Raw genomic sequence first — 144,179 nt, 5'->3', positions numbered from 1 at the left:
TACTGAAAAAGAATCTGAGAATATTCTTTGGTGACACATTGATGCGGTAATGGGAGGTATAAAGGTACCTAACAATTACCATGAACTTGATGAGTGGGAGTGTGGGGGTGCATGGTGGAACCTCCCAGTCCATGGACTAAGTAACCAATAGATGATTTAAAATATTCATGGGAAAAGTTACTTGAAAAGTGTGTTAGAATTTTAAATGGCAGATTTATAGGGATTCTATGGGATTTTTCACATGTTTAACTACAAATGGTCTTACACAGCCAAATGTGCCACAAATGATAATCATATGGTGCTCGATTCATATGATAATCATATGAAAATCATATGATATTTATCATGCGGCAGGCAGTCATATGATTCTCATATAATTCTCATATAGGCTAGAAACCACTAATTCCACTTCCCATAGGCTTCTATGCTAATTTCACAATATTCAATGGCTTCTCTGGACTTTACCTTAACTTAACCTGCAGAGGACTATATATCAGCATGATTCTACATATGTCAGCTCACAATCCTCAGAATGGCATGTGGGGTTAGCAGACTTGCAGTGCAGTACTGGTCACCGGAAGCGAAGTGTCTATAAATAGCATGGGAAATCCCACTGATTTCACAAGATAGGGGTATATTTAGAAATCATTATGGAGATTAGGCTTCACATCACAAGAAGCAAAATGCACCTATAAAATGTACAGAAATGTGTGTCCTTTCAGAAACTGTTTAAATTTTTTAAATGAGATGAGAACTTTTTTCACAGCACTATGAGGAACAGGGGTAATTTCTGCGTAGGACTATTTTTGCGTACGTTCCAAATGCATTCCATTGGTTGAATTGGTGGTCTGTAACCTATAATGATAATATGGGCTTGAAAACATATAATAATTATATGTTTGTACAAAAAAATGTGATTATCATATATTAACTGAAACATATGATAATCATATGATGCATGCAAACCATATGATTCTCATGTGTGGCACATGTGTAGTTGTGTTGATTAGGCTTCTGTATTTTGTTAACTAAGGTTTCAACTGTCTGTCTGATCATGCACCAATGAAAGTTATTATGAAATGTAATATCAAAAAGGGTAAAAACAACCATCTGCTTGTTCAGATCACAGGTCAAAGGAATTACCTGAATCTAATGTCAAAATTTTGAATGCCTTATCAAATGATATGATAAAAACAGAAATAATAGATTATGAAAGAAAGGTATTTTCTGAAGATCAAAAGTGAGTCGATGAAGTTACAGAAATTTTAAGTTGAACATTTTGTGTCACAGCAGATCAGTCAAAAACAGTAAAAAATAATAAATCAAACCCAAAACAGAAGTTAAGAAAAAACAAAAATGGTCTGATTGTTCTATATTTGAACGAAAGAAAAATTAAACTGGATATATAGCCAGATAAGGAATAGCCCTTTAAATAGCAGTGTTAGATAAAAATATTTCTTTCATCTAAAATTCTTTCGAAAAAATGTAAAATTAAACAAAAACCAAATGTATAAAACAAATTCTATTGAGAAAAACCCTGCAGAGTTCTGAAAAGTTTTAAGATCTACTGAAGACGAAGGGGAAGACCAACATGATGGTATGGAGGAGTTGCTTATTAATATAAATAATCTGACTAAACATATTCAGGATCAAGGGAAGTATTCACATGGAAATATAGAATTTGAAAATGAAATTAATGATAAATTAAAATTATGATTCAAAGTCTTGTTATAATGCAGATACTGATGGGCCAATTTCCATCAAAGAGATTAAACAAGTCTTGAATAAATTAAAAAAAAAGAAAAACGTGGGCCTGGTGGCATCATAAATGAAATAATTAAACATAGTTATAGTGTCACTTTGACTTCTATCGCAAAATTATTTAATCTAATATTGAAAATTGGGATTTACCCACTAGATTAATTAATAAGTCTAGAAGTAAATAACTATAGAGGGATATCACTTATGAGTTGCATTTCAAAGATATTTAGTTCAATTCTCAATGAGAGACTCAAAATCCCGATGAAGGATAAATATTCTAAAACACTTTGGTTTCAGAGAAAATCATAGAACCTCTGACAGCCTATTCATTATAAAGTTATTTATAAATTAATGTATTCATAAAAATAAAAAAGAAGTTGTATGTCTGCTTTGTAAACTTGCAGAAAGCTTTTGATTCAGTGCGGAAGAATGACTTCTTATATAAACTGGCTAAATTAGGTATTGGATCTAAGTTATTCAAAGTTATTCAAAATCAATATACTAAAACAGAAACAGCATTGAAGCATGGTAACTGTTACTCTTCTTTACTTAAAACGTTTAGAGGAGTATACAAGGGGATTCAATAGCTCCTACTCTTTTTGATATTTTTATAAACGATTTAGAAATGGTGGCATCAGGCGATAGATCTGTACTACCCAAATTAGTGGACTCTAATGTCGGGTCCCTGTTATTTGCAGATGATCTTATAATATTATCAGAGCGCAAAGAATGTCTTCAACAAAGTATGAATAAACTTAGTCTTTTCTGTGATAACTGGAAACTCACACTTTTAACATAGAGAAAACAAAAAAGTATGGTCATGTCACCCAATATAATAGCATAAAGAAATCTGAGTCCTTTATTATTTATAAAGGTATAAAGGCAAAACATTATAGACTGTAACTGGATATAAATTTCTCGGGTTCCTGTTAAAGAATGATGTGAATTTACTTCCCAGTGTAGAAGATCTAGCGAGAAAAGGTCTAGAAGATCTAGCGAGAAAAGGTCTAGAAGATCTAGCGAGAAAAGGTCCAGAAGATCGAGCGAGAAAAGGTCCAGAAGATCTAGCGAGAAAAGGTCTAGAAGATCTAGTGAGAAAAGGTCCAGAAGATCGAGCGAGAAAAGGAAGAAAAGTTTTATTCTCTATTAAAGCTAAAACTGCTAGTCTTCTCCCTATAGAAGTATAAAACTGCTAGTCTTCTCCCTATAGAAGTATCAAACTGCTAGTCTTCTCCCTATAGAAGTATAAAATAGCTAGTCTTCTCCCTATAGAAGTATAAAATAGCTAGTCTTCTTCCTATAGAAGTATAAAACTGCTAGTCTTCTCCCTATAGAAGTATAAAACTGCTAGTCTTCTCCATGTAGAAGTATCAAACTGCTAGTCTTCTCCCTATAGAAGTATAAAACTGCTAGTCTTCTCCCTGTAGAAGTATAAAACTGATAGTCTTCTCCCTATAGAAGTATAAAACTGATAGTCTTCTCCCTATAGAAGTATAAAACTGCTAGTCTTCTCCCTATAGAAGTATAAAACTGATAGTCTTCTCCCTATAGAAGTATAAAACAGCTAGTCTTCTCCCTATAGAAGTATAAAACTGCTAGACTTCTCCCTATAGAAGTATAAAACAGCTAGTCTTCTCCCTATAGAAGTATATAAAACTGCTAGACTTCTCCCTATAGAAGTATAAAACTGATAGTCTTCTCCCTGTAGAAGTATAAAACTGATAGTCTTCTCCATATAGAAGTATAAAACTGCTAGTCTTCTCCCTATAGAAGTATAAAACTGCTGGTCTTCTCCCTATAGAAGTATAAAACTGCTAGTCTTCTCCCTATAGAAGTATACAATAGCTAGTCTTCTCCCTATAGAAGTATCAAACTGCTAGTCTTCTAACTATAGAAGTATAAAACAGCTAGTCTTCTCCCTGTAGAAGTATAAAACTGCTAGTCTTCTCCCTGTAGAAGTATAAAACAGCTAGTCTTCTCCCTGTAGAAGTATAACTAGTCTTCTCCCTGTAGAAGTATAAAACTGCTAGTCTTCTCCCTGTAGAAGTATCAAACTGCTAGTCTTCTCCCTATAGAAGTATAAAACTACTAGTCTTCTCCCTGTAGAAATATAAAAAATTAGTTGATAAATTTGTACGCCTTGTCCTAACTTACAATTCAGAAGTTTCATTTATGGATGGGTACTTATCCCTACATTGGGCAATCAATATAGGAAAAAAATGGAAATCCTTATTTTCATTTATTGATAAAACCTCATTTAAAAAAGTTCATTTAAATGTTTGTAACTTTATATTAGGCATAAAAAAAATTTGCATCAAATATTTTGGCAAGAGCCGAACTAGGTTGTCTACCAATTAAACATTTTATTCTGTCTCAGTCTCTTGTATATTTAGCAAGACTCCGCCCTGAAAACATTAATCTTCTTCTGAAAGAAGCCTTTCTATTGACAAAAATACCTAGACAGTTCGGGAACTTATTCCTGGTATACATATATTAAAAACATATTTAAAGAAGATAATATCTTGTAAGAAATTGAAAACTGCAAAAACCTTCAAGACTTCAATTTTGTAAAGATCCAAATAAAAATAACTGTAGAAGAGAAATATAGATTATTTATGGAAAATAAATTAGAAAGCTATGATGAAAATAGCGAATTTTCAATATATAAAAATATAAAATTAAGCCTTGATAAAGAATTTCATTTAAACTTTCATGACTTCTACATAAGAAGTTTGTTTGTTGGGGTTTAATGTCCGAGCAGCAATATTTCAGCTATATTTGTTTGTTTGTTGTTTGTTGAGGTTTAACGTCCGAGCAGCAATATTTCAGCTATATTCAGGCGATGAACATGAAGTGGATGATAACATGAACATGAAATGATGATGAGATGAAAGAAAGGGGATGGGACACAAGGATAATGGAGTCGACAAATTTTGATTGCCACAGGAAATAGGGAGAGGTGGGTAGGGTCGGGCAATTTAACCTCCTGTGGCGGAGCCACATGGTTCCTACTCCGGGAGAATACCACTGTAGGGTTTTTTAACGTGGCATCTTTCCAAACACGGTGCACCAATATGGTTTGCGGTCATGTTTTCCATATTATAGCCTGACAACCCCAGCATGTAACATACCAGGGGTACCCCATTCCACCACCTGGGGCACACAACCCCAGTTGCTCTGTGGGTAGAGCGCCCTAGCCCCCGGCTAAGGTACTGAACACTATTTAGTCGCCTTTTACGACAAGCTTAGCGCTGCTGCACGCCTATTCTTTTGACACCCGGACCTGTACGGGGCAAAAAATGATTTACAAAATTACGGTTAAGCGACCACAATCTTGAAATTGAGAAGTGGAGATATTTTTAAATTCCTAGGGAAAACCTAATATGTAAGCATTACAATGTTATTGAAACTGAAGAACACCTCCTTATACACTGTAATTTATATGAAAACTTATATAAGACATATACTTCTGAAAGATTTTAATTGGAAATTTGAAGACATGAATGTATCTAAACTACTTAAACCCTCCTCTAAGGGACATGTAAAATTTATCGGCTCCTTTTTGAAACAGTCATTAGAATTGAGGGTAGAATAAGTATAAATAATACTTTTTCATGTTCTACTTTAGTCTCATATGTGCATTTGTCATTATTGTATGATTTGTGATTAATGTAGTTGTTGGGTTTTGTTTGTCACAAACATTATTTTTATTTTTAAACGACAATAAAATATTTGAAATATTATTTTCGTGGCTAATCTGACAATAAATTTCTTTTTCCAACAAAATTTGGGACAAATATATTAATACAAATTATCTTGTCAAATTTTAACAAATTTGGTGGCGATTGACAGGTCGGGCGAAAGTATTTTCCAAGTTCAGTTGAAAGATGTCAAGAAATGATCACGTGATTCACCAGGGAAAATCCCAATAAATAGAAAATAGAAAAAATGCGTTTATCAAACAAACTCATAGAAAATGTATAATAGCTATATTTTAGTCATTTCAAAACAGTTTTGTTGTAGAGTGCACCTTAAAAGATTTTTTTTTAAATTTCACTTAAAACGGTCTTAATCGTCCTGCGTTGCTCGAAACGTCTGCGAGACCCGCGGTTACTATGTCCAATGAGAAACCTTCTTACAAAATCGTGATGAGAGAATTCATATGCATATCCAAAGGATTCTGTAAACTAACTTGCATACAAAATTTACTATTGTGACAAATTCAATTTTATCCAACAAAATTGACTTTAAAATTACTATACAATTGACTTTTGTGACACAAAATAGACTTTGTCTCACGAAATTGATTTTTTGTGACATAGAATTGACTTTTGTGACACAAAATTGAAAATTTCTTGTTTATTTTTAATCTTTTTGTTGAACAATATAACTGTTGTCTGTACAAAATTGAATTTTAAGTACAAAATCACATGAGTCCCATTCGGCACCCCGTAGTACGACAGTCACAGCTTATACATGTATATAATCTTTAGTACGTTTTTTTGTCAATGATAAAATTGTAATAATAATACATTCATTTTTTCCCGAGCAAACCTGTCTAGATAAAAAGATAAAATGTATGAACGTGTTTTTAAAATACTATGGCCTTATCTTCATTTGATATAGGCGGATCTGGAGATTTTTGGAAAGGGGTATCCAGGTTATTTTTTGCTAATATTTGCCAAAATTTTGCACGAAATTTTAATAAAATGAGAATTTCAACAACCGGGTCCTCAACTACCTGCATCTAGCACTGCCACTATAGATCTGTACAATCTGCCCTGAACTTACACGAGTGAGTACTGATGCCCTCATTTGTCATCAAGTTATGTAGCAAATATAAAATTCGATAAAGTTCAAGGCTTACAAGCATGTAATACATTATATAGGTCAGTGATAACTGTTATACAAAAGCATGCTATCTTACACAAATAGTGATACATGTAACACAGTCTCTCAGTTCAAACATACCGTGGCGTTGAAACTGTGTTTCGGTTTGTTGATACATGCACGTAAGCTAAGTATATTGTAACTTTAGATGTGAAGAGGACATTCTGTAATGGACAACTGCCTCCCAAATGTTGAAACACTTTTGAAAAAAATTGTATAATTTTGCCACTTATACATTGTAGCACTTTCTGGACTAGGTTTTTACGAGTTTGATATTTCATAAATTGCAGAAGGGATCCATGGGATTGCAAAAACGCATCCCGTTCCTACGCCATGGGTGAATATTTTTAAAAATTGTCCAATAAAAGAGTCCATCACAAATAACTAGTTAACCTACTTCATGTACCTATACAAAGGCTCGTATGGGCAGATACAGAAATTAATGAAAGAAAGCCTGTCGAGTAAAAATCCGATCGAATCAGAATATGTAACGAAAGTACATTAATGACATCCGTCACTTTGTTCAACTTCCGGAGCTTTTAAGTTCACGTCTAATTGACATAATTGATATCGAGAAAAAAGATACTCGCTGACTGGCCTAACGGAAGGGGCGCCGCTGCCATCTGTCTCTCGCTGACTGGCCCAACAGAAGGGGCGCCGCTGCCATCTGTCTCTCGCTGACTGGCCCAACGGAAGGGGCGCCGCTGCCATCTGTCTCTCGCTGACTGGCCCAACGGAAGGGGCGCCGCTGCCATCTGTCTCTCGCTGACTGGCCCAACGGAAGGGGCGCCGCTGCCATCTGTCTCTCGCTGACTGGCCGAACGGAAGGGGCGCCGCTGCCATCTGTCTCTCGCTGACTGGCCTAACGGAAGGGGCGCCGCTGCCATCTGTCTCTCGCTGACTGGCCTAACGTCAGGGGCGTCGCTGCCATCTGTCTTTTATATACCAAACTTTTTCAAAAACCTCTCCTTCCTCCCAAATCAATACGTGCGCACGAAAGGACTGAAGGTGAAGAAAGGTATGTTGTAAGAATTGTGATAATGAGGGCGAGTTAACTTCAAATTATCTAGGTTTGTCTAATAGCTTTGCTGTGGTATATTTTTCTATAGGAGCCTGATCGACCAACGCCTATTGAGGCCGCTGAAAGGGCTCAACAATTATAGTCGTTTTGCCGTTAAAAATACTGATTGTCAGCAAAAGTGTCCAAGAAAAGGGGGTCAAACCAAAGAAACTCTACTTTTCTTATGCTCTAATGTGACATGAACAACAGACAACCACAATATGTTTGTATTTTATAGAGCTACAGACAGACGTTGATCTAACTGTAGTTTTGGAGGGGACAACGTTGAAGGCCGTGTAATGGCTATTTTTGTGTCTAAGTGAGATATTATTTGTTGTATCTATACGGTAGGAGTTGATCGTTAAACATACAAAATTCATGTAAACAACTGATAAGATATGTCAGTATGATCAGTATGATATCAAGGTTATATTTGCATGTCTTGGTCACGAACCCATTAAGAACACTTTGATATAAATATATCGAGAGTTTGTCATATATCAAGACTTCAACACAATAGGGGACTTACACTTACAACATGAACTGTTTGGGGCTGGAATATCGGGCTTTCAAGACTGACGACCATGCGAGAAGCTCACACTAGCAAAACGGTTGTAAATCTCGCCGTCGGTTTGCAGGGCTTTTATGAAATAATTAATATTTTAATTTGAAAACTTGTATTTCCGAAGCTACGCGTCAAAGGGCATTACTTGATCATATTTTAGTGTCCAATGAGTGTATTTTGTTCTGAAGTAATCGCAGTGCATAGAACTGTAAGCAATCATGATGCCACTACAGCATCAATGACAATTACCTTTAACTTCAAAACATCATATCAAAGAGATGTATGGATTTATATTGACGGTAATTTTCATGGATTTAACGACAACATTGACAATACTAATTGGGATGATTTTTTATGGTATCCCAAGATGTTGATGATGGTTGTACACAATTTAACGAGTGCAACATGAGGCGGCAAGAATTGTCTCTGGTCTTCCAAAATATGCAAATATAGACTCCTTATATTTTGAATCTGGTTGGGAAACCCTTCAATCTAGAAGGAAAAGAAGGAAACTTAGTTTGTTTTATAAAATTCACCATCCAGATTGCCCATCCCATCTTAAGAACTGTTTATCACCGTATCATCGACATAGGTATAATGCCCTTAATGTAGATCTATCCGGTGTTAATTTTGTAAATGATCCGGGTTGTGTCTGGGTGCGGCTGGGTGGTTGAAATTGTCATACATTACCTTTTGGAATGCCCATTATATTTAGAGACACGAGATAAGTTGAAGAATAATACTGCATTTTTACCAGAACCAACAATCGAAACTTTGCTTTTTAGAAATGACAACTTATCTGGTGGTTTAAACAAAGATATATTTAAATCAGTTCGATTATTCACCAAACAACCAAAGCGTTTTGACATAGGATGATTACAGCAAGCAATTTTAACTTCATCCTGTTAATATTTCCCATATTTGCCCTCTTTTATACTCTGTTTTTTTTTCAGTTCAGATAACTGTTGCCACATATATTGAAATGACAAAAGTTCATCACATATGATAACATATATACTGTCCTTGATTCAGTTATGTCACAATTAGTTGTTTACATTGTATAATCATTGTGTTTTATTGCTGACGTATGTTCACGAAATATTTGTAATTAAATATGTGGAAAGGACCTTTGTAAGTTGGTATAACTTATGTTCAATCCAATTGCCTGTAAATTTTAGCAATAAAATATGTTTAAACTAAAAAAGAGCTTTTTTAAATGTTGATTTGTACTGCACATATGTGCATTTACCGGAAATTAAAATCTGCATTAAAGACTTGACGGGGATTTCGTGGCTGGACTTCCTCTTTTGTAGGAAAAAAAATTAATATTCTGTAACACTAGCACAAAAAGCAAAGTATGGCATGGACCCCTTTTTTATTTTCGACATGGACTCCTCCCGTTTCTTTATTTTTTCTATAGCTTTTTTATTCTTAAAATACAAAATGTACGTAACTAGCAAACAGTGAATCGAAAATATTAAGTTCCAGAGCAGGTTATAAACATTTTATTTTTTAAACTTTTTTTTAAACTATTATCATTTTTACAAATTCTTAATACATTTTGTTCTCTGATAAGTGCCTTGATTACACATTGCATTTATTAAATAAAGCCCCTGTTGAGCAGACGAATGGAAAGTTTTGAACCTTAAAACGTTCTTTTTTAGTTTAATTAATGAAAGCCTCTATACTCTCATCATAGTCTTTATACCAAGGTTTGTGTTTTGGTGCTGTTTTTCCAGAAAAATTGACGTAAATTGCTCGTCACGATATTTAACAATATCTGTTACTTTATCCTGTTCCTATTTATGGAAGAGTTTTCGGCCTTTAGCAATATCGCCGTTATATCCGGAGGCGCTGCAGAGATCAATTAAAAAGTCAGACTGGAAATCAATGTCGCCATGACAATCTTTAATGGCTTCTCGAAGTCTGACCCAGTTTAGTTCGTCGGCTTTCATTTCAGCTGTAGTTTTTGGTTCTCCATTTAATTTACCAGCTATGAACCTGTAAAAATACTTTTTTAATAAAAAAGAATTGCAATCAGAACTACTCAGACTTTCTCGTTACACAGGAGGAAAACGAGTGTAGCGGAAATTGCCGAGTAGTTCCGGTGGAAGCAATTTTGGAGTCATGAATAAAAAACAAAATAAATCCTATAATTTACTCAACTGCTGTAAAATTTATCCGATATGATGTATACACGAATACTAATCTAGATTTAGGCTGAATTTTCACCTTTGAGGACCGGTGCAAATTGTAATAGGACACTCCCTTACATCCTGAAAGTTTTTTCAACACTGGTGGGACAGCAAATAACAGACATTTTTTAATGAGAATATGAAATGCACCAGTCCAAACCCCACTTTTAAATAATGACTGGTCCAAATAAAACAGAGGGCAGCAGCCGAATCGAAGAAAATTCGAACTAGTTCCACTTTGTTGTTTGCAAAGAGCTTAAGGTAAATTAAAAACGTTTCACGACATTGTACTTATGTATTTAAATATACTTGTTATATGATGCTATACTTATAAAAATGTATTTCAACTTTCGTGCCTTATTTCCTTTCTTGCACTGTACACACTATCATTGTTTTCGACCAGTTATTTTAAGTGCACTTCAGTTGCATATTTATGTACATCTCTGTCTAAGAGTCTGGCAAAATGTGTATGAGGGGTGACACGTGAATAAAAAAAATGCAGAGATTTTATTGCTTTTCTGAGTATTTATATCTTATAACCTCCAGAAAAAAACATCTGTGTAAAATTTGCCTTTTTAAAATACTGATAGGTCAAATGGAGTTAAAATTATGGAATAATAGCAGGAAATTTTCCCGCATTTTTTTTCAATTCGAGCATTCAAAAATATCTACGTCACCGGTGCTTCAGAATGAATTAGAATAGCTTTTCGGTTGTTTCCTATATTTCTTAAATATTGGAACGAATTCGACCAAATTTTAAAAAAAAATATGTGCCACCCATTGCCTGATTCTTACCCAGAATGGTTTAAAATTTTAAAAAGCTTGTAAACTTAAGTTACAATTGCATTCGCAATTAATTGTAATTTGATTCACCAATTATTGCTAAACGAGAATCCCAATGTAAAACAAGCATGCGTCTTCAGTACCTGTCCATATAAAATTCAGACTATGCCTAAGAGAAGGTGATTCATAGTGCATAAAAAAGCCGGACACACGATGCATTTTAGTCAACTTACATATGTATAATATGTTAACGTTACGATGGTACTTACTATATTCAGATCTGTATTTTTGAGAAAACCATACATAATTCATCTCGGATCCCGCATAAACCAACTAAATCAAGAACGATAATTCTTGCAAAATGACAATTCATATCCCAAAAGATCAACAACCAAATGACCTCCTTTCTGTTTTTTGATGTTGTTGTTTTTCTTTTGTATAAAGATTCAGTTCTACTTGGAATTTTCTCTAGTTTCCACGGTTTTTGAGTTGCCTAAATTATTGACTGCTTACTTGCATATCCACAAAGCTTGAACGTCAAACATTGTAAATGTATAATATTGGTCTTGGATTCCCATGTAAAATAGCTTGTCGTTCCCGCCCTTTAGCCAGAGAGAGCCTTTGTAGACACCGGCGGGATATACGTTAAGGTTGGACTGTAAGCGTAACTGGTTCCCGAGATATGGGAAATGGTATATGTAACCAGTACAGAGAATGATAGCGTCAACTTCGGTGGAGCTTTCGTCTTTAAAGTTAATTGTGTTTTTGTCAATTGTAGTTATAAGTGGGCGTTCCTCAACTCCTATCGAAATTTAAAGTTCATTGGTTTGCTTCTGTATGACGTCACGATGCTCTTTGCACCGAACTTCATGCATTGCAATGAAATATCTTCTGCTGAGTAACTTGAACCGATTACAAGAAGACGTTGACCTTTGAACTCACGTGCATCTCGGAAATCATGAGGATGTATGATACGCCCTGGAAAAGTTTCCATTCCAGCAAAATCTGGTTTATTTGGAAAGTTGAAAATTTCTGTTGCGCAAATGACATGCGTGAACTTTTCATCGGAAACAACGCGGCTTTTAAGATCCTCTGCGGTAATGGTGAAGTTGTCAGAACTTTCGTTATATCTTACGCTTCTAACAACAGTATGAAACTGTATATTTTTCTTTAAATCTGTTTTTGGTTTTTTAGTGAATCGACCTGTAAAATAGTTAATAAGTCATAAAGGAAATATGCACGATCGATCAGTGAAAAGTTCACTAATCTTGTTACAATCAATAAATCCAATCTAGTTAATCTCACATTCCGTCATGCACGTTTATGGTGCTAAAATTTCTTAGAAAATTTAATCAAGATCCTTTATGTGGTTTTGGAGGACTTGTATTACGAGGTATCAACACGTATACACTTTAAGCTGGATTATCTCCATATAGAGTCCACTGACAGTATTTATATTTCGTCATGTATACAACATCTATCACACATAAGGTGTAAACTTAGTTCTATAAAGTTTCATCAAAATCCCTTCAGCAGTTTAGGAGAAGCTGCACTTACAAAAAATGAGGACCGACCGACAGACAGACAGACACTTAAATTTTTCACAGTTACATGTATTTCATTTCTATCCACAACTCACCTTCAATGTAATCTCGAAGAACAGGCCGAGGCGGGAATGAGGGTATAGGTTTTCCGAAGTGGTCTTCAAAAGTATAGTCTGGATATTCTAAACATTCTTTAGGACCGTTGGACCATAAATATCTGTATTGTCCACCGTTACATGGCTCTCCATAACCATCAGTTCCTAATAAATTATTAGATAATTTTTACAATGAAAAATGTGTTCTTTTCTTAACACGTCAGAAATATTGCTCTCTATTATAAAATTACATCAAGCACTATTATATATTAAAACAAGTTTAGTTAGTAACCGCCACCAGATATTGAACACTGTACAGAAATAGAGTTTTCAATAGTTAGAAATTTTCAATTCACATAAAGGTTAAAAAGAATACACAAGCAGTTCAAACCTGAAATCGACGAAACATATGTGCTTTTATCAGGAAAGGACGGAAATGTCATTTTGGAGATAGACTTCTAGCTCCGTAAGCCATGTAAGCTATCGTCATCACTTAATTGGCGCCCGTTGTCGTCGTCGTCGTCGTCAACATTTTTTTTTAAATCAATTCCTGTTGACCCATATTGGAGTTATTGCCCTTTACAGATTTTTATTTTTACTTACATTTTTCTTGCTACTATCGATGTTATTCCTGATTTTAAGTATGTTAAATTATGTAATATTTATTACAGTGGCCAGATTTTAAACGGGGTTGTTTTTACGCCAAAGTACTTTAACACCGCCGCATTTCTGCGCCTGTCCCAAGTCAGAAATTTCTGGCCGCTGTATGTCTTGTTTCGTTCTCAACTTTAGTTTATTTTTATGCTACTTGAATATATATGGGCAGCTCTTTCGCTATATCTGTATATAAGGATGTTTTTGGGGCCTGTTACAGCCTGTCCTTTGGTGAAAGGCTTTCCACGTTCTATGTTTTAAACAATTTTTATGTCATATTAACGAAGTTATTATTGTGTGTGATCAATAAGGGCTTAATGCTCATACACCAGGATTAAATGACTTTGACTGATCTCTAAACTGTTGCAAGACTAGTATGTGCTACTATTATGCAGATAAGAAAACTATGGGAACCGGGATTCGAACGGTAACCAAAAGAACATAATCCAAGAATAACAAATAGACAAGGAAAATAGACACACACAACAAAGAACTTGAAATAACCAAAATAGTGTGCACATAAGAACAAAAGTAACCGAGCAAACCGGTCTGAACGAAAAACTGGACATGGTGCATCGGTAGGATAACTTTCCTAATTGTACCTGTAAGCCAGATATAGTTCCAGAATCCAGCCCAGTTGTCTACCTTTTCGTAACAAACCATTTCCACAGATGGATCAACCAACTGATCGAATTGGTATAAGGCAGACATTCCGCACGGTCCAGCTCCTATAATGCATACATGTTTCTTGTCGCCCATTACTCTGCAGAGAAAAACAATGAATACGTTTTATTTTTACCATTCAAAAACGATCGATTTGATATTAGTATTTGTTAAAAAGACGTGTCAATGACAATTTTTTCCCAATCTACTATGGTTTCTTACGCTGTAATAAAAAAGCAATGGGATCACTTCTCCCGTATGAAATTATTGTCATAACGCCCATCAATAACATCTTTGTTTATCATACTATAGCTATAAATCCAAATCTGGGAAATTTTTTCAAAATTAACCTTTCAAGGACAAATAATTTTCAAGCATAGTCCGTCCATTATATAAAGAGTTACCGAACATCTTTATAGTTGTGGGCTTTCGAATAGATCTATGCAAAAAGAATTGTCAATCCTTAACATGTATATACATGTAGTAAAACTCGTTAAATTATCATTTATTCTTGATGAAATCAAGGATGTTTTAGTAGGACTTGAATGAATTGTAATAACAAATTTACCGAACTGGTGACATTTATGCAATAGTCAAAGTTAATAACCAACTACCCAAAATACGTTAAAATAAGTCAAACTGACCAATTGATATGAATTCAAACTGGGCATCTATACCAGGCCAATATGAAAAAAAGAGGGCCAATATGGATCAAACCAGGGCCAATACGGCATCATAACTTCCGGTCGTTTGACACCGCCATTTTGAGTTAGAATTGGATTTAATGAACTGTGATCACCAGGACTAAAAGCTGCAGAAACACAAAAAAATCTTCTATTTTATATAAAAAGGATATTTAAGACTGAATAATGCAAATAAACCTGCATGTTCTCGGTAAAACACGAAAACAACTGTTCTGCAAATAAATCATCTAGTTGAGTTGGTTAACAAAATTTTCAATAAATATGTGATTTCATATTGGCCCTGTTATAGGTTTCGGTCAATTATATTGGCTTCGACAGCCGTATTGGCCATCAGCGATGCCTCGAGACCAATACGACCGCCTCGATCAATATGACAGACATCAAACCTATAACTGGGCAAATATGAAATTACATATTTATTAACAGATAGGAATGTCCGTATAACAAAACGCAGTAACCGGTAAAAACCGGAATATTGTGCTGTTTTACACAGATTCTTGATGAGGCACAAATGTATATCAAAGAACTCATGTGCTGAATCAATTTTTATCGATTGTTTGAATTTTTTAGCCTCAAATAATAATCAAATTGCATTCTGATTACGAATGACATTACAAAGAGCACAAACCAATTTCAAAATGCATTGTAGCAGTGTGCCAGTTCGCGTAATATTCAAGATCGATGTCGGTTTACATGGTACACCTCGATGAATGAACACAAAACTCCAAGACATACTGCGTAATTGAACTACAAACTACTAGTTGGCCTTTCCAAATAATTTCAAGTCAAGTCGAATTTCAATTTATCGGCCCCCAGGTCGAAACTGTCTGTCAAATCATTCAAACTTAAGCCGCCACAATCATTGAAATAAATCAGGTCCTTAAATACATGTCCCTCTCAACTAGCTACATTCCTCAGCTGATAAGCTTTATAGCTCAAGTGCTACAAATTATCGCATAGACATCTATGTGTCATTTAAAATGTTTAGTTTCTTAGGCATCTAGTTTCAGACACACGTACATTTGCATAAACACCAAAATTTAACAATACAATTTCAACAGTTATGTATGATGCAGACAACTCTAGGCATGCACTTTGAAGGCCCTGGAGTACCTGGAGCACCTACAGCTCTATTATCTTTACTCATGACCAGAAAAGCCCATTAGAAGAATTATTAAAAGAAGCAATATCACCAGACCACAGACTGACACCATTCCCGATAAATGCATTATCGAAATTCCTATGCCATCGTCTAAGCAAAGTTTTATTTTTATTTGTCGTCTCCGGGCTTCCGAGGTCACAAGGGGGTAACCCTAATAAAAATACACGAGACATGGTGGTTGTGGGGATTGTGCTACTAATTTGTAAAATATTTGGCAAAACAAATGAGTGGAAATGATAGCATGGAACCCCTTTCTTTATATAAGTTCCTTGATCAGATCAACTGCCCCATTTTTTTAAATATATTTGGATCCCCAGTGTCTGCATGAAATATCAGAAGGCAGCTTCAGCATTCCGACTATTTATAGTTTCGCAGGGTGTTTATTTCTATCCATATTATGCGTCTCAAAATAAATAGACAAATTTAATTTATCGACAGTGAACGACTGATTGCATATGAATAAACAGATGCTGATTAGAGATTAGAGGTCAACTATTTTTAACTGGATCGTTGTTAATTCAGTCAAATGCGCAATCCTAATTAACCAGCATATTAAGTTCGCAGTAAAAGTTGTTTATTGAATCTGTTTATTGGCGTAAATAACATAGAATTAAATTTAATATGTTAGAAATACCTATAGAATGGACCTACCTATCTGCATTTGAACCTAAATGGAGTGACTGTCCTGTCATTTGACTTTTTTTTCCTGTTACTTTTTTTCCTACATTCAAGCCAATGGGACTATTTTACTGCGGTAGTAGAAGATAATTGCAGATGCTATCAGACTTTATAAATCTAAATGCTCTGGCGACTACCACTATATCAATTCTTATGTTCGATCTAAATTGATAATACAAAAAAAACAAAAAAAAAACTGTGTATGTACTTTATTAGTTTTAGAGAAAGTTGATGAAATAACTCTTTGAATCATGCATTCTGTATTGTTGTTATCAAGGGATCTATATAACGACGAACGATTGACACAGATCTTTAGTGAATGACATTCTTTATGACATTGACCCAGTGGATGACGACGCCGGTGTTTCTAAGTAGCAGGCGTAAATTCTTCCACTTCCGACTTTGATCTCGGAACAAAAATAACGCATCTTATTTTATTCCATGACAGTGTTAGTAATGCTTGGTGTATGAGTAGCTCCATTATTTCACATAAACCGTTAGTTATGATAGAGAGCAGGGCGGATCCAGGATTTTAGATTAGGGGGCGCACAGTTAAAACTTCGCGGAGCGAGGCGAAAATTTTTTGAGGTTAATTTTTTTTTAAATATTCTTCTAGAGTGAGTGTAATGTAGGTATCTTTTGTGGAAAAATTAGCAAAAAAATAAAGTTTCAACCTAAAACCGCCTAAATTTACACCTGACAACCCATGCTTTGCAAATTTTAGGGGGGGGGGCACATGCTCGCAACGCCCCGTCTGTATCCGCGCTGGAGAGAATGGGTAGTCGAGGGCGGAAATCAGCGAAATATATTCTAAGGATAAAGGCTAGACAGGGAAAACAGACATACACAACAACGAACATGAAATAACAAAAACGCGCACAAAGAAACAAAAGTAAATGAGCAACCCGAACTCCAAAAATTGAGAGCATGCCATTTTGGACCAGGCGCTCCTCTTTGTAACACCGTCCTCTGCTTTTCTAGAAATAAAGGCTGAGTTGCTCATAAAATATAACGTCCGGTGTAGACAAAAGAGGAAATGAAAACTATGACACGATGAACAAATCGATTCCCATTCTCTCACCTTTGAGTATCTGTGATAGTGTACTAATCTATTGTAAATGTATGAAAATGTATATTCCAAAATTTAAACCACTGATGTTTTGATGAAACTATATTTACTCCTATGTAATGCTTCTCGGTAACTGATAGGGCGAAGTGCAATACGAACATAGAAACGTAGACTTCAGATATCAGTCTAGCATGAAGTTAACCTTGATCTTAACTATAGATTCGTCTCTTTAATAAAAACAAACTGTATGATATCTATTTATAGCACACATTTTAAAATATTGTCAGTTGTGATGAAACTTGATCCTAGTGCATGTAAAACTGTAAAGAGGACATTGTTTTATTCAGACATTTTATGATATATATATATTTTCACTAAATCCTATTTGTATTCTGTATCGAGCTCATTTTTCTACCACTGCCTTAGATTTGGCGAGGGTTGAGCGCGCACAAACATGTTTAACCCCGCCACATACTTTATGTGCCGGAACCTGTAGTCCTGCATGTGGTTGCCGTTGTTTTTTTTTTATTTTCATGTTTATTCGTTTAACTTTTTTTTCTCTCTATAGATTAGGTTGATTTTCGTGTTTTATGAACAGTTTCACTTCGTTCATGCCTTTTATGCTTTATGGTTTAGGTTTTGCCCATCATTGAAGACCCTGTGGTGACCTGTAGAAGTTTAATTATTTTTTTTTCGCTGCTTGGCACACCACATCCCATATTTAAGCTCACCTAACGGAAGGCCATGTCAGCTATCGCCATCACTTGGCGTCCATCGCCGTCCGTCGTCGTTAACAATTTTTCAAACTCTTCTCCTCTGACTCTTCTTGACCAATTGGAACCAAACTTGGTGTGAATGTTTTTTTGGGATATCCTTCTTATAGCTGATATGGTGAATATTGATCCGTCAAATAACATGGCCGCCGTTACTAAAAATAGAACATAGGGGTCAGACAGTAGTTTTTTGCATATATCTATCCAAAACCGTTAGGTTTTGCCAAATTTTGACAAAATAGCAAGTGTTCAGCATGATGAGATATATCTGTGGTCCAATTTTCGTTTTATCCTGTTAAACCGTGTAGGAGTTATTGCCCTTTTACGAGTTCTTTTTTTATTTATTTTTTTTTTGGTTGCTATTTTTAATGTTATTTCTATCAAAAATCTTTTCCTATGCAACTATTTGACCAATTGGAACCAGGTATGGTATGAATGTTTCTTGGTCAGACAGTAATTTTAACATGGGTAATTTAAAGTGTTCAGCATAATATGATCTATCCACGTTAAAATACTCATTTTATTTTATGAAGGTCTGTTGGAGGTATTGCCCTTTTTCAATGTTTTTTTGCCATTTTTAATGTTTACTTATTTCTATTAAAAAAACTTCTCCTCTGGCACTACTTGACCAATTGGAATCAAACTTGGTATGAATGTTCTTTAGGTAATCCGTAAGATTTAGCCAAATTCTTTCAATTGCTAAAATGATCCTTATTTTAAGGCCCATAAAAGTCTTTTAAGGGATCTAACTTGTCTGACGACTCCATGTAAGAGTAGTTGTCCTTATAAGATGAAAAATAATGTTTTTCTTTTACAGTTTTCAGGCCATATCTTGAAAACTATGATAGATAGAATGAAACTTTCAGTGGCTGAATGATCTTTATGATAAGGCCTACACAATTATGGGGAATCAAAGTTTTCGGACAACTCCTTGTTAGAATTATTGCTCTTGAAAGGCAAACTTTAACAGGGTGAGCGATTCAGGCTCCTGGGAGCCTCTTGTGATGTGATTAAAAACATCAGGAACATAACTGTGTCATATGTCATCAACTCATTTGAACATCTAAAGATGTCAATTGACTAACACAGATTCCTAATCCTGTAAGGCAGCCTTATTGCAAGGATTCAGCTTTATATTTTTACATCAACTGATTGAATATATCTCATCCAACATTTAAACAGACAAAATTTAATGATTATGTTTAAAATTGAAACCGTAAATTGCGTGATTTTTCTGGCGGGATTGGCATTGCCCATCAATCACATGATTTTTGTTTAGCTGGATTGCCATTACCCACCGGTCTCCAAATTATCTCTCTGCACAAGAGTACAAAAAAGTCTACAGTCATTCATTTTACATAACGATTTCAGTTGTATGATATCCTGCTAATTCAACATTTTGTGTAAATCATAAACAAAAATCGGCCAGGCTGCCCAACAAAGCTAAATCTATGGATGTCAAGCATGTTTTGTGGTGGTCAATTGACCGATCACCAATCTACTTGTTCATTTATTCAAAAAGCATACTGTAAGCTAACAAAGTGAGCTAGGTATTAAGGAAGCATTAGGGGTATGATTTAAATTACCGGGTAGTTAGTATGTTTTGTTCAAGAGTAATCAAGAGAACCAAGGTTATAGAGGTAACGGAAAGAATGTAGTCCAGAGAATAAGACCAGACATATAAATATGTTGCATTTCTTTATCAAGAATATTTTTCTCCATTACTTTAATACGGATATGATCGTGTCATTAAATAACGACTCCAAGCACATAAAATGTGGCCTTGAATGTTTGAACTCTTCGTATCGTGGAACAAATACAAAAACCCGATCGAGAGTACATCTGTACTAACCTCGATCACCCGGACTCTATACACCTTTACAGTCTATGTTCATTTTGTCATGAAAGGACCAGTAGAACTGAACGTTTTGTTGCGGGAAATTCAAATTTTCACCACTATAATGTGAAATCTCGGTAGTAACAGCCATCGATGATAACACCAATTGTTGTCTTTAAAACAAGCAAACGTGAACTTAAATTTTGGCATGTAAGGTTATCAAGATGAGAAATCTGTATATATCCATCACATTTTTTGTAAAGCTCTTGGTTAACTAAATATTTGTTCCGCAAATTTGTTGTGTAGGATATTTTTTGTATTTTCATAGAATAATGATTGAATAGAGAGTTAGTATTGAGAAGCTGTTGTATTAAATGTTTAATCAGGTCTTAGTTTATATAGTTTTAAACTTTTAACTCCAAATATGTTTTAATGCATCTATTATTTCCATGAAATAATCCAAGTTTTGATGTCTTTCTATTATGAGAAATAGCACAGAACTGTCTAAATCAATACTAGACGTACTCCGAGTCGCTCAAAAGGGATACAATTTTGTTTGTTGTTAAAGAAATTGTCTTTAAACAGAATGCAAGTTTCTCACCAACAGAAATTTTACTATACCTCAATCCTACCATCTTTTCTAACACCACATGCTCAATATCAGAATATATAAATATATAACAAATTCACACGAATCCTTCGACTCGATGATTCTTTTTTATAATCCATGATTAGCCATAGTATTACCAATTTAGTCTAGTATCCTTTGTGTTTACCGACGGATCAACTTCCACGTGGCGTAGACTACATCTAACAGAATAACCTTGACATCAATATTTAGCAAAAATAAACTTTGCTTTTGTGTTACTGGTTTATTTTGTTTTGTATCAAAAAAGCAACTTTCTATTTTAGCTTATACACAGGGGCTTGCTCCCACTATCAAATATGAAGCCCCACTAGTATATACGTTATATACTAATGGGGCTGCATATTTGATAGTGGGGGCAAGCCCCTGCGGCTTTCCTGAATCTTTATTACTACGTGAACATAATTCTTTCTGTACAAGTTCGTCAAATATAAAAGAAGAAAGAATCGTCCTGAAATTCTCTAAAATTCAATACTGCTGTTCTTTGGTTTATTATAATGATTGTTCACCGTTCAGGAATGGTTTAAAAATAAGACACTCGGAACTACTTGGCCATTTCCGCTACACTAAAAAATAACCTCGGATGCAGAAAGGAGAAATTCTTCTTGAAAAAATTGCCGGAATTGTAGTCATACGCGACTCAAAGTAGTACTATCCACCAGGTGGCGCTAAAAATTTGGTTGGATATCACTGGAAATAAAGAACAATAATTCTATCCAGAATTTTAGGGAAGCGAGGAGCTAGGAAAAAAGTAAGGTAAAAATTTCAACCAGTAAAATTATAATTTTGGAATCGGATCGGTCAAATTCCAGACAGATTCTTCCGCCTAGAACCTCCGAGGTTTCCTTTTGTATAACTAGAAAGTCTGAGGAGTTCCGATTGCAAATAAGAATTAATACAACTTCGGATGCATATAGCAATGTAAAGAAATGGGACATCGAAAGGAAGAGTTACTTCACATTACCTTAATGTTGATTAAGCCATGTGGTTCTTATATATATGAATAATAATGGCGTATATTTTAACGTTTGTTCATTCCAGCACAAAACTCTTCAGATAAACAACCTAGGTCAAGGTCTTCATCAATCTACGTCATCATTTGGTTTTCAGTTTCTAACGCCAAGTGAATAATTTGTCAGAGAGTATAAAATGAATTCTTAAACTGTTATATATACGTAAGTGCAGAGATCTAGCGGCGGACTCAGAAGTTCCATACTTCCCCCTGGATTTCAACTTGAATTGCAAAGTTAGTTTTCCTTTCCTTTACCCTTGACTTTAATTTTTATGAGCAGCTCGATTGCTGTTTCTAGAAAAGACAGAGGACGCTTATCCTACCAGTACGCCTTTTCCATGATCCCAGTATTTAGTGCAGTCAGAGATGTTCATTTACTTTTGTTACTTTGTATGTATTATTTTGGTGATTAGGCTTTATGTTCTTTTTGCGTGTGTGGGGGTCTGTTTTCCCTGTCTAGTCTCTGTCCCTTGATTTTCGCTAGAATCTTGCAATTGGTTCCATTTCACGGGCGGATACAGTATCTAAGGTTATGGAAGAGCGTAAGTAAATTTCAGAAAATTGCGTGGGTAAAAGTTTAGAAAAATCAAGATTTTATGCAAATAAAATATTTTTTTTCAAATCTGGAGGAGGTAGCGTACGTCTGGCACGCCCATCCTTGGATCTGCGCCTCTTGGATCTTGATTACTCTTTCAGTTTAATATGATTTTAAGCTTCGCTTTTAATGGACGGAAGCTACAAGCCTAAAAATGTACTAAATAACATTTAACTTTGTATTATAGCTATTTTGTTGTATAGCCGATGTCTCGACCAATGGGAATATGCGAGACTTCCAATAACATAAAATCTGCATCTGCGTTAAAAGTTCAAACAATCACTGTGACCTCCATACTGCAGGTCAGATAGCATTAATTCCAGAATAAATACAACACTGCCATTCATCCATTACGATTTCCAGTGTGATAAACATGTTTTGATGAGAAATCTTTTATAGCTGATCTGATCCGAAAGAAATAAATTTTCAATAACGTTTGGCTTCATCTTTTAATCTCAGTTTTCGCCATATAGATGACGTATTATCTTTAAACAATCCTAATTTCGGGGATTTGATACATCACATCTACCCCGAAGAACTTGTGATGATGGCTACTACATACACTGTGAAGTCAGCATCATTCCTTGACCTACACTTAGAAATCGATAGTAAAGGAAAACTATTCACCAAACTGTACGACAAACGTGATGACTTTTCATTCAGAATTGTCAAATTTCCTTTCATATGTGGCAACATCCCTTCAGCACCTGCGTATGGAGTGTTCATATCACAATTCATATGTTATGCCAGAGCTTGTCGAAACTACGCAGACTTTTTGTATCGTGCTAGAACTCTAACAAATAGGGTTAATAGACAAACATGATATTCTGAGTTGACTGGCGGTATTGAACTTATTTTTTAGGACGCCATTTTCACCAGTTGATTAAATTCCAATGATTATTTTATTCTTTAGGAAATTAGATGTTTAAAGTTGACTTGTGATGATGAAAGATTGTTCTGGGCGGCCATTTCCCGCTATTTTTTATACTTTCATTGATTAGCTTGCCGAGACAACGCAGAGTCCGAGTTGCTCATTTGCCTTTGTTACTTTGTATGTATGATTTTAGTTACTTTATGTTCTTTGTCGTGGATGTCTGTTTTCCATGTCTGATCTTTGTCCCTGGATTACATTCTTTTGATTACCGCTATAACCTTGGTTCCCTTGATTACTCTTTCCTTTCCACGTTTGTCTACCTGGGCTTTTTTTAGCAACTCGGCGGGTGTTTCTAGAAAAGCAGAGGCCGCTTACCCTACTGGTGCACCTGGTCCATGCTCCCAGTTTTTAGCGAGTCCGAGATGCTCATTTGCTTTTCTTACTTTGTATGTATGATTTTAGTTACTTTATGTTCTTTGTTGTGTGTGTCTGTTTTCCATGTCTGGTTTTTGTCCCTGGATTATATTCTTTTGATCACCGCCATAACCTTAGTTCTCTTCAATATTCTTTGCACATCATGCTTTTAACAAGGATATCACCTTAAAACACAGCATAGTTACCAAAATTTCGATTTTGTTGTTGTTTCTTTGGTTGTGGTTTATCTTTGTTTGTTTTTTTTTGTTTGTTATGTTTTTTGTTTGTTTTTGTTTTGTTTTGTTTTGATATGTATTGTTTTGTTCTGTTTTTTTTTGGTTGTTTTTTTGTTGGTTTTTTTTTTTTGGGAAGGGGGTATTTTGACAAAGTAACTTTCACGGATTAGTAAGCAACGATGGCACTCATGGGTTTATGAGTGTATCCTTAGAGGAATCAGTCTTATTTCTTAGGTACAGTCAAGACCACTTGTATTTAGAATAAAAAAGTCTGTCTTAAGAGAATGATTAAAATATTCTTACATGCACGTAGTGAAGAACCTGTAGATAAAGACAACCTGTCTTATGCGGCCAGTATTTTGTTCACTTAGGTCCGTTTCGTAACGATGGCAACAAATAGCTTACATAATTATTCGCTTTTCTATTAATCTCATACTTTATTCTGATATATGACTTTTACAAAAGTATAATTTGTATCAATAGATAAATTAATATTTAATTAATATACGCCACCAAACTGTCATCAAAGTCTTCATACCAGGGTTTATGTTTAGGTGCTTTATTCCCGGTAAACAGAGAAACGTATTGTTGATCACGGTATGTCACGATATTGGCATTTTTGTCGTTCTCCCATTGATGGAAGAGTTCTCCCCCTTTAGCGACACGCGCGTCATATCCCGTAGCTGCGCATAGATCCGCGATAAAATCAGATTCCAAATCGATATCATCATGACAGTCTATCAAGCCCTCACGTCTTTTTACCCATTGCTGTTCATCTAATCTCATCTCTTCCGCCGTCTTCGGTTCCCCTGAAAGTTTCCCAGTGATGAATCTAAAGTAAAATTAGCAAATTTGATATGAAGCAGTCGATTGATTCATTGACTGTTATAAGCTAGATTACTCGACGTCAGTTCAAGCCCATTTTCGATTTAATCATTATTTTCGTCAGTTCTTTTATCAAGGCAGAATTGTTTTTCTTTTTATTTGTTATGCGTTTCTAGTTACTAAAAAAACAAACATCAGTACTTACGATTGTTTTGCACAATCAAAAAGAATTATAATTCTTTACGAGAAAATCCATTGCAATCGCAATTATGTTGTTAAGAGCCGAATGTTGACAAAATAATAATAATTGTATTATTTAAATACCGAATGTTGACAAAATACCGATAACTGTATCTTATGCAAATGTAATTTCCCACGACTTTGAAAATAAACAATTTCATTTGTATTTAGTAGGAACGATAACCCTAAAAAAATTGTTTGACACAAACTAAGGCGGTCAATCCTTATTCCGTCAAACTACTAACAACCGAAAATCGTCTTGGTAACAAAATCACGACCGATTTGACAATGTAAGCATTGTGATCTGGATTTAAAATGTCACTGGATTTGAAAAATGCGCATTTTACGGAGATACAGTTACACTCCTTGAAACGTTCATGTTTTCCATTTTAGCGTCCGTGTACGATAGTAGCGTTCCTTTAAACGCACGACAGGAGATTCCTTTAAACGCACAACAGAGTGTTCGTTTATTTTTGTACATTCATTATTTCTTGTATTCAATAGTTATTTTTATATTTTTGCCATCATTTTTTTTACATTTTCATAAATTCTATTTTCGACTTTACTTCATTAATATTTGTTTATATTATTAGTTTCCATCGTTCGTTTATCGTGCGTTTAAACGCACGCTAAGAGCGTTTGTTCAAGCGTGGTTTTAAACGCACGCTTGGAACGTTCGTTTATTGTGGTTTTAAACGCACGCTTGGAACGTTCGATTATTGTGGTTTTAAACGCACGATGGGAGTGTCCGTTTAATAGAAGAGTTCGTTTAGGTATCGTGCGCGGGAAACCTACACGTCTCAAGGAGTGTATGTGGTATAAAGTAACAAGTTATTTAACACATTTTAAATATCGGTAGGTGTCAATAAACCTATAGACCAATTTTTATTTAAAATTTGAACAATATATTATGTATGTGACGCCGAGTATAGTAGGTTTTTTCGATAAATGTGCACGTTCCTAAATTTATTGTAATCCTGGGTGCTAGTAGACTTGGGACGACGTCCATGGACAGAGTTACTTTAAGTTTTATTCGGAACAACTCGGGATCTTCGACATAACTTATTTTTTTTGCATTATGATACATTTTTACGAAAATTAATTTCGCGATCAGTTCTAGTTTTTTAAGTTGCTCATGCTTTGAAGTAAAATTTCTAATGCCAATACATTTCAAATCACCAGTTAAACGAAACAAATGATAACTATTTAGCAGTTTTTCTTACCTACAAATCCAAGCAGCCTGGGCATCAAACATGGAATAGGAAAAATACTGATCTTGAATTCCCATATAAAACAACTTGTTGTTTCCTCCCTTTAACCAGACGGAACCTTTATAACATCCGGCAGGATAGACACTTAAAGTCGCGTGCAAGCGGAGACTGTCTTCAAGGTACGGGAAGTGGTATAAGTAGCCAGTACAAAGAATGATAGCGTCAACTTCCACGGAACTTCCATCTTTGAATGTTATTTTGTTTTCTTCAATTTTTGTTACCAATGGTCTTTCTTCTATACCAGACGGAAACTTAAAGTTCATTGGTTTAGTTCTATATGACGTAACTACGCTTTGTGCACCGAACTTCATGCACTGCATTGAAATGTCTTCCGCTGAATACCTCGCTCCGACTATAAGTATACGCTGGCCTTTGTATTCACGAGCATCACGGAAATCGTGGGAATGTATGACACGACCTGGAAATGTCTCTATCCCGGGAAAAGTTGGCTTGTTGGGGAAATTGAAGATTCCCGTTGCACAAATTACATGTGTAAACTTCTGAATGGAAGCTTTACGGTTTTCTAGGTTTTCAGCAGTCACGGTAAAGTCATCGGACTCCTCATTGTAGATAACACTCCTTACAACCGTATGCCATTGTATCTTACTTTTTAGGTCTGTCTTGGTTTTTTTCGTGAAACGGCCTGTACAGTAACAAAAGACATTAAAAATATTAAACATGTTTCATTCCCTGAGCTGGATCCAGTGAGAGCAATTCAAATGATTGGAACACCCCTTTTGGGAATTTTGTGTTCATTTTATGAAAAGCTTGGCAATTATAAAACATTATAGTCTGTTTACCTCCCCCTTCACGAATCTCTGGACCCACCCCTGAACCCTTTGGTCGAGGAACTAACGTATTTGCCTGTAACAGGAATAAGTATGTATATTTGGGTTCAAAATATATTCTTATAAAGGGTAACCAAATAAATGGTTAGCAAGTCAACATGGTGAGAAAAATTACCCACAGGTTATCACGGCAACCAATAGTCAAACAGGTGAAACTCTGGTTCACTATTCATTCAATTTGACTGGTGGTAATAAACCAACCCTGCAACTTGGGAACTTGGTGGTTCTCATGTGTGTCCCACCATACAGAGAATTTATTGTTGGTCTTTAGCAGTGTGTTGTTTTCATGTGTGACCCACCATGTTATGTGGTTACAGAGAATTTATTGTTGGTCTTAAGCAGTGTGTTGTCCTCATGTGTGACCCACCATACAGAGAATCGATTGTTGGTCTTTAGTAGTGTGTTGTTTTAATGGTTTTTTGGCAACTCATATCAAGTTATATACACTGTGTATGTTACCTTCCAAATAATCTCGCAGTACTGGCCGAGGTGGAAACGAGGGAATTGGTTTTCCAAAGTGTTCCTCAAAGGTATAATCCGGGTACTCTAAGCATTCTTTTGGACCATTAGACCACAAAAATCTGTATTGACCTCCTAGACAAGGTTCTCCATATTCATCAGTGCCTGTAATAAAAGAACGCATTTACTCCAAATACATGTATGTGCAATCAATTAGTGAGTTATCTGCTATTTCTAGAAAAACCAGGTTGGTAACAGTTCCAAGAGCAAACCTAGAATTTGCTTTCTACTAACTTCATGACAATTTCCTTAGACAATCATATGTAATCTTGAACTCAGTTGTATTCCTGAGTATGAAATTTGGCAAAACAAGATGGAGGATTTTAATTGAATATCACCAAGGATGCTACGGAATAAAAATATCAATGTAACTAGAACCTTTAATATTAAATAAAATTACAAATGCTCCAAAACGTTCCAATGACTATGGCTGAGACGCGAAAAAGCTTTAGAAAATGAATGTATTTCTGCGCAGCCAGGAAGTATGAGTGATAAGAACGGATGTTGTGGATCAGGAACATGTTAGTTGGTTTGTGGTAGTGATTAATTCAAAATAATTGTACCAGTTAGCCAGGTATAATTCCACAAACCACCCCAAGTATTTGTCTTCTCGTAACAAATAATGTCGACATTGGGATCTGCTAACTGGTCGAATTGATACAGGGCGGCCATGCCACTTGGTCCGGCTCCAACAACACACACTCTTTTTCTACTCCCCATTTTCACGAATATCTATATGAAAAAATAAATAAATAAACGATTACATTTAAATACAATGTATAAGTGCAATTTTATGTTTTTATATTTTAGTTTTTAAGGAAGACATTCTTATGTTATAAGGCAAACCAATTTGATGTTCTGAAAGAAACATGCAGAGCGTTTGAATTATTGTTTATCTATTTCCCCATATAAAAGTAATACCACGTAATTAATTAACTACAGAATAGACCCAGAGCATTTCAAAGGTAATGTTGGTTTTAAAATCTCATAAGAACTTGTGTTATAATTTTTTTTTCATTCGTATCGTTGCATAATTATCTCTGAATGTAGAATTACAGCTGTTTTCATGGCTGAACCACTCAGTTGTATCAAAATATGCATACACACATATAGTGCACAGTCGTATCTGTTTATGGATGATAAAGTCTGATCTGAAATGTAGTTTATTTTATTCATTTGGATAGGATGATTTGTCATGAGTATCTAGATTTGCAATAACTTAAAGATATCGATTGAATATTTATTTTGATCGGATACAGTATGTATTTCACCGACAATTGTCTACATTTATATGTCACTGTAATGGTATAAATAAATTTTCAAAGCCGCACGTGGGTAACGCATGTTTTTAAATCGCTAATATTGTTAGCGACTTATTGCACTCGTAATTTCGGTACTTTATATTCGCATATGATTTATATAATTATATATTTATACTCCACGTCATGCTGCAGATCTGTGCCGTGTTTACCGCCATAGTCATAGTTCTAGCTTCATACGAGATAAGGGCCATTAGATTCGTAGGGGGTGGGGGGCCTGTCAAATTTTTTCAGTTCAGAAATATTATTTCCAGTCTGGTGAAAGTCAGATTATTTACTTTTATCATAACCTTGGCTACATTACTTATTTTCCATACTCATAAAAGAGTCTTAATTTTTTGGGATGAAAATTTAAATGTACATATCCGGGTTACCAAAATATGTGGTTTGGGTTCTATATCAAAGCATGTGTTACTTTTTATGTTTATTATTCAACACATTATTAAATGAAGTTCATTCTATATAACACAAGTCATAGTCTCTACTATATCCAACAGGTGACATTCCTGGACCGGAAGTATACCCCAGTATTTAACGGGAAATGTTGCAAGAGACTTTTTAGGGGACAGATTTGCATATCTATTTATATTAATGAAATCTACAATTGCAATATTCAACTATAGTATGTGGTCTGAGATAAACCAAAGAATCTAAGCTTTCTAATGAGCCAAGAAAATGCACAATTAAACATATTCCAGGCCATGAGTATGCAAAAGTCTGAAGTAGGGTACTTGAAAAATTGCCAATTACAGGTGAATTGGAAGAAAATATGAAATTCCAAAAATTCCGCTTTTAATGAAAAACTCATTATTGTCTTCAAAACTGAAAAATACGTGCCTGAAATGAGCATATAAGTTGAATATATCGCTAATTAAAACACTAGTATCCAACTTTTTTTTACATTGATAATATGCTAAAAATTAACATTTGGATTTATGCCGCGATACTTTATCAATGGGTTGGGTGGCAATTTTTCACCTAATTGGACTTGCAAAAGTTCAAATATTTATTATTTGGGCTCATTAGAAAGCTAAGACATTATATATTGAATTTGAATATATAAAAGCTATATTTGACAAAAAATGCCCATTACAGAAGAAATGGTAGGGAAAAAAGTTCCGAAAATTCCCCTTTTTATGAAAAACTCATTATTGCCACATTGAAACTGAAAAAAAAATACTCGCCTGAAATGAGATATGTTGCATACATCTATAATTAAAAGACAAGTACCTAACTTGTCTATTGTACATCATTATCTTAATTATGAATGCCTAAAATATGAGTTCCACAGTGTTATTATGCTGTGAATGAGAATTCTGTTTGATACTGAGACAAGTTTTCTAGTTTTAGGGTTAATATTTTTATCGCTCTTTGAAAATTCATTCTTGAAAATTAGTTTTTTGTGGTTTATTTATGTAGAAAATTAAATTATCTATAGAATGACACCAAATTTGAGACACTTTAGTTGAGCAATAGCTTGTAGAGTCGAACTTATTTGACTTTTTACGGAAAAATCGAAAATCCAATTTTTTGCATTTTTTAAAATAAATTCTGAATACAAAAATCGCCAAAATTCATCAAAAGAACCCCAGAAGTATTAATTGTGATAATACTAAACAGGAAATACCAAACTATTTTTTTTACTGAAGCATAAATACTCTAGGCGTTTTGACATTGAAAATATGTAAATTTGAGCGATTTTTCGGTGGGGTAGGGGTACATTTTTTTCCATTTTACCCCAAAACCCTAAGTGTTACCGCAAATTTCTTGGTACCATTGTAAAGTTGAGACATTGGGCTACATGATGATACCTATATTTGTTTAGTTTGTTCACATATTTTACAATTTGTTCACAAATTGATTCGGTAATGAGAGGTATAAAGGTACCTAAAAATCACCATGAAGTTGATGAGTGGGGTGCACGGTGGACCCTCCCAGCCCAATGACTACTACACATTACCCCAGTAAAGTGGTTTATGTACATGTATTTGATATTGTCACTGGAGACTATTAGGGTGTTGTATAAAACATATTTTAAAGGTTTTGCGGAGGTCAGAATATTTATTTTAAATTCACTAGTCCAAGGTCAGAATATTTATTTTCTATTTACTCGGCGTCACATAAATAACATACTGTTAAAATTTGAATAAAAATATTTTCTACGACTTTATTGACACCTATCGTCGGTTTAATTGTCTTAAATGACTTGCTCATTCGTTTAGCCAAACGGCTTCTTCCTAAACATTGAATCGTTAAATTCCGGTCAGATTTTAATTCTAGGTGCCAATATTTACATTGTAAAAAGTCGGCCATGTTTACAGTGATCGGGTTGCTAGGAGATGTTGTTTACGTTTAAATGGTTTGTCCAAAAACCGAAGAACCCAGAATGCACTTCGGCGTTATTTCGGATTTCTCGGATTTATTTTACGCGAACAACGTACAATACCGAGAAGTTGATCAAGCAGACGATTGTCACCGGAGTTCGACGGGAACTTACGAACTTCGTTTGTAAACAAATCGTCCCGTAAAAACCAACATGGCGGATATTAGTATGGGATTTTCCCGTAAGGATTTGTTACGCATGATTTAAGCTAATAAGCGACTTGTTTTTGAGAAGCTGTTTGGCTAAACGAATGAGCAAGTCATTTAAGACAATTTAAACGACGGTTGGTGTCAATAAAGTCGTAGAAAATATTTTTATTCAAATTTTAACAGTATGTTATTTATGTGACGCCAAGTATAGACAAGATCAGAATATCAATTTTCAATTCACTATAATTCTTGGTATGATTTCGTACTCTTTCGTAACCGTGATGACCCGAATGTTTTCCAATACCCGGAACCAGATTAAACAACTGGCAGTGGCTACATGTATATATAGATATCGGGTCCTGATAACATGTATGACCAATATATAGTCAATCGTAACGAACCCCTTTTTATTTCCCAGAAAACCAAGGCTTTAATCATTGCTAATTGCAACCTTATGGAAGACATTGATTTATTATTTCAAAATCAACCCATTGAATTCGTTCCGTCTTATAAACACTTACGTTTCATTCGAACGGGACGTTTTCAACCTATTTAGTCAATATTATGCAATCTGCAATCAAAATAAATATCCGTTCTTAGAAAACTAAAATATGTTCTATGTAGCTAAAATTGATCTAATTTTCATTCGTCCAGTCATGGAATACTCTTCATAAGTCTGGAACGGGTGTGGGCTTCATGTTAAAAATAGTTCCGAAAAACTTGAAGCTGGGCGTATTGTAACAGGATTACCTTTTTTGCAAGCAGGGAGTCGATTTACTATAAAACAGGTTGGGAGTTATTGGAAGATTGAAGACGATTCAAACGTCTTAACACGTTTTACTCTATTCATAGCCAACTGTGTCCACAATACTTAAGCACCCATATAATAACCAATTTTCGTCATATAATTTACGCAACAGTGCGAATTATACCCCACTTCAGATTAACTAATACCGAAAGGGCTTTTTTATTCAACAGTAAGATACTGGAAACAGCTAAATTTAGAGACAAGAAATGCAAGAAATATGAGCATTTTCAAAAGAATCATTAAAGGACAACGGAAAAAAAAACCCTGAGAACTTCAATTTCGGTGAAAGGAAAGTTAATGTTATACATACCAGGCTAAGAAACATGTGCAGTTCACTAAATGCTGATTTATTTCGTATAAATGTAGTGTCATGCCCTTCTTGTAGCTGTGGACGTCCTTTCGAAGATTGCATCCACTATTTTATGGAATGCAATTTGTTTAATGAACATAAAAATTCCCTGCTGGTACGGTTAGGCGGTTTTAACGTAACAATAGAATTTCTGTTGGCTGGTGACGAAAACCTCACATACGATGAAAACACAGATATATTTGCTTGTGTTTATCATTTTATCAAATGAACTATAAGGTTTAAATAATACTACACGCATATATGAAATGACTATCTCTCATGTTACTCCCACCCCCCTTTTATTCTATTTCCTTGTTTTAGTTTCATATCGTTCATGTTAATTTGCATTACCTTTTCCTATTTTCTGTTGTTGTTATTTTTTACCTACATTGCCGTCATCATGCATTCTTTGTAAACACTGTTTGTATGAGAGAGGATCTCCATAATGTTGTTACAACTTGAGTCCTATCCCCTTGCTTGCATTCATGAGCAAACAATATGTTTGACTAAACTAAACGCGGCCCTGTCTTTAAATTGGAAACTAAGTAATACTACATAAATTCAATGCTAACCGTTCATTTCTTTATAACTTCCCGTTCTCATACAAGCAAAAAAAAAAACACACACACACACACTGACATGTGTATGATATCTTTTAAAAGAGGTACGCTGTTGCGATCTTTGGGTCGCTTATGGTTTGATATCACCAGGGAACCAGATTAGGAACAAGATCAACCAACTTGCAATAAATATTCATAGATATCGGGGCCGTGCTAATGTATATGACCTTTATAGTATTGTTACGAAGCCCTGTGCCTGAATCGGAAACTGAGTAATGTTCAATGCTACCCGACCATTTCATGTAATCTTCCCGTTTTCATACAAGAAAGAAACATACGTAGAACACACGTGTATGATATTTAAGAGGTACATTTTTATCTCGCATAGGGCTAGACCTATGACGCTATGGCAGTAAGCACGGCACATATCTGCAGCATTACGTGCAGTATAAATATATAATTATGCAAATATAAAGTACTGAAATTACGATTGCAAAAAGTCTCTAACAATATTAGAGACTTAAAAATATCATACACATGTCTATGTGTGTTTACAATTCGTTACAATTTAGGACTGTATTTAGATCATATATATTATCCGAACCTTGATACCTATATACATACGTACATATATATATATGAAAATTCCCAACAATGTTAGAACTGTCAAATTTGCGAAGCAAATTTTTGTCGTTCCCTCCGCGGGACTCGAACTCGTACCGCTGTGACATCTATGGCAACACCGCCTGCACTAAGTCCAGCGCCCTAGACCACTCGGCCATAAAATATAGCTTTCGCTGGCCGGGTGATTCCTCCTCGTAGGATTAATCTAGGGCTGTAACTTAGTACACGATGTTGAAAGAAAGCCACACTCAGTGAACCAGTTAACCACTTTGAAGTCTTCAGTCATTGATTATATTTTATTTTGTTTACAAACAAACGCCATCGTATTTTAACGCGCTGTTGGCCTTGGTCTACATTACCTGGACAATTGTCGAAATGTGATTTAAAAGTTCGTTTCTGGAAGGGGAACAGTTTGCGGCCGGTTGTTTTTTTTCCGTTTTTTTCTTATGATAATTTTGCAGTATCGTTTACCCCCCCCTTCCCCGATAGATTAGGAAAAAATAATATTCCTTTGGGTGAAAAAAATATGAACTGCACTTATTGTTTTGTTTTTGTCTTTTCTCTTCATTTAGGGACGGACCCCAAGAAAGTGTGGTTACTCATCTTTTTCCACATACGTAGACTAGGTCAAGAGTAAAATTTGAGACTCCCAAAAATATCTTACAAACCCTTAAAAAATACCTAAAAATGCATATTACTCCCATAAAGTTACTTAATTTTTTTCGACTCCCCCACAAAGTAATGACAAAAATGTGGACCCCCAAAAATACCAAAATTAAAAATCCCAGCCTGTGCATGGCAAACATTACTGAGTTTACCCTTTTTAAAACAATAATTTGTTGAGGAAGGGTTGAAAAAAAAATTCATGTGAAACAGAAAATCTATGGAAATAGAGAAAAAATATTTCCTGCAGTGTGTGAACAATTAAAAAAAGGTAATCTAAACCAAAATTTATAAAAACCAATCCTCCGTGTCTGAAGTTAAATGGTCGATCTCGTAGAAGGGAAACCCAAGGCCGCTCTCTTTACTAGGCGTAGAAGATGGCCTGTTCTTACTGATTTCAACTTATCGTAGCCAAAATTAAAAGTTGAAGTTGCACGTTGAAAGAGACAGTCACATGCTTGCAATCTTGATTATATTTATGATAATGATTTTCATGATAATATTTTAAACGAATTATCCAAGGATATGAGTTTACCCATATCTTCGCTTGTATATGAACCGACTTTACTTTTGATTTTTGAACTTTAAACTTTGTTGTGTAACGCAACAGTTCGTCAATCGGCTAAGATTGGCAAACTTCAAACGAAGTTGCGATGTGCTCTATTTAAAATCGATTGACTTCGTAACCGTGATGACCCGAATATTTCTCTATCAAATCAACTCGGAGACTAGGCGTTTCTCATCGTTCATTGCTAATTGATCATTTCAACATTTCATGTAAACTTCCCACTCTCATACAAGTAAAGAAAAACACAAGTAGAACACATGTACTCGTATGGTATTTAATCTCGTATGATGCTAGAATCGACGATTCTATGGCTCCGATCTGCAGCATAAGGTGGTATAGTAATATATAATTATGCAAATATTATACGGAGTTAAAGTAGAGCATTGAAATCGTCTGGATACTGAAAGCAAACCAAAATAAATGGTATAGAACATTTGACGATTAGCGACTTTGAAGACTTCAGTCTTAATTATATTTTCCTTTCTTGGATTGATGACTTTCTTATAATCTATAGGGTTTTTCCCAATCGGAACTCCTCAGCCTTTCTATCTTCACAAAAGAAAAACCTCAGAGGCACTAGGCGAAAGAATCTGTCCGGAATTAGATTGTCCAATTCTAGAATTATAGTTTTACTGGTTGAAATTTTTATCATTACTTTTTCCTAGCTCCTTGCTTCGCGCCAAAATTCTTGACAGAGTTCTTGTTCTTTGTTTTTTTTTCAAGAAGAAATTATCGTTTCTGCATCCGAGGTTATTATACCGCACGCAACGAAGTTGCGAAGGGTATAATGTTTTTGACCCGTCCGTCAGCACGTCCGCCTGTCATCAGTTTTCCGGACTTTTTATCAAAATGCTTGCAGATATTCACATGATTTTTGGTATATAAGTTCACCATAATAAGTTACAGGTCAGGTTTAACTTTCGTTCCGCTCCGATGATTTTTACCGAAATTACGGGCCTTGTACATAGCAAAATTCACAAAAATAACAGTTTTCCGGACTTTTTTTCTAAACGCTTGCAGATATTGCCAAGATTTTTGGTGTAAAAGTTTACCATGATAAGTTACAGGTCAAGTGTACGTTTAGTTCCGATGATATTCACTTTGGATTAACTAAAATTCAAAGAAATCACAGTCTGAAGTTTGAAAATAACCTTCTGAGTAACAGAATTTAGTTAAAAGATAAAGGTCTAAAGACTAAAAAACACTCTTATTCCTTCTTTATCGGGGTCCTTCTACATGTATTTCTCTTACAAATTTACTTGAGTATCCACCATGGGGACGCGTGGGTATGTGAGCGCGCTCACTAAGGTTCTTTAATTTTTTAGTGTAGCGAAAATGGCCGAGTAATTCCGATTGGGGTTTTTCCTCCTTTGCTAGTAGCACGTTTGTAGACAAATTGAATATGGAAAGTTATCGACTGGTTTATTCGGGTAAATACATAGATCGAAATGGACAAGTAAGTTGATACTATAATTATAAGTTAATGATCAACTATTAGTTTGATCGTTGTTGATTCAAACCGAATTGATCAGCATATTATTTAGTTTATTTATTTTTTGTTGTTGTTTATTTGGGTAAATAATATGGAATTCATCTTAATATTTTACGAATTACTGTAAAACGGACCTTAGTACTTGCATTTGAACTTGGGATTTCTACCTTATCTTATGTCAATGGAACTAAATTTTCCTGCCACGCTGCAAGAGATAGTTGCAAATGCTAACAGGCTTTACAACTCAATAGACTCTGGTAACTGCTATATCAATTATGATCTTCGGTTTAAATTGATGAAAGGCCCTTAAAAAACTTCCGAAGCAGCAGCAACCTTTAAAATTATTTCAAGAAATAGAAGAAACTTTTTTGTTTGTTTTCAGAAAGGAGAACTGCGGGAAAATAGTACCCGTTTTTCCATATAAATGTGATTGGGAAAACAAGCCATCATCCCTTATTGTGCATAATATGCATATATTTTTCTTTTTTATTTCGTTTGATATTTTTGTTAGGTTTGTACATTGTAATGTCCAAGCCAGTCACCTAAACTAAATATTGTTTCACAAGTACTTTAATAAACATATATTTAAAAGAAACATAGTGATGTAGTGCCAACATGTTTTAAGTATGTAAATATCTTACGTAAGACAAAATAGATATCAAGACGTGATAATTAACTGTATAATTAAGGCTATACAAAATCTGGGATAAGATTATAGAACATCCGGATTAAAGACTGCGTCCTAGCACTTAACAAAGGTGCATTAGGTGACATGAAATGGCTTTTCGTAGAGGTTCAATAAGGGGTTGTAATATATTTGCCCTTTGTGTATACAGCTATTTTCCTTCAATGGGCCACACCTGGAGTGAAAACATAGCTTTATGTTTAGTAAATTCGGCCACTTGGACAACGGTCGCCATACAATAAACATCTATTTTAATAAAGTTATAATATTTTAACTTGGTTTTCATTCCAGGTAAGTAGTAAATTTTTATATTACAATTTGAATGTTAAATAGTTTAATATGAGAAATTTATATGTCTTTATAAATTACATTTTGATACTTATACTTAAGTGTTTTAACTTGCAGTTAATTAACGCAACTTATCTGAATAGAATATCTTTATTAGCACATGACTATTAGTTGTTATTTGTGTTTGTGTATGTGTGTGTATATTTTAACGTTTACTTATGCGTATTTAGTTCTATGATAATCTATTGAATCATTGTTTCAATTACTTACTTTGCAATACTTACTATGGTTCATGGTTAAGATATATTGTAGGAGTTATCTCCACCTGAAACTTTATTTTGTAAACAGCGGCATTTCATTTATTGCCATGAATTCAGCCGGAAATAGGCATTTAAAGGTAAAAATTAAGCAAATAACCTGTAATACTTTTTAGCAGTTAAATACCAGCATAGTTTATTAAGCATATCTTGAATTTCAATTATGCTGCACAGTTTGCATTTCATTTACTGACTTTTTCCTTAGATCACAGCGCGTTGTATACATGTTTTTGTAGTTATTATGTCATTTTAGTGACAGTTTAAAATTTAATCTTTATTTAGAAATGTCAATCATTATTGTTTACATTTTGGAATCTATGGCAACCATGTAGTTACATTTAGTAAAAGAAGCCCCAATGTTTTTATAATTCACAATATTTGTTTGGCGCTGTCTAATAACATTATATGAACTAAATTCCCCCACTTTATCAAAATATGAGTTAAATTCCCCATTGTTTAATTTATGCATAAATGTTAGCTATTAACCAATTATAAGGCATTATCATATTGTTTTGATTCACTTTATACCGGCCGCCATACAATAAATATCTATTTTAATAAAGTTATATTGTTTTAACTTGGTTTTCATTCCAGCCTATTATATCAAACCATAAAAACAGAGCATCACGTGATCTTACTACTAAACCCAAGATCACAAAAACACGATTATATGATTTTTTTTCGATCAAATCATATTTGTAAAATAAATTTGAATCAAATTTCGACCAAAAATGTAGGCAAGGTTCTTACCTGATGGCTAGTACAAACCAAATTCGATTTTTCTATCTGAAACCTTGTAATTAGTCTCTGCTTTAGACATGCGCACCAGTGGTGCGCAGTCGGCGAATGACACTACATAACGACATATGGAAACATTGAATCAATCTCCGTAACCGAAGGATGTGTACTCAGTGTATAGTACAAGTCTATGTAAAAATTCGGCAGGTGATGAATAGAAAATAATACACGGTAAACTCTGTATGCCGTAACGAGATACCAAATAAATATCAAGCCCGTGGACTGCAGTTCCGAGAGCTGATATTGGTGGAGGAGTAATATGGCATACGATACGGATACGCATTCTGAAAATTTAAAGCATAATGCTACATTCGTTGTAACGAGTAATTTATGTGGATGGCACTTAAAATTTCAGTTTCAGGACGTAAATTCTTAAATTTTTAACGCATATATGCAGATTTTTATTTGTTATTTTCGCAGACTACATTTTACAGCTGCGTTAGAATGATGCCAAGACCTTCTTTTCTAAGCATGTAATTATCAGTGCTAGTGCACATACATGTAACTAGAAACTTCAACAAATTGGGGCTATATTCCTTAAGCGTTTTATCAGAAATACCAATTTAAGAATCTACATGTATCAGTAGACATGGTCGCTTAGTTCGATAAAAATTTGAATCATGCTTAATTCCATGAAAAACACACACACACACACACAAAATTTGAATAAAAGGGGAGTTATCATTTCTGAATTGAGATTATATTATTATAATAATGTTGGGCCCAAACTAGGACTTGATCACGCGGAACATTTCATTCAATCCTCAATCGAGAAAAAAATAAAGTTATAAATAAATTAAATAAGAACATCTTTTGAAAGTCATAAACACGTGATGTTTTTCTTTCTTTTCTTTTTCCTATCAAATGATAATTCAAAGGGGATATTTAAAAACTTATTGCATAAACTAGAGTGTTTCTTCTGGGGTAAGGCTTTTTTTTCTTTGCAGTTCTTTGAATGCAATCAACGTTTAACCAGATTATATAGACTGCACATAACTTTGCCGCTCTCTATGCATTTCAATGTTATAGAGAACCACGTAACGCCAGACACAAATTCGCAAACTATAGCATTGGTCTCTTCCAAGGGACACGGAACTGAAACTGCTGCATTGGTTTGATATCATTCGTTTAGTTTGTAGCGGTGGCATATCCAGGGGAATTTCGTGGAGTCGAAACTCTTCTTTTATTGAAAAATTTTGTTCAAATTTTGGACAAAAATGAGAAAGTAATAGTGACATCGCCTGTAAAGATATTGCTAATAAATCTTAGCTGTACAGTTTTTTACGCCATCAAATTATGAATGTTAGAGTTTGTTTAGCAAGCTATCATGTACTTATAGAGTAATACATATTACTATTCTCGGCCATTTCCGCTACACTAAAAAGTAACCGGATGCAAAAGGAGAATTTCTTCTTGAAAATTTTTATTTTTTTATTTTTTTACCATTGCTGTTTTTTCCTAGCTCCTCGCTCCGCGCCAAAATTCTTGCGCGACTCAAAGTAGTTCTATCTACCAGGTGGGACTAAAAAATTTGGTTAGATATCAATTAGAAATAGGAGGAGATAGGAAAATAAGTAATGTTAAAAAAATCAAACCAGTAAAACTATAATTTTAGAATCAGATCGGTCAAATTCCGGACAGATTCGTTCGCCTAGTGCCTCGGATGTTTTTCTTTTGTGTTACTAGAAAGGCTGAGGAGTTCCGATTATATCATATGTTTACAAAAATGACTTAATCGATACCAGACAATTCTACCCAAAGCCATTTCGGACAATACATATATCAGACCATGACAATAGGAGAATGCAAAAGGACAATAAAAACTGTTGATCATGACACAATTGACTAATTTGGAAGTTAATAGTTACAGGGGCTTACAAAAATTACGTAATGCTACAATTCTATATCAACCCTCTCAGATTATAACCATTTCCTCTAAAAAGTTAACAAATACATATGTCACGCTGAAAACAGTTTTGATAATATAATTAACAGATTTAACAAGTCAACAAAAATATTTTTTTTATTATTATTTTCCGAAGTATACTCTTTTACTTAAAAAAACAGAATAATGCATACATATTCTGCAATGCCCAATATTAAAGAATGTATCCGTTTCCGTGTTTGTGTAGTATTTATGCGTTTTTTGATTTAATACTGGTTTCTAAATACAGCAGATAACGAAATGAAGCAATATTTTTTTTTTAAGTCAGATCACTGGTTACGATAGCACAATTATGCCGCCTTGGTATTCAGTCAGATCTTTACCCCAATGACCAGGAGAAAACACAAAAACATTTACGATTGGTGGATAATAAAAATATTTTCATTAAAAAAATTACAACTAGTATATATTTTCAGGTCATCAAAAAGCCTTCAACAAGTGTAATTACACCTTTAAAATTCCACTGTAACAAAACGATGACAATTCGTCAATATTAAAGTAAACTATATCGAGCTTTATGTTCGATTTTATTGGCAGACCTCATAAAAATAACTTTGCCTTAATGGTTCAAGTCTGGTGGTCTTAAAAGATAGAAATAAGCCAGTCTCCAATTCAAAATATTTTCTTCGGAAGAGTGTCCTATATATATCAATCTAGTCCACACCGAAACTACAAACAGATCGTGTCCTTGTGCATACTTTTACATGAACCCGAATCTTTAAGTATGTCAATTTAACGCATGTTATCAATGAAGATATAAACAAATACTGCTCCACACAGGAATCGGGTGAAGATCTTTTTACAACTTTACGTGTTCATATGCATTTTAAATATTCGGTCCAGTTGCGGATCCGGGAGTTTGGAACACCTATAGGGTATGTAAGTCTTGTCATGTGACTCCGAATTGGTAATTTTTTTTTCATAATATCATTTCACCAGAAATGATCAAATAAATCTTGATAACTCATTTTTTCTGGACCACCATTTCCAAATTCTCTGGATCCTGCCATTTCCAAATTATCTGGACCACCATTTCCAAATTATCTGGATCCCGCCCTGCGGTCGATGTTTTTGTTTCGGCAATTTTGCAGTCGGGTTAACTTAAATTCCTTGGATTAAATGAGACTCAAATATAGAGGAAGCGTATGTTCCTACTTTTACGTGAACTCAAATCATTTTGCAGTCGGGTTAACTTAAATTCCTTGGATTAAATGAGACTCAAATATAGAGGAAGCGTATGTTCCTACTTTTACGTGAACTCAAATCTCCAAATGTATGTCAATTCAATACATATTTTAATCTATCTTTATTTATAGAGAGATATAATACTAGTATTGATATTTAAATTTTATAAAATACTGCTCTACATAAAAATCGGGATGACGGACTATTGACACTATTTCCCCATTATGTTGTGTACATTTGTAATACTGTCGATATTTTTATGCCCCACTCGTAAGATATATTGCAATCACCTTGCAGACCGTCAGTCCGTTTGTTTGTTACACTTTTCTGTTACAGAATTCTCAGCTTATATTAGGAGGAATTAACAGATATTAGATGTATTGCTCTTGCATGACAAGTATTGGAAGATGATTTGTACCTCTCAATATTCCAGGTCCCTCTTTCATGTACTTTCCTTTTACTGTGCGACTTAATTTTACAGAAATGGTCGAGTGTGGGTATACTTAATTGTCGTTTTTCATATTTACAGAATGCAAGCCATTTTAGGTTATAGGTTGACAATTCAACCAATGCACATTTGGAAGGTACAAAAAGTCGTACGTAGAAATTACCCCATGTGCAAGTCTGCTAACTCCATGTGCCATTCTGAGTATTGTGAGCTGACACATATAGAATCATGCTGATATATAGTCCTCTGCAGGTTAAGTTAAGGTAAAGTCCAGAGAAGCCTTTGAATGTTGTGAAATTAGCATTGAAGCTTATGGGAAGTGGAAGTAGTGGTTTCTAGTCTTTAGAAAGTTTTTCTAAGGGACGTAACCTACCAACACCCAAATAATCTCATTGGGGGAAAGAAGAATAGTAAACATTTTTCTTTGAAACTTAAACTACACTTCGATAAGTAGCTAAATGGTTTGAAATTAATTATTCCAAAGTAACCAAGTACATGTACTTTCAATAAGTCAAATAATAGAACTTGAAGTCTACTGCTGTCCATTCCTCCAATCGCACAGTCTGTTGGTTCGAAGGTTACTTCTTTTTGCTCAAAATGAATATAAAACGAAATCAAAGTCGGAAATATGTAAAAAGTCTATTTAATTTAGTGTGCAGCATGTGATCAATTAATCGGATGGTGTATAAAATTAATGTCTACCTCTTTACAGAACTGTCATTTGTATCTATGCAAATTATTTAAAACAAAAAACAGCAACTTTCAATGAAATATGTCTAAACCAAACCATTAAAAACCAGAAGTTCATCAATTTCAGTATCAATACATTTTGAATCTGTATTGGTAATGTAGGAGGTGAGGTAAGTAGGTGCAAGGAATTGTTATTCTGTAGTTGAAACACAATGGCGGGAAATAATTTTCTATATAAATCATCGAAACTTTTTTTTACTTATTTCATTACTAAGTAAAAAAAGTTTCGATGATTTCTATGAAACTTCGAGAACATTTAACTGGTATTTTTATCATACAATTCAAGACTGGTTATCCACCGTTGGCAAAAAACATCATATGAGACCCCTTTTATAGATGTTCAAATATTTGAACCAAAAAGGATCTATGGCGATTATGAAAAGTTGAAGGGTTATTCTTTTTCTCGCAATGAATTTCATTATCCAGTGGTAATAGAAGATGAAGACTTTTAAACTATAATAAACACGAATTTTTTGTCATTCGCGACGGCGTAGAAGAACATATTATAATTCACCCTATAATTGATTCTGCTTTCGTTTTACTACAAAACCCGGATGTAAAGTAATCATTTTTAGAAGTGCAAAGTTTGACAGCTGAAAAGGTTTTTACCTTTCTTTCTTAAAACAAATTATGGGATGGATAATTTATAGCCTATTTTACCGTAAGGTTGTCTTATAATAAGTTCTTTAAAATCAACTCCATAACGTAGCCTACGAGATTACATGAGAGGACCTATAACGGGTGAATCTTTTCACCTTTTTCGCGCGCGACAATCTCTACTCCACCCCCCCCCCCAAAAAAAAAAAAAAAAAAAAAAAAAAATTAAATAAAATAAAGGAATCTAAAAACACCTTCTTAAAGTTAGTATTTATTTAAAAATGATTACTAGTAACTCCGGGTCAGAAATATATCTCAGATAAGATACTTGATCCTCCAGACGCAGATAAGTCTGAGTAGTAATGGCAGTTTCTTGATTTCTGTCTGACAGGAAGTTACATTCAGTGGAATCTTCCTGGTTTTATGAATTTAGGGCAGGCAAAATGACCGAAAGATTCCGAATGAGAAAAATTGTTTAAAAATAATTCGGCCCACAGAGAAGTCGTGCAATGTCTACGAGAACTTGGGTCGTCATCGAAAGGCAACTTTAGCTGAAATCTTCGTCCTCTAAACAGGTTAAACCCGCCTCATATTACAGAATAATAAATAATTGTAAGGACAAAATCACAAATGCGAACTGCCCAATGGTAGTGATATGGGTCACCAAAACTGACAATTCCCTAGCCATGATCGCGCAATATCAGATTTCTGGTCCCACGGACAGTCTACATTTGACGATGTTGCCCGCAATATCATATGCTATCTGTTAAATGCATTGAAGAACTGTACACTCATATTTACTGCTTTTTTGCTTCAGAATTTGTTTAATATTGTTCTTATATTACCTGTTTAGTTGTCATATTTAAAGTATAGGACTGTATTATAAGTTGTTCTTTTTGTATTTTCGTGTGTGTGTGTGTGTGTGCGTGCGTGCGTTTATTCATCATTTTTCATGTATTTGTGGTTTTTTTTATGGTCAGGCATATTTAAGTCGTCTGCAAATGACAACGATGGTGCCATTTTTATAAGGGGAATAACTCATCATGACTTTGCTGAAAAATGTCTCTCCGAAAGTGACAAATATGTTGCAATTAGTAGCGGCCCGAATTTTGGATATTGACCGTCAATACCAGATAATCGGACCAGTTACTTTGGAATTCTACATATTAGCTGATCAACGTTAAACCATTAGAATGTAAGTATTTACTACTGATATTTACGGAATGACTGTTATATTGTTCTAGTGGAGTCCGAGTTGCTCATTTACTTTTGTTACTTTGTATGTATGATTTTAGTTACTTTATGTTCTTTGTTGTGTATGTCTGTTTTCCATGTCCGGTCTTTGTCCCTGGATTACATTCTTTTGATTCCCGCTATAACCTTGGTTCCCTTGATTACTCTTTCTGTGAAGCAATAATCTCAATCACTTGGAGCACACTAAATACGCAGGTTATTTTCAAGCGTGCACAACAGGCATTGAGGTAATTCAAAATTATAGACCGAAAAAATAGAACAGTCATTCCTTATTATTCAATTTTAGTATCAAACTTTACCGGTAGAGGGGGGACCGGAAGTGGACTTAGATGGGGAACCAATAAAGGTAAAATGGGGACCTTTTGATATAGGAAGGGGGTCTTAAAGGTTGGGAGGAGGAAACGACCTCCATAGGTATCCTCATTAAGTGTCCTAATTAGTGTCATTATATAGTATACTATAAACAGGTAAGTATAAAAAAGGGGGAGTGTATTATGACGAGTTATTTTTCTTTGTTTATATTGCTTTTTTTATTTTTTAATTTTTATTATCGTTAATTGTTTTTTTAAAATTATTTTTGTAAATTAATCGTAATTTCATTGTCTTTGTGTAATAATATCAAATTGAATGGGCACTTAGAATAGATTTTAATTTTCAATTTGAACGTTTTTGTGCAATGGATTGTGTAATTTGAATAGATGTCTCACGGATTAGACAGATGTTTGAAACTCCATTTTACTGGGGATTTCAATAGCCCATGTATTGATTTTTAACCGTTTTATTCAGTTTTATGAATACATTACACGTTGTACATTTGGAACGTTAATAGCTTTTGAATGGTGTATTGCCTTTCATTTTTATTATAATGAGATTTTTATAGTCGACTAATTCATCACCTATAACAGATGAATTCTACCTTTCCATTTTTATGGGGTTCTATCGGGTAAACCGATTTCTTTTTCATATTTTCAATGTTTACATGTCGCGTGTACTTGACCTGATGTTATGGGGGTCTATTGGGTAAACCATTGACGAATTTTAAATTTCTCTCCATATTTTCATTTGTCGTTTGCTTTCTACGCCTTTTTGTTAAAGTTTGAGACTTATATGATCGCTTAATGTTTGTCTTTTATTATTATAAGGATATTGAACTTTTTACTGCTATAGTGTTTTCGATATTTGCATGTCGCGTACACCCAAACTTGCTTTGAACGTGCTATGAGGATCTATCGGGTAAACCGGTTTCTATTTCATACTTTCAATGTTTACATGTTGCGTGTACTAGATTTGATCCGTTATGGGGTAAACCATTGAACTGTATACGGAAGTTTATTTTTCTCTCCATATTTTCACCGTGGTTTGTTTCCTTCACCCCCTTTTTTGTTTAAGTACTGTATGATGGGTTCTTTATAAGGAGAATGAACTTTTCCCTGCTATAGTATATTTTCGAATTACTTGCACCCAAACTTTGACCCGTGTTATGAGGCTCTGAGAGTATATATGTTTGTTATGCTGTCGCTAACGGTTTTTGTACTCCCCCACCCTCTTTTTGTAAGGAGGGAATCTCTTTTTCTTTTCTTTAGTGTAGTTGTACTATACAACTAGATACACCTATTTTTATCGATTTTATTTACGATTTCATCGTCCTACGTTCTTGATGTTATATCAAGACACATGTGGGTACCCATAATCGGAAGTTGCCACCGCACCTTTGGACTTTGACCATTTTGACCATTTAACCACTGATTTTTTTACCATTTCAATCCCTTGCTAAAGTGTATTAGTCCGACGCCGACGAGTTCAAAATGAGATCCGCATCCTCATTAGCGTCGTCCTATGGATTCAAATGATTTCAATTTCGACCAATGAAATTCAAACGTGTGAGACCCAATCGCGTGCGGTCGCGGGGAGGATAACCACTCTGGACATTTTCGAAGTCGTCATTCTCTTGCAGACCTCCAGAAGAGAAAAGGTATACATCGTTATGGTGTATCCATCTGCACCATGAAAACTGATTTATTCAACGGGTCATAGTTTTCCTTTCCTCGTTTGTCTACTCCAGACTTGACTTTTATGAGCAACTCGGCGGGTGTTTCTAGAAAAGCAGAGGACGCTTACCCTACCGGTGCACCTGGTCCATGCTCCCAGTTTTTAGTGGAGTCCGAGTTGCTCATTTACTTTTGTTACTTTGTATGTATGATTTTAGTTACTTTATGTTCTTTGTTATCTTTGTCTGTTTTCCATGTCTGGTCTTTGTTCCTGGATTACTTTCTTTTGATTGGTTCCCTTGATTACTCTTTCTTAACCTCGAAGTTAGCTTTTGGCACCTGGTTTCCTCCGGGGGTTGGTTTCATTGTAGTGTTTGTTTGTGTTGAACCGAAGCTTCGAAGTAAGCTTGCTTATTTGCAACCATGGGCCCTTTTAGGTAAAGTTCGATCAATTATGCCAATTATGCAACAATTGTTTCTGTTTTTGTTATTTCACAACGCCAAGTCATATTATATATTACACGATAAATCTGGAACACCGGAACTTCGGCAAACATCGGTCATTGACCTCGTAGACAGTGATTGATATAATCGTGTATGAAACAAAACATAGGATTTTTTTTTCATTTTGAATAATTAAATGAAATATAAAAGCATTTTTACGTTATAGCACAGATTTTGTTAATCTCTAATAATCTTTTTTTTTACCGTGCAGTGTTTCGGTTTAGTGTCCTTGTTAGACAAATAAGTAGTGTACACCCGATGCAATTCTATGAATATAAAAAAGTTTCATCATTTAGTAACTATGATTATCGAACTAAAACTTTTTTTGTGACGCTGGGTATACTTATACATGTGTTTGTAATAAAAAAGGGAGATCACCCTGCTTTTTTTCAGAAATATCATTCATATGTGAGGTGTGCGGAGAGACCTTTGAAAACAAACAGAATTTTATCCATCACCACAGAATTTTCCTCGACCTTCCATCGTATTCCTGTCGTATATGTGGAATAGGATTTACACGCAATTATAACAGAAAACGACATGAAGGCAAAATCCATGGCGAACGTTCAACAAGTACATGGTGTTCATGTGTGAATACGTCCAATATGACTCTAAACCACAGGTTTCCTTGTTCTCGCTGTTCTAAAATATTGAGTCGGAAAGACAGCTTAAAGAGGCACATCTGGTTGGTCCACGAGAACCTGAAGAATATTCATAAGAGCATCACCTTGCCATCCAGAACAATGCAAATAAACGTAAAATCAGTACACATAGATGTTATTATAGGGTCGATTACAAACCCTTCGTCCATATGTGAACCACAGAACACTATTACATTACAACCGTATTTGTATTCGGTCTCCAGTTGTTGTCATGGGTAAGGACCGTTTCAGGAATATTTTTTGTATACGTATATAACTCAACTACTTTGATCACCTATGAACATTTTAATATTTTTATCGTATTTGATAATTGATGGATTAATTGTTGTAGCTTGATATATTGGTGTTCTTTCTATGTATAAGTAAGGACAGTGCCCATTATGGAGTTCTGCGAATCAACCATACGTAACTTACATCTTGGCACCTCTATTGACATGTTCCTTCCGCCATCGGCTATAATCGTTAAATTCCACTCCATTTCTGTGGAAGTATTGTAGGATGGGAAAAGAATTGTATCATTTAAAGTTATGGCACATCAATGTATCTGCCTTTTCGATACAGCAACTTCATAAGTCTTCTGTTGTATCTTCTCCCTTAAAATTTACTTTAGTTTTTTTCACAGTTGTCACAGGGAATCTCAGGATTGCGGTCTTTCTCTTGGTATAGTGTGCTAACTATTTTGTACGACACACAAGTTTGATCAATGTTCGATAGCTCCAAACGTCTTCGTAAGACAGTTATAACTAGCTCCATGGGGTCGAGTCTTTTTGTATCTGTCTTCCTTTATCGGAGGAAATCCATGTTGATCAACCTTGGCTTTGGTCGTTATCAGGGAAATAAAGCTTCTCATACAAGAAAAAATAAGTGTTTCGAATTGAATTGAAAGTTTTACGATATCATCTTTTATAACTTTATTAGGGTATCTTGCACTTTATGTCCTTGTTTTTAGGTCAACCCCTATAATTTGTGTCCTAATTGTTTATTGAGGTCATCTTGTTACTGGAAAACCTCAATGAGCCTCGCGAATAACACAAACTAGCAGCTACAACAAAAAGCACCAGACTTTCGCCCATATTCGAGCAGAAGCGGATAGAATCAGCAGGAAAGATACCTCCAATATACAACCAGCAGCAGCAAAAATATCCCCGTATTCGAGAAACAGCTGCAGAAATACCTCCATATACAAGCAGCAGCAGGAAAGATGACCCCGAATACGAACAGAAGCAGCAGCAGAAATATCCCTTAACATTCAAGCACAGCTGCTTCAGCAGCCACTGGAAAGAGGTTTAACACTAGAAGGGCCTTGCTTTAACAATAACATTCATAACACAAAGGTCTAGCACAAAGCCTTAACCAATACAAAACATCCGATAATCGGAAGTAACTCGGCACATTACTGAAGATTCAACTCTAACTCTATCCTTAGCCATTTCCTTTCAACTAACTCTATTCGACCTCAAAGTACATCTCCTTCTAGAACAGTAACCTAATCGATAAACATTTTCTCACATTTAGAACAGATGTTGCTGTTTGTCTAGGGTTATGGTTAAGTCTAGAGTTAGGTATATACATATTAGGTCTTACACTTTATGAAAGTGAGACCTAGCGTTTGTTATGGTAATTAGGGTCAGGTCTCGTTACTTGTTTCGGTTCAGGGTTATGACTTGGATCAGTGTTAGGAAAACAGTTAGAAAGTTAGCGTACGGGTCAAAGAACTAGGATTAGGGTTAGAGTTTCAGATAAGGTCCAGTGTCAAGAAAGTTAAACGGTAGATCTAGGTTCGGGTTAGGGTTAGGATTAGGAGTATGATTAAGCAAAGGGTTAGGCTTATGTTTATTTTAAGGGTTGGGGGTCAAGCCATGGTATTTGCCTAGGGTTAGGGTTATGGCCAATAAATGTGACAAAATGTATATCGATTAGGTTACAGTTCTAGAAGATGCACTTTGAGTTCGAATAGAGTTAGTAGAAAGTTGCTGTATCGAAAAGGCAGATACATTGATGTGCCATAACTTTAAATGATACAATTCTTTTCCCATCCTACAATACTTCCACAGAAATGGAGTGGAATTTAACGATTATAGCCGATGGCGGAAGGAACATGTCAATAGAGGTGCCAAGATGTAAGTTACGTATGGTTGATTCGCAGAACTCCATAATGGGCACTGTCTTTACTTATTTATACATAGAAAGAACACCAATATATCAAGCTACAACAATTAATCCATCAATTATCAAATACGATAAAAATATTAAAATGTTCATTGGTGATCGAAGTAGTTGAGTTATATACGTATACAAAAAATATTCCTGAAACGGTCCTTACCCATGACAACAACTGGAGACCGAATACAAATACGGTTGTAATGTAATAGTGTTCTGTGGTTCACATATGGACGAAGGGTTTGTAATCGACCCTATAATAACATCTATGGGTACTGATTTTACGTTTATTTGCATTGTTCTGGATGGCAAGGTGATGCTCTTATGAATATTCTTCTGGATTTCGTGAATCAACCGGATGTGCCTCTTTAAACTGTCTTTCCGACTCAATATTTTAGTATGATTTTAGTTACTTTATGTTCTTTGTTGTGTATGTCTGTTTTCCATGTCTGGTCTTTGTCCACAGAATACATTCTTTTGATTACCGCTATAATCTTGGTTCCCTTGATTACTCTTAGAACAGCGAGAACAAGGAAACCTGTGGTTTAGAGTCATATTGGATGTATTCACACATGAACACCATTTACTAGTTGAACGTTCGCCATGGATTTTGCCTTCATGTCGTTTTCTGTTATAATTGCGTGTAAATTCCATTCCGCATATACGACAGGAATACGATGGAAGGTCGTGGAAAATTCTGTGGTGATGGATAAAATTCTGATTTTTTTCAAAGGTCTCTCCGCACACCTCACATATGAATGACATTTCTGAAAAAGAAAGCAGGGTGATCTCCCTTTTTTATTACAAACACAAGTATAAGTATACCAAACGTCACAAAAAAAGTTTTCGTTCGATAATCACTTATTAAATGATGAAACTTATTTATATTCATAGAATTGCATCGGGTACAATACTTATTTGTCTAAAAAGGACACTAAACCGAAACACTTAACTGGACGGTAAAAAAAAAGATTATTAGAGATTAAAAAGATCTGTGCTATAACGTGAAGATGCTTTTATATTTCATTTGATCATTCAAAATGAAAAAAAATCCTATGTTTTGTTTCATACACGATCATATCCATCACTATCTACGAGGTCAATGACCGATGTTTGCCGAAGCTGGTGTTCCAAAGATGGATTTATCGTGTAATATATGATATGACTTGGCATTGTGAAATAACAAAAAAGAAACAACAGTGGCATAATTGATCGAACTTTACCTAAAAGGGCCCCTCGTTGCAAGTAAGCAAGCTTACTTCGAGGCTTGGGTTCAACACAGACAAACACTACAATGAACCCAACCCCCGGAGGAAACCAGGTGCCAAAAGCTAACTTCAAGGTTAAGGTTCATACCTTTTCTCTTCTGGAGGTCTGCAAGGGAATGACGATTTCGCAAATGTGTTTATCCTCCCCGCGATTGGATCTCACACGTTTGAATTTCATCGATCGCAATTAAAATGATTTGAATCCATAGGACGACGCTAATGAGGATGCGTATCTCATCTTGAACTCGTCGGCGTCGGACTAATACACTTTAGCAAGGGATTGAAATGGTAAAAAAATCAGTGGTTAAATGGTCAAAATGGTCAAAGTCCAAAGGTTCGGTGGCCACTTCCGATTATGGGTACCCACATGTGTCTTGATATAACATCAAGAACGTAGGACGATGAAATCGTAAATAAAATCGATAAAAATAGGTGTATCTAGTTGTATAGTACAACTACACTAAAGAAAAGAAAAAGAGTCTCCCTCCTTACAAAAAGAGGGTGGGGGAGTACAAAAACCGTTAGCGACAGCATAACAAACATATTTACTATCAGAGCCTCATAACACGGGTCAAAGTTTGGGTGTAAGTATATTGAAAACATACTATAGCAGGGAAAAGTCCATTCTCCTTATAAAGAACCCATCATACAATACTTAAACAAAAAAAGGAGGCGAAGGAAACAAATCACGAATGAAAATATGGAGAGAAAAATAAAATTCCGTAGTTCAATGGTTGACCTCATAACGAGTCAAGTCTAGTGCACGCGACATGTAAACATTGAAAGTATGAAAAAGAAACCGGTTTACCCGATAGATCCTCATAGCACGTTCAAAACAAGTTTGGGTGTACGCGACATGCAAATATAGAAAACATTATGGCAGTAAAAAGTTCAATCTCCTTACAATAACAAAAGACAAACATTAAGCGATCATATAAGTCTCAAACTTTAACAAAAAAAGCGTAGAAAACAAACGACAAATGAAAATATGGAGAGAAATTTAAAATTCGTCAATGGATTACCCAATAGACCCCCATAACATCAAATCAAATATACGCGACATGTAAACATTGAAAGTATGAAAAAGAAATCGGTTTACCCGATAGAACCCCATAAAAATGAAAAGGTAGAATTCATCTGTTAAAGGTGACGAATAAGTCGAGTATAAAAATCTAATTATAATAAAAATGAAAAGCAATATACCGTTCAAAAGCTATTAACGTTCCAAATGAACAACGTGTAAACCTTACGATAGACAGTATAATATTTAGACGTTAGTCAAAATAGAAACATTAACTATTCAAACTGAATACAAAAATATTAAAACAAAAATAATTTAAACAATGACAAAAATGTATTTCTTAGTGGTAAGCATTGCACAACACGTCCTTACACTTGTAATGTATTCATAAAGCAGAATTAAAACGGTTAAAAATCAATACATGGGCTATTGAAATCTGTCTAATCCGTGAGACATCTATTCAAAATTACACAATCAATTGATAATTTTTTGTTCTAATATATATTCTGAGTTAAAAATAAGAAAAAGAGAAATCTCAACATCAATAGACAAAGGTGTTTGATTAACTTTTTTTTTGTGTGCTCTGTAGTGTTTTTTTTTAGTAAAGATCATTTCTATATTACACGTATCCCAGCATAAATAGTTAGTTACAGCAATCCATGACGATGACTGTAAAGGACACAAATAATAATGTTAATAATAAAAATAATAAAAAGAAGAAGAAGAAGATTTCAAGTAAAGCATGGTGACAATTGTAAATTGTGTTTTTTTAGTTTTGAAAATATCGGATAAATCCGTGTTTTTTACCAAAATATATAATTGCATTATTTACTTACTTTAGTCTGTATTAGCTTTATACTATGAAGACATATCGTAATCAAGATACACTCTCTAGTTTTGTTCAGCTAAAAAATTCGATACAAAGCATACATGTGGTTTCAAATATTTTGTATATTTTTCATGTAAGGAATACAATATGATTGGTTAATATTCAGCCTCTTTGTCAAAAAGAAATTACCAAAGTTATATGCTTGAATAATGTTACAACGTACTAAATCATTAAAACAATCCATTTACTATGTTACATTCCTTGAATAGGATAACTCCATATTATAAACTACCGTGGTGTATTTAAAGTGTTACATTATTTGTAGAGAGTAACCCCATAACTTGTGTTAACATGGTATACCATATAGTCTATTGAGAAACATAACCCCACTAACATAAGGTCCTATTTAATAGGATAACACAGGTTGCATCGGGTGCAATTGAACATCGCAAGGAGAAAATCAAATCAAAATTTAAAATCTATTCAAAGTGCCCGTTCAATTTGACATTATTACACAAAGACAATGAAATTACGATTAATTTACAAAAATATTTAAAAAAAACAATTAACGATAACGGAAATGTAAAAATAAAAAAAAAGCAATAAAAACAAAGAAAGATAACTCTTGTCATAATACACCCCCTTTTTTATACTTACCTGTTTATAGTATACTATATAATGACACTAATCAGGACACTTAATGAGGATACCAATGGAGATCGTTTCCCCCTCCCAACCTTTAAGGACCCCTTTCTACTTCAAAAGGTCCCCACGTTCCCTTTATAGGTCCCCCATTTAAGTCCACTTCCGGTCATACCCAAGGTCCACTTCCGGTCCCCTCCCTCTACCGGTCACTTCCGGTCCACGGTTTATACCCACATTGGTGCACTAAATGTTTTGGAAATCATGATCGTGACTACTGTTGTGTAAACTTTATTTTTATGTTTTAATCACACCTGCACTCTTTAGGCTTTTCCCCTGATAAAAAAGAATAAGAGCTCCACAAAGCGTAGCTTGTTGAACTCTATTCAGTGGGGATAAGTGTAGAAACAAATGAATATTAGTTTTTGGCACACTTAAGCATTGGGTATAACTATACGTCAAATTTGCCTAGCCCAATATGTAATTTAACCAGGCCAATATGACGTATTGGACAGGTAAATCTCGTATTAGCGCACTTTTGTATTTTGTATTGTATTAGCAGTCTTGATCATATTTAGGCTAATATTCAAACTTCTGTTAATAAAGTTCATTACAACAACTGGTTTAGACACAATATAGCACAAAATTTGAAATTCAATAAGAGGTAAATGTTATCAACACCCTTTAATTTCTGCTTTTTGGGTACTAATCAAATACATTTGCATTAGTGTAAATAAAAAGATATGAGCTGTTAATCAGATAGAAAAACGTAGGCAATAATTTTCACGAGAAATCCAATAAAAAAATCAAAATCGCACAAAAAATATAAACATTGATTTCTTTTTTTTTTGTTTTTTTATGTGGCCCATTTGACCCCATATAAAACCGTAGGAGATATCTAAAATCTGACTGAAGGTAAGAATCTTATAAATCCAATAAACAATAAAAAGAAGTCGATCTTTTAGTTTCTTACTCTTTGAACAGTTCTATATCTGATTCATCAAAATCGGATTAATAATAATCAACCTTTTCGTGTTTTGTTGTGTTGTTTGCACTTTCTTATAATAAGCCACAGGTCATATCGATTAAACACTAGTTTGTAAAGAGGAAAACGAAAATGCACTATTTGGATTCCCTCCATGTTCATAATAGGAATATTTAATGCAACCAAGCAGATCACTTCCTGTCAGTGGTTTAAAGGTTAAATTTGTTTAGATTACCTTTATGAAGAGAAAACACATGAAAACATATTACAAACATGTTTAGGATATGTAAACAGAAGTCAAATGGTAACCACATAAAAAGGTTTTTATATAATGTAGATTGATTGATTGTTGGGGTTTAACGTCCGAGCAGCAATATCTCAGCTATATTCAGACGATGAACATGAAATGGATGATAAAATGAACATGAAATGATGATGAAATGAAAAAAAGGATGGGACACAAGGATAGTAGGGTCGACGAATTTTGATTGCCACTAGAAAAAAAGGGGGAATGGGTACGGTAGGGCAATTTAGCCTGCTGTGGCGGAGCGCAAAGGTTCCCACTCCTATCGAATACGACAGCTAGGTTCTTTAACGTGCTATGAACGTGGCATCTTTCCCAACACGGTGCACCACTATGGTTTGCGGTCAGGTTTTCCGTATTATAGCCTGACAACCCCAGCATGTAACACGCAAGGGGTACCCCATTCCACCACCTGGGGCACACATCCTAGTTGCTCTGTGGGCAGAGCGCCTAGCCTGAGCACTATTTAGTCACCTTTTACGACAAGCTTAGCGCTGCTGCAGGCCTATTCTTTTGACACCCGGACCTGCACGGAGCATATAATGTAGAAAAAAAACTTTTGTTTCCATGTGATTTTAAGAAAAGGAAAAAAAACATATTTCCATATTGGTCCTAAACATATGATGTTCCAATATGTACTAAAATTTTAAAGGCGCAACTATTTCAAGTGCATATGATATTCAGAGTTTCCGTTTCATCCCTCCTATGACGACACTCATAAATTTCATTTTCGTCTGATATGACTTCAAACACTGATAAGACTTCACCTTATATCATTACAAACGTTTCAATGAAAAAAGTAAAAAAAAGGGTTTTTTTTTAAATTTTTATAATTCAAAACCTTATTTGTTTATTTTACAAACAATAAATGAGACACAGTAACTGTAGTGTATTCATGCTTCTAATGTTCAATATACTGGACATACAAGCTGTCTTAGAACATAGGCTCTATTTGTAATTTTCAGAAGATAGGACAAAGGATTGTTTTAGATGTCTAGAAATGTGCAATGTACCGGTTCCAGCCCGGGTACATATCGAACTTTCACTCGGTGAAAGCGTAATCAAGGGAACCAAGGTTATAGCGGTAATCAAAAGAATGTAATCCAGGGACAAAGACCAGACATGGAAAACAGACATACACAACAAAGAACATAAAGTAACTAAAATCATACATACAAAGTAACAAAAGCAAATGAGCAACTCGGACTCCACTAAAAACTGGGAGCATGAACCAGGTGCACCGGTAGGGTAAGCGTCCTCTGCTTTTCTCAAAAACACTCGCCGAGTTGCTCATAAAAAATCACGTAAAAATCATTAGAATTTCTGCGAAGTTATATTTCAATTATTTTTGTTACCGTGAACTTTGATGGACTTTGACAAACTTTGAATTAAACTCCATCACACTTTAACTGTTTAACAAACTAAGATCGTGTAAACAGGCCTTAAAGGTTTGGTACAGGTATAAACATGAAAACAATTAACCATCTTAAGTTTTGCACCCATCGTATAAATTTAATGTGGGATGTATATTGCTTACAAATTTTCAATCAATTAGGACAAAAGGAAAAAGATGTATGTTTACAGTTTCTTACCTTAAAAACAAGTGTTGGTAGGTATTTTTCACAATTCTTTTTCAGAGGCGGGTCCACTAGCAGTCATTTTAAAAAGGAGGGGTGCCAGCCGGGGTTCCTTAGAAAAAAATTGGTTGCTAGGGCATTATATACAGTTTTGTCAATTTTACACCTGAAAATGACAAATTTTCGAATACAAAGGAGGGGCGTCAACCCCCCCCCCCTTTGCACCCTCTTGATCCGACACTGTTTTTACCTTCAGTTGATGGGGAAATAATCTAAAGTTTAACGATGCTTCTGCCAAAATGTCAATACAAATGCTAGGGTAGGCAGCAAAATCTAAGGTACATGTAGGTATGGAAATTTTTTATTTGGCCTTTAGATATAATTCGCATCATCGGTTGTTATTCAGTGTCATTTTTATATGATATTTGATTGACTACCATGTTCTAGTTTGCTTGCGTTTTTTTTTTACCTTTAAATGTGATTTTTCTAAAGGTCGTCCAAAGGCTATCTGTCACGTAGACTGTAAACAGTTAACAGTTCTTATGTTTGAAAATTATTAGTTACAACTTTATGCAGCTGAGCCCATTTAAGCTTAGCATAAAGGGAGTTGCTTATCTCCGTGAAGCACAACTGTGGATAGACGTGTGTAAATCATAGGTAAGCATTTTACCCCCTGTTATCTTTACAAGTGTTTCATCTAGTATATTTGCACGAATGCTCTACTACCCACCTTTTATTTTACATCTAGTTATTTGTGTATACGGAAAAGCGTGCCCAAATTTATCTTTAGTACCTTTAGGTATTGAATTAAGACACCAAGTCTTTGTTCTTTGTTTGTTTTTGTTGTTGCAAAGCCAGATGTTTACAAGCATCGAATTCTTGTTTTTTTCCTACTGCAAAATCAGATATAACAATTTAGTTTCTTTCCAAAATCAGATATAAGTATTTACATCCCTCAGTCTTAGTTATGGTCCTACTTGAAAATCGGATTAGTTCATTGTGTTTACAGGTAAGAATAACGTACCTCACAACATGTTTCTATTGCAAAATCAGAGGTAAAAATTAGTAACTCGAACTATTTTCATCTCAATCTCAATCTCATAATTTGCTCTCTTGCATTATCAGAGGTTAAAACTGCGTACCTCATAATGTGTTACTATTGCTAAATCAGAGGTTAGAATTGCGTACATCGCAATGTGTTCCCATTGCATAATGAGAGGTTAGAATTGCGTACCTGGTTATAATTACGGCCCTCACAATGTGTTCCTATTACAAAATCAGAGGTTAGAATTACGTCCCTCGGTATATGGTCCTATTGCATATTCAGAGGTTAGAATTACGTACCTAATAATTTGTAACTGTTGCAAAATTTGAGATTAAAATTGCGTACCTCTTAATATGTTCCTATTGCAAAATCAGATTAGAATTGTGTACATCACAATGTGTTCCTATTGCAAAATTAGAGGGTAGAATTGCGTACCTGGTAGGAATTACGGCCCTCACAATTTTTTCCTATTGCAGAATCAGAGGTTAGAGTTACGCCCCTCAGTAATTTGATTCTTAGCTATAGCCATATGTAAGGATTGTGTACGTCAGTCAGAATAAGGTACCTCAGTCTACAATTCTATTAAAATAACAGACTCTCAGTCTATGTGTGCTGAATTTATTTTGTCTGATCTTCAGTTTTTATTGTATGTTACTCTGTTATTGTGTATGAGGATTTGTTTTCTGTTTTCATGTTATGGCCGACAATGATTTTCGATTCTTACACGATGTCTCTGGGCTGTCCTTTTGTTTCGATGCTTCCGTGTTTTCACTGATCATTTATCGTTACCCAACCTGTATGTATCTGCATGTATTAGGAAAACTAAGAAACCAGGATATAACACCCATGGCATTTGTAACAAACTTCCAAATTATTACCTCGTCTGTAAACTTTGCAGGTTCTTCAATACTAATACTGCAAAATGTGTATTACTATGTATTATTATTATTATTATTATTATTATTATTCTCTTTGTAGATTGAAACACATATTAAAAAATGACGAAAAGGGTTTGCATTATAGGAGCAGGTCCATGTGGAGTATCCGCGCTGTTCCATTTCGACAAGCTAGGAAGCGAAGCACCGGAAATCGTCTGCTACGAAAAGGGTAGCACGTGGCTCGGTCTATGGAATTACACATGGATGACAGGTATTGGCATAGCCCCGTGCAGGTTCGGGTGTCAAAAGAATAGGCCTGCAGCAGCGCTAAGCTTGTCGTAAAAGGCGACTAAATAGTGCTCAGAAACCTAGCCGGGGGCTAGGCGCTCTGCCCACAGAGTAACTGGGATGTGTGCCCCAGGTGGTGGAATGGGGTACCCCTTGCGTGTTACATGCTGGGGTTGTCAGGCTATGATACGGAAAACCTGACCGCAAACCATATTGGTGCACCGTGTTGGGAAAGATGCCACGTTCTTCGCACGTTAAAGAACCCTGCTGAGATATTCGATAGGAGTAGGAACCTTTGCGCTCCGCTACAGGAGACTGAATTGCCCGACCCTACCAATCCCTTCCTTTTTTCAATGGCAATCTAAATTTTATCGACCCTGTTGCCCTTGTGTCCCATCCCTTTTTCATTTCATCATCATCATCGTTTCATGTTCATTTTATCATCAATTTCATATTCATCGCCTGAATATAGCTGAAATATTGCTGCTCGGGCGTTAAACCCCAACAATCAATCAATCAATCACTTCTGGCCAAACTAGTTCTTATTTTGCCCCCTTTTTTGGAAAAGAAATATTGGCAATGTAATTCACATTCAATATAGTTTGGTTTGGTAACTTAGTTTAAACATATTTTATTCAGTAATAATACACAATAATTATTCCCTATTTGAGGAGCTCGGGATACAGCCATATTTTATTCTGTTTTTGCAGAGTTACCTCGCGTAAGAGCAGGTATAACTTCGAATACAATAACGGCACGCTCACAAGTTGTTTTTTGTTTTTTGGTTTTTGTTTTTGTTTTTGTATTTATTTTTGTTTTTGTTCTTTCAATTAAAGTTAATCACTTATTCACCCCACCCTTTTTGTAAAATTTGGAAAATTTGAGCACAAAAGGGTAATGAAAGACTGGAATCCTGGAGCTTTTTTTCTGGAAGCACCTTTGCTCTCAATCCGTGCCTGAATTCATCGGGTTTGAATTGGCATATATATATATATACATGTACTTATAAACGGAATCTGCGAAAATTAGACATTTTGGAAATTATATCTTTTGATAGTGAAAACCAGCCTGGTAAATATTAAATCGATCACTGTTTTTATATCGAAGGAACTGACGAATTTGGAGAGCCTTGTCATTACGGCATGTATAAGCATCTGTGGTCGAATGGACCGAAAGAGTGTCTGGAATATCCTGATTACACTTTTGATGAACACTATGGCAAAGCAATACCGTCATTTCCTCCACGCCTCGTTTTGAGAGAGTACATGGAAGGTTCGTATGCAGAAAACTTTTCTACAATCTCCCTCCATGATATAACGTGTTTCTGAATATACCGGGTTGGAGTACATATATAAGACACCGACCCTTTTTATCCTGAGGGTGTGGGGAGCTGATGTCGAATATATTTTTTGTATCGCGGAAGCGCAAATTTTTTGTTAAAATTTCAGAAGTAATCGAAATCAATATTTTATTTGAAAATCTGTCCCGCTGAACAATATGGTCACTATGGAAACATTTTTTTTCAATGTTTGAGTAAAAAAATTATATCGAAAATTGCATAATTTATTTTTTTTTCAAAAAGATTCTAGCCCCCCCCCCCCCGGAAATAAAAATACAGACTGGTATTGTAGATGTGGATATCCTTCTACAGGGACTTTACTGGTCCGTTCTTATAGACACGCGTGAACACACACACACACACACACACACACACACGCAGAGGCGGGGATCCAAGGACGGTTTTGCATGGAGCACGGACCCCGCCCCCTAAAACTGGGGGAGAAAATTGCATGAAATTTTGTTTTTTCACAAATCCTATCCCAAAGTTTTCTTCGTTTTGCATTTAATTCTATATGCGCCTATAATTTCGCCCTGCACACATACACAAACCGAATTTCTACCTGGTATATTACCAATTCTTGACAAGGTTAAATTACAATACTACCTATACACCTTGTAACACACTTTTAAACCAAAGAACTCATGTACTGTGTGAATTAAGATCGAATTGAAAAACTTATATACCTAACTCTAACAACATTCGAATAAACGGAAACGTGCAAATTGATAGTACGGTATCGAAGTGGAGGCTACTTGTTATAGTGTCTTCGATTGTCCCAAACTTTCATTCCTTTACATTCGAGTGATGGTGGAAATTTGCACTGCGATTTATAGATAAATTTATAAAAAAGTTTGTACTTTTTGGATGTAAGATCAAGAAAAACGAGACTCCAATTAGAGTAGAAACTAAAATAATAAGCAGATATATATATATATATTATGTACGTATTGGCAAGTCGCATTATCTAACACGAAATTTTATGTGTACCCAGTTTCCTTTCGCATTTAAAAATTAGACTTGAAATTTGATTAAAAATCTTTATTTATTGCGTGAACTTCAATACCTCAAACTTGTGAATGTTGATATAACTTTTCTCGTAGAGGGTGAGAAACAGGCTATTGCTTTGTCAATTCTGTCTTTCGATCTAAATTGACCAACAAACGAAACGAAAGACCCAAAATAAAACCAACTACAACTATACTACAAAAACAAAAACAAAAACAACCGAACATCCATTAATCTATGTATATCTGCAGCATGTAGCAAAATAAATTCTATCATCTTTCTAAATTAGGAAGATTTGTAAAGAAAAGCAAGACAGATCTCAAGCGATATATCAAGTGGAACACCGTTGTCAGGAACGTCAAATACCACAAAGAAACTGACGATTTCACCGTTACGGTGGAAGATCTAAAAACCCAAATCACATCAGATGCCAAGTTTTCCCACGTAATAGTATCTGTTGGCATTTTCAATGTTCCAAATAAGCCGACCTTTGTAGGAATGGAAACTTTTCCGGGAACCATCATCCATGCTCATGATTTCCGTGAAGCTCTCCAATATAAAAATCGTCGAGTGTTGGTGGTTGGGGCAAGCTATTCGGCAGAAGACATTGCCCTTCAGTGCATAAAATTTGGTGCAAAACGCGTGGTTACATCATATCGAACAAAGCCTATGGGTTTCAAATGGCCAAATGGAATTGAAGAACGTCCATTAATTAAAGAAGTATCAGGAAATACGATAAAATTTATCGACGGAAGTTCCGTCGACGTCGACGCCATTATTCTCTGTACTGGTTATCGATACCATTTCCCTTTCCTCGATGAAGATTTGCGCTTGCGCTCAGCGTTGTCAATGTACCCGAAAGGGCTTTACAGAGGGTCACTATGGCTGAACGGGGGCAACAACAAAGTATTCTACATGGGAGTTCAGGACCAGTACTTTACTTTCACGATGTTTGATGCACAAGGCCAATGGATCAGTCGGTATTGAATAGTTCTCTGATATGTTACGTGACTTGAAAGTAAAAAAATCTGTATATTGGGTTTTGAAATACATTTTTTATGTCTTCATATGTATAACCACGCGGTCCTATCAAACCTATTTTAGATATTTTATTCACAGCTATTTTTATCAGCTTGTCACGTTTCATAAATTTGTACTTTGTTTATTGTATTCAATGACTGATTATTGACGAGTATGAATATTTTATTAATTCACATGTCCTTGTTAATTTTTATTTCCTTACCAGTACTTCCTTGACAACAAAGTTGTGGTCGGTAAATTGGAACAGTATGTCTAACACTAGAATCTGCAAAGGAAAAAACTTAACATCTTGTTGATTTAAAGGACATAGAAAGTCATATCAAGTTTTACGTATCGAGGGATGCATAGATTTACTGTTTCATTTCAACTACTAAGTATTCTACCTATTGAGGCATTATCTGTTTAGATTCCAGGCAAACTTTCATGGGCAAATATTGCTATATGTGTTGATAGGGTTTGTAGGTCCTCGTCATGAAGCGGACCCAGAGATTTTGAATAAGATGATTACTTAAAATGGAGTTTCTAGGCCATTATTTTCTCGCTATTGCACAAATTTTCCACGAGATAAGCATTTTTTCTCCAAACATGGGGACCAAAAGCCGGACCTGCCACGCTAGGTATTATTTACTGTTGTTTTTTTTTTTATTCAGGTACATTATGGGAACAGCACCAAATGTACCCTTGAGCAATACAGAAATGAGAGCTGACGCAGATATTTGGTCACAAAGAGCCAAGGATCTCAAAAACTGTCACGACGATATTGATTTTCAAACCGACTTCCTGAAGAGTTTGATAACCGGAACTAAATATGACGTCAGGTCATTGAATGCTGGTCGTCTGTTTCATACTTGGGAGCACGCTAAGGTCGACAATATCGTTACCTATAGAGATTTGCCATTTAAATCAGTGTTTACAGGAACAGTAGCAGCAAGCCATAAACCATGGATTGAAGATTTTGATGACACTGTAAATTCATTTGTTAATTAGACAAATTGAAAGCTTAAGTTTTATTTGGCTTGTAGATAGTATAAACGTAGTCCAAATGAGTACGCCGTCTCGGGAGGCTGATTTCTATTTTGCTTGCCTGGTCACCTTCCTTCGTTAGTGAAGCATAAACGTCAATTTAAAAAATGCCTCATTGGATTTCTTAATTTTTCTTTATAAACGGATCCAAATTATCAACAGCGTTTGTAAATAAGACATGATATTAACATTAATATTAAAATATTAACATTAAAATTATATGATTTCATACCTTGCCCATGAGTGACAAAGCAATGCACTGCTATGTAATGCATTGTATATATCTGATGTCTCGACCAATGGGGATGTGCAATACGCCCTATAAAACTTTGTGGGTCTGCTTCAAAGTAGTTCATGCAATGACTTCCTAACTGCATACGTCATTTTCGAAAATCGTCACTTTTGAGTCGAGTTTCAGTGCATTTACAAATACTGAACTTGCTATCTATTGTCCTCATTTATGATATTTTATTGTGTTACGCTGCTATGGTTGTTAAAAAATCATATATGATAAAACTGGTCTTTACGCTTCATACGTTCTTAATCCGTGCGAGAACCCAAAGGGTAATCAAGGACGTTAAAAACTAACTTACTCACTCGTACGCTAAATGTATCATCATTAAAACCATAGACCTGTAATTAATTATGTCTCTGTTAAAACCCAAAACTTTTTGAATTCTTATATGTTCTTAAGAATAAAATATCACATTTTTCTGAATATATTTCAGGAACGAAACAATACTAATTTCTTCCCATTTAAAATAATCTACGATGAAAGTTCAGAACATATTGTTGAGAAAAAAGATCATCTACCAAGTTGTCGCACGTTTCATGTCATTTCAACCTGAGACCTCCAATGTGGGAGATTTCGCGAAGCATTGTATTTCAAGAAGAAAGTAAGCAAAATATCAATTTATTACATGAAATTTTAGTGGCGGATTCGGGGGATGCAGTGGTTGGGCACCCCTTCACTTTGTTGGAAATTTTGTCATTTTTAGCTCACCTGGCCAAAGGCGTCCTTTGTCGTTAACAATTCTTCAAAACTCTTCTCCTCTGACACTATTGGACCAATTGGAACCAAACTTGGTATGAATGTTTCTTTGGCTGTCCCGCATAGAACTCTTGTGGACATTCTTACATGTACAATTACTAGGTATGTGTCAAAGGTATACATTATTTATTCCTATATTTTGTATGTACACAGTTATTTAAAATTGTCAAAACTGGTGATGGGTATACTGTTTTTATTCCTAGTGTAGAACAGTGAAGTCATATTTCTTAGCAAAATTTGCAGTTAACATTTGTATGTCTGTCAACAAGAAATTTACACTGAAAACTACAAAAATACATGTACATGTACTCTAACTATGGTTACTGGCATATGCAGTACAGTATCAATTAAAGATTTCATACATGCAATTATGATTTTTGTAATATAGTAATGCATGTATCTAATTTGTTTTCTACTTTACAATGTGACATTAATTGCTCATCGATAAATCAACATTCAGGGATTGATCCAGAGATTTTGAAATGGGGGTTCATACATCATGCATAAATTAGCAGGTAGCTAAAGTCATACATGGAAGAAGCCCTAAAGCAATATCCTTAGCAAGCTTTCCATTTTCTGTATTTAGAAGGTTTTTGTCTCATAAATGAAATGACTTTTAAATTCGTCACTTCAAACCACTGTTCATGATATATCTGGTTATGAGGGGATGTTGTTTTAACAATGACAGGTGAAAAGTAACCTGTTCTACTCTTAGTTACATGTATGTTACCTGTTGTTAATAGTTATTGAAGCAAAGATGTGCTCATGAAATACACTGTACATTTTTGTAAAGTTTGTTATGTTATTTCAGATACATTTGAATTATTTTAGAGAAAGAAATGTTTATTTTTTTCTTAATTAATACAACTGATAGAGATATTAAAAGAATAAAACCTCAGAACACTGAAATATAGTAGATATATACTATATTAACATATATGTAGGGCAAAAACTATGAATAATGACAGAAATATTGTTTGCATATTTTCAAACGACCAGTTTTGATCACTGTGGGATTGTTGACCTGGTGGTTTAAAAACCAGTAAAAACCTCGTACTGTTATAACCACCCAACCTTTATTTTTGCCCGAATTTATGAATGATTTGCACGAAATTATATGTACATGTAACAATATTTCTCAACAAGAGGATGTTTCTCCATATTATATGGTTAAAATGCATATCTATTTGCATATATAAGACACTGTTATGATTTTTTCCTTGATTTCTTTTCACTGGTTATCACTAGATGAAATGAGAAGAAAGCAAAACAGACCATTTCTGTGCTGGGACACTATTTAAGCATGAAACAAAGTTCATGATTCTCAAGTGCTGGTACATGTATGTGTAGCATGAAGCAGCTGTAAATGTATATGTCAACATCTCTTAATAAAAAACTATATAAAAAAAACAAAAAAACTTGAAGACTGATTTCTGAGCACTTATATATTTGCAAAACATAAGAGTTACTTGAATTGTAATCTTATACATATTTGTGAAACAATCATGCAGAAAAAAAATTTAAAGAAATGCACATACATTATTGAAGGCAGACAAGAACAAAACACTCAGCAAATAGTGATTCATTATAAGAAAAAGTGGTACTCATGAGGTATGGGTTCACTAGTAACTTTTTTTGTTTTGGAGAGAAAAAATGATGGATTTATAGTCAAAGTGCATGTGTGATTAAGACATAATATTCCCTGTATTCCCTACATCACTTTATCATTGACTTTTCCACTTAATTGGAATCTTAAATTGCTCAAATCTATGAGCTACAAAGTTGTTTTTAGTTTAATGATCTTTACTGCATAGTAATTTTTACAAGAGTTTATATCCTTGTTTGAACTGAAAACTTCCTAGAGAAAGGTAATCATTTATTGTACAAACCAAAGCCTAATCTAGACAACAATGACATGGAAAAATTTTAGTTATAATTTATTACCCCCCAAAAAAATTCTACGTCAAAGTGAGCACAAGCAAGGAAAAGTTTTTTTGCTCGTTTCTCCCTTAAGATTGGGCCTTTGTTCAACTTCTTCCAGTCTGTAGAAATTCATTTCTATTTCGTGCATCTCCAAACCGAAATTTCAAGGTGTGGGTCCATTCTTACTTTGAAAATTCATCGAATATTGATAGTCAGTGATTATCAGTGGAATTCATATTTTGTAAGAAATGCTAATTTAAGTATTAGGATATTTTAGGACATCAACGTACGTGTACAACCAGGAATACCAAAAGCAATAATACAAAAGAAGATCCAAAAATACATATTGATAAACGGACTGTATAAATATAAAGTGCGTTAAAACAGATGGCGATTCTTTAAAAAGACTTTTTAGCTTACAATTTGGTTACATGAATATTTTGATTGCCATGAGGTCTTCCTTGACTCAGTGCCTCAGCACTCTGATTTTGTTTTTTTGTTTTTTTTTTTTGTTTTTTTTTTTGTTTTTTTTTTTTGCTACGCTTAATGTTACTAGATCTATAGGAGATCAATAGGATGCCTACGAAATCGCGGTCGATTGAGCAAAGTATGGTGATTGATCAAAACAAATTGAGTAATCGTTGTAAAGGACCTACGGTCATCTACCATACATCAATGGTATATAATTTTGTTCAAATTGCTTTAGTGGATTAAGAGGAGTTGACCATCAACCTTTCGGGGGGGGGGGGAGACTTTGTTTTCTTTTTGACTCAGGGTTTTTTGAGAGCATAATAAAAAAAACAATGTCAGCAGTTTTTTTTCTTAATTTAATCACAATTTAACCTTTTCTCCAAGGTCAGGATCGAAATATTTTAACAACCAAAGAAAAAACCAAGCCCGACACCGACAAACGCATTTAGTGAAAACTTTAAAGATTGATATGGCCCGTCGAGGAAAAAAAACAAACTCCATTAAATTACACTCGCAATAAACAATTTGACTGCTCCAGCCGCGCGTTGCTTCGATGACATATTTTTTGCAGCGATCGATTAATTCAAGATTAGCAGTCTCTACCTGTAACCCTGGTGCAATTAGCTGGTTATCCTGAGGCTTCACCCAAGTTTTCACTGCATGGCCAGTTGGCAGAAAGATACTCCTACAACGTAAGAGGTTGGAATTCCGTTCCTCCATACCCCAACCTCTTACTTCCGAGCGCCATATTGCATAACGTTCCACCGTTCCATGAAATCGACAGAATTATAGTCAACTATTTTCCATTTAAAGCGTTTTATAGTTTCTTTACCATTACACGGGAGACTAAACTGAAGAAAAACAATGACCTACCTAATGAGAAAATCCAGCAATCCTGGAAATCCTTTGTAAAAGCAGTTAAAATGAACTTCTTATTTGGTTTTTAGCTTTTTCAATGTGTAATTCCGGTTGATAAAATTACGGATTTTAAAATTTGCGAAACGAACATAATAAATTAACCAACGAACTGCCTTTACCAACTTTAAGTTCGTTTTGTCAAAAATATATTGTATTCCGTAACATTAGTGACCTAATTCAAAATTGCTGGTCATTTTGACAACTGTCTTCATTACAAATGTTTTCTGGTTATTTAACAAATATTTAGGATTTTTATCGTTCGATTTCCCGTAGGTTAAACTTCTTTTATGTAAATAAAAGACATAAAGTATTTTATAACACATGTTTAGCTAATTAACATTTGCGGTGGCTTTCAACATGTCAGATGCTAGATGTTAGGATGGCACCAAGTCAGAAAATAGCTTGCTGGAGTAGCAGCAAGAGAGTAATCTTGATTTTTATGTTATCAAGAATTCCGCTTATGTGCACTCTATAGGAGGCATTCTTGGTCTGGTTTGAGGCCTAGAAGAATATTTTGTTCATAATAGTGTAAATTGATTGCAGGATATTAATGATAAATGTAAAGATATATGCTTAGAACATGTACATAATGATATTCATATTATTTTATGCTGATGATACAGCAATTTTAGCTGGAACGCCAGATGACCTTCAGGATTGTATTAGAGCTTTTGAACATTATTGTAGTGAATGGCGTCTTGGTATTAATGTTCATAAAATTATCGCATATACAGATGAACCCACCGCATATAAAGATGAACCCATCGTATATAAAGATAAACCCATCGTATATAAAGATAAACCCACCGCATATAAAGGTCAATTCACTGCATATAAAGTTAAAGCCACCGCATATAAAGATAAAACCACTACATATAAAGATAATACAACCATATATAAATAAGAAAGTACCGAATACAAAGAAAACAGCACCACGTATAAATATAATTGACCAGATAAGACAGTTACGGCGTTCCATAATTATACCTTATATACATGTATTGCAGCCAGTACCTTGTATTGATTGTGTTAGAATGTTACTTGTATGTTACACTTCTGTCATGTTCACCCTTTAATTTTCTGAAAGTTCTGCTCCACCCAATAAAAAGGTGCATAATAAATTCTTAAATTACTTAAAACAATGGGTAGGGCGGTTACCAGTCATGCCAGTTTACAAATGAAAAGGGGGAGGGATCCGGACTTCGGGGCGCAGATGTTTATACATAGAAGGGGAAAGGTTTATTTCTACACATTCTACGCGTTTCCATGTCTGGACTGTTTTGCGCCCCAGAAAAATGGTGGATGTTGTTTAATTAAGTAAAATAATGAACTTACAATACTCGTGTAACACAAGTCTCTAGAGATCAAAGTTGTCAGACGACTCCTTGTAAGAGTTATTGCCCTTGAAAGGTGAAAAATGATTTTTTTTTTTTTTTTTTGGGGGGGGGTTTGTTTTCAGCCAATATCTTGAAAATTATGATAGATAGAGAGAAACTTTTAATTGCCGAAATGATCCTTATGATATGTACATTCTTCTGAGTCAAAATTGTTGGACAACTCCTTGCTAAATTTATTGCCCTTGAAAGGAAAAATTTAACCAGGTGAGTGATTCACGCTCCTTGGAGCCTTTTGTTTATATGCAAAACTGAAAAAAAAAATGCCGGGTAAATAATGTCCTAGCACCCATTTTTTCTGAAGATCCTCGGCTGGCACGCCTGCTTTTCAAAGTATCAAGATCCGCTCCTGTAAATTATCACATTTTTTCAATTTAATATTTAATATATGTAAGCACAGTTGTTAAACTATTTTTTTATGTATGATTCCAACCACCACCTTTACACTCTCCTTAAGCTTGTTCTTGTATTTAATTGGTACGTTTGGTAATTACTTTAGTAGTTTTTTTTTACAAATATTTTCATGATTTTCTCAAAACTATGTAGCAGTCCAATTTTCGTAACCTCAGCCTGAAATTAGGAAGATAGTACCATTTGATTACAAAACTATATAAGGTTGCTTTGAGCTTTTTCTTTCTTCGTTTTTAGCTCACCTGGCCGAAAGGCCATGTGTTTGTTTGTTTGTTTGTTTGTTTTTTGGGGGTTTAGAGCCCGAGCAGCAATATTTCAGCTATAGTCAGGCGATGAATATGAAGTGGATGATAAAATGAACATGAAATTATGATGAAATTAAAAATGGGATGGGACACAAGGATAATGGGATCGAGAAATTTTGATTGCCACTGGAAATAGGGAGAGGTGGGTAGGGTCGGGCAATTTAGCCTCCTGTGGTGGAGTGCTATGGTTGCTACTCCGGGAGAATACCACAGTAGGGTTTTTTAACGTGCCAGGAACGTGGCATCTTTCCCAACACGGTGCACCACTATGGTTTGCGGTCAGGCTTTCCGTATTATAGCCTGATAACCCCAGCATGTAACACGCCAGGGGTACTCCATTCCACCACCTATGGCACACAACCCAGTTGCTCTGTGGGCAGAGCGCTCTAACCCCCGGCTAGGGATCTGAGCACTATTTAGTCGCCTTTTTCAAGCTTAGCGCTGCTGCAGGCCTATTCTTTTGACACCTCGACCTGCACGGGTCGAAAGGCCATTTTAGCTATTGCCAACACTATGTATCCGTTGTCCGTCGTCGTCCGTTAACATCTCCTCTGAAACTACTCAGCAGATTGTAACCAAACTTTGCATGAAAGTTCGCTATGGTATTTTTAACAATCTGTGGGAATTTTTGATCAGGCAAAAAAAAAACGACCGGCTTTACTATAAATAGACTGCAGGGGTCAAATAGCAGAATTATGCAAATAACCCAAAGACAGTTAGGTTAGGTAGGTTAAGCTAAAATCTGGTAGGGGTAAAATTGTTCAACATGATGGGATAGACATATTACATCGAAATTTTCAGAAAGATCTGTTGCTCGTTATTGTCCTTGAAGAGAAAAAATGACAATTACAGATTTATTTTATGATATGAAAACCGGGTTGACAACTAAGATGTTCTGTACTGATTAAATGATTCTTGTGACAATAGTACGGTAAGGTCAAGAGTACAACTTCAGAAAGCTATAAATAACTATTTTTGACAAGGTGAACGATTCAGGCTCTCTATAGTCTCTAGTTATACATACATTCAGCATTAAGTCCGAATGTCAAAATTGGTTTTCAATGTCAATAAGTCTTTTTATCTAAAAAGCAGCACCCTATACTCATTCAAAAGAACAATAATTAACTCTAGGACATGAGTAGTACTCAGCTATAAGGGTTGTAAATAAAGTTTCTGCAACGTTCAAGTTCTGCTTTCGAAAGGAGATGGTCACACAATACTTGCTATAGGTCTTTTCGCTGCCCAAAGCACTGGGTTAAATCTAATCTTCTTGAAAGGAAATTCTATCTTTCTTGTGACTTTCAATGAACGCTTTTTTCTCTTTCGAGGCATTGTTGAAAATAAAATTGTCATTTCATGCAATTGTATAAAACTAATTGCGTTGTACAAAATGGCATCATTCAACGTGATTCTGGATATATTACAAGCTAACCGGAGAACAGGTCATGACAAGACCGGTCAAAACTGCTCCTGAATTCGGCATTGTGTTCTAAACCTTTAGAAAGTTCTGTTTTATAATTACGAGAAAGGCACTTAACACCAGCAAAAAATAAAACTATAAAACTCTTCTAAATAATTGGTTGTGCCAAGTTGACCTGTTTTTGGTCATGTGACCAACAATAATTTCTGCAATTTCCTTCGCACGTTAGGTATGCACAGGATTATTTCCCAGCAGCAACAGTCATACAGTACCTTATTTGACACCTCTACCATATTTTCCAGCTTCTATGACATTACTAAATTTGGGACCTGGCCTTTGTACAACCGTTCCTTGGTCATCATATTCCCACGGGAATTTTGAGGGAAATTTCTCAATACTTCTTCATAGTATAAATCTTCTAATTTGCATTTGTGTGTCATTATTGTATGATTTGTCATTAATTTTATTGTTGGCTTTTGTTTGTCACAAGCATCATTATGTTTACACGACAATAAAAATATTTGAATTTGAATTTGATAAAATATCGAGCTAAAAATACAGTTTAAGTCTGTTTTCACTGACACGTGAATTGTTTAAAACATAGTCTGGTAAAACTTCTGGAAGATTTCAAGTCAAAATGAATGTAATACTTGCCGTTTACTATTGCATGATTCTTAGGTGGAGCTTTACATTCAAGCTGGACTCACTGGCACATGAATTGTTGAAAACATAGTCTGGTAGGATTTCCAGTAAGAATGAATGTAAAAACTTTCGGTTTACCTCTGCATGGATCTTAGATTGGAGCTTTACATTCGTGTTTCTTATTGTTAATCTGAATACACTAGAACATACGCTTTTAAACAGTCAATTTTATGTTTGCATTGAGTACAACAGTTACAGTGCCTACATATTTTGAACTCGGGGGGGGGGGGGGGTGGGGGAGGTTGGGGTTGGGGATGAACTCCTTGAAAACATCAGTTTACCAGTTGTGGCCCTAGGAAAAAGGGTGTTGCAGGGTTTGAACCTCCCTTTTTGTTGGAAAATTTTGTAAATTTGGTATTTTAGGCAAAATGAGGTAGATAATGGCTGAAACCCCTACATATTTCTGGATCTACCTGTTTACTTCCTATAAAAGTGATACTGGCTAATGTAAATAAGAGAAATCGGCATGAGAATTCTTACAACTAGTCAGTAGTGAAACCAGAAATTCCGAAAAAAAAAGGGGCGTTCCGGTAATTTTAATTCGAGCATATGCCAACCCTAACCCCGTGGATCCACCCATACGCCTGTTATAATTTGTCCTTCGCTTCTATGGTTTAGTTCAATATACGAAAATGACACATGACAACTGTTTTTTTTTCAATTACAATGAGATGGTATGATAAACCGTGAATTATGATTTTAAAATAATATGTTCCAATAATTCACACAATATGACTTATCGAGCCGTTATTGTTAAATTCATACCTGACTTTGCACTCTTAACCTAAATTACATATATACATATACAACAATTTAAATGCAAATCGTCTGCAGTTTGGGACTACTTAATAGCAAGATTACTACTTGAATTATAATAATGTAATAACTACAGATACATATAAACCTGATAAACAATGAATGAGAAGGAGGTAGGCTATTGTTTTCTTTACAACTACTTTCATTTTAACAGAAATCGGGACGATTGTTTTGATTAGCACTCGTCTGGTGACTTTTCAAAAGATCATAAAGAGAAAATAGGGCATTAATAATGGTGAAAAAAGGGGGGTGACAAAGTGTTCGGAACTCGAAAACTAGATTTTTGATTTAGCTGAAAATTAATATAGACTTGTATTTGATGGGACTAATAATTGTGCAAAGTTTTGAAAAGTTTTCATAAGATCCGCTCTCAAGTTTTCATCTGGAAACTGGAGGGGACGGTCACCAGCGGCGGATCCAGACAATTTGAAGAGGAGGGGTGCCAGTAGGGGTTCCTCGGAAAAAGGGGGCGCTTGGACATTATTTGCCATTTTTTTTGTCAACCCCTGCACCTATCCTCTGGTTCCGCCACTGCACACAGGACTATTCAGAGGGTAATTTATAATACCACTCCACTTCGTGTGGAGGGGTATAAAATTCACTTAAATTTATCTCGACCTTTCGCTTACTTATTTTTCTTCAAAAATACTGTGTAATTTTATATCGTCAGTTTAACTTAACTGGCTCATAGGGACTTTACAAAGTCATAGAAACTTACACAGTATATTAAAAAACAGTTTTTCGGCATGACACAGGTTGTGTCCTTATTGTGTGACATGATATACCATGGTTCTCAACCCCACATGGAAAGAATTGGGATTGATATTACATACGATGAGGACATCTTTTTGTAGGTCTTAACTGGTCTGGAGCTGGTATATCAATTAACTGCTAGTAGCCCTGTCTTTGTTCATTTGTGTAACGTATAATCAGTTTCTTTATTTCTGTTTTAACAATGGACTCAATATTTTTTTCCACAGTGGCCAGATTTAAAAGTGGAAGGGTTGTGATCACGCCAAAGTACTTAAACCTCGCCGCATCTTTTGCGCCTGTCCCAAATCAAGAATTTCTTGCCTCTATATGCATTATTTCGTTTTCACTTTCATTTTACTTTTATGTTGCTGGAGTATATAGGGACAACTACTTCGCTGTGTATGATGTTGTGGCCAGCTTAATTCAGCCTGCCCCGTAGTGGGTCCCCTCGTCGTCACCATTTACATTCTCGTTATATTAAACATTGATTTGTCAAATTTTCTATTAAAAGAAAGAAGACATCTGTTTTCAATTTGTGTTGGTCCTTTGACATACCGTCTACTGTTTCGAAAAAAAAAAAAATAAGTGAATACAATCCAGTGATACGTAGTAATTGAGGAAGCGGTGGTATACCAATGCTTCGTGCTTTATTGATGACCGTATTAAGGCTCAAGTGTATTTGTGCGATGCAAATTTTTTGGGCGTTCCCTCAGCGTGACTCGAACTCGAACCGCTGTGACATCTATGGCAACACCGCCTGCACAAAATCCAGCGCCCTAGACCATTCGGCCAGCTAGGCTATATCAAAATATAGCTTCCGAATGTCACAACAAATCAGTATTATACATTCCCAGTATCAATTTGACAGTTCTAACATCGTTGGGAATTTTTCAGACCCTTCTATAAGTTTACGTTATCTTCCCTGTATCAATTTGATCCGATGGAGCAGTGTAGCGAATAGAGTCGTCACATTCTGAGACGTTGTATAATATTGATTTGTTGTGACATGCATCATTAATTTGATCCTCTATCCTACATATTAACACCTAGATGAACTGTCCCGTACTACCATACATCGTGTACTAAGTTACAGCCCTAGATTAATCCTAAGAGGAGGAATGACCCGGCCAGCGAAAGCTATATTTTTATATAGCCTAGCTGGCCGAGTGGTCGAGGGCGCTGGACTTAGTGCAGGCGGTGTTGCCATAGATGTCACAGCGGTACGAGTTCGAGTCCCGCGGAGGGAACGACCAAAAATTTGCTTCGCAAATTTGACATTTCTAACATCGTTGGAGATTTTTCAGACCCTTCTATAAGTTTACGTTATCTTCCCTGTATCAATTTGATCCGATGGAGCAGTGTAGCGAATAGAGTTGTCACATTCTGAGACGTTGTATATATATATATATATCATCATGTAGCCCAATGTCTCAGCTTAACAGCGGTATCAAGACAGTTGCGGTAACACTTACGATTTTGGAGTAAAATGAAAATAATGTACCCCTACCCCACTGAAAATCACTTAAATTGACATATTTTTTTTTCAATGTCAAAAACTCTAGAGTATTTATGCTTAAGTAAAAAATTGCTTATTTGGTATTTTCTGTTTAGTATTATCACAATAAATACTTTATGGGTTCTTTCAATGACTTGTACAGATTTTCGTATTCAGATGAACTTTCAAATGAACCCAAGTAACAAATATTTGAACCTTTTCAAGTCAAGTTAAGTAGGGGTACCATTCTTTCGCCAAAACGGCCGCGTATGCATTTAATTATACATTCCCTTGGCTCATTAGAAAGCTAAGAAGCTACACATAAATGTGTTTGAATATGCAAATTAAAGCTTGCTTGAAGTACGGTACTTGAACAAATTGCATTTTATCGATTATCGGTTAAATGGAAGAAATTATGAAGTTCAGAAAATTCTCATTATTGTCTCCTTGAAACTGAACAAAAATCGCAATTGAAATGAACGGATGTGTTGAATACATCGATAATTAAAACATGTCTTTTTTCACATCGATTATATATCAGTCGGCTTGCTTGACAAAACCCGGCTCACACATATTTCTTGTGGTTTAATTCTGTTCTGGAAAGAAAATTAATATTCCCTTGATCTTATAATCCAGGGACACTTGACCTATATTATACGTAGTAACTTAAAATGCAGCACAAGGTTTTCATTAAAGATTTGGAGAGGCATAGAAGTGACAAATATAATTCCACTTAATTAAACCTAATCTATATTCATTTAATTCTTCTCTTTATTTTATAGACTGAAGGTAAAACATAATCCCTCTTTTATTGCTAATCTGGAAAATCTTCACAACTTTTTGATTAGTTAATCCCAGAATCTGTGAAATATGTATAAACTTTAGTTGTGCTCCCATTTAAGTCTTTAATTCGTGTGATCTTGAGGTAAGTCGGTTATAATTGTGATATATAATGTTAAATTTGGCACTAGAATGTGAAAATTTAAAAATAATGTTTTCTTTTCTTTTCTTTTTTTTTGTTTTTTTAAAAACGTAGGGGCATTATTATGTATTAACTTTACTCATTTGGCGTATTCTACGCGGGTTGTTAATATAGTAAACATTTTAGGTAAAATTGATAAATAATAACCTCCCTCTTCTAAAAATCCCAGGATCCACCCCCTTCTGGTACAAATTTTATATTTTCTTACATTTCGCAACTTTAAGTTACGTATAAAAGGTGATAATACGATCTTTGCAGAAAATGTTCTGTATGTAATATGTCTTTTTTCTTTTAGTTGCCCTGTTTAAACTAACCCTAAAACAAGAGATTGTGTGGTGGTATTTTGACATTTAAAACGCTAATAATACGTATCAAGATGTTTGAACTTAAACTGTATTATATGGTACTAGACCATGTGTAAAGTTAGAAAAACCTTATTAATTCATTCTCAAGTTATTTATCTGGAAACCATCGGGTGACAGGCGTAGGACGGACACGCAGTTTTTAGGAGGGTAAAACATAATACTAAATACCTCGCCACTTCGTGTGGCAGGGTATAAAAACTGTAATATGCATTGAAAAATAAATGTGACCTTCTTCGTCTTGTCGATAAGCTCTTTAAAAACCATCATAAGTATCGAACTCTCTTCGGTTAAAAAAAAAACGTATGATGACTCTCTTTTCAGTTAAGTCCCTTGAAAAAGACTAAATTTGACGATTTATTCTGTTTTCGGCTTAAATCTGGAAATTCCTTTGGACAAGACGCAATTTGTAATTAAATGAAATGATTCTGATAAAAAAAACACAACGAAATTCTTATTTTGGTAAAAAAATAATGCAAGTTCTTCGAAGAGTTATTGCCCCTGGCTTGAAAGGGGATATATTTTTTTTCATGAAAAGATGAAGCTCAATTGATAGTTTAATTCATATTACAAGGTTATAATTGAACACGTGGTCAAATTGGTTGAGTGATAGAGTGGATTGCTCTTGAAAGATCAAATTAAAAAATTTATATATTTTTGTTTATGTTTTAATATCGCAACCGATATATAAGAAGAAATGATTTGAAGAGGGGAATAAAATAAAACAATTCAGGGACAACCACCAGACTCGGGAAATAAACTGACATGAAATAACAAAAATAACACACATATCGATACATAAGTAAATGGGCAACCATACTCAATTTAAACTAAGACCCGAGTCATCGGTCGGGTAAGCGTTTTCTGCTTTACTAGAAACACCCACAGTAAATATCACGTCCGGGGTAACGAGGTAGGAAAATTGTAACATGATGAACAAAATTATTCTCAACTATGCATGAATTCGATCATTTTCATTTCCATTGGTCAATATATAGCGTCTGTAGTATTCTTTATCTCAAATTCTTTCGGGCAGATGCAATGTATAGAATACCCGAATATATTGTTTAAAGACAAAACGTCACTTACATATGATCTGGCTAATATGTGAATAAAACAGTGGCGGCTCCAGTGGGATGGTGCACAGGGTTGCCACCCCCTTTTATTGGAAAATTTGTTATTTTTATGTGTAAAATCGACGACAGATGGCAAATATTGTCCTAGCACCCTCCCCTTGTTCTGAGGAAACTCGACTGGCACCCCTCCTTTTCAAGGTGATCCGCCCCTAGATAAGATCATCTAAAAGAATAAAGATATAGGTTAGTGAGTAGCAGAGATCATTTTGTTCCCATTGCAATGATGCCTTTTGTATGTGGGAACATGTGTCGACCTGTTGTCGATAAAAAAAATAAGCATTTTGATAACATCTTCTTTTGTATATTCAAAAGATGATTTGAATCGTTTTTACAAATTATGAAGAATGTCTGCCTAGTACTACATGAACGTATCTAGGAGTTTTTATCCTTAAGACAAATTCGAATTTAAATTGGTAAGAAACTGATCCGTTTGACGAGGGTCATCTATGATTCAGATGATATCTGGTGGTTGCTTGTAACTTTGATCATTTTCTCTTTTTAATTTCAGCTGAAGAAGGCCAGAATGAGTGTTTTGGATGACGAGACACGAGCGGGTAGGGAAATAGTTTGATTATATACATATATATATAGAAAGGTCTGAACAATTCCCAACGATGTTAGAACTGTCAAATTTGCGATGCAAATTTTTGGTCGTTCCCTCCGCGACTCGAACTCGTACCGCTATGGCAACACCGCCTGCACCAAGTCCAGCGCCCTAGACCACTCGGCCAGCTAGGCTATATAAAAATATAGCTTTCGCTGACCGGGTCATTCCTCCTCGTAGGATTAATCTAGGGCTGTTATTTGGTACACGATGTATGGTAGTACGGAACAGTTCATTTAGATGTTATTATGTAGGATAGAGGATCAAATTAATGATGCATGTCACAACAAATCAATTTTATACAAACGTCTCAGAATGTGATGACTCTATTCACTAGGTCCAGGGCGCTGGACTTGGTGCAGACGGTGTTGCCAGTAGTGAAGAAATGACAATTCTGCACCAAGACCATTTTCCATGCAGAAATCCTGCATAAGACCCCCAATTTTGGGGCCCGGGATGCAAATGGGTCTTGAGCGAGCCGGGAATGCTGAAAAGTGCTGGGAGGCAAGGTTTCTGGGGCGCGGAGGCTTTTCCGATGGGAGATACCTCATCGGAAAAAATTATTTTTTCTTGCGTAATTATTAGTGAATTATCTCCCCTGATCTTCGGAAAAAATTGGATTTTTTCAATTTATTCATGCTATATACTATGGAAAGGAAAAATAATCATTACTATTTCCTAAAATATGCTTTAGATGAGATCTCAATAATTTTCACCGGGGTCTGATGGTATGCGGGTAAAATTTTGCAAAAAATATTTATGCAATATGCAAATTTTCCATACCTTCCCTAACGTAATTGCAGGAATTGATGGGTATAAATAGCGATCGAAACTTTTAACTTGTAATGCTATGCACTATGCACAATCTTGGTGATCGAAAAATCACCATTCCAAATTTAAAAATTTGAATAGTATAAATAAAATCATGCCATCCAAGATTATCATGGATCGCTTCGAAGATTCCGTCTGCGAAGATAGCAGACCAACTTCATCTCCCGAAATGCAGAAATTCTGCAATACTCCACTGAAAAGGAAGAAGGGGCAAGGGCAAACCGGGGAAGGATGGACTTTGCTGGCGGCATACCTAGCGGCAAGACGACGCCGATCAGCCGATGGGAGGGAAATTTAGGGTGGCCGAGACCATGGGGGAACTGAGGAAAATCGCCAAAGAGGAAGGGGTGAAGGGATATAGCAGGAAGAATAAGCTCGATTTGGTGTGGCTCATCGAGTCGGAGACCGACCGAAAATTCAAACGTCGGGAAGTATTTACCAGGAAGCAGCTCAATGCGATCGCGAGGCGGAGGGGGGTCACCAATATCTCCCGGCTGAAGAAAGATCAGCTGGTCGAGAAGGTGAAGCAGAGCATTGAAGAAGCTGCAGACCATATCGAGGTTGCGGATAAGAGGGAGGCTGTGGGTGGGGTATTTCGCACGGTGATCATCAAGCCCAAGACGCAGCAGGACGTGGAGACTTTCATCAAGCTAAGCTGGGGGAAAATCCGAAGCGCGACCCGCGAAAATATCTACGCCAACCCAAAATTCCGGTCGGCCTTGATGGTAATCACCGAGTCGGCAGATTTGGACGAAGTGATAGCGCGGATGGAGGATAAGGTCATTGAGAGCCTGGCAGCTTTCCAGGCTGGGGGGGAGCGGATGGACCCTTGGGCGCATCAAGAAGCTGGAAATTCAGCTGAATGAGTACAAGCCCCTCAAGGGAAGCTCATATATCCCATTCCCAAGAAGCTCGCCGCCAAGAAGGCAATAGTGAACGTGCAAAAAAAGGATCAGCAGTGCTTCAAATGGGCGATCCTCTCGGCACTCCATCATGAGGAGGTGGATCTGATACATGCCAGCCGAGTCAAGCAGTATGAAAAGTGGGCGGACGAGCTCAGATTCGACGGCATCGACTTCCCGGTCTTACTCCGGGCAATCGATAGGTTCGAGAAGCTCAATGAGGGAATCAAGGTCAACGTATACGGATTCGATATGGGGAAGGAGGGAGGGACCTACCCGATGAGGATATCCGAAAAGGATGATGCCGGGGCAAAGCACGTGGATCTCATGCTAGTGGCTAACGATGAGAAGCGGCACTACTGCTGGGTGAAGAATCTCTCGCGGCTCTTGACTGCGCAGGTGAGCGATCACGATGGAGAAGCTTACTTCTGCCGCCGATGCCTAAACCACTTCACGCGGCAAGATCTCCTTGACCAGCACATGGAATATTGCGGTCAGAAGAAGGCGGTGAAAATCGAGATGCCTAGCGAAGGAAGTTACGTCAGCTTCCAAAACCACATCCGGTCAATGAAGGTACCATTTGTCGTCTACGCAGACTTCGAGTGCTTCACGACCAAGGTGGGGCCCGAACCGGCAAAGGCTGGCGTAGACGGAATCGTGCAGCTGCTGGAGCGCATGATGAAGACGATCATCCAGAAGGTGGAAGGGCGCGAGCCATCCAAACCCCATACCAAGATCCTCCAGAAGCACGTACCATCGGGATTCTGCTACCACATCAAGTGCTTTGATGAGACGGTATACGTCAAAGAGCCGATGATCTACACTATGCAGCGGGAAGGGGAGGACGTGGGTCAGATCTTCGTGGATCGGCTGACGAAAGACATCCGGGAGATCTATCAGCAGAACGATTTCAAGAAGCCCATGGTGATGACCGAGGAAGATAAGATCGCCTTCGCAGAAGCTACCAAGTGCTTCATCTGCGACCAGGAGCCTGGGGAGGATAGGTTGAGGGACCATTGCCACTTCACGGGCAGATTCAGGGGGGCCGCGCACAATGAGTGCAATCTGAACTATCAGGCGCCGAAATTCATCCCAGTCATCTTCCATAACCTGGCAGGCTACGATGCCCACCTCTTCATCAAGGCATATTGGGAGCTACTCAGGGCAAGATCGATTGCATCCCCAATACGGAGGAGCGCTACATATCATTCACCAAGAGCGTGGCGGTCGGCTCATACAAGGATAAGAAGGGGAAAGAGAAGACGCTCTATCAGCACCTGCGATTCATCGATAGCTTCAAGTTCATGGGGGCAAGCCTGCAGAAGCTGGTAGAATCCACGCCGGCCGATGCCTTCACCAATATGAGGCGGGAATTTGGGGCCAAGCCGATGGATCCGGAGCTCTTCAAGATTGGGCACTTTGAGTCGGAGAATGGGCGGAGCATCACTTTGCGCGAAGTGATCGACCGGGTAAAGCTGAAGCATATCGTGACGCATCCGGAAGACTACGAGCTGGGGAGTAGATACATCAAGGGGGAGAAGGTGGATAAGGATGCTCAGCTAACTCTCTTGAAAGATTACTTGGCCCGCACCAATGCCCTGGGAGAGTGCCCGATGAGGTATTACCAGCGCCATGGCTTTGGGAGGTATTGGACGGGCGAGAAGATCGGCCTCCAGAATATCAGCCGCCGCGTCCGGCATACCCTCTGCGCAGATCATATGATCGATATTGATATGAAGAATGCACATCCGACTCTGCTCTCCTGGTATTGCCATGAAAATGGCATCGCGTGCACGGGGCTCGACGCATATATCGCCGACCGGGAGAAGCTAATCGCGGACCTGATGGCCTACGAGGGAATGAGCCGGGACGATGCCAAAATCTACCTGCTCGCCATCATCAATGGGAAGATCATCAGACTCAAGCATGACGCACCCACCTGGCTCCGGGACTACTATGGGGGGATGAGGCAAATCATGGAGAAAGTGATCAAGCTGAATCCCGACCTGCATAAGCTCGCCTGCGAATCCAAGGAGAAGAGGGGGACGGATTACAATATCGAGGGCACGACCGTGAATTACATCATGTGCTCCCTGGAAAATAAGGCTCTGATGGCAGCCTTCGACTACCTGACCGATCAGGAGATCGAGGTGGGGGTGCTCGTATTCGATGGGCTGATGATCCATAAGAAGGGGGTTCCGCGCGCCAGGCTACCCGAAATTCTCCAAGGATGCTCCCAGAGGGTGAAGGAAGTCGTCGGGGCGGATATCACCTTCACGGTCAAGGAGATGGATGAAGGTTACGATATCACCTCCGCGGCGACCGGGCAGAGGGGGGACCATTTAGACCTGCTGCTCCGCAAAGGCGTCTACCCCTACGACTATATGGATAGATTCGAAAGGCTCCAGGAGACCCAGCTCCCACCAAGGGAGGCCTTCCGCAGCAAGCTCACCGGTGAGCATATCATTGAGGAATACTACGCACACGCTCAGAGGGTCTGGGGGTCTTCGGATGCAAGACCATGCGCGACTATCACGACCTCTATCTCGAGACCGACGTGATCTTACTTGCCGACGTCTTCGAGATTTTCCGCGAAATCTGCATGAAGCACTATGGCCTCGATCCGGCGCACTACGGGCGAATAATCCCTACGTGCAAGACTTCGACCCTAGCAAGCCGACCAACTATCTGATGTATCTGGACGCTAATAATCTCTACGGCTGGGCGATGAGTCGGCCCCTACCGACCGGAGGATTCGAGTGGATCGATCCCTCGGAAGTCCCAGACCTTAGCACGCTCGGCGAAGAGGATGAGCAAGGATATATCTTGGAAGTGGATCTCGAATATCCCAGGGATATCCACGATCGCCACAACGATTATCCCCTCGCGCCGGAATCCATGGTGATCAACGGAGTCAGGAAGCTGGTAGCCAACCTCCACGACAAGGAGAAATACGTGGTCCACTACGTAAATCTGAAGAAATACCTTGCCCAGGGTCTAAAGCTGAAGAAGATCCATAACGCCATCCGATTCAACCAGAGCCCATGGTTGAGAGGATACGTAGAGAAGAATACGGCTTGCAGGGCGGCGGCATCCACCACCTTCGAGAAGGACTTCTTCAAGCTCATGGTCAACTCGGTATTTGGGAAGACCATGGAGAATATCCGCAATAGGGTGGACGTGCGACTGGTGAATAGCGAGACGGTCGCCCGGAAGCTAGTGGCCAAGCCCAACTTCAAGCGTCGGACGGTCTTCAGCGAAGATCTGGCTGCCGTTCATCTGCATCGCACCAAGCTGGTCTTCGATAAGCCCATCTACCTAGGATTCTCCATCCTTGATCTATCAAAGACCCTGATGGCCGACTTCGTCTACGATTATCTGAAGCCTCGGTATGGCGACCGACTCAGCATCTGCTACACGGATACGGATAGCTTGATCTGCGATATCCAGACGGCGGACGTATATAAGGATATGGCGGAGAGTGTGCAGCAGTGCTTCGATACGTCTAACTATGCCCCAGACCATGCCTCCGGGATTCAGGTCCGCGTGAATAAGAAGGTGATAGGCAAATTCAAGGATGAGTGCGCTGGCCAGCCAATGACTGAGTACGTGGGACTCCGACCGAAAGCATACGCATTCAAGGTGGATGGCGAAGAGTGCAAGAGGGCTAAGGGCGTGAAGAAGAGCGTGGTCGAGACCAATCTGACCTTCGCCGACTATAAGGAGTGCCTGGATACGGGCAAGGAGAAATATCGATCAATGAATATCATCCGCAGCCGGCTCCATCAGGTCCTGACTATCGAGACGTGCAAGAAATCCCTCTCCGCCAATGATGATAAGCGTCACATTCTCCCCGACGGCATCAGCACCCTTGTCCACGAACACTATCGAATCTCCCGTGACTGAGATGGACCCCCTCCCCTCGCCGCACTTAGCCTATACCTAGATGAATGAGCAGCATTCGCGTGCACGGCATCCTCCTCCCCCACAAGCCCCTCTCCAACGTAGAGCTCGAGGAAGCCGCCACGACCCTAGGCATCCCTCGATTCAGAGGAGTATTTATGCGCGACGCCCTACCTCCCAACCCCCTTCCCACCGAGTGCAGCATCCTGAATCACGATGATAGCGATGGTCTCGGCACGCACTGGACGTGCTGGCATAAGCACGGAGGACTGAAAGTCTACTTCGACCCCTATGGCCGACGAGATGGTCAACTATCTGCGGTCGGAGATTCGATATAATACCGATGAGCTCCAGCGGCGCGGCGACGTGGTATGCGGGCACTTTTGCCTGCACGTCCTGAAGCTCTTATCGGAAGGTCAGACCTCGAGGAGGTGATCTTCGGATTATAGATAAATGGATAAGTTTGGATCTCACTCGAGAAAGCGCGTGCCCGTCTGGCGGATGCTCCAGGATCTCGATATGAATGATAATCGCATCACTAGTCTGGGATTGCCATGGGATAGCTCGGACGCGGTCACGAAGCGATGGGTCAATCAGCAGATGAAAGACGGTATGAAAGACCTCGAAGAGCTAGATTCGGAAATGAAGCAGATGCAGATGACCATCAAGCGGATGCAAAGGGAGTATGACGCATCCATCAAAGACCTTACCAAAAAGCTAATGACCGTGGAAGATGGTAAAGTCGATAAGTCAGAGTGCGTCTCGACCAATGGCGGCTTGATGACTAAGGACCTAGATATGCAAAAATATCACCTGCTAAATCTCTCTCTCCCCAGGACCGATAATGAGCCCATCACGAAAGCCCTTTACGATCGCCTGCAGGAGGATCTAGACGCATTAAGGGTCTTCGTCGAGCTGAAGCATGCATAAATCAAGACTTTCTGGTCTCCCTTGATCGAGACCGGAAAGCCTGGGGAGATCATTGCCAGTCGGACTCCTTGACCCAGGAATTGAAGGTTTTGGGATATCGTCTCCACTTGACGCGGATTTCTTTCTTCCCATTCCGGATGCGTCGGGCTCAAGATTTTCTCGATGCGAAAGATATCCTGGTCGGTGCGCTGAAGCTCGGGCTCGTAAAAGGACCCCTTGATTTCCTCACCCTTATAGTCTTTGAGACGATAGGTGGGCGGCTGCGTCGCTAAGGCCTGGGCGATGGTAAAGATCTCCGTCCAGCGCGGAGTATATCCCTTCTCGAAGATGCCCTTCTTCTTGGTGATCCGGACCTGATCGCCGACGTCGAATCGCTGAGGCTGCATGGGTGGGAGGTCACCGTGGCGCCTTTCTTATCCTTGAGCGGCACCAACCAGCCGTACTTGGAGAAGACGTCGATGATGCTCAGAAGGTATTTAAAGCCTCGATTATCGCGGGAGAAGGCGCTCATATCTACGAGATCGGCAGCCCAGGTATCATCCACCCCACCTACCACCACGCGGCGCTTCTGAAATTTGCGCCGGACTGGCTTGTGCAGCTCTTCGGCTAGCTCATCCGTCCATCGGACTTTTTTTTCCCCACGCCCAGCCCAAATCGTGCTTTGGTGCCGATGATGGGTCTGACGATGCCACGCTCGAGGCGCTCGCGTGCGGTGGGATTGGGGATGGCATCGAGGGAGGCTAGCATCGTCTTATCGCAGATCGAATTGCGTGCGGCCTTATGCTTGGTGTAGCAAAGATCGTGGCGATAGGCGGCCTCATCGACTCAGTTGATGGGTCTGGACCAAGGTTTGGGGGTGCCGTCGGCATTGAGTCGCTGGCTGAGTCTGGTCCCCGGACCGGTGAAATTATGCCCCGGCAGATGCATCTCGACGGGCAGCCGATTGATCATCTTATTCATGAGTCCGGCGCCACTCTCCGTCTTCATGAATTCCGACTTCCGCGCACCGCACCCGGCGCAGGTCCCCACCTTCCGTCGCCGCCGTCCGTCATCGCTCGTGATCACGGCGCGATTATTCGTCTCCGTCTTCTTCTTGCACTTCAAGCGGTACATTCCCATTTTATATAGATAAATGGACGTTGAAGACCTTACCTACGATGAGCCCGCCGCGAGTCGTCGGCATAACCACTATCTCCTCCCGCAGCGATCCATCCGAGGTCTGATCATCGGGAAGTCAGACTGCGGCAAGACGACTCTGCTGAATAATCTCCACCTACGCGATGGATGGCTCGATTACGATCGCCTCTACGTCTTCGGAAAATCGCTCCATCAGCCCATCTATCAGCTGCTGCGGCAGGCGCTGGGGAAAGGATTTTCGAAAGACGATATCCGCGACCTTCTCTCCATCAAGGATCGCTATCCCCACTCTCTGGTCGACGTGGTGCAAATGATGAAGCCACCGCCCAAGCCTAGCCGTATCGAACCCTTCTTCTTCAACGAGGCGAGCGACGTGCCCGATCCTCGAGAGCTCGATCCCGCCCGCAAAAACCTCATGGTCTTCGACGATCTGATGCTGAGCAAGCAGAGCAAGTGCGAGGATTTCTACGTGCGCGGTCGCCATAATAACGTCGACTGCTTCTACCTCTGCCAAAATTACTTCAAGCTCCCGCGGCAATCGATCCGGGAGAATGCCAACCATCTGCCTCTTCGAGCAGGACGCTAAGAATCGCGATCATATCCGCCGGGACCACTGCGGCGATCTCACCCCAGCCCAATTCGATGCCTTATGCGACCACTGCTGGGCTAAGCCTCACGGATTTATGACCATCGATCTCACGAGCCCCAAGACGGCTGGAAAGTATAGATGCAGTCTAGACGATTTCTATCGAGTCTAAGATAAAGAATGGATCACTTGAAGGAATTTTTCCTGGAGAATCAGTTCGATCTAGAGAAAGGTCGATCTCCATCGATCGCTGAATTAAGGGGATACCTCTTGGATATACTCTCCAAGCCTCCCCGATGGCTGGATAGGTGCGAGGGGTGCTCTGCGGATCACTATTTTGTTCGATACGTGGAAGAGTGTGATTGCAAACTTCTCGGCGATATTTGCCACCCCTGCATCCGCCAGCATCTGGGCAAATTTGGAGAGTGCGAGTGCCGCTGCCGCCATAGCCTTGAGGATGGCTTCTGCAATAAGTGCGGACTCACGCTCATTCGCCGCATCGATCATCAGGATTTCGAAGGAAGGACCTATAATCCCCACTATCGTCGCAAACCTAAGCCGCCACCCAAACCCCCGTGCCCCGTCAAGACCGTCCGCGGCCATCAGTGCACGTATCCCTCCATACCGGGCAGTGATAAGTGCAAGAGGCATTCGAAGCTTTTCCCTGGGAAATACTATCGGTGCGGTAAGGCTTTGCATCGTATCCACGAGGCTATATACGCGCCCAAATTTGCCACCTACTGGTTGGGCGTAAAAGTGAGGATGGTGGGGGAGTGCGATCTCCTCAAATGTTTGTTTGTTTGTTTGTTGGGGTTTAACGTCCGAGCAGCAATATTTCAGCTATATTCAGACAATGAACATGAAATGGATGATAAATCGAACATGAAATGATAAAAAAAAAGGATGGGTCACAAGGATAATAGGGTCGACAAATTTTGATTGGCACTGGAAAAAGGGGGATGGGTAAGGTCGGGCAATTTAGCCTCCTGTGGCGGAGCGCAAAGGTTCCTACTCCTATCGAATACCACAGCAGGGTTCTTTAACGTGCGAGGAACGTGGCATCTTTCCCAACACGGTGCACCACTATGGTTTGCGGTCAGGTTTTCCGTATTATAGCCTGACAACCCCAGCATGCAACACGCCAGGGGTACCCCATTCCACCACCTGGGGCACACATCCCAGTTGCTCTGTGGGCAGAGCGCCTAGCCCCCGGCTAGGTTTCTGAGCACCATTTAGTCGCCTTATACGACAAGCTTAGCGCTGCTGCAGGCCTATTCTTTTAACACCCGGACCTGCACGGGGCATCTCCTCAAATGTGTGAAGAGGATCGACCGCGAGCCCTTCTGCTCCTCCAAATGCATGGAGAGTACGTAGGATCTTCGGGAATCCACGGTTTTTGCATCCCGCTGAGGCAGGAGGCAAAAAGCATGGGAGATGGCTTGAACGCTATGGGGCGATTGATCCATCGCTTAGGGGCGTTCGATCCAACGCTATGGGGCGTTGGGGGCGATGGGACGAACGCTATGGAGCGATGGGGGTGAACGCTATGGGGCGTTGGTGGTGCTATAAATAAAATGACGTTCATCAAGATCACCGACCCCAAGCAGCGTGAGGCGCTTGCCAGGGACTTGCAGGAGACCAAGCGTAGCATCCAGGCTAGTGATATGCAGCGTCGTCTGGATAAGATCGGACTCAGCCGCGATCTCTCCAAGATATTCAACTCCCAGATCACCAAAAAGATATCCCACTCGCTCTGCCCGCCCCGGTGCCTGACCTTCCTCTTCCTCTCCCTGCTGCTGAGGGCGACGACGATCCGCTTGCCATCGAGCAAGCATTGAGAACCAACCTCGGTCCGCGAGCCACCCATTATCTGCAGCTCAGTATGACTCCCAAGGCCGACCATACCTTTGGATTGTGAGTGGAAGACGGCACCATCATGATCGGGAGTCTGCCAGTCACCTTCGATGGAGACGATATCTTCGTCGATGGCGAGCGCTATAAGGGTACCCCCGGCCTATGGGAGCTTATGGTCCTGAAGAATCCCAAAGATTTCGAGGTGGATGACCTGCATACCTATGGTGATATCCTACGAGCATCCAATGCCATGTATCAAGGCAACTCTGTGCTCTCGCAGACCCCTAAGGCCAGCAAAAGCCGGAAATGGAAGGAGAACGTCTCGTATCTCTATAAGCAAGATAAGTATGGGAGTGGGGTATCGACCGTCTTCTCCCCACATGCTTCGACCAATTGCTGGATCGCCTCGATCTCTGCGCTGCCGCCTACCAGGCCGGAAATAATGGGGTGCGCAACGAAATCGTGGCCATCCTCGACGCCATGAGGAAGTCCAGTCATATCAGCAGGGAGGAGTACGAGAAGCTGCATCCGAAGCTCCTCTAAATAAATTTACGATGCCTTTAGTAGTAAATCACGGATATCGTCGAAAGTATGCAGTCGACGGACGAGGCCTTTTCGATACGATCGTCAGTCTGGCCGGACGGGTGCTTTCCTCCTCCGCCGCCAAGACGTTGGGTAGCAAGGCCGTGAGCGCCGCCTCCAATGCAGCTTTGAAAGGCGTGGAGAAAGATGCGAGCAAGGCGGTGGACCACGTCGTCAATCGAGTGACCCGCAAAAAGAAGCATCAAGCACCACCCGCCAAGAGGACCCCACAGCAGCAGACCCGTCTCAATAATCTCATTTCGGGCGGGGGCATCGCCAGCATCCACGACTTCGTCCAGCGCTATAGATAAATATATCATGGCCGATATGCTCTCTATCACCGAAGGATTGACTTTCGATGAAAGTCTCCAGGAATATCAGGTTCACGAATACGAACCTCAAGCCGGGGCGCAGCTGAATAATGCCGGCGCAGAGATACGCATCAATATCGAGACTCAGGATCTCTTCCTCCATCCCGCCGAAAGCTATCTCTTGATCGAAGGCCGACTTCAGAGGAATGATGGCGCTGCGTATGGCGACGCCGATCTCGTATCGCTCGTCCATAACGGTGCCATGTATCTCTTTCGCAGCATCAGTTACCGACTCTCCGGCCAGCAGATCGAACATCTCAACGACCCTGGCATCGCCACCACCATGCTAGGGATGCTGACGTACCCCGACGACTTCTCCAAATCGCAAGGCCTCAACCAGCTATGGTTCAAGGACTCCACGGCCGATGCTGAGGCAGATAACGTTGGATTCGCAGCACGTAGCGGGTATATCCTCACCGAGCCAGCCAATAAGGGATCCTTTTCCTTCTCCATCCCCCTCAAGCACGTCTTTGGCTTTGCCGAGGACTACGATAAGATCGTCTACGGATTCAAGCACGAGCTCTCCCTGGTGCGCGATTCGGATGCCAATGCCATCCTCCGAGCCGCCGCCGTCAACGACGTGGCCAAAGTAGTCTTGAGCAAGGTCTCCTGGTTCGTCCCCCACGTCATCCCGTCCGACGAAAAGAAGCTGCGGCTCTATAAGACCATTCATAGCAAGACCAAGATCGATTGCGGATTTTGCATGAGGCAGTGCGACTCCATAGCCGTGACCCAGACCTCGCAATTTCATTGGCGTCTAGCCGCTAAAAGAGGGCGAGAAAAACCACGATGGATCATCGTCGCCTTTCAGACCGAAAGGGGTAACGATCAGCTGCATAATGCCGCCGTCTTCGACCACTGCCGATTGCGAAATATCCACGTGACCCTCAATGCGGAGCGCTATCCCGCCGTGGATTTCAATGCTGGCTTCACCCAATGCAGGGTCGCCAGGGTCTATAAGGAGGCTGCCGAATTCCGCAAGAAATTCTATAGCATGGAAAGTCTGCTGCGCAATGGCGGCATCAATCCCTCCGACTTAATCGATCTCTATCCCCTATTCGTCATCGACGTGAGCCATCAGTCCGAGCGATTGAAAGAGTCGACCGTGGATATCCAGATCCGAGCCGACTTCGAGCGCAACGTCCCTGCCAATACCCAAGCCTTCGCCCTGGTCATCTCCGATCGAATCCTCCAATTCGAATCCGACGGCCAGAAGTTGAGCGTCGTCTTCTGAGGAGGCTTAGATAAATGGACGCTTCACTTTTGCGGAAAATCGCCACCAATACCGAACCCAAGCACGTGTTCTCCTTCATCGTCTCTGGGAACGATAGCCAGATCTTGACTCGCTTCAACCCACCCCTCCAGCTGCGCGAGGAGAAATCTTACGAGATGGCCCTCGTGAATCTGGAGACCTACTACTCCATCCCCAATATTCATGCAGGTAATAATTCCTTCCGCTACTCTCCCGATGATGGGGCTAGCTGGTTTCCCGTCGAGCTGAGCACCGGCTCCTATGGAATCGACGATATCAACGATGAGATCCAGCGACAACTGCGGCTCCATAAGCACAAGGTTAAGATCCTTCTCGACGCCAATCGCGCGACGCCGAGAGCGACCCTCACTCTCGCCAAAAATTACCAAGTGGATTTCAACGTGCCCAATAGCATCAGTACGGTGCTTTGATTCGAGCGCCGGACGTATGCCTACGATCGAAGCACTAATGGCTACGCGGAAGGCGAGAATATCGTCAATATCATCAGCATCAATAACATCCTCGTGAATAGCGATATCATCCACGGAAGCTACGTCAACGGCACGCAGCAGTCCACCATCTATAGCTTCTTTCCCGCAGTCGATCCCGGCATGAAGATCATCCAGACTCCCAAGAATCTGGTCTACTTACCCGTGACCCTGAAGACCATCGACCGCATGCAGACGTATCTGACCGATCAAGACGCTCGCCCCATCGATCTGCGAGGGGAGAATCTCACCATCCGCTTCCATCTGCGTGAGGTATAGATAAATGGATTATCAAGAGTACGGTCTCAACTTGACGAAAGGTCAGGCAGAGAAGATCCCGCGTGCGGCAAAGAACGGTTGCCCCGTGAGCTTCCGATTGTCGCATGCCAACCTATCCGGTGAGCATAAGATGCTCCTCACTCGCCGCCAGATCCAGCGCATCGCCAAGCTCTTGCAGAGCGGTAAGGGTGGTATGGTCTTGGAGATGAGTCCGAAGCAGGTGAAACATAATATGCAGAAAGAAGGTGGATTCCTCCCCATGCTCGCAGGTCTCGCCTCTGCTGCGCTACCCATGCTAGCCAAAACCGTGCTACCTGCTTTGGGCGTGGGCGCATTGAGCGGTTTGGGTAGTGCAGCCAACCAAAAGGCCGTGGGATCTGGATTATTTCTCAAGAAGTGTGGGAAAGTATGCTGCGTCTGTATTTGAGTCCAGGCACTTTGCCCAATACGTACGGCGATGGATTGTACTTGAAGAGCGGACGTCAGATCTACGACGGAAGTGGGCTGATCCTTGGACCCAATAGCCCCTTCAAAAGCATCCCCATCTTAGGCATGCTCCTATAGATATAGATAAATGACCGACGAAGTAGATGCCAGACTCGAGGATTTCCTGCATTCCGAGGTCCAGAAATATGCCCGCATGTTTCGGATCTATAAGCGACTCGATAAGATGGTCTCCACTGTCCAAGCTGCGGCCTCCATAAGCAGTCTGCTGCTTACCAGCGGCACCATGGGGTCTGCTCTAACCGGGGTTGGTGCCGCGGCGTCCCTCCCTCTTGGATCCCTTGCTTGCTTGAGTGCTACGACCGCCCTAGTGCTCTCGCTGATCGCCAAGCGAATCGCCAAGAAGGTGAAGCATCGTGATACTCTCCGCTTGGCCAGATCCTATCAGTCTCAGCTCCCAGGTGAAGATGTTACCCCTGCCGTCTGCCTGAAGAATTAGTACGATGGAAAGGACCGACTGCGCCAGCCATCGCCCCCATTCAGCGAAGATCTAGCCAAGCATTCCCAAGACCCTCGCTGATTTCCAGCCCTCAAATATCTTTTCCGATGGGTTTCCCCATCAGAAAAGGATTCTTCCACGCCCCCTCAAATCACCACTTCAAAGTCGAAGTAGTCATGCCCGCTCTTCTTTGCCTTCTTCATCCCATAGTTATCGATCTTGAGCAGGTGCCACCTTTCCCGCGGTATTCGCTTCATCTCCCGGATCAACCTGCTGCACGCCCAGACCTTGGTCTTTACCTTTTTCCTCTCCAACGTCAGAATCATACCCTCCCCGTACTGGCTTTTTGTCTCCTTGACGTCTACCACTTGAAATATTTCCCATGGCAGGTCGCGCCACCTCAGGGGAGTTGACTCGCGTCTGGCTTCCCTTTGAGCCAGTGCCCTTTTTCTCACCTCCTCGTTGCTCTCTTCCCGCCCGGGACCTAGCAATCGGATTTGCCGATCCATCTTTTGAGAAGATTCGGAATTCATGATTTATTGGATTTCCAAATTGTTTAATCTATTTTGGTGATACCTTGCCTCCCAGCACTTTTCAGCATTCCCGGCTCGCTCAAGACCCATTTGCATCCCGGGCCCTAAAATTGGGGGTCTTATGCAGGATTTCTGCATGGAAAATGGTCTTGGTGCAGAATTGTCATTTCTTCACTACTGTTGCCATAGATGTCGCAGCGGTACGAGTTCGAGTCCCGCGGAGGAAACGACCAAAAATTTGCATCGCAAATTTGACAGTTCTAACATCGTTGGGAATTTTTCAGACCGTTCTATACGTTTACATATCTTCCCTGTATCTTCAATTTGATCCAATGGAGCAGTGTAGCGAAGAGTCGTCACATTCTGAGACGTTTGTATAATATTGATTTGTTGTGACATGCATCATTAATTTGATCCTCTATCCTACATAGTAACATCTAAATGAACTGTGCCGTACTACCATACATCGTGTACTAAATTACAGCCCTAGATTAGTCCTGCAAGGAGGAATGACCCGGCCAGCGAAAGCTATATTTTTATATAGCCTAGCTGGCCGAGTGATCTAGGGCGCTGGACTTGGTGCAGGCGGTGTTGCCATAGATGTCACAGCGGTACGAGTTCGAGTCCCGCGGAGGGAACGACCAAAAATTTGCATCGCAAATTTGACAGTTCTAACATCATTGGGAATTTTTCAGACCTTTCTATACGTTTACATATCTTCCCTGTATCAATTTGATCCGATGGAGCAGTGTAGTGAATAGAGTCGTCACATTCTGAGACATTTATATATATATATATATATATATATATATATATAAACATTTAGAATGAGTATGCTACGGGTAGCCACTTCATATTTTCAATTAGTGATTTAACGTTGCCCTATCTATAGTCAGTGTCCGACTTTGTTGGTATCAACTTCGCCCCCGCATACCTTCAACTGAAAATTTATACAATTTCGAAATCGAGGCCTGGACCCGGTGGTTACACTCGCCGTTGCTGGCACTCAAAGATTCAGTATAAAATGACAACCAGTCCTTTTATGAAATGTATCCTCCTTACAAGTATTGTGGGTATTTCTGTCATATTTTCAGCAATCAAGAAGACCTACCGTTCTATGGACGAAAATGGAGACGGGAGAGTGTCAATCAATGAAGTGAAAAGAGCATCCAGAAGGCTTGGAATTCAGTTTACAACAGAACAACTCAAACGAATGATGGGCGAGATAGACGAAAATGGTCAGTATAACACTTAGGAAGCAACCTCGGGTACGAATTCGAAACTTCTTCTGGCCCTCCTATTTTAATGATGATGTCCATTATAAGTGGGAAAACCACAGGCATTGGAGACGTGAGTCTTTCGGACCACCACTTCTCTTTTCTCGACAACAATTATTTCTTCAGGTCTGATAAATCGTAATTACAGTTCGTATTTTTGCCAGTTTCTGGACCAGTTTTGGAAAATATATCAAAAGAAATGCATTATACCAATATCTAATAGAATTGACTCAGGTGCTATTAGTGCGAGAGTAACAAGATTTAAGAGTCGAAAAATCATTAAAAGGCAGTGCAAAGTATACCCCTCATATTCTCCTTACTTAATCCCTGTTCCAAGCAGTGTTTATTATAAATGTAAAGTGGAGTTAAATGTATTTTCAATGCATGTAAATATCTACGTACATTAACCACCTGCCCGACTCAAAATATATCTACAAGGGACTTATATTGGCAAACTTCATTCGGAAACCTTTGTATGTTCAACAAGTGTCCTTACCTTTTTATTGGTTCTAACATTGACTCTTTTGTTAATAAATTAAATATTAATTATCTCTATTACATTACGTCCTAATTCCTGCTATTACTTTTTATCTTGGCATTTGCACGAAGAAATTATTTACTTAGACATTTCATTATGTTTTCAGTCCTGATAGTTAACATACATTATCATTCGTGCCAAGAACGCTTGAGGATTTAACTCGTAATCGGAACCACTTCCGCACACTCGTTAAATCTAGGCGTTTTTTTTTCAGCACTCGTGATAATATTTTGGTTATTCACTCTTTCCAAATAATTATCCTCTTAGTCATGTATGCTCCATTGCATTTTAAGATACTTACTAAAGTACTCTATTCCGCGTTTTATAGTATGCCAGTGGCGTTCAATAGTTATTTTATTAAGTTCAAGATTAACGAATCCCACGTTACATTATGATGTTAGTGTGCATGTGAACGTCATTACTTTGCACGAAACCTTGTTTTACTTAGACATTTTATGACAAACATGTATTTTAACTACATGGACGTGTTTTTATTAATTGTGTTTGAGGAAACAAGGTGTGCTTTTTGGATTTTGAACTAGCTTTCAGAAAAAGAGAATACTCTTTCGAGGTAAATGCAGATTGTTATCTTTTGTTCTATTTGTTAAAGTGTGTTTGTATTAGTTGTGTTAAATCCTAATTCACCAGATTTTTATAGTTCATTTCCCAACACTGTCCCACGGGTTAAGGGGGGAGATTGAGCGCTCACAAACACGTTTAACCCTGCGACATACTTTATGTGCTTTCCTTAGCCAGGAACCTGTTGTCCAGTGCTTGTCGTTTTTCTATAGATTAGATAGATTTTCGTCTTTTTTGAAAACAACTATTTAGTTTCTCGTCGTTTATTTTGTGGCCTTTTACAGGTATTGGTCTCGTCCACCATTGAAGACCGTATTGTGACCTGTATGTTTAATTGTTCGTGATTTTTTGGTGCATGAACATCATATTGACAATACTGTTACATTTATTTTTATATCCTATTTTCCGCGGTGTAGACCAGGGTTGAGTAAAATACAAGTTTCATAATTTTAATTGTTGCTTTGATTATTTTAGAGGATGGATACCTTGATTTTAAGGAATTTGAGAATATGATAGCAGACTATATTTTCCAGCAGACGGCAGAGGTCAATGCGGCACGTGCCATTTACCAAAGTATGGATTCCGACCGTGACGGACAAGTAACAATTACTGAAATAATGACAGCTTTAAAAATCCCCAAAAGTGAAGCAAAGGAACTTCTACGAGAAGCTGATACCAATAAAGATGGGAAAATGTCATTTGATGGTAAGAGACAATCTTGAATTGTTAAAAATCAATGCAATCGCAAAATAAGTAAACATCGTACTTAACGGAATTCAAGACAAGTCCAGGATTCGGGCAGTTGTCAAAAGGAACATTATATATATATATAATTATCCAGTACAGGAAAAACTGTAGTCAGACCAATTAAATAGACACACACAATAAAGCACATAAATTATCCAAAATTACACGTACGGAAAAACCAAAAGTAAATAAGCAATCCCACCAAAACATCCGAACATTGACCAGGTGCACCGGTCGGGTAAGCGTCCTCTCTGCTGTTCTAGAAACACCCGCCGATTTGCTTATGAAATATCACGTTCGGGTTGACGAAAGAGGAAAACTATAACGACGACCATAAAACTTATGTAACAAGAAAACCTGGTTTCAGAATCCTAATTAAAAGAAATCTAGCACGGTACATACATCCACATAGTTTGGACACGCTTTGGCATAACGCACGAGTTATAGTGTATGTCACATTTATCAATATCTTTAATATTAAACGTGTAGTCAAAGTTTTATGCTCCTATTCGTATATTTTCCATTCCATTATTGAATCGCCTGTTGCTAATGTATCCGTAATACTATTAAGTTTTTTAAAATTCCATACATGTACTTCATGCAAGGAATAAGATGAGTTCAGTATTCATGTTTATTTATTATTTTTTGGAGTTGGGGGTGGGGTGTAGTTTTAGTGTTAGATAAGAACTTACTGAACAAAACGAAGACTGATGCATTGTACAACATACATATTCAAAAAATTGACACTTTTAGGCACAATAAATACATCACGACACCTCCCTTTCAGAGTTTCTTGCAGTGTTCCAAAAATCCGTAGAATAGATGTCATTACTACCTCAGCATTTTGCCAAAAAAAGGGAATTTTGGCGAGAAGTTCCAACATAAACAGTGCTTTGAAGTTTTATATTAAAACTGAATATGAACAGTTGAACTATATAAATATGAGCGTCAGAGAATTCAGGAATAAAAGTTCCAGGTGGCTGATACCCAATTTAGGTACTTCCACAAGAGTAAAGAGGGATAACTCTAGAAAATTTGTGGAATCTATAAATTTCTGTATATTTTTTATTTCGCAATATGTTTTGAATGGCATTGAAATATGAATAAATGTACATAACAACACTAAAAATAAAATGTTTGCTCGTTTGTTCATGTATTAGAGTGAAGAAAGTCATCTTCAGCCATAAAATAATTAACAATCAACAAACCCCTATCATTGTGTTTTCATTATTGTTTTGTTTTCACAGTTTTATCCAAAACTTTTTATACAGATGTACTTATTTTTTGTAATTTAATGTATCTGTACAATAAACCAATTTTTAAACTTGTGTTATAACTTTTTTTTAAAGTGTCAGTCTTTGTAATAATTAGGCAATCGTTGAAACAAGGTTTGAAATAACTCTGACCATATATATCATCAACAGCAAGGAATAAAGAAAGGATATTTCACATACTTTGGGTGAAATGAGTAATAATTTTATTGAAATGCACTACAAATGAACATTTCAAGGGCAGTTAACACTGTCAAAAATCCTTTATTTTTTAAAATTTCAATTATAAATGTTCAAACATATCCAGTGATGCAGAGATCAAAAAGTGGTTACCAGTATTTCAAATGTAAAAGACTTCATTGAATGAAATTATACAGTCAGATCATTGTTTTATTCTCTTAAAAACAAACAAGTTTTTCATTTTGCTGGATTCTTACAAAGACCTGTACTTAAGTATAAACAACAAACTTCATTGCCCACTCTTCCTTCTATTTAAACACTGCTAAAACAGGTCTTCTTGAGCCACATACCATTTTCTTTCCAGGAACGGGGGCCTGTTTTTTTTTTCACACAAGCTTTTATGCAGGATTATACATTGTTCAGTAATGGGAAAAATATGGAATCGAATTTTTGCTGTCCATGGCTGGGTAAATTTTCATTTGCTTGAGGAGACCTAGGGTAGGGGGACACAACTCTTAGTAATCATTGGAACGTTTGTATTCAGCATTTTACATCAATATAATTTAAGCATCAAAGTGACTTAGACTGATTTCATTCTGTTTCAAATGAAAGCTTGATAGGCTTTGGTGTAATTGAATATGATACAAATATATCACTGATTTCAAGAATTATTTCCCTTACCCTAGGTCTACCTCCTTAAATTTGGATTTTTTTTTTCAAATAGTCCATGGACACCTCAACTCCATAGCTGATAAAATGGTTGGTAAAAGTTTTGTAAACAGGAAGAATCGATAGGAGAAGAATGTGTAGGAAAGATGGCTACAAATAACTCAGGATCAAGGCTCCGTATGAAATCTAAGGCCGCATTAGACTCAGAAAAATACAACTTAAATTCTTTGTGGTAAGAGACCAAATAAACTGAAAGCAGGCTTATTAATACAGAATGTAAAATGAATAAGCTTATAAAACAATTTAATAGTTTTCTAATACTGGATTCGAGAATTTAAAATACAGTAAAACCTATCTACACCAAATCCTGAATAATCCAAAAACCTGTCTACACCAGACCTGAATAATCCAAAAACCTGTCCACACCAAAACCTGAATAATCCAAAAACCAGTCTACACCAAAACCTGAATAATCCAAAAACCAGTCTACACCAGACCCTGAATAATCCAAAAACCAGTCTACACCAGACCTGAATACTCCAAAAACCAGTCTACACCAAAACCTGAATAATCCAAAAACCTGTCTACACCAGACCCTGAATAATCCAAAAACCTGTCTACACCAGACCTGAATAATCCAAAAACCTGTCTACACCAGACCTGAATAATCCGAAAACCTATCTACACCAAAACCTGAATAATCCATAAACCTGTCTACACCAGACCTGAATACTCCAAAAACCTGTCTACACCAAAACCTGAATAATCCAAAAACCTGTCTACACCAGACCTGAATAATCCAAAAACCTGTGTACATCAAACCTGAATAATCTAAAAACCTGTCTACACCAGTCCTGAATAATCCAAAACCTTTCTACACCAGACCTGAATACTCCAAAAACCTGTCTATACCCGACATTTTTAGCATCTCTTCATGTCAATTTAAATATAAAAATTATAAAGCTGCCTAAATAGAATCAATGTACTCATATCAAAATGGACCCAGGATGTTTGGAATAGTCATATTAAAATTAGACCAAGAAATGAGAAAAAATATATGGAATAATCATGTAAAATTGGACCAAAAAATTAAATGATGCTGGAAACAATCAAATGAAGTTTGGTCCCAGAAACAATCATATTAAGTTTGGTCCCGGAAACAATCATATCAAGTTTGGTTCCGGAAACAATCATATCAAGTTTGGTTCTGGAAACAATTATATCAAGTTTGGTTCTGGAAACAATTATATTAAGTTTGGTCCCGGAAACAATCATATTAAGTTTGGTTCTGGAAACAATTATATCAAGTTTGGTTCTGGAAACAATTATATTAAGTTTGGTTCCGGAAACAATCATATTAAGTTTTGTCCCGGAAACAATCAAATGAAGTTTGGTCCCGGAAACAATCATATTAAGTTTGGACCCGGAAACAATCATATTAAGTTTGGTCCCGGAAACAATCATACCAAGTTTGGACCCGGAAACAATCAAATGAAGTTTGGTCCCGGAAACAATCATATCAAGTTTGGTTCCAGAAACAATCATATCAAGTTTGGTCCCGGAAACAATCAAATGAAGTTTGGTCCCGGAAACAATCATATCAAGTTTGGTCCCAGAAACAATCATATCAAGTTTGGTCCCAGAAACAATCATATCAAGTTTGGTCCCGGAAACAATCAAATGAAGTTTGGTCCCGGAAACAATCAAATGAAGTTTGGTCCTGGAAACAATCATATTAAGTTTGGTCCCGGAAACAATCATATCAAGTTTGGTCCCGGAAACAATCAAATGAAGTTTGGACCCGGAAACAATCAAATGAAGTTTGGTCCCAGAAACAATCAAATGAAGTTTGGTCCTGGAAACAATCATATTAAGTTTGGTCCCGGAAACAATCATATCAAGTTTGGTCCCGGAAACAATCAAATGAAGTTTGGACCCGGAAACAATCAAATGAAGTTTGGTCCCGGAAATAATCGTATTAAGTTTGGTCCCAGAAACAATCATATTATGTTTGGACCCGGAAACAATCAAATGAAGTTTGGTCCCAGAAACAATCATATCAAGTTTGGTCCCGGAAACAATCAAATGAAGTTTGGTCCCGGACACAATCATATCAAGTTTGGTCAAAGAAATGTAAGGATAGTTGGAACAATAATATCAAAATTAGACCATGAAATCACTGAAAGGTTTGAATAAGTGGTTCTTCAAGGTCCAGGACACTCAATTTCTTATTTAGGACTTCAGAAATTTCTTGGTCATAGACTTTAAATCCTATCTCTCTCAGTTTACTGGGGACTTTTGACTTGCCTTGGGCGGACAAAATTATTTTAAAATTCAGGACCTTCAATTCTTGAAAATAAATTATAATCCCTGGAAATAATAACATATTTGGAATTAAAATTGGTCCCAGAAATGGGAGGATAAATGAATCAATCATCAAATTTATGGAAAATGTCAATAATGACAGAGATATTTTAACAACTATTGCAAATGTGGAGAGTATCCTAATTTTTCTTCCAAATCATCATAGTGTGTTTTGAGACGGTCCACCTGTTCATTAAAATCTCTGTCAATTTCATCACAGTTATGATATTGTCCCTCTAAAAAACTATCCCATCTTTGCTTCCTGGATTTTCTATTTCCAATGATAGTTTTGTTCTGAAAAAGAAATTTAATAAGACATTATTATAAACTATTATAACTTATGAATTGAAAGTAAAGATACTGAAGTAAGATAAAAATACTGAATAAATGAAAATTGGTCATAAAACACAAATCTTTCTAAGAGTCAGAAACATGCATGTCAAAAACCCATAGTTCTGATATTACACTTTCACTCAAAGAAATCATCACTAAAATTATATTATAATGGCCATCTATTTATCTCTTCATCAATGAATATGTTTTTAGAAATGTTTCATTACAAAGAAAAAAAAATGAGGTTTTAGAGTTATCTTCCCCTGAAATGTTAATTTGCACTTGCATTTTAATGAAATTGAATATCATTTTACCAAAATGATGAGGAAAATCTTGTCTTTATTTCTTAATTTGGTGGGTAAATAAAGTCAAGTTTTGCTCTCAAAATGAACGATTATTACATACAATGTTTCGCTGATAACACAAGACATCATTAAAATGTTTTTTTTTAAAAAAAACATTGTAGCACCAGATTATATATGCACTCATTCTAATATGTGTAGTTAACTTTTAAGTTCTTATCTCCCAGGAGCCTGAGCCGCTCACCTGCTTAAATTTTTGCCTTTCAAGGGCAATAACTCTAACAAGGAGATGTCCGACAATTTTGACTCCAAGAAGATTTTGGTTGGACTTATCATAAGAACCATTTCATCAATTGAAAGTTTCATTCTATCTATCATAAGTTTTCAAGATACTGGCTGAAAACTGCTAAAAACATATTTTTTTTGCCTTTCAAGGATAATAACTCTTACATGGAGTTGTCTGACAACTTTGATCCATGAAGACTTTTGTAGGCCTTCTAATAAGAATCATTTCAGTCACTGAAAGTTTCATTCTATCTACCATAGTTTTCAAGATATTGGCTGAAAACTGTAAAAAAAATAAAAGTAATTTTTCACCTCTCAAGGGCAATAACTTTTATATGGAGTCGTCTAACAACTCTGATCCCTATAGACTTTTGTAGGCCTTATAATAAGGATCAATTCAGCAATGAAAGATATTGGCTAAACCTAATGGCTTTGGAGATATATGCAAAAAACTATTGACCTCTATGTTTTATTTTTAGTAACAGTCTTTATTCATCAATCTAAAATCCAAACATTCATTTTGTTCAGGACACACTAACAAACAAAAATACCAACTTTCATTGAACTCTGTGGAGTAGTTTCTGAGGAGAAGATTTTTGAAAGCAATAACATCAAAAACAGCAAAAAACATCCAAAAAGGGCAATAACTCCAACATGGGTCAACAGATTTTCACCAAAATTTAACCACAGATAGATATAATTATGCTGATGCTTCTACTCAGTCAGAATTTGGTTAAACCTAACCATTTTGGAGATATATGCAAAAATCTGCTATTTGACCACTACATTCTATTTTAAGTAATGACGGCTAGGTTTTTTAACTGATCAAAAATCCAAATATTCATTTTGTGCAGAATACTCAAAGGAACAATTGTCTTAAATTTCATCCAAATCCATTCAGAAGTTTCAGAGGAGAAGATTGTTTAAAGTAATAACATCAAAAACAGCAAAAAATGTCCGAAAAGGGCAATAAAAGCAGCCATATTTTTTAATAGATCAAAAATCCAAACAGTCATTTTGCATTTTTTGTGCAGGATACTCTAAGGAATAAGTTTCATCCAAATCCATTCAGTAGTTTCAAAGGAAAAAGTTGTTTGAAGAAATTGTTAACTTAGATGACAACAAAGACGAATGCCAAGTGATGGCAATAGCTCACTTGGTCTACATACAAAAATTTAGTGATAAAAGTACCCAAACTGAAATCCGAAAAGTCAACCAAACTGGATTTGCAAAATGGACAGATAAATGAACAGACTGACAGACAGCTTTGTCATTATATACCTCCACCTTTGTATATAAAGGGGGTACAAAACTTACTCAGTATAACAGCTGTGGGTGAGAATTGCAAAAACAGAGCAGAGTAGACATCCTGATGGATGCCTAATGTGGAGCATAGCACAAAGAGGATATGTATCCATCAGTATGTATGTTTAGTCTGAATTTCCTCTGATCCTGCAACCCTCCTCTTTTTTATTAGTATATTAATATATCAATATCCAAATAAAAAAGAGGAGGGTTGCAGGGTCAGAGGAAATTCAGACTATATGTATGTTATGGTACAATACTGACACATACTAATTTATATCATAGATCCACCACAGGGGCAGATCCAGAAAATTTCCAAAAAAAGAGGGGTTTCAAGGTCATTATTTTCCCCTTTATTTTTTCTCATTTTCCCCACAAAATTAACATTTTCCCACAAATCAAGTTGACTCATCTCAGCTACAAATAGGTGAAAACCCAAATAATGGTATTCAATGTACAGATAGAGAGACATAATACAGTTTCACACAAACCTCAAATATTTCTCCATCTTCAATCTTTCTGCACATCTCTGTAGCTACTTTCACTACAAAAAAAAATGCATACAGTGTTTAACTAGAAAAACTGTGATCAATGCTCACCAACTTGATAACCCCCACCCCTCATTCCTTATTTGATCACATGCACTTATTGACCTCCAAAATCTAAAATAGGACATGTACCATGGGAATATGCTACAAAGATTCCGTGAATATTCCATTTAATTCCATTCAGTGATGAAGGAGGAGTATGGTATTTCTTTTAAGAGGTAGACCTAGGGTAAGGAACATAACTCTTACAAATCATTGGAACCTTTGTGAAAATATTGTACATCAATCTCTTCTAAGCATCAAAGTAACTTGGATTGATTTCATTCTATTTCAAATGAGAGATTGATAGGCTTTGGTGATATTGAATATCAAGCAAACATATCACTGATTTCAAGAGTTATGTCCATTTCCCTCTGGGAAGGAGGAAAGAAGTACAGACTGTAGGAAGGACAGACACCCATATCATTATTACTATATACTCCCCATTGAGTGGGGAGTAATACTATAATAAAAATAGATCTGCAACTATGGGACCCTCCCCCCCCTTTCTAAATCCCAAAATGGACAACCTGTCTTATGCGATCATGATATTACTCTCCCTTGGAAAGTCACATAAGACAGGTTTGACTGTATCTACAATTAAGATACCTTTTGCTGAAACATCCGATAAAAAGACTTGCATTGCATCCAGACTCTCAGGTATAAGTTTCTCATTCATCTCCTTAACATTTTCTCTAACTTTTTCCAGTCTATCTCGTTCCCTGAACCTTCTTTTATCCTACAATATCAAAACCAAAGGTCAATCAAGGATTTGTACGTATTGGGTAATTGATACCACTAATATTATTTTAAAAAAGTGTTTACTTCACTCAATAAAATAAACCATCAATTTGTGTAAATATAATAAAACCTGTCAGTGGTCTTCAGGCCAAGTAAAAAATATGTTTGTTTAAGGCTACATTGGATGAAAAAAAATAGGTTAGGAAAATAAAATCTTTTATTTTTTTAATTTTTTTTTATATCGACACTTATGGGAGGAAAAAGCTCAACTGAAAAATCAAGGTTTAGTGGCATTTCATAAAATATACCCATTAAATGTGCTAGGGTAAGTAGCATAACCTTAAATGGACATATTTTTTTCTTGGCCTTATAATTACACATGTCAAATAAAAAAAATATGGCACACATCTCCATTTTAATATTAAGCAACTCTGAACTTAAAGAAAACATTTGTATGATACAAAAACCAGAAAAAAATGTCTTTCCATAATTTAAACTCATGTTGACAATTTCTGATGAAAGGGGAACACATCTTGCTGTTCACCTTAAAACTGTGAATTGGTGTGAGCTCTGCAGTTATTACATGGACATGTATCTATATTTCCCTAAAGGTTTCCAAATATACTAAAAAAGTCAATTGCTGAAAAAGTAATCAAGGGAACCAAGATTCTAGCGGAAATCAAAAGAATGTAATCCAGGTACAAAGACCAGACATGGAAAATAGACAAACATAACAAAGAACATAAAGTAACTAAAATCATACATACAAAGTAACAAAAGTAAATTAGCTACTCGGACTTAACTAAAAACAGAAAGCATGGACCAGTGTAAGCGTCGTCCGCTTTTCTAGAAACACCGACCAAATTGGTCATAAAAACCCAATGTCGGGGTAGAGGAAATTTAAAGAGGAAAGGAAAACTATGACACATTGAACAAATCACTTTTCATGGTGCAGATGGATACACTATAACGATCCATGAGTTCATGATGACGACCATAAAACTTCAGTAGTGATGACTTCAATCTTGTAGCAACATAACCCTATTCCAGAAGCCCAATTGTAAGAAGTCTAGCATGATACAAAAAGTCTGAGTAGTTACGTCAAGCTCTGGCAGAACATATGAGTTGTGATGTAAAAACACCATATACAGCAGAAACTGAAAATAAAAGATCTAGCTAAACAATGTTCCTTCTTTCGGATCAGATCAGCTATAAAGTCAGCCTCATGAGAATAAAGGAATAGGTCAGCAAGTAGAGGAGACCGATTTGTTCCCATTGGAATGCCAACTGTTTGTTAAAAAAATGTCCATCACACTGGACAAATATGTTGTACATAAAAAATTCCATCATTTTAAAAACAACAAGCGGCTCCTAGGAGCCCAAATCACTTACCTGGTTCAATATCAATTGAATGTTATTTATTTTTTAGTTTTTTGCCTTTCAAGGGCAATAACTCCAACAATAAATTGTACAACAACTTGGACTTATCATAAGGATCATTTCATCAATTGAAAGTTTTTTTTTATTCTATTATAATTTTCAAGATAATGGTTGAAAACTGCAAAAAAACATCATTTTTTTACATTTCAAGGACAATAACTATAATAAGAAGTTGTTTTGACTTCACTGGAAACTTTCCTTGGACTTATCATAAAGATCATTTTATCAGTTAAAAGTTTTTCACTATCTATCATAGTTTTCAAGATAATAGTTGAAAACTGCAAAAACTGTCATTTTTTTTTTTTGCCTTTCAAGGGCAATAACTCTAACAAGGAAGCTTCCAAAAATTTTGATTGATGGAAACTTTTGTAGGATTTGTCATAAGGATCAATTCATCTATTGAAAGGTATTTCTTTCTACTTTGGGTTTCAATTTTATGACTGAAAATTGTAAAAACTGTCATTTTTAACCTTTAAAGGACAAAAACTCTATCAATGAGTCATCTGACAACTTCAAACTAATAATAAATATGTACACGTAGGGATTATCATTAGCATCATTTCATCACTGAAATTTTTTTTTTTTTTCAATCTATTGTAGTTTTCAAGATGATGGCTGAAAACTGCAGGAACTGTCATTTTTTGTCTTTCATGGACAATAACTCAAACAATGAATCATTTGAAAATTTTGACTCGAAGGAGACTTTTGTAGGACTAATCATACAGATTATTTCATCAATTGAAAGGTTTTTTGTCTATCTTTTATAGTTTTTTAAGATAATCGGAATTTTTATCGGAATCTAAGAACCATGAATCAGACTAAAACTAAAAATGATCTTGCTGGAGGTGCTTGTAAATGATGAAACTCATAGTGCTGGCTGAAGCAATGCCTACTCCATATTTAATAATAAAATATTAAATACATGTACCTCAAATTCCTGTACAAAGTGATTAATATGTCCCTGTAACACTGGTTTGTGGTCCAAAAGTCTAGCATGAACTTCTGTCACATCTGCAATTGATCATTTATCATCTTGATAAATTTGTATGATCTTAGGCCAAATAAAAGAATATGTGTGGTTCTGGACACCTCATAGATAAACAAGAGGCTCTCGAAGAGCCTGAATCGCTCAATTGACAAACCATACCCATTAACTAAGTTAGTAAAGGTATCATGCTTTGTTACCATGTTTGACAAAAAACTGCTGAAAAAGAGCATGTAATGAAGAATGCTGTAAGTTCAATAGACTACCCAAGGCACTGTAAAATGTTGGAAATGCCTTCAAAGTATTTTCAGAACCTCTGGAAAAAATTTCAGTGGGGGTCCCCCTATGCCCTGTTATTCCATCAGGTCTGAGGGGGCATTCGCCCAGTATAGATTTGCTGAAAAAGAACATAAAATTAAATTAAACCACAGCTTTAAAAAATTTTCATCATCACCATTCATGTCAGGAGACCATTTTTACTATATAAACCAAATACCGTTGAAATCAGAGCAAGTATAAAAATTAGTGAAAAAATGGCGGCGAAGAACAATCCTTCATCATCACCATTCAACTTAAAACACCTAGTTTCCTAAAGATGGCATCTGAGCAACTGGTGAAAATGGTTGTAAAATGGCAGCCATTTTGAAAATAGCTGCCTAAAAAATAAATTCAATAGTGCCTGTCAACTCAGAATATCATGTTTATCTTATGGGTAGCTTTCATTTTCATTATTCTCCTGTAGTTGAGGGAAAAAAAGCCAAAAAAGCATTTTCACTCCGATGTTCTATTTCTAGTAACGACGGCCATGACTGATGAAGTTTTTAAATGATCATTTTGTGGAGGAACCCCTAAGAAAAAAATATGCCAAGTTTTATTAAATTTTGTTGAGATTGGTTTCAGAGAATTATACACATTAAAACAACAAAAAAATCTGTTTCAGGGATCAAAAATCAAAACCATTCATTTTGTCTAGGATACCCTAACAAACAGTAATACTAACTTTCATTGAATTTTGCATAGCAGTTTCTGAGGAGGAGATTTTTTAAGGTAATAACATCAAAAACAGCAAAAAAATGTCCAGAAAGGACAATACATGTAACTCAAACATGTGTCAACAGATCTTCACCAAAATTACATCAAATATCAATCTCATCATGGTGAACACTTCAATACCATGTTAGAATTTAATTAAACCTAACAGTTTTGAAGATATATGCAAAAAAACTGCTGTCTGACCCCTATGTTCTATTTTTAGTAATGGCACCCATGTGTTTTAACAGATCAAAAATCCAAACAATTATTTTGTGCAGGATACTCTATGGAAAAACCATTATATGTTTCATCCAAATCCTTTCAGTAGTTTCAGAGGAGATGTTTGAAGAACTTTAATTGACAACGACAACGATACCTCTACCCCTTACCAAATTTATTACAGCAAAAATAATACATGATTGAGCAAAGCAAAGTGTCTTTCACTGCATTGTCCTTTTGATTTTGTCTTTTTTAGCAGCACTGGAATAGAAACTTTCAGGCAGTGACATTCTGTTGAAATTTTCATTTTGTTCTGTTTTTTCCTGATCCCACTTTATCAATAATGACTTCTTGTTCAAAATAACCAGTCTCTTGATATAAGTTGATCAAGAGTATCTAAAATCATGTAAAAAAATCAAGACTGAAACTTTATTCTATAGGGTCCCAATAGGGTTTTGATATCTTGCTGGTTCTTATTAAAAATAATTTTTAGGAATTTATTAGAAAAAATATTTTTTATTTAGAATATATTTTTTCGGTACTTAGTATGACTGTTACGATAAAAAATATTAAATATTTTGTTATTATTTGCCAACTGGCCCAGAATCTTCTGAGTCCAGACTTTGACTTTACTTTAAAGTACTTTTTAAGCGTACATTGTAGTAGGGGATTCAAACTTGTACCAGTGTGACATCTATGGCAAAACCACCTGCACAAAGTCAAGAACCCTAGACATCTCAGCCAGCTATGCTTTATATAGCGGGACTCGAACTTGTACCACTGTGACATCTATGTCAACAACGCCTGCACAAAGTCCAGCGCCCTAGACCACACTGCCAGCTAGGCTATATTGGACAATTCTAACATCATTGGGAATTTTTCTGACGCTTCTATGCTTACATTATCTTCCCTGTATCAATTTGATCCCATGGAGCAGTGTAGTGAAAAGAGTCGTCACATTCTGAGACAATTGTATATATAAATTATTTTTTAGTTTTAAAGTCCCAATATAACTTTTAATCAGAGCTGGCAAAATACACAAATGTACCACAACCCAGTATTGGATCAACTACCTTACTTAAACTGGAGCCAGAAAAATAGCTACTGCCTTAAAATAACAGACATGAGAAGAAAATTAAGACGAGTCTCTTTTTTATTCATAAAGGTCTAATTAATTCAATTGTTAAAAATAGAGTACATCAGTCAGGTGACAGCAACCATAGATATTTTTTTTATTTTGTTTTATGTTTATTGTTTGAAATTGATAAGAGATAGATCCAAATTTCACATAACACTTATAAATTACACATTTAATCATCAATAGGCCGGGTTTCTTGACAGGTAGAACAGTACTATTTCTCATTATTTTAGGTTACCCTTTTGTGTACCCTACTTAAGTAAATACATCTGGACACTGTGATTGGACAAATTGTGCTGATACCGAAATGTTTTATTAATTCCAGGCTCTAACATTATTATACTTTTAAAAAATTGCCTTAAATTTTTTGAAAACCATTTTAGATAAATATTATGATTTTTTTAAATTTATGTGCCGGGGTACTTTGACCCAAACATTATCTGCTTAAAATACCAAAGAATCGAGATGGTTTTGCTATGACTTTGATCGCAATTTTAGTTAGGGAAATGAAGATATTACTCGAAGAAAGTCAGTCAATAGGTTCGTCATTGTTTAAAAGGTTTTCACTATGGTCGCCTATAGGAAATAAATAGTACCGTTCTACCTATAACTTCAGCAACATGTATAATGTATAGCCAAGATGCAAGATCTAAATCAAATTTCTTCAGGTACGAGAACACAATTAATTCCCCTTGGTTTTCCTTGTATATGAATATAGTTCCAACTTTGGTAGTAGGTACCTTCCACATTTTTTCATATTTTTACTGGAAACTTATTTGCTGAAGTTTTGCCTCTAAATGGTAGAAAATAGGTTAAAATTATATGGGATTTTTTTCATTAATCAATTCTGACTAAAAGTTGTGATTTGGTTCAGTGGATGAAGATTAAAATTTGGGACTTTTAACTCAGTTCATTTGTCATGTTTACCCCATCTCCGAATTATATGTATTAATTTCAGAAAATGATGGTAAAATTTTCTACAATTTATATATAAAATCCTGTTTGTACATGTCTTTGGGCCAGAGAAGTTTTATTCAGTTTGCGCCGGTGGAATAAGTTTTAATCTGCTCAAATGTGTATATTGAAATGCACTTGAAAATTAATTGCGGTCTCGTGCCTAATAAGGGGGTTGCCTGGGTATTAGAAATTGTATTTGCTAGTATTTGCTGGGGGTAATTTGGTGTTTATTTTCAAGAATTCAGTAAATCTACATGAAATAATAAGATTTTGGCCCTTTATTCTCTATTTTCTGAAATTAAAATAAAAAATATGGTTTCTATGGGATTTTCCATTGAAATTGCACTTTTGCTAAGGTGCTAGGTATGAAATATAGACCGGTGGGGAAAATATTGTACAGCTTTGAGTTTTTGTCCTCTAACTATACACTAGGAACATCAAATTAACAAAAAACATACTTTATGAACAAGGTTTAGGCAGAAATCTGACAATTTAGTGTAATTTTTATGAACCCAGTCAATGAAATATGGCAAAATCAGGGGTTTTCACAGCCTTGTCTTAGGATCTATAAAATCACAGATATGTGTTTTATTGGTCCGAATCTTTTGTATTTGCTAGTAAATAATATAAATAATGTGAAAAAAAACCTAATATAGTCATTCCATTGACATTCATGCATCTAATGTATGTCACTACATGTATATACCTTGTGATGTCTCAAAAACACCTAATTTTAGAGTTCCGCATACACTATAAGGTTTCAAAAATGAAATTTTTTGTAGAAAAACTGGAAAAATACAGGGGACTGTCTGCTTATGTACCTGATAAGCTTAGAACCTTACATTATTTTACATTTGTTTCAGATCTTTCATCATTCAAAACCCAAATAAAGGCTAACTTTTAATATCGGACACAATCGTACTTGAACAAGCTCTGTACAGGTCTGGTTTAAATTGATCTGGAGTGACATTTTAGCTTTGAAACCACTTCTTATTATTTTCAATGTACATTTGATATGTGTAGACCACTTAATGTTTGAAGTTGATCAATTTAAGTCATTGTCAGCATCATAAAAGGAGTTTTCATATGTGTACCCCTATACATGGTCTAAAAGTGCATAGACCATGGCCGCATGTATAAAAACCCAATTTTTGGCCTTAAAGCAGCTGGAACTTGAGTAAACTGAACTTCATTGCATCAAATACACATAATATGATGCAACCAATGTAAAAAATCACAAAAATATTGCATTTAAAAAAAAAATGTACATTTTAGAGGGGCCTTATTTCCTTCGACCATTGGACATGCGAGTCATGCAATGTACCACTGATACTAAATTTGCTATAACTTATATATTTTTCAACTAATCATGATGAAACTTTGTACTTGAAGTCAAAAAAGGTTCATCTTGAGATGAGTGCAGTTTTTATTCAAATTGAGCACATTTATTGATCTAATAGGTACGAGAACACAATTAATTCCCCTTAGTTTTCATTGTATACGAATACAGTTCCAACTTTGGTAGGAGGTACCTTCCACATTTTTCATATTTTTACTGGAAACTTATTTGCTTAAGTTTTGCCTCTAAATGGTAGAAAATAGGTTAAAATTATATGGGATTTTTTTTTTCATTAATCAATTCTGACTAAAAGTTGTGATTTGGTTCAGTGGAAGAAGGTTAAAATTTAGGACTTTTAACTCAGTTCATTTGTCATGTTTACCCCATCTCCGAATTATATGTAGTAATTTCAGAAAATGATGGTAAAATTTCTACAATTTATATATAAAATCCTGTTTGTACATATCTTTGGGCCAGAGAAGTTTTATTCAGTTTGCGCCGGTGGAATTGTTTTAATCTGCTCAAATGTGTATTGAAATGCACTTGAAAATTAATTGCGGTCTCGTGCCTTCATTGAAGCCATGCTATGTTTATAAATCATACTCCTTATGTAGCATTAGATAATTTAAAAAGATAAATAAACCTTTGAAGATTGTTTGGTCCATCATTATGGTCAGATTGGAGAATAAAATCGCTGTTGAAAGTAAACAATGACAGACCACGCCCACTTTATTATGATCTGTATCGAAAATAATGCTTTATTCTGTATTTCATGCTGCGATGGAAAAAACGCATAGGCGACCTAGACTGTCAAAAGGCTAAAAGCTAAAACTCATTCCGGTTATCGTGGGGGGGGGGTTCTCTTTTTTTTTATTTTTTGTACTTTTTTTCAATTTTGATCGAAGATCAGAACTGATATAGCAGTTGCTACATCCTTTCAATTGTATTTACAACGATCCAATTAAAAATAGTTGAACTCTAACCTTTTATCAGTACCTGTTGATTTCTATGCAACCAGTCGTTTTCTTATATCTGAGTTTGAGCCAGTAAAATATTTGTATTTTGTATTTGTATTTGTTTTAGATGCATAATAATTATAAACTATTTAATGTTTAGCTAGAAATGAAAACCCTGCGAGGCTATAAATATTCATCGCTCATAGAAATGAAATATAAAGAGGAATGCTGAAGCAGATATTGCATGCAGGCACTGACGGATCAAAATATATACCGAAAATTAAGGGGGAAATAGATCCGATTAAGAAACTTACATAGAGAAAGGGGTTTCATGTTATCATTTGCCACTCATTTTTTTAGCCAAATGTTGTACAAAAGTGTAGCATTACCCCCGAAATCATTCCAATGTATCACTCACTGTATCTTGTATTTTTATTACGTTACCGCCACGTGACATATCGGAAGCCCTGATATGAGAAATAAAAATAAAACTTTGCTTAAATGATAGCATAGAAATTTTGATAATGCATTTCTCGGGATGGTGACAGTCTTTCGTCTGGTGATATTGCTTTTTGTAATAATCATTCTATTGGGCTATTTTGGCCATGTGTGAAGATAATAGAGCCACAGGTGCTCCATGTGTCCAAGGGCCTTAAAAGTGCATGGCAAGTATAGGCATCAGACATAATTGTTGAAATTATATTTTAAGACTTTGGCGTTTATGTTAATGTATACGTGTGTCTGGAACTAGGTGCCTAAGAAACAAGCACTTTAAATGATGTTATATGCGATAGCTTGTATAGCACTTGAGCTATAGAACGTATGTACAGAGGAATGTAGCCATTTGAGAAGGACATGTTTTAAGGAGATGGTATATTTCAACTATCGGCTTAAGTTTGAACGATTTGTCAGAGTTTCGATCTGGAGGTCGATAAATTGAATTTCGACTTGAAAATTTAGAAACTGGGAAAGCCCAACTAGTAGTTTGGTGTTCAATTACCCGCTATTTCGGAGAGTTTTGTGTTCATTCATCTATATGTGCTCAGTGTAAACCGACATCGAACTTTAATAATACCCAAACTGGCGAGCTGCTACGATGCATAATGAATTTGATGTGGGTTTTTGTAATGACCTTCGTAATCAGAATGATGAATTTAAAAATTCAATATGAACCATTTACAACAATAAGCTTATGTTTAGATACCTTTGAATTCGGTCCCCGTATTTTCCTTTTATTCGGCCCAATTTTTGCAATTTGACGATTATTTGCGCCCGCGTAAAATTTAGTACATGAGTACTTTGATTATCGTTCAGTAATTTCAACTTCTGTCCTTTGACTTGACATTTGTGTAGCCTAATATACCAACGAATACTTAAGTCGTTGCAGTGAACACGTTTACATTGACACTTGCCTAGGCAAAATTTTTACTATACCATTGTACAGTACTATTCCTCGCAAAAAGTCCTGAAAGCTGTATAATGTCGATCTCCCTCGCAGAAAATCTGTCTAAAAAAACTTAAACGAAAAAAAAAGCAATATTCTGACAATTTAATCATTATTTACCTACTTAAATCGTCCTAACGGATATCATTTTTTTTTACTTTTAAGGTTTTCAAAATGACATAACAAAAAGACAAAAAATATATAAAAAAGACAAAACCTCCTTAATATCAATTAAAATAATAAACACACACAAATAGTCAATTCAAAACACATTGAAAGGAATCTTTACTTTTGAGGATTATAGAAGTGTATAATATACAATTTATATCACCCGAGATGTTATCTTAGAAAACAATAGAATACAGTCATAAAATAGCTTTGAACGAACAGACGTTTATATCACCCGAGATGTTGTCTTAGAAAACAATAGAATACAGTCATAAAATAGCTTTGAACGAACGGATGAACAAATGAATCTGTGTATAGATAAATAAAAATACTTTTACTTCCACTAATACATACATGTGTGATTCATGTTACTACTATGCATTTAGCTAAGGGTGCCTATGGCTGCATTGCATTTGGGCGCAAAGATTTTGAATCTCCGCCTTTTAATTGGGCGCATTTACAGGTAACTATAATTTCAGGTAAGATCAATACATTTGGTAAATCAGTTCTATTCAGCGCAGCCTGCTCAGTATGTTTTTCTGGATGTATTACTGATGCAGCAGACTGTGAACTACATCAAGATGAGTGGATTAGATGTTGTCGGGACCGTTCGTTGAGATGAACGCTAAAAAATTGAGTACTCTATATAATAGTATCGACTTTACTGTAGTGAGGAATTGAACCGTCTTGACTTCATTAAGTGTATGGGCTACAAGTATTTCACTCGAACAAATATATAGTGTGTCAGTTCAATCTTCCTGTGATGTCATGTTTTAAAAGGACTCTTTTAGTATGATTGTGTTTTAAGCAAGTCACTTTTATCTTATAGTGCTTTTGAGGTTTAGTTAACAATACCATTTTAACGCCTAGTGCTTATATGTTTTATCATGTCAATTTTAACATCATGTGATATGCTTTTTTTTTATCATGTAAATAAATAAATTAATATTAAAATTATTGTTCAGTTCATTTACATTAGCTCTTGAAAATCCTATTTGAAAATGCGCCCATATGAAATGTACAAGTTAAAATATCATGTGCCCATTTGCAAGAATTTTTGCGCCCATTTGAAATGTCAATGCGCCCAAATACAATGCACCGTTGCCTATAGTAACATAGATACTAAAAGATTACAATATAACGACAATAAATGTGCTGAATATGCCATTTGTAGAGACAACAATATAAGACCAAGGTCACACATGGGTCTCAATGAACGACGAGAAAATCCTCACACCACAAGGCAGGTTACAGCTTGCCCAAAAAACAACATAATTCAAGGGCGCGGCGAATTAACTACCCTTAGTTAATTATATACTCCAGCCATTTAATATAAAAGAAAACTGAAAGTGAAAACGAAACAAGACATACAGAGGCCAGAAATTTCTATCTGGGACAGGCGCAAAAAAATGCGGAGAGGTTAAAGTACTTTGGCGTGATCCAAACCCTCCCCTATATAAATCTGGCCATTGTGGAAAACATATAATAGTAAAATTACATGTAAACACTCTATGATTTGAGAGCATGCGCCAACAGAGATTGTAGGGTAAAAATCGCTCCGGTCTTTTGGGGATTTTTGATGGATAACAGAAATGACTACGAGCCAACATTGATATGAGAGTCTAATATGTACCAATATTATGAACTTGTGAACTTGGACTCATGTCCTAACACTACATAAACAAACATGGATGCCTCTCTGAGTTATGATTATGTTACCCAGTCCCAACCAAACCCGTCAACAGGGACCCTTGTAATAAACGTTTAAGCCCAGATAGTTCAGACAACCTTTCTGGAATGCAGAAACAACATAAAAGGCAGGTAAATTCCCTAGGCGATCTAGTGAAATGAAACTTGGAGAATCAAACTTTCCCAAAAAACAGACTGCTAGTAGGAAGAATCTTACTGGTAAAGTCTTAGAAATATTGTCAAGTCGAGAAATCTTAAATTCAATTATTTCAGTCCTTGCAACCAAAATCAGTGAGTCGGTATCCTCAATGGTTGAGTCGCAAGTGTTAGAACGTGTAGAGGCTGCAACCAAACATTTGCTAGAACAAATTGAGACACAGACAACTAATTCAGGAACTTGAGCAAAAAGTTTACATGCAATTTATTGAAATATCTGTCCTACAGAGAGCAACTCAAGATAACGTTATTACTGCCCAAGAAAATTTCAGAGAAATGGGTGCTCTAAAACAAAAAAAAAATAGTCGAACTAGAAAATAGGATCAAAAGCCAAGAGAAATACTTGCGTCGGACAAGCTTGCGTTTCCACAATGTTCCGGTGCCCGTAGATGTAGATGGTAACATCAAACACCCAGTAAATACAGATCAACTGGTACTTATTTGTCACAACATTGGTTTAAATGACTTCGGCAGATCGCACGTCATTAGGAAGGTCAGAAATGGCAAATGGTATAACATAGTTAGGTTCCTTTCCTACAGGACTCGTCAATCAGTACTCCTGACAACGTGAGATTGGAATTCCGTTCCCCATACCCCAAGGTGGCACCAAGGCGGAACATAGCTTACCAGACAACCTCTAGCATTGCTGGTGTAGTCCAGCAGTATTCACCAGCAAGAAGGCACTAAAAATGACGTGGATGGAACATTTATCACGGAAAACCTTACAAAATTTAGAACAGACTAGAGCCTAGTATATAAAAAAAGACAAGCTGATTGAGGCATACTGGACTTCTGACGGCCGCATTTTTGCCAAAGTTACTATTGAAGGGCGGAAGACAATTAATAAACAATTTTAACGACCTTAATGACCTTATAAATAGTGTCAGTAGTTCCCAATTAGTCCAAAGCCAAGTCGAAGTGGAATTATCGGGTGTTTAAGGCAAATAACCTCTCAAGAATTATTTTGGTTTTTTGTTAAACTGAAAAGTTTTATTTGTTATGCATGCTTATTATTGTATTTCCTTCCTCAGATTGTCAACATCATATACCTACATGTAAGCCAATGGTGGTTATGTTATCTAAACCATTGAACCTTGTACAAATTTCACTCAAGTTGGGAAATCCCCTTCAGCCAATTAATAAGCTTCAATTACAACTGGCCCCGTGCAGGTCCGGGTGTCAAAAGAACAGGCCTGCAGCAGCGCTAAGCTTGTCGTAAAAGGCGACTAAATAGTGCTCAGAAACCTAGCCGGTGGCTAGGCGCTCTGCCCACAGGGCAACTGGGATGTGTACCTCAGGTGGTGGAATGGGGTACCCCTGGCGTGTTACATGCTGGGGTTGTCAGGCTAAAATACGGAAAACCTGACCGCAAACCATAGTGGTGCACCGTGTTGGGAAAGATGCCACGTTCCTCGCACGTTAAAGAACCCTACTGTGGTATTCGCCCAGAGTAGGAATCATAGGGCTCCGCCACAGGAGGCTAAATTGCCCAACGCTACCCACTTCTCCCTATTTCCAGTGGCAATCAAAATTTCTCGACTCCATTATCCTTGTGTCCCATACCATTTTCCATTTCATCGTCATTTCATGTTCATTTTATCATCCACTTCATGTTCATCGCCTGGATATTGCTGAAATATTGCTGCTCGGGCTGTAAACCCAAACAAACAAACAATACAAAATCAATTACAACTGCAGGTCCGGGTGTTAAAAGAATAGGCCTGCAGCAGCGCTAAGCTTGTAAAAGGCGACTAAACAGTGCTCAGAAACCTAGCCGGGGGCTAGGCGCTCTGCCCACAGGGCAACTGGGATGTGTGCCCCAGGTGGTGGAATTGAGTACCCCTGGCATGTTACATGCTGGGGTTGTCAGGCTATAATACGGAAAACCTTACCGCAAGCCATAGTGGTGCAACGTGTTGGGAAAGATGTCACGTTCCTCGCACGTTAAAGAACCCTGCTGTGGTATTCGATAGGAGTGGGAACCTTTGCGCTCCGCCACAGGAGGCTCACTTAGATCCCAAAAAAAGATGGAGACATCCATCTTGAATCGTTTTTAAACATTATTATTTGCCGAGATCCCAATAACTTTGATGGTGGTTTACTTATTTATGTAAAAGAGCATATCCGTGTACAAAGAGTTGATATTTTAGAAAACCAAACTGACGAAACGCTTTGGGTTAAAATCAGTGCCAAGGGAAAAACATTTCAACTTTGTAATATATGCCGTCCATCTGGAACGGAGTTTGATTTCTGGACACGATTCAATCGGCAAACCTCGGGAGGAAGGTACGGACTCGGCCGAAGTTGCGACGAGTGGGACACGGTTAAATCATGCGTTAGGGACGAGCTATCAGTTGAATGAAAACATTGTAATCACGGGCGATCTGAATTCTGACTTACTGGTGTCTAATAATAACGAGCTTGTTGATATAATTAATATGTTCAATTTAAACAATGTTATAAGTAAAGCAACGCATGTAACGGCAGCGAGAAGAACTTTACTTGAATATTCTGAGCGATACAATGACTGATGTATTAAATATGATCAGATAATAGTGACCACAACGCGGCTGTTGTTTTTATAGAATGTTCGTTAAAGCTGCATTAGCTGTCATTTTCGCAAATTTGTGTTTCTGTTGAAAGAGTAATCAAGGGAACCAATGTTATAGCGGTAATCAAAAGAATGTAATACAGGGACAAAGACCAGACATGGAAAACAGATATACACAACAAAGAACATAAAGTAACTAAAGTCATACACACAAAGTTACAAAAGCAAATGAGCAACTCGGACTCCACTAAAAACTGGGAGTATGGACCAGGTGCACCGGTAGGGTAAGCGTCCTCTGCTTTACTAGAAACACCCGCCGAGTTGCTCATAAAAAGTCAAGTCGGGGTAGACAAACGAGGAAAGGAAAACTATGACCCGTTGAATAAATCAGTTTTCATGGTGCAGATGGATACACCATAACGATCCACGAGTTCATGATGACGACCATAAATCTTCTGTAATGATAATAGCAACATAACACTGTTCCAGAAGCCTATTTGTTAGAGTTCTAGCGCGATACAAAAAGTCTGCGTAGTTTCGGCAAGCTCTGGCATAACGTATGAGTTGTGATATGAACACTCCATACGCAGGTGCCGAAGGGATGTTGCCACAGATGAAAGGAAATTTGACAATTCTGAATGAAAAGTCATCACATCTGTCGTAAAGTTTGGTCAATAATTTTCCTTTACCATCGATTTCTAAGTGTAGGTCAAGATATGAGGCTGACTTCGCAGTGTCTGTAGTATCCTTTATCTCAAGTTCTTTTGGGTAGATGCGATGTATCAAATCCCCGAAATTAGGATTGTTTAAAGATAATACGTCATCTATATAACGGAAACTGAGACTGAAGGATCCGGCCAAACGATATTCTTTCTTACTGATCAGATTAGCTATAAAGTCAGCCTCATAAGAGTGAAGGAATAGGTCAGCAAGTAAAGGAGCACAATTTGTTCCCATTGGGATGCCGACCCTTTGTTGAAAACACGTCCACCACACTGGACAAATATGTTGTCGATTAAATATTCCAGCATTTTGTAAACATCTTCTTCTGTATATTTGGAAGATGATTTGGAATTATTTCTTACAAAGTATGAGGAATCTCTACCAAGAACTATATATTTGTATCTAGGTGTACCATCTTTTTTGGAAAAACAACGATGTATAATGTTTTTAAGTCGGGATTTTAACTGAGTATGGGGAATAGAAGTATACAGTGTTGAAAAATCTGCTATTATATTCAGATAATAGTCTTGAACTGGTTGTCTCCAAAAGAGCTTTCGAATTTTTCAGGATTCACATTGAATTAATACCACTACGGGAGTAACAAGTGTTGTGGTAGGACCTTAGACTCTCTTTGACAGTTGTGAGTATAGAAGTTAAAAGTTTTGAAAGAGGTTTGGTGGTACATTTTGCAGATCCTGCTATGAAACGTTGTTTGTATGGATTCTTGTGGAGTTTAGGAATCCAGTACATAGACGGTAAATCACAATCATCGTGCTTGGTAGAGAGAGAGACCAAAAGAGGATAGCACACATTTATGGTTTTCCACAATCTCTTCTTTGGAGAGAGTGGTAGCAGTATAGGTCTTATTGGATGTAAAACGTTTTGCAGACAAAAACAATGTTGTTAAAGTATTTTTAACCCAGGTTAATGTCCTGTCTGCAATCTTCGGAAGTAATGGCGAAAAAATAATTAGATCCGAGCTATCGATCTTCTTTAATTGAAAAAAAAACGTTGTTTTCACAATATTCTGTAGGTATTATCGACATTTATTGCTTCAATTGCATTACTGCAAAGTTATTTAATTTCATCAGCAAAATTCAGTAGAATCATAACTGAACAAATTTGGCAACTAATGCAGCTTTAGAGGATTCGGGTCCTGTTCAGAGAACTGTTTGGTTATATGACAAAACGGACAAAGACATATTTTCATAAAAATGGAGGCTTTAGATTTGGATGCACTCCTCCGGGAAGAAGTAGATGTTGATGAAATGTGTCGTATTTGGTGATATTTGTTGTAATAGTTGGGAAAAATGACAAATCCTGGTTTAACAATAAATTAAGAAGTGAAATACGTGTACGCGACCGTTTACGAAGAAAGACAATTAAATAAAAGTTAGAGAAAGATGTATTAAGTTACAAGCGACAGAAAAATAAAGAATATATGAAGAAAATAGCAAAAGAGCAATTTGAAAGTAATCTTGACAATTTCATTTTGGAAAATGCAGGAAACCTCAAAACCTATTGGAAAACAATGAACATGCTTCTGAAATCAGGTAAAGCTACTAATATCATAGCCCCCATTACAAAATATAAGAAATGATATCAATCTAAATGAAATGGCATATTCAGATGAAGAGAAATGTACGCTTCTGAATAAATATTTTTGTTCTATTTCAAAATTGGATGACGAAAATCATAAGTTGCCAGACTGTCAGTAGAACAAATAATCATATTTTTGGTATCAGAATTGAAGAGCAAGAAATTATTGATATTATTCAAATTCTAAAACCGAATAAAGCATCGGGTCCCGATATCATTAACCACAAAATGCTTAAACTATGTCCTGAAAAAAAAATCGAGGAGATATTCTGAAATGGTTACAAAGCTATCTGAGTGATAGGAAACAAAAAGTCGTTCTAACATCTTAGGCCTTGTCAGAAAACAATCTCACATCAGGTGTGCCTCAAGATTCAGTACTTGGACCTCTCTAATTTGTTGTTTTCATTACCGATATAGCTGAAAATCTTACCTCTTTATGGAGACTTTTTGCAGATGACACATCCTTTAACCATTCAAATCGTGAGAGTAAGCAAATAAGAACGGTCATTAGTCGTGATTTAAATGAGTTGGATAAATGGGCAAAAACTTGGCTCATGACTTTTAATGCAGAAAAACATATATTATCATAAACACTTAGGCATTACATTTAAAAGTGATGCAAATTGGTGCATGCATATTAAATATATCAGCTAGCGCAAAAAAGCATCTTATGTATTACTAAAATTAACATTTCAACTGAATCGTGACAGTTTAGAAAAAAAACTATATCATATATTCGATTATTATTAGAATATGCCCCTGAAGTATGGGACAAATGAGGTAGTCAAAAAACCAATATATTACTATTGCGGATCACACAAAGGTCAAATCCTACATGCCAGACTTCGTCGTCAGTGTAGCGAGCTAAATAAAGATCTATTCGACAAAAAAACATGATTCCATCCCCATTATGTCAATGCGGCGAAATAGAATCTGCCAATCACTTCTTACTCTTTTGTCCATTATATCAATCGCTTAGGAGACAACATATCTCAGCACTTCAAATTTCTGATCAACCGACTTCAAATTTTCTCTTACTTGAATCAGATGAGATGTCCGATGAGTATAACGTTGAAAAGTTTACCAAGGTTCAAAACTTTTTGATATAGAGCAAACGCTTCAAATTAACAACCTAAATTACACAGTTACTTCTTTTGAATAATTTTAAGAATTCCTTATGTCTTGGGTAAATACATAGGGCATTGAATATTAACCTCTTCGCTTTGCACCAAACTCACCAAATGCACGTTATAAGTACTTGAGCACTACTTCCTTGAGCTATGCTATATTATTCATGATTTCAGGAGACGGATTGATGTAAGACTTTAAGTCTTGTTTCTGAATCCTGTGATTAATTTGCTATTGTTCGATTCAGTCTGTTGTTTTGGTTTGATGTTAAAATACGCAAATTAGTTAATAAATATGTTTAAACTAAGTATGGGACAACTGTAATGCTTCACTCACTGAAAATTAGAGTAAATCCAAAAGGAGGCGGCAAGAATTATAACTGGGTTACAGGTGTTTACAAAAATTGAAAAAAAAAGTTGTCGCGCAAGATGTTGGTACCATACCTTCACATACGGACACGAATGCGCATACGTCTTTCATTTTTTTCATATTACCATAAAACATGAAGTATTATGTTAAATTAAAAAGTGAATTTCGAAGATTGATTTTTTTATCTGAATTTTTGCCGAAATAGGAATAACTTCTCCCTGAGTAAACTAGAAAAACGCTAAAACGGCACTTTGATGAAGACGCGTAACATGCACAATGACTGGGTTTTCCAGGTTTGTCCCGAATAGGTAAACAAGGTCATGGTCAACCAAAAGTACATATTTTAAAAATAGAATAACATACACGACAGATGTAAACAAACACTACATGTGTTATTGTGTTTAGAATAGAGTGACAACTAGTTAACACTTGTATTTATTTTGAATTTCACACATTTTATTGTGTTTGAAATAGGTTGTCACTTGGAGGTGTACATTGTATAATCGCTTATAAGTGCATACATTTTGGTAGGCCCTATATGGTCTGACTTCTGTTATTTTTCACACATGCATACATCTTTAGGGTCCATAATCATTATTTATATTCACATAGACTTTATTTGTGATATTTATATTTATATATGTATGGTTTGTGTGTATATTTTGTTTGTGTTTTGGGTGATATGTCATGTACATGTGAGTATATTATATTTTGATTTTTAGTTGTTTGTATGTTGTGATGTTACCTTGTGATCTGTGAACATAGTTTTGTGTGTATGTTTTGAATCTTGAATATAGATAGAGTTTAAAACATCTGATTAAACTTAAAAAAAACTTTTATCATTTACATGTAGGTTAAATTTAAAAGTTAAATCTAACTTTAAATATTAAAAAATTAGATAAAGTTTAAACCATTTAAATGAACTTTAATTAAACTTTGTTTAAACAGTTGTGACGTGATCGAGTGTAGTGTGCATGATACTAATATTCTGATTGAACAAATAATTACGAACTTTTGCTTGTTAATACCATTTTACTTTCACTTTGAACTTTTTGACTATTCTTTTCATTTGATAGTGTCATTCTTAGATTTTGAGTTTGTGTTACAAGGTGAGTTTAGACTTTAGACACAGATAGACTTGACTCTTATCCCATAGGTCACTGACTTTAGAATCACAGACACACTAGTTGTGAATCTACCTCGAGTTTTTTTTTGTGTCCTTTATTGAGTTAGTGAACATAAAAGCTTCACACAACTTTTTCCCATCCTATATTTCAGGGGAGGCTGTAGCTGATTATCCAGATTTGGTAAGTGTAATTGTGAATTTTGTATATTTTGTGTATCGTTTTATTGTTTGTACATTGTAGAATTTTTTTTGTCTCCCCTCCTACATTGTTACGTACACTATGGCAGAAGGGAAGGCTGATGGGAAGGTTATTGTGGATCAACCAACCAGCCCATTAACAGAGATACCAAAAGAAGTTAAAGCAATGAAGGAAAAATTGGGAGTAACACCAAAAGCTGATACAGCTCATGACTTGACTAAATGGATGCTAGACTACCTCAAGTCAACAGGTGTCTTATCACCCACAATGTTAAACCAAAGATCAAGGATGATAAACCAACCAAGATAATGATGAGCCATCCACCCAGAATCACATGGTTTTCAGGTCATGAGAAGCAATCCGGCGACACAACATATGAACTATGGAAGCATGAGGTGAAGCGTCTTATGAAACAGCCATACGACAAAGAAGTCATCTTAAATGCTGTTACCAGATCACTCCGAGGAGAGGCAGGATATGTCTCCATGCGTCTTGACTTAGACACTCCAGTAGAGGAAATAATACGAAAGCTGGACTCTATATATGGGAATGTTGATGAGAAGGAAGAACTTCTAGCAGAATTCTATGCGGCTACTCAAAGGGAAGACGAATCAGTCACCAGCTGGAGTTGCAGGCTGGAGGGAATAGTTGGAAAAGCAGTAGAGAGAGGACTTGTTAGAAGAGCAGATGTGGATGCAATGTTACATACTAAACTGTGGACTGGATTGAAGCCATCACTTAAAGATGTATCAGGGCACAAATATGACACCATAAAGGATTTCGATGGGTTGAGAGTAGCCCTAAGACAGATTGAGAAGGACAGATTACAACGAGCTGCACATGTTACAACCAAGCCACACACCAGTAAAGCTGTGACAGAATCATCAGATGTGAAGGAGATCAAAGGAATGATTCAACAGATGACCACTAGAATGGAAGGATATGAGAAGTTGGAGCAACTACCACGGCAACAAGGGCAACAGTGGCAGCAACAGCCATCACCATGGCAACAGCAACAACAACCACCAACATGGCAACAACAGCCTCAACCATGGCAACAACAACCAACTTGGCAACAAAGATATCAGTCTAATTGGAGAGGACATCAGAGAGGTAGGTATAGAGGAAGAGGTAGAGGTAGAGGAGGACCAACACTTAGATCAAACAATACCAATGAGGAACCAAAATGTTGGAGATGTGGTGAAGTTGTTCATTATAAAATTGGATGTGCCAAGAAACTAGAGCCAGGTAGAGAAGATTTAAACTCCAACAAGTCTACGCAAGGGATAGCCTAAATGCTTAGGCTTGTTCAGTGCTACCGTTCCCAAAACCAACAAAACCAAATTACCACCAGGACTTTTTGGCAAGCCAACAGAAACTGAAATACAGATAGATCATTTAGATACAACCACACCTGCCTTGCTAGATAAAGGATCCACCGTGTCAACCATGAGTTAATCATTTTACCAACAGAATATATCATCGCCTTTACACAGTATTGAAACGTTATTGAACATTGAGTGTGCTGATGGCCAACCATTACCATACTTGGGATATGGTGAAGTCAACATACAGATACCAGGACAACAGAGCATGCACCCATGCATCATGCTGATTCTTATAATAGCCATGTACCTCTTCTTTTAGGAACGAACATCTTATCCCAGATGATCATCACATTAAGAGATGACTATGGAGAGAAATTTTTGCAGAACAGCCAATTGACAACACCTTGGTATTTGACCTTTCGCTGCAGAGAGAAGGAACTCAAGAGCAATGACAACCGCTTTGGTATAATAAAGAATGCAGAGAATAAGAATATTATCATACCTCCAAATTCCACAGCCACTTTGTCAGAGTATGTCGACAAAGAAATCCCATATCAGGCCACACTAGCCATGGTTCATTGCTGTAGATTGGCGAAAGATTTCAGCGACTTCGATGTTGAACCGAACTTGTTGTCATACAAGCACCAACATAATGGACATCTTAAGATCAACATAGCAAATGTCACCACCCGCACCCTCAGCATTCCACCACGATCTATCATTGCAGAGGTTCAACTTATAACCATAGAGACCCTACCTGAACCAACGACTGAGGAAGAAGCTACAAAGATTATGAATCTGTTGAAGATAACCAAGAGTGACCTCACTGATAGTCAACTAGAAGAAGGATATCAACTTATCCGTTGCTATATGGACATATTTTCCAAAGCTGACGACGATTATGGAGACACAGACATCGTGAAGCATCGAATAGATCTCATTGATGAGAAACCCTTCAAGCAACGATATAGGAGAATACCACCTTCAGCCTATGATGAGGTACGCAGTCACCTTCGACAGCTCTTGGACGCCAAGATCATCAGACCTTCTAAAAGCCCTTTTGCATCCAATGTAGTCTTGGCTAGGAAGAAGGACAATACTTTGCGTCTCTGTGTTGATTACCGTCAGCTGAATAACCAGACAATACGGGACAGCTATGCTTTGCCACGGATAGAAAACTTGTTGGATTGTCTTGCAGGCAGTAGGTTCTTTAGCTGCGTGGATATGAAATCAGGGTACCATCAGGTCGAGATACTGGAAGCACACAAAGAGCGGGTAGCTTTCACAGTAGGACCTCTTGGTTTCTATGAGTACAATAGAATGCCGTTTGGACTGACCAACAGCCCGGCCACGTACCAGAGGCTAATGGAGGAATGTCTTGCTGACTACCATCTTAAGATATGCTGTGTGTTCATCGACGATATCATCATCTTCGGTAAAACATTTGAAGAGCATTTACACAACTTGAACCTAGTGATGGAACGAATACGCCAAGCCCACTTGAAGCTAGCGCCAAAGTGTTCCTTTTTCCAACGCAAGGTGAAATTCCTAGGGCATGTTGTCTCGGAGGATGGAGTTGAGGTGGATCCCGATAAGACAGAGAAAGTCACCAACTGGCCTAAGCCAACATCACCAGAAGAGGTCCTTCGCTTTCTTGGACTCGCCGGATACTATCGTCGCTTCATTCGTAACTTCAGCCAGATTAGTCGACCATTAACAGACTTGATGCCCAGAACAACAGGCAAGAAGGGTAATAGAAAGAAGAAACCACCTAGCGACTGGCATTGGGGAGATAGAGAGGAGGCAGCATTCAAAAAGTTGAAGGAGCTCTTAACATCAGCACCAGTACTCAGCTACCAGCAACCTGAATGTCCATTTGAGCTTTATACAGATGCCAGTAGTATTGGACTTGGGGCAATCTTGCATCAGGTTCAGGATGGACAAAAGAAAGTAATATGTTACGCCAGTAGAGGATTGGCGAAAGCGGAGAAGAACTACCCAGCCCACAAACTGGAATTCTTGGCTTTGAAGTGGGCGGTCACGGACAAATTCAAAGATTGCCTCTATGGACAGCACTTCACCATCATCACTGATAACAACCCACTGACATATGTTCTAACCACCGCCAAACTGGATGCTACCGGTCACCGATGGCTTGCGGACCTTGCAACCTTCGACTTTGACATCAAGTACCGGCCAGTGAAGACCAACACTGCGGCTGATGCTTTTAGCAGATGTCCACAACAAGAGGAAGTCAGCATCAGTTGCGACTCAGTTAAAGCCATATATAATTCAACTACTACCGCACCCTTTGCTGAATGTTTGGCTGTGGCACCAGGTATACTCAGGGATGATGATGAACAGAATGGAACACTTACATCTGATATCATTGACTGGAAGAAAGCACAAAGACAGTATACAACGATACAACGCTGGATAGAAATCATAAAAAATAGCCTAGTACTGGAAACTGGAAGGCGTATGTGGGACCACTTGTTCATGCATACAACTGCACAAGGCATGAGTCCACCGGTTTTCACCATACTACCTTATGTTTGGACGGGAGCCGAGGCTACCAGTGGATGATGCTTTTGGTCTTAGGAGGAGCGGTACTGGATCAAACTACGTTGAGGATCTTCGGAACCGACTAAAGTATGCTCATCAACTTGCAGCATAAGCGTCAAAGAAATCTCAACAACATCAAAAGAAGCAGTACGACACCAAGATCAAGGGAGCATCCGTCACTACTGGAGACCTTGTACTAGTTAGGATTCTTGCATTCGAGGGAAAACATAAGCTGGCGGATAAATGGGAACAGGACCCTTACATCGCCCTAGATCAGCCAAACACAGACATCCCAGTTTTCATAGTCCAGGAGGAGAATGGAGAATGTCGAAAGCGAAGACTGCACAGAAATCAGCTGCTACCAGTGGGACACTTGATTGAGCCTACTCGACCGGTACCAAAGCCAAGATATGTCAAGAAGCCAAAACCGAAACCTGCACCAAGGGTGACTAGATCGACAGAGCACCAATAATCGTCTGATGAAGACTTAGTTGAAGTCGTGGTATTGAAACCAACAGATGAGGATGACAGTGACTCAACAGTTACTGCAGAAACATCTCAGCTGGAGGATAAACCAAATCAGGTTGTAAGAGACGGTGCTGATGGAACTGGATCGCGACCTGAAGGGGACGCCCGTTTTCAGGAGGATGAGTTGGATCAATCCAATGAGGTTCCTGGGACAGAGTCGGATGCCAGTGATCATAGTAGAGGGAGTCTTTCACAAGAGACAGACAGCGAACAACAGGAGGAGCTTTCTGGTGAATCTTCGATGTTTTCTCCGAGAATCCGTCGATCAACACGCACTAGACAACCACCCAGTTGGATGACCTCTGGAAAATACCAACTTTCCAAGTCTACAGGAAGTACGGATTGGTACCAGAAAATCCAGTGTTTAACATCTTTGGCTGATACAGATTTGTTCCAAGGTATGCAGACTGAAACAGCACGTACCATCTTGGATATCATAAAGACATCATCGGGTCAGAAGAAATGACGGGTCGTCATTTCACGGCTGGGGGGAGTTTGTAATAGTCTGCAATGTTGTTTTATATGAATATTTTATGTATTGTGTAATAAAATATTTGACTTGTATGAATGTGTATTATGTTTTACTATTTGACTTGGACCGATTGACAGACGAGCTTTCGGAAACTGGTGATTGTATTGCAATCTAGTCGTAATCTTCTATATTCTTTTTCATGCTTGATTAGTACGCACTTCTTTTCTCGTCATTTATTGGTTGGTAATTGTCGCGGGTTAATTCCTTTTTCATTTGAACACTCTTACCTAAGTATCTGAACGGACATGTTGGTTTTTATGTTCATCCGAATCTAGCAACCTATATTCTTATCAACTCAACTTATGTACGCATCTGATTTCAACTTAACTATTACTAAGGTTAGTTTCTTTAACATTCCTAGATTAATTGTGCATGTTAATGGTCTTGAAATTAACATTTTTACCTCGTATGAAAGTCTGGTATGAATGATTGATTGATTGTGTAACTTTCATAATAATTTAACTAAACACACAAATCTGTAATGTTATTTAACTATGCTTAAATAATAGCGATTAATGATTGATTCATTTAACAGTTCGAGTGGACCGCTCGAAAGTAAACGTGTAAGTCTTTAAATCAATCCAGGGGGCACAATCTTCCGGTTGCCGCCATGTTAAAAATTTCTATATGACTATAAGATTTTAAACACAACTTTTTCAAAATGTAATTTCTAGCGATCGAATAGACAGATTTACGTGAAATTGTAATATATCGATTCAGAAAGTTGTAAATTTTGGATTTATCATAAGGAGATACACAAATTCGGTAGATATAAAAAGAAATTAACCAGGTAAGTGGAAAAGCCATGTTTATTATTGTCCTGGTAAAACCGAGCCTTAGTTTTATGAAAAACTTGATTTTGCCCATTTAAACCTAATGTTTTCATAATTATGATAAGGTTTTACAATGATTTATCATCATTTATGATATTTATTTGCATTTTATCTAGCTCACATTTACAGCTCATTATACACATGGCTAGTTTGTTCATATTTTGCTAGTCCGCCGTTTCTTATGTGTGTTTTTAGGAACCGCCCATTGAAATACTTAATGTATGAGATGCTGCGATCGTAAACAAGATTAATTTCATCAACGATATTAATTTGCTTATTATTGATGCAGTTACTAAGATAGAAATTTAATCATGAAAGGCAGTATTATGAAATTAACCTTCGTTTACAAAATGTACATTTATTTCAAACACATTACTAGTCAAGTTGTCTTAATTACAGTATTAAAAAGATGCTTAGAAACTACAGTACTACAAACCAAAAATAACAGACAACAGTAAGTCAGAAATACATTGTATCATTTGCACTTTACATGTATGTGTATGTGTGTGTTTTTTGTGGGGGGGGGGGGGTATGATTAAAAATGAAATAAAAAAGAAACATTGAAATATTCACTTTATGAAACAAAAAAAACAAAAACAAAAAACCCGGATCAATGATTGCCCTAATAAAATTGTTAAAATAATAAAGGCAGGACCTTTTTTTTCACAAAATAGTAAGACAGGATAGTTTACAAATGTAGCTCTTCCCATAGAGATCAAATGGTTGTTCCTTTTTTATTTTAATTTATTTCATTTAACCATTCAATTTTACAATGATTTACAGAACAAGAGGAATCGAACCTCCTACTCATTGCTAAATATGACGTGAGTCCACCAGGAAACTGTCATTAAACATGTATTTTCTACTTAACAATGTATTGAATACATACTGAAGTTGCATTATAAAACACAATCAAGTGCGGTATCACAGCTGTTACCATCCTTTTCAATCAGGTCTTAACAAAATAGTACAAGTACATTGTACATGCAATTTATAATCATATATAGATATTATAAGCTTACAATTATGAAAAGCTTTCAATTTTTATATGTATTACATGTATATTGATACTGGTTTGTTTTAATTTTCAGCATCCTAAGCAGTATGAATTGAATTAATAGACAATGCACATGTATATGAAGCAGAAGGAAACATGACTTGCATGTCAATTATTCAACTGATTTGACCCATTTCAACAGCATATTGGACACACAATGACTTAAATTCAGTAAATGTTTAGTATGGGAGAATCAACACATTATATTTTGAGCATGAGGAAGGCGCAGATGAAATATTACATGTATTTACCTATTTTCAGGGGAAAGTATCTATCCAAGACTGACTCTTAATATAAAAATGCAAAACAATACAGTTGTAAAAGTTTTCAGTATCTGCTATAAGACATATTGTGGTAAAATGTGATACATTGTACATGTATAATAAAAGAAAATTGAATACATTAAGTACGTTCTTTTTTCTTATATGTGGCAAAGCCCAGTGGAAATTTCATTATTCTGATATTGGGTACATTTACTATATACATTTGTGCATGCATATACAGTATGTATTAAGGTGTCTATCTCTTTTTTTCCACTTGTGTTTACACATTAAGCCAACACAATGGACAGTCCAATTAAACCATACTTTTAAATTTAAACTTAACCATTACTGTGAACAAGGATTTATATATAACTCTGTGCTGTGAACACAAATTTTGCATAACCAACCAGTTTATTACTTAAAGCAGTCTTCTAGGATTCCTATTCCTATTCTATGCTGTAAGGATTTGTTTTGTTAGGAAAGCAGTCATTGACTGTGGGAATGTTGATTTTATATGGATTTTTCCCAAGGAAACCTCAATTTTTGAAAAATCCTAGAACACTGGACTTAGTACATGTACATTTGTACATATTGGTTTGACCTAGGAATAATATATGTGGTCAGCAGTTTAGAAAATAGAAAATGAAAAAGTTTGACATTTTAAGTTAATAATAACAAAAGTCCAGGAAGCCATGCAGTCAACAGAGGCTAATGTTGGTATCATTATCGCCTGCGCTTGTGACTTTAGTGTTACAGGAGTGACATACAGGCTTCTCTAATTAAATTTAGGTTACAGACCACCAATTCAACCAATGAGCATTTGGAACGTACGCAAAAATAGTCCTACGCAGAAATTACCCCTGTTCCTCATAGTGCTGTGAAAAAAATTCTCATCTTATTTAAAAAATTTAAACAGTTTCTGAAAGGAAAAACATTTCTGTACATTTTATACGTGCATTTTGCTTCTTGTGATGTGAAGCCTAATCTCCATAATGATTTTTAAATATACCTCTATCTTGTGAAAACACTGGGATTTCCCATGCTATTTATAGACCCTTCACTTCCGGTGACCAGTACTGCACTGCAAGTCTGCTAACCCCACATGCCATTCTGAGGATTGTGAGCTCACATATGTAGAATCATGCTGATATATAGTCCTCTGCAGGTTAAAGTTAAGGTAAAGTCCAGAGAAACCATTGAATATTGTGAAATTAGCATAGAAGCCTATGGAAAGTGGAATTGGTGGTTTTTAGCCTTAAGTACATTATTTTTCATTATTGCCAAATGTTACATTAAAAATAAAAATGTAGCATTATACCACTGCGAATATCAGGGATGTGTGTATCTGGACTTACCTTATATTACTGTACTGCAAGTTGTACAGTATGAAAAATTAATATGGATGGTTTTTAAAATCATGAAAGTGAACTGCTACATGAACAAAAAAATGTATGCAAGATTTTTTTTTTATAGTTGCAACCTCTGCAAAGTCTACTTAAAACCTTGTGATCCCTTGTTAACATGAATTTTCAGATGAGTCTGTACCCTCATTGTGTAACAGACCTAATTAAGATTACAATGTAAGTAAGTTGCCACATTTTGATCATTTTAATCAAAAATCTTGAAATTTACAAAACAAATCATAGCACACCTTCCAGGAGGAAGCATGCAATAACAAGACTCAATATCATCAGTCATCACATATATGATTGATCATGTCGAATAGGTAGATCGTAATATTGAGTATAAAGTTGAATAGAATTTACTATGACATTAAATTTAATGTGAGCATTTTAAACGGTGACATTTCTTTTATTAAATTTTCACTAATGATAATAACACATTATGACATCAGAATCAAAACAAATCCAAACATAAAGAATATTAAAATAATTTCCATATGAGTAAGCATCTCAATTTAAATGTCCATAATTAACACAAATATTATTCATATAAACAATGCCCAACGAGAAAGGCAGGTAACTCCGTCCACATTGCTTCCAAGTCCACACACAAATACACGTAGTCCATGCGTTTGCACTTATTTAAAGCATGCATGTATATTATATATATATTATATGCCTATTTGAATAACAAAGAAGTGAACTTTACCTTTGAATATTCAATCAGTCAGTATGCAAATTATTTGTCATAGTAAGTTATCTGAACCAATCAAAAAAATCCGGAACTGTTCTTGTTCACTTAATTTTTCTCTGAAATAGATGGCAATAATTAGAGAGGTTCCGATGATGTACGCCATATTTCATTAACACTTGAGGCGACTTAGGTTCCCCTACTTATGAACTCCCCTGATCGATCACACATTGTGGTCATAAATTGTTTTAAACTATAAATACAATAAGTGATTTTTGATACTTCAGGTACAATACAGTAGTACTGGAGACTTACTACTCCTGTGACCATTTACAAATGTGCCTCTTGCACGATATGTGAGGTAAGCTAAGTGTTTTATATTCTTGAGTTTTTGCTTTGCTTATGTATTTGCTTTGCTATGTTTTTTACGCTTATTGTATGCACTAAATCGCTTATACTCTAATGCTGTAGTTTTGCTCTTTAATATGTTTGATTAGATAATTTACCATTTTCTTATAATTTGCTACATTTGAATATGGAGTCAAATGGAGTGAAACTACATATTTAGCTAGTTGGTTTATGCTTCACAAGCAGATTGATGAAGCCGTAAATTAAATTTACTCAAATGTTACATTTTTCGTATGATATGTAAATGTACTAAAATATACATTCACAAATTCGGTAGATATAAAAAGAAATTAACCAGGTAAGTGGAAAAGCCATGTTTATTATTGTCCTGGTAAAACCGAGCCTTAGTTTTATGAAAAACTTGATTTTGCCCATTTAAACCTAATGTTTTCATAATTATGATAAGGTTTTACAATGATTTATCATCATTTATGATATTTATTTGCATTTTATCTAGCTCACATTTACAGCTCATTATACACATGGCTAGTTTGTTCATATTTTGCTAGTCCGCCGTTTCTTATGTGTGTTTTTAGGAACCGCCCATTGAAATACTTAATGTATGAGATGCTGCGATCGTAAACAAGATTAATTTCATCAACGATATTAATTTGCTTATTATTGATGCAGTTACTAAGATAGAAATTTAATCATGAAAGGCAGTATTATGAAATTAACCTTCGTTTACAAAATGTACATTTATTTCAAACACATTACTAGTCAAGTTGTCTTAATTACAGTATTAAAAAGATGCTTAGAAACTACAGTACTACAAACCAAAAATAACAGACAACAGTAAGTCAGAAATACATTGTATCATTTGCACTTTACATGTATGTGTATGTGTGTGTTTTTTGTGGGGGGGTGGGGGTATGATTAAAAATGAAATAAAAAAGAAACATTGAAATATTCACTTTATGAAACAAAAAAAACAAAAACAAAAAACCCGGATCAATGATTGCCCTAATAAAATTGTTAAAATAATAAAGGCAGGACCTTTTTTTTCACAAAATAGTAAGACAGGATAGTTTACAAATGTAGCTCTTCCCATAGAGATCAAATGGTTGTTCCTTTTTTATTTTAATTTATTTCATTTAACCATTCAATTTTACAATGATTTACAGAACAAGAGGAATCGAACCTCCTACTCATTGCTAAATATGACGTGAGTCCACCAGGAAACTGTCATTAAACATGTATTTTCTACTTAACAATGTATTGAATACATACTGAAGTTGCATTATAAAACACAATCAAGTGCGGTATCACAGCTGTTACCATCCTTTTCAATCAGGTCTTAACAAAATAGTACAAGTACATTGTACATGCAATTTATAATCATATATAGATATTATAAGCTTACAATTATGAAAAGCTTTCAATTTTTATATGTATTACATGTATATTGATACTGGTTTGTTTTAATTTTCAGCATCCTAAGCAGTATGAATTGAATTAATAGACAATGCACATGTATATGAAGCAGAAGGAAACATGACTTGCATGTCAATTATTCAACTGATTTGACCCATTTCAACAGCATATTGGACACACAATGACTTAAATTCAGTAAATGTTTAGTATGGGAGAATCAACACATTATATTTTGAGCATGAGGAAGGCGCAGATGAAATATTACATGTATTTACCTATTTTCAGGGGAAAGTATCTATCCAAGACTGACTCTTAATATAAAAATGCAAAACAATACAGTTGTAAAAGTTTTCAGTATCTGCTATAAGACATATTGTGGTAAAATGTGATACATTGTACATGTATAATAAAAGAAAATTGAATACATTAAGTACGTTCTTTTTTCTTATATGTGGCAAAGCCCAGTGGAAATTTCATTATTCTGATATTGGGTACATTTACTATATACATTTGTGCATGCATATACAGTATGTATTAAGGTGTCTATCTCTTTTTTTCCACTTGTGTTTACACATTAAGCCAACACAATGGACAGTCCAATTAAACCATACTTTTAAATTTAAACTTAACCATTACTGTGAACAAGGATTTATATATAACTCTGTGCTGTGAACACAAATTTTGCATAACCAACCAGTTTATTACTTAAAGCAGTCTTCTAGGATTCCTATTCCTATTCTATGCTGTAAGGATTTGTTTTGTTAGGAAAGCAGTCATTGACTGTGGGAATGTTGATTTTATATGGATTTTTCCCAAGGAAACCTCAATTTTTGAAAAATCCTAGAACACTGGACTTAGTACATGTACATTTGTACATATTGGTTTGACCTAGGAATAATATATGTGGTCAGCAGTTTAGAAAATAGAAAATGAAAAAGTTTGACATTTTAAGTTAATAATAACAAAAGTCCAGGAAGCCATGCAGTCAACAGAGGCTAATGTTGGTATCATTATCGCCTGCGCTTGTGACTTTAGTGTTACAGGAGTGACATACAGGCTTCTCTAATTAAATTTAGGTTACAGACCACCAATTCAACCAATGAGCATTTGGAACGTACGCAAAAATAGTCCTACGCAGAAATTACCCCTGTTCCTCATAGTGCTGTGAAAAAAATTCTCATCTTATTTAAAAAATTTAAACAGTTTCTGAAAGGAAAAACATTTCTGTACATTTTATACGTGCATTTTGCTTCTTGTGATGTGAAGCCTAATCTCCATAATGATTTTTAAATATACCTCTATCTTGTGAAAACACTGGGATTTCCCATGCTATTTATAGACCCTTCACTTCCGGTGACCAGTACTGCACTGCAAGTCTGCTAACCCCACATGCCATTCTGAGGATTGTGAGCTGACATATGTAGAATCATGCTGATATATAGTCCTCTGCAGGTTAAAGTTAAGGTAAAGTCCAGAGAAGCCATTGAATATTGTGAAATTAGCATAGAAGCCTATGGAAAGTGGAATTGGTGGTTTTTAGCCTTAAGTACATTATTTTTCATTATTGCCAAATGTTACATTAAAAATAAAAATGTAGCATTATACCACTGCGAATATCAGGGATGTGTGTATCTGGACTTACCTTATATTACTGTACTGCAAGTTGTACAGTATGAAAAATTAATATGGATGGTTTTTAACATCATGAAAGTGAACTGCTACATGAACAAAAAATGTATGCAAGATTTTTTTTTTTTATAGTTGCAACCTCTGCAAAGTCTACTTAAAACCTTGTGATCCCTTGTTAACATGAATTTTCAGATGAGTCTGTACCCTCATTGTGTAACAGACCTAATTAAGATTACAATGTAAGTAAGTTGCCACATTTTGATCATTTTAATCAAAAATCTTGAAATTTACAAAACAAATCATAGCACACCTTCCAGGAGGAAGCATGCAATAACAAGACTCAATATCATCAGTCATCACATATATGATTGATCATGTCGAATAGGTAGATCGTAATATTGAGTATAAAGTTGAATAGAATTTACTATGACATTAAATTTAATGTGAGCATTTTAAACGGTGACATTTCTTTTATTAAATTTTCACTAATGATAATAACACATTATGACATCAGAATCAAAACAAATCCAAACATAAAGAATATTAAAATAATTTCCATATGAGTAAGCATCTCAATTTAAATGTCCATAATTAACACAAATATTATTCATATAAACAATGCCCAACGAGAAAGGCAGGTAACTCCGTCCACATTGCTTCCAAGTCCACACACAAATACACGTAGTCCATGCGTTTGCACTTATTTAAAGCATGCATGTATATTATATATATATTATATGCCTATTTGAATAACAAAGAAGTGAACTTTACCTTTGAATATTCAATCAGTCAGTATGCAAATTATTTGTCATAGTAAGTTATCTGAACCAATCAAAAAAATCCGGAACTGTTCTTGTTCACTTAATTTTTCTCTGAAATAGATGGCAATAATTAGAGAGGTTCCGATGATGTACGCCATATTTCATTAACACTTGAGGCGACTTAGGTTCCCCTACTTATGAACTCCCCTGATCGATCACACATTGTGGTCATAAATTGTTTTAAACTATAAATACAATAAGTGATTTTTGATACTTCAGGTACAATACAGTAGTACTGGAGACTTACTACTCCTGTGACCATTTACAAATGTGCCTCTTGCACGATATGTGAGGTAAGCTAAGTGTTTTATATTCTTGAGTTTTTGCTTTGCTTATGTATTTGCTTTGCTATGTTTTTTACGCTTATTGTATGCACTAAATCGCTTATACTCTAATGCTGTAGTTTTGCTCTTTAATATGTTTGATTAGATAATTTACCATTTTCTTATAATTTGCTACATTTGAATATGGAGTCAAATGGAGTGAAACTACATATTTAGCTAGTTGGTTTATGCTTCACAAGCAGATTGATGAAGCCGTAAATTAAATTTACTCAAATGTTACATTTTTCGTATGATATGTAAATGTACTAAAATATACATTCACACATACGGTTAATTTTTATGTTATCTTTATGTGCAAGATGCTATTATTTATCTTGTGCTGTGTATTGAATATAACTGTATTTTACAGGGCATTAACATTTATTGGCAATAAAGCATAGAACCCTAGAGATTAGAGTTTACTTCTATCAACCCCCTAGAAATAGAGGTTGTGACATAAATAATTCGCTTTCGATTTGATTGCATTCATTATTCCCCACTCTGTCGATTGTAAAAGCACGTTATTTTTACCAAAGTAATAGACATATTCAAGATGTGCATTTTCTTGGAATTCTTTTTAGTGTTCGTTTTGATAGATACGTTTTAAATTAAGGAAATGTTTCAAATTTCTCTATTTCGTCCTCAAATGTCACAAGTCACAAAAAGCAACGTCTTTGCACAGAATGTGTCGTTAAAACGAATTTTAACATTTCAAAACGTCTATGTATACATGTCGTTTTATGCTTTAAACGGACACAACATTCATGATACTTTGCATGGTATTAAGTACCAGTCTGTATAAAATTCAGACAGTGGCTATGGTATAGGTGATTCATGGTGTAGAAAAACCCACCGAACAAATAATGATTTTTTCGATCTTCAGATGCTATAATTTTATGGAACGTAGTCTTTTTTGTATTCATGTCTGTACTTTTGACAAAATCATACATTTATCTCCCAATTTAAACCAAGACTGGTTATGTGGTGTCTACCTTATTCTAAATAAGAAATGAAAGTAAATCTGGGGCGTTTATGACATACATCATATGGCGTCAATACCAAACTTTCATGCATTATAGAAGCTGATGTTTTTACAGTAAAATTAGCTAACAAAACATGCAAAAACAATACGCATAGGTATTTTTTTTTCAGACAAATGTACATGAAATCAAACAGAAGTGTCAAATGCAGCATCGGGGAAACGGAAACAAAGAGAAACCGAAGCGAAAAAAAACGCAAAAAAATTGAGAAAAAAAACCAAAAAGAGAGAACAAAAATGAGAGAAGCCAAACTTATTGTCCTGAAGAGGAAAATGCTAAAAAGTGAACGCCAAAAGCGTTGGGGTGAGAATAAAATAAAATTAACTGCAACAGAAGTTTGTGACAGCGATGCCACCAAAAACAATTTTGAATTTCCAAATAGAATGTCAAATGTAGGCTTTTGAAAAAACTTAAATCGTCTTTACCACAAACACCAAATAAGCATGTGTCGACAATCGCTGCGTATCTAAAGAGCAAATCACCAACTGTTAAAATTCTCGAAGATAAAAATATAATATCGACACCTCAAGATCAATTAGCGTCAACCATAGTTGACATGAAGGAAACTATAAAAAAGGCTAAATATCGACGGTCGGATGATGCGCGAGCAGCAGTTAATTTAGTTACAGCATCGGAAAGTGTCCAAAATATTGTTAAATCAAGGGCAAAAAAACCTTTAGCACAGGCGCTAGAGGTGTCTCAAAAAAGAATATCAAGGGCAACTACATTCAGAAAAAAGATATTACACTCTGAGAGTGCAGCACATGAATACACTTCACGTAAGACAAGGTATGATGCATTGAGTGATGACAACAAAAAATCATGTATAACTTTTGGTGTTCTCCAGAAAATTTGTATCCCACCGGAAACAAAAACGATGTAAAAAGAGTTCGTATAGGCCCTAAAAAATACTCATCACACCCAGTGTAAATTTTTGAAAAAACTCAAACTGGGTGTTTCAGGACATTCCTTTCCAAACATTAAAACATCACAACGCGTGTTTGAGAGGTGTAAACCGTTCTTTGTTCGATCTGCATAAAAACAAAAAATCGCATTACATGTTGCTGTCGCTATCATTTAGAAATTAAGTACATGTTGAAATATGTGATGGAAAACCGCAGAAAAATTAACCATACACGTAATGAATCTAACCAGCTAAAATTTACAATGATGTATATGAACTTTGTAACGAGACTATATGTGAAAAAAAACTGATGAAGGTTTCCATCTCAAGGTATGCATCAATAGAGATTGTATCGACTGTGGTGTGTCGAAGTTTTCTACTGATCCCGTCGAAACAATTATCAGTTCAGATTCTCCGGATGTGAACTGGAAGTGTTCGAATACTTAGATATGAAAACAAAATTAGGGTTAAAGAAGAAATTGATGCTAGTTCAGAAAAAAACAAACCAGGAGAAATGATGGCTTATTTTTCAAAGCTACTAAATAAATTCCCTTCCCATATTTTTAGAGCTAAGTTGCAGAATAAAGTCATTAGTAAAAAACTTACCATTAAAACATTGTATAGCGGTACATGACTTTTCAGAAAACTATAGATGCAAAGAACAAATAGAGATTCAGTCAGACTACTTTCAGAGACAAGGGGTTTCGATACACGTCACATAAATTGATAGACAATTAAACGTGGACGGCGTGCACAGTACGAATGATCATCCCCATGTTGTTACCGAACATTTTATTGCTATTTCCAATGATGAAAGCCATGATCATCATTTTACATGTTATGTACAAAATCAAATTTCTGAATATCTAAGATCGATTTCATGTCATGTTAATGTCATGCATGAATTTTGTTACGGGTGTTCCAGTCAGCGTCCATTCAATCAGCGGAAGATTTCTTTAAATTGTGTAGCGAAAATCTTATTCAACCAAAAACTGAAGGCTGTAAGCGGAGGATTTTTAAAGTTATAGAAACTATACCGCGAAACGAAAATTTTAACGCGACAAACTTGAATACAGATGACACAGAAGTCGAAAGTTTACAATTACCGGATCTCGTTAGTAAAAAGACAATATTTGCTGTTTTATGTGATGACGAAGAGTACGATTTTTCACCCTGTAAAAGCAAAATCCGAAACTTTTATGTTAGATTATGATAAAAACAGACAGTTGGGGCGTTCGATTCAACTCGGGATCTCGTGTGATATTTTCAATACATAAACGGCAATCAATTAATGTTTTCTTTAATTCGCCGGAAATTGGCATTGATTTCAGCAGCCTCTGTTGTCTATATTTGCAATGACGGCGATATCGAGAACTGTAGCAGTGACGGACTTGAAGTTAAGCTTTATGACCACACCCATCAAACAATAGTTTGAAATGTGTGATTATGTTCGATGTTTTAGGCTTTGTGTATTTGTGCAGTTAAAGCATAATATGATGTGAAGTTGTTGTTTTGCTTTGGTTTAGGTTTTAAATTTGTTTTTAAAAAATTTCCATGAACGTACACGCAATTAAATGTACGTCAGTTTAAGAAAAGACTTCAAAATCGTTAATTCTGACGTTACGTACAGTACCAACATCTTGCGCAACGTCATACATGCATAAAGGAGTAAAATGGAGACACTAATAGAACGTCGGAAACGCAGAAAATCACAAATGCTATATAATATCGAACAAAAGCATGCCCATGAGTATTTGTGTAATCTTGTTCCACCTAAGTTACAATCTATTTACAATTATCCATCTGCGAAACGGGGAGAACATTTTATTGCCGTATTGTAGATTGTCTGTTACAAGGGAATCCTTCCTTCCATCTACTATTAAGGAATGGAACAATCTCGACATTACAATAAGACAGATTGATTCAGTATCAAAATTTAAGTCGGTTTTAACTAGGAATAAGGATCGATCCATTGTAGTTAAATATTTTTCATACGGGCCTGGAAAGCTAACTATACTGATAAACTAAGATAATCTGCATCTTTTCTGAATTATGACCTGCACCGAGTAAATATCATCCCAGATCCGCTATGTAGATGTGCTACTAACATGGAAGATGTTGACCACTACTTCTTAAATTTTATTGTCCTTTATATATAGTCCAACGACAAACTTTGTTAATTTAAGCTTGCTCTGTGATACTTATCCACTTAATGCAAACATTTTACTATCTGGAATCCCTGAATTAATATATGAAGAAAACATTTGTATTTTTCAGCAAATTTTTCAGTATATAAAAGAGTCAAAAAGATTTCTTGTTGTATGATTGGTGAATCAACCTATTATTTTTTTTTGTTTTTTGCTGTGTTATAGATCGTCACCATCACATCCCCTTCCACAAACTATTTTTCTCTCCAGTAGACTTTTAAACGATGGATAGTGCCCTGACAATTCCAACAAAGTGTACCCAATAGCAAGTTCAGTCAGCTGTCATCTATTTCAGTATAAAATTCTAACTATTTCAAAGTAATCAAACCATAAACTATCACTTTAAATGATATATTTGACGACAACGAGGACGAACAATATTCTGCCAACCGATTCTTTCTTCACTACTACCATTACGAACAAAACCTTTCACACAAGAAGATGACCTAAGTTGCAAATCGACGAACTTAATCTACGGATAAGTATACAACTTATGCGGTCTGGTAAATGTCTGCAAAACACAAGAACAATTAAAGAATGTGCGGTCATCGGGATTAATACCAGCGAATTCCCGACATTTTATAAACAATCAACAGAATCATTCAATCCTCTCTATGAAAGTTCGTATTCCTGGTATTTTTGTCCTAAATATTAGCTATCGTAGAGAAAGAGAGGAATACTGGATAACTAGACTAGGAACTGCAATACCTTACGGGTGCAATGATAACATCAAATATATAAGAAACCTTTCCAGCCAATATAGCATAAAATAAATATGATGAATTTATATTACAAACATCCAAGAAGGATAAGGAGCCAATGTCATCGCCACTATATTACCTAAAATGCATGATGTCTCCATAGATGGTCTTCTTCCTTTCATACAAAAACATCTATCTTCTTGGTACTGGACTCCTAAATTCCACAAAAATCCATACAAACAACGCCACTTACCAGGATCTTCAAAATGTGTATCACCAAACCTCTTTCTAAACTTCTGACTTCTATACTTACAGCTGTCAAAGAGGGTTTCCAGTCCTACCACGACACTTGTTACTCCCGTAGTGGTATTAATTCAATTAGGATCGTGAAAAAAATCAAAAGATCTTCAGGAAATCTTCAAGTCAAGATCATTATCAGAATACACTAGCATTAAAACCTATTTTCAACTCTATATTTCTATTTCTTGTACTCAAAATCTCGACACAAAAACATTTACAACGCGGTGTTACTCAAGAGACGGTACACCTAGATACATATATGTAGTACTTTTGGAGATTCCTTATAGTTTGAAAAAAAAAGATTCAAAATCATCTTCAAAATATACCGGAGATGTTTTCAAAATGCTGCAATTTTTAAATCAACAACATATTTGTTCAGTGTGGTGACGCGTTTTTTTAACCATTGGTCGGCATTCCAATGGGAAAAACTGTACTTCTCTACTCGCTGACCTATTCCTTAACGCTTATGAGGATGACTTTATAACTGATCTTATCCAAAGAAAGAAACATCGTTTAGCCAGATCCTTTGATTTCAGTTTCCGCTATTAAGAAGACGTAATATCGTTAAACAATCCTAGTTTCAGGGATTTCTTACATCGCATCTACCCCCAAAAGAACTTTAGATTAAGAATACTACAGTCACTGTGAAATAAGCCTCATATCTAGACCTATACACTTAAAGATCGATGCAAAAGGAAAACCACTGACCAAACTATACGACAAACATGATGACTTTTCATTCCGTTTTGTCAACTTTTTTTCATCTGTGGCAACATACCTTCAGCAGCTTTAAATCACAATTTATGCGTTATGCCAGAGCTTACCATAACTACGCAAATGTTTGTACCGCGTTAGACTTCTTACAATTAGACTCATGGAACAGGGTTATGTTGCTTCAAGATTATAGTCATTACTACAAAGTTTTATGGTCGTCATCACGAACTCGTGGATCGTGACGGTGTATTTATTTGCACCACGAGAACTGATTTGTTCGACGCGTCATAGTTTTCCTTTCTTCTTTCGTCTACCACGGACTTGACTTTTATATGCACAACTCGGCGGGTGTTTTTAGAAAAGCTGAGGACGTAAAACCAGGGGTTAATTTTTTTTTTTTGGGGGGGGGCGGGACTTGTTCATTTTTCATACAGTAAGCCCGAACGTTAACAATGTTTTGCCAAGTCCCAATCGTAAGATATATAAATGCAATTTTGTTATCTGCGATTCTTATGTATATGTCTATGCTTGCAAGGAAGAAGACACAGTGTCAATTGATTCCGTCACCCGGTCGCCGTCTGATGCCTTGTCGTCAGCTTTCCGTTTCTGCGGGGTTTTTTTAACCGTAAAATTGTAATTGAGCAACGATATTTTCAACAAAAATTGATCTTTATCATTCCAGCATGTCAAAAAATGCGTCTGATCAAGCGCAGGTGTGATTCAGACTTGAGAATGAATAAAATTTTCCCATTCTAAAAATAAAGTTATAAGTATTTATAGGTTAGGGAATAGATTGAGAAACATGGTCCAAATAATCTTTCAAAAAGAGTTTTTATTTTTTTATGCCCGACGGACTTATTTCATTGAAAAACAGCAAGTCCGAGGTTCATTTTATTAGTCCCTGGCGTTGGGCTTCAGGAATTTCCAACCCCTGTTTACCATACCGGTGCACCTGGTCCATGCTTCCAGTGTTTAGTGGAGTCCGAGTTGCTCACTTAATTGGTGGTTTGGGTTTTCGGTTATTTCATATCGTTGTGTTTGTCTGTTTTTCCTGTCTGATGTGTGTCCCTGGATTACATTCTTTTGATTTCCCCTAGAATCTTGGTCCCCT

General features: G+C 36.8%; 5 protein-coding genes, 2 long non-coding RNA genes and 2 pseudogenes across 13 annotated transcripts; 5 read left to right on the top strand and 4 right to left on the bottom strand.

Moving 5' to 3' along the window:
* Positions 1–9,253: 9,253 nt before the first annotated feature.
* Positions 9,254–14,334, bottom strand: LOC148597689 (uncharacterized; annotated as a pseudogene). The gene is made up of 4 exons (XR_015918452.1): positions 14,150–14,334; positions 12,894–13,058; positions 11,768–12,457; positions 9,254–10,277 (listed from the first exon to the last, which is right to left on the bottom strand). The product of XR_015918452.1 is annotated as an uncharacterized LOC148597689 (transcript).
* A 10,293-nt stretch (positions 14,335–24,627) lies between these two features.
* Positions 24,628–39,008, bottom strand: LOC148597688 (uncharacterized). 3 transcript variants are annotated; one of them, XM_088560926.1, is made up of 5 exons: positions 38,869–39,008; positions 28,477–28,645; positions 27,854–28,018; positions 26,499–27,189; positions 24,628–25,042 (listed from the first exon to the last, which is right to left on the bottom strand). In XM_088560926.1, the coding sequence occupies exons 2-5, from the start codon at positions 28,631–28,633 to the stop codon at positions 24,706–24,708; spliced, it is 1,350 nt and encodes a 449-aa protein (XP_088417052.1). In that variant the 5' UTR covers positions 28,634–28,645; positions 38,869–39,008; the 3' UTR covers positions 24,628–24,705. The 3 variants fall into 3 exon arrangements, with proteins under 3 accessions (XP_088417052.1, XP_088417053.1, XP_088417051.1); XM_088560927.1 differs by lacking the exon at positions 38,869–39,008 and adding an exon at positions 32,286–32,649; XM_088560925.1 differs by lacking the exon at positions 38,869–39,008 and adding an exon at positions 28,970–29,073.
* Positions 39,009–44,800: 5,792 nt separating this feature from the next.
* LOC148597687 (uncharacterized) lies at positions 44,801–63,873 on the top strand. 2 transcript variants are annotated; one of them, XM_088561987.1, is made up of 5 exons: positions 44,801–45,036; positions 59,059–59,229; positions 60,354–60,518; positions 61,883–62,573; positions 63,285–63,873. In XM_088561987.1, the coding sequence occupies exons 2-5, from the start codon at positions 59,079–59,081 to the stop codon at positions 63,619–63,621; spliced, it is 1,344 nt and encodes a 447-aa protein (XP_088418113.1). In that variant the 5' UTR covers positions 44,801–45,036; positions 59,059–59,078; the 3' UTR covers positions 63,622–63,873. The 2 variants fall into 2 exon arrangements, with proteins under 2 accessions (XP_088418113.1, XP_088418111.1); XM_088561985.1 differs by lacking the exon at positions 44,801–45,036 and adding an exon at positions 57,551–57,692.
* A 9,171-nt stretch (positions 63,874–73,044) lies between these two features.
* On the top strand, positions 73,045–97,460 carry LOC148597686 (uncharacterized). Its single transcript, XM_088561700.1, has 5 exons — positions 73,045–73,181; positions 78,305–78,350; positions 94,086–94,229; positions 95,860–96,090; positions 96,920–97,460. The coding sequence occupies exons 1-5, from the start codon at positions 73,167–73,169 to the stop codon at positions 96,952–96,954; spliced, it is 471 nt and encodes a 156-aa protein (XP_088417826.1). The 5' UTR covers positions 73,045–73,166; the 3' UTR covers positions 96,955–97,460.
* Positions 97,461–97,647: 187 nt separating this feature from the next.
* LOC148597685 (uncharacterized) lies at positions 97,648–100,364 on the bottom strand. The gene is made up of 2 exons (XM_088561696.1): positions 99,060–100,364; positions 97,648–98,962 (listed from the first exon to the last, which is right to left on the bottom strand). The coding sequence occupies exon 1, from the start codon at positions 100,362–100,364 to the stop codon at positions 99,342–99,344; it is 1,023 nt and encodes a 340-aa protein (XP_088417822.1). The 3' UTR covers positions 97,648–98,962; positions 99,060–99,341.
* On the bottom strand, positions 98,539–112,071 carry LOC148597684 (biogenesis of lysosome-related organelles complex 1 subunit 5-like). Its single transcript, XM_088561701.1, has 5 exons — positions 111,923–112,071; positions 106,538–106,620; positions 104,038–104,167; positions 103,333–103,385; positions 98,539–100,910 (listed from the first exon to the last, which is right to left on the bottom strand). Exons 1-5 carry the CDS (start codon positions 111,945–111,947, stop codon positions 100,734–100,736), a joined length of 468 nt encoding a protein of 155 aa, XP_088417827.1. The 5' UTR covers positions 111,948–112,071; the 3' UTR covers positions 98,539–100,733.
* Positions 112,072–123,411: 11,340 nt separating this feature from the next.
* LOC148597683 (uncharacterized) lies at positions 123,412–124,742 on the top strand (annotated as a pseudogene).
* A 4,220-nt stretch (positions 124,743–128,962) lies between these two features.
* On the top strand, positions 128,963–130,696 carry LOC148597682 (uncharacterized). Its single transcript, XR_015918637.1, has 3 exons — positions 128,963–129,190; positions 129,633–129,687; positions 130,325–130,696. It is a non-coding gene; the product is annotated as an uncharacterized LOC148597682 (long non-coding RNA).
* A 1,718-nt stretch (positions 130,697–132,414) lies between these two features.
* Positions 132,415–134,859, top strand: LOC148597681 (uncharacterized). 3 transcript variants are annotated; one of them, XR_015918640.1, is made up of 3 exons: positions 132,796–133,008; positions 133,796–133,850; positions 134,488–134,859. It is a non-coding gene; the product is annotated as an uncharacterized LOC148597681 (long non-coding RNA). The 3 variants fall into 3 exon arrangements; XR_015918639.1 differs by lacking the exon at positions 132,796–133,008 and adding an exon at positions 133,293–133,353; XR_015918638.1 differs by lacking the exon at positions 133,796–133,850 and having other exon boundaries at positions 132,415–133,008.
* Positions 134,860–144,179: the final 9,320 nt, after the last annotated feature.

Source organism: Perna viridis, chromosome 14, assembly GCF_037379345.1.
Source record: "Perna viridis isolate PV_CMFRI_1.1 ecotype Kerala chromosome 14, ASM3737934v1, whole genome shotgun sequence".
In the NCBI taxonomy this organism is placed as follows: Eukaryota; Metazoa; Mollusca; class Bivalvia; order Mytilida; family Mytilidae; genus Perna; species Perna viridis.
The sequence above is the reverse complement of the archived record's forward strand: the minus strand, read 5'-3'. Positions and strand labels throughout refer to the sequence as shown.

Bases quoted from the DNA above. Each gene is read 5' to 3' on its own strand.
- LOC148597688 (XM_088560925.1), bottom strand. From the start codon at position 29,014: ATGCATATTTTGATACAACTGAGTGGTTCAGCCATGAAAACAGCT. The intron at 28,646-28,969 runs GTAATTCTACAT...TTTTTCATATAG, and splicing joins GTTCAGCCATGAAAACAGCT to ATATTCGTGAAAATGGGGAG. The intron at 25,043-26,498 runs GTAAGAAAAACT...ATTTTACTTTAG, and splicing joins CAGGCTGCTTGGATTTGTAG to ATTCATCACTGGGAAACTTT.
- LOC148597687 (XM_088561987.1), top strand. From the start codon at position 59,079: ATGACGAAAAGGGTTTGCATTATAGGAGCAGGTCCATGTGGAGTATCC. The intron at 59,230-60,353 runs GTATTGGCATAG...TTTATATCGAAG, and splicing joins GAATTACACATGGATGACAG to GAACTGACGAATTTGGAGAG. The intron at 62,574-63,284 runs GTATTGAATAGT...TTTTTTATTCAG, and splicing joins CAAGGCCAATGGATCAGTCG to GTACATTATGGGAACAGCAC.
- LOC148597686 (XM_088561700.1), top strand. The intron at 78,351-94,085 runs GTAGGGAAATAG...TCATATTTTCAG, and splicing joins GGATGACGAGACACGAGCGG to CAATCAAGAAGACCTACCGT. The intron at 94,230-95,859 runs GTCAGTATAACA...TGATTATTTTAG, and splicing joins GGGCGAGATAGACGAAAATG to AGGATGGATACCTTGATTTT.
- LOC148597685 (XM_088561696.1), bottom strand. From the start codon at position 100,364: ATGATTGTGTCCGGGACCAAACTTCATTTGATTGTTTCCGGGACCAAA.
- LOC148597684 (XM_088561701.1), bottom strand. From the start codon at position 111,947: ATGATGGACCAAACAATCTTCAAAG. The intron at 104,168-106,537 runs GTACATGTATTT...TTGATATTGTAG, and splicing joins ACTTTGTACAGGAATTTGAG to GATAAAAGAAGGTTCAGGGA. The intron at 100,911-103,332 runs GTTTGTGTGAAA...TTTCTTTTTCAG, and splicing joins AAGATGGAGAAATATTTGAG to AACAAAACTATCATTGGAAA.